Source organism: Arachis ipaensis, chromosome B7 (assembly GCF_059453495.1).
Source record: "Arachis ipaensis isolate K30076 ecotype BB chromosome B7, ASM5945349v1, whole genome shotgun sequence".
NCBI classification, from domain to species: Eukaryota; Viridiplantae; Streptophyta; class Magnoliopsida; order Fabales; family Fabaceae; genus Arachis; species Arachis ipaensis.
In genome coordinates this window covers 32,194,120-32,338,298 of record NC_142442.1, presented here as the reverse complement: position 1 = coordinate 32,338,298, position 144,179 = coordinate 32,194,120, and the positions used below count along the sequence as shown (strand labels likewise).

At 35.9% G+C, this 144,179-nt stretch overlaps 5 protein-coding genes, 2 non-coding genes and 2 pseudogenes across 13 annotated transcripts; 6 read left to right on the top strand and 3 right to left on the bottom strand.

Moving 5' to 3' along the window:
- The first annotated feature begins 19,469 nt into the window (after positions 1–19,469).
- LOC148550768 (small nucleolar RNA R71) lies at positions 19,470–19,573 on the top strand. Its single transcript, XR_015893438.1, has one exon. It is a non-coding gene; the product is annotated as a small nucleolar RNA R71 (small nucleolar RNA).
- Positions 19,574–46,862: 27,289 nt separating this feature from the next.
- Positions 46,863–51,527, bottom strand: APC8 (anaphase-promoting complex subunit 8). Its single transcript, XM_016311008.3, has 4 exons — positions 51,146–51,527; positions 50,714–51,020; positions 47,525–48,775; positions 46,863–47,424 (listed from the first exon to the last, which is right to left on the bottom strand). The coding sequence occupies exons 1-4, from the start codon at positions 51,229–51,231 to the stop codon at positions 47,335–47,337; spliced, it is 1,734 nt and encodes a 577-aa protein (XP_016166494.1). The 5' UTR covers positions 51,232–51,527; the 3' UTR covers positions 46,863–47,334.
- Positions 51,528–58,311: 6,784 nt separating this feature from the next.
- On the top strand, positions 58,312–59,885 carry LOC107608236 (uncharacterized). The gene is made up of 4 exons (XM_088492578.1): positions 58,312–58,616; positions 58,780–58,868; positions 59,361–59,597; positions 59,785–59,885. The coding sequence occupies exons 1-4, from the start codon at positions 58,312–58,314 to the stop codon at positions 59,883–59,885; spliced, it is 732 nt and encodes a 243-aa protein (XP_088348704.1).
- Positions 59,886–62,183: 2,298 nt separating this feature from the next.
- Positions 62,184–62,291, top strand: LOC148550767 (small nucleolar RNA R71). Its single transcript, XR_015893300.1, has one exon. It is a non-coding gene; the product is annotated as a small nucleolar RNA R71 (small nucleolar RNA).
- Positions 62,292–75,993: 13,702 nt separating this feature from the next.
- LOC107608747 (DExH-box ATP-dependent RNA helicase DExH5, mitochondrial) lies at positions 75,994–94,212 on the bottom strand. Of its 6 annotated transcripts, XM_016310466.3 has the most exons (19): positions 94,041–94,210; positions 93,562–93,719; positions 93,388–93,475; positions 91,879–92,124; positions 88,607–88,702; positions 87,930–88,118; positions 87,657–87,816; positions 87,448–87,578; positions 86,873–87,040; positions 86,515–86,787; positions 86,058–86,252; positions 84,591–84,794; positions 84,363–84,432; positions 84,127–84,275; positions 77,872–78,177; positions 77,654–77,713; positions 77,376–77,525; positions 77,146–77,256; positions 75,994–77,062 (listed from the first exon to the last, which is right to left on the bottom strand). In XM_016310466.3, exons 1-19 carry the CDS (start codon positions 94,074–94,076, stop codon positions 76,601–76,603), a joined length of 3,252 nt encoding a protein of 1,083 aa, XP_016165952.1. In that variant the 5' UTR covers positions 94,077–94,210; the 3' UTR covers positions 75,994–76,600. The 6 variants fall into 6 exon arrangements, 4 of the variants coding, with proteins under 4 accessions (XP_016165952.1, XP_088349333.1, XP_088349334.1 ...); XR_015892135.1 differs by having other exon boundaries at positions 77,674–77,713; positions 87,448–87,816; positions 94,041–94,212; XM_088493207.1 differs by having other exon boundaries at positions 87,448–87,816; positions 94,041–94,211.
- A 1,207-nt stretch (positions 94,213–95,419) lies between these two features.
- On the bottom strand, positions 95,420–98,102 carry LOC107608748 (pentatricopeptide repeat-containing protein At1g02150). Its single transcript, XM_016310472.3, has 2 exons — positions 97,603–98,102; positions 95,420–96,897 (listed from the first exon to the last, which is right to left on the bottom strand). The coding sequence occupies exons 1-2, from the start codon at positions 97,969–97,971 to the stop codon at positions 95,629–95,631; spliced, it is 1,638 nt and encodes a 545-aa protein (XP_016165958.1). The 5' UTR covers positions 97,972–98,102; the 3' UTR covers positions 95,420–95,628.
- A 10,395-nt stretch (positions 98,103–108,497) lies between these two features.
- LOC148550766 (phosphopantothenoylcysteine decarboxylase HAL3a) lies at positions 108,498–110,621 on the top strand. 2 transcript variants are annotated; one of them, XM_088494039.1, is made up of 3 exons: positions 108,498–108,688; positions 109,135–109,578; positions 110,068–110,621. In XM_088494039.1, exons 2-3 carry the CDS (start codon positions 109,231–109,233, stop codon positions 110,356–110,358), a joined length of 639 nt encoding a protein of 212 aa, XP_088350165.1. In that variant the 5' UTR covers positions 108,498–108,688; positions 109,135–109,230; the 3' UTR covers positions 110,359–110,621. The 2 variants fall into 2 exon arrangements, with proteins under 2 accessions (XP_088350165.1, XP_088350166.1); XM_088494040.1 differs by having other exon boundaries at positions 108,523–108,688; positions 109,211–109,578.
- An 826-nt stretch (positions 110,622–111,447) lies between these two features.
- LOC110265025 (cytochrome P450 76T24 pseudogene) lies at positions 111,448–130,497 on the top strand (annotated as a pseudogene).
- A 1,054-nt stretch (positions 130,498–131,551) lies between these two features.
- On the top strand, positions 131,552–140,855 carry LOC107606918 (uncharacterized; annotated as a pseudogene).
- The last annotated feature ends 3,324 nt before the right edge of the window (positions 140,856–144,179 follow it).

Here is a 144,179-nt window from a genome sequence, read left to right as displayed (position 1 = left end):
AAAATAAAAATAGTAAAAACAAAAAGCTTAAAATTAAAATAAAATTACCTAATCTGAGCAACAAGATGAACCGTCAGTTGTCCAAACTCGAACAATCCCCAGCAACGGTGCCAAAAACTTGGTGCACGGAAATCGTGACAGTTCCATTCCTTGGTAACGGCGCTAAAAACTCAATACGCACGTTCGTAATCTTAGTTCTTTGTTACAACTTCGCACAACTAACCAGCAAGTACACTAGGTCGTCCAAGTAATAAACCTTACGTGAGTAAGGGTCGATCCCGCAGAGATTGTCGGCTTGAAGCAAGCTATGGTCACCTTGTAAATCTCAGTCAGGCGGATCCTCCTGAACCTCTGCTTTCCTATTGTCTTCATCCAATCATTCATACTCCTTTCTATGGCAAGCTGTATGTTAGGCATCACCATTGTCAATGGCTACATCCTGTCCTCTCAGTGAAAATGGTCCAATGCGCTGTCACTGCATGGCTAATCATCTGTCGGTTCTCGATCATGCTGGAATAGGATCCATTGATCCTTTTGCGTCTGTCACTACGCTCAGCACTCGCGAGTTTGAAGCTCGTCGCAGCCATCCCTTCCCAGATCCTACTCGGAATACCACAGACAAGGTTTAGACTTTTCGGATCTCAAGAACGATCGTCCATGGATTCTAACTTATACCACGAAGATTCTGATTGAGGAATCCCAGAGATACTCATTCAATCTAAGGTAGAACGGAAGTAGTTGTCAGGCACGCGTTCATAGGTTGGGAATGATGATGACTGTCACGATCATCACATTCATATTGAGGTGCGAATGAATATCTTAGAATCGGAATAAGCTTGAATTGAATAGAAAAATGATAGTACTTTGTATTAATTCATGAGGAACAGCAGAGCTCCACACCTTAATCTATGGTGTGTAGAAACTCTACCGTTGAAAATACATAAGTGATGAAGGTTCAGGCATGGCCGAATGGCCAGCCCCCAAACGTGATCTCAAGATGAAAACTAAAGATAGATCCGAAGATAAAACTCAGGATATAAATACAATAGTAAAAAGTCCTATTTATGCTAAACTAGTTACTATGGTTTACAGAAATGAGTAAATGATGAAGAAATCCACTTCTGGGGCCCACTTGGTGTGTGCTTGGGCTGAGCATTGAGCTTTACATGTGTAGAGGCTTTTCTTGGAGTTGAACGCCAGTTTATAACCTGTTTCTGGCGTTTAACTCCACTTTGCAACCTGTTTCTGGCGTTTAACTCCAGAATGCAGCATGGAACTGGCGTTGAACGCCAGTTTGCATCGTCTAAACTCGAGAAAAGTATGGACTATTATATATTGCTGGAAAGCCCTAGATGTCTACTTTCTAACGCAATTAAGAGCGTACCATTTGGAGTTCTGTAGCTCCAGAAAATTCACTTTGAGTGCAAGGAGGTCAGAATCCAACAGCATCTGCAGTCCTTCAACCTCTGAATCTGATTTTTGCTCAAGTCCCTCAATTTCAGCCAGAAATTACCTGAAATCACAGAAAAACACACAAACTCATAATAAAGTTCAGAAATATAATTTTTATTTAAAAACTAATAAAAATATACTAAAAACTAACTAAATTATACTGAAAACTATGTAAAAACAATGCCAAAAAACGTATAAATTATCCGCTCATCACTTGCCTCTCCCAATGCAGGTTGTTGAGTCCTAACTCTGTGATAACTTTTGTTATTAGGGATCTATTTTAAGAGTCATTTATTTTTATGTTTTTAATTTTCTTTCTTTTATTATTATTGGTCTTCTTTTATGTTTATTTTATGTCTTATTTTATTTTATTTCATGATTAATAAAATTTAGAGTCTATGTCTTAAAGCTATGAATGTCGTATGAATCATTCACCTTTCTTAAATGAAAAATATTTTTAATTACAAAAGAACAAGAAGTACATGATTTCGAATTATATCTTGAAATTAGTTTAATTATTTTGATGTGGTGACAATACTTTTTGTCTTCTGAATGAATGCTTGGATAGTGCATATTTTTGAATTTGTTGTTTATGAATGTTAAAATTGTTGGCTCTTGAAAGAATAATAAAAAAGGAGAAATGTTATTGATAATCTAAAAAATCATAAAAATTGATTCTTGAAGCAAGAAAAAGCTGTGAATAGAAAAGCTCACAAAAAAAAGCAAGGGTAAGAAGGATCCAAGGCTTTGAGCATTAATGGATAGGAGGGCCCAAAGGAATAAAATCCTGGCCTAAGCGGCTAAATTAAGCTGTCCCTAACCATGTGCTTGTGGCGTGAAGGTGTCAAGTGAAAAAAAAACTTGAGACTGAGCGGTTAAAGTCGTGGTCCAAAACAAAAAGAGTGTGCTTAAGAGCTCTGGACACCTCTAACTGGGGACTCTAGCAAAGCTGAGTCACAATCTGAAAAGGTTCATCCAGTTATGTGTCTGTGGCATTTATGTATCCGGTGGTAATACTGGAAAACAAAATGCTTAGGGTCACAGCCAAGACTCATAAAGTAGCTGTGTTCAAGAATCAACATATTGAATTAGGAGAATCAATGACACTATCTGAATTCTGAGTTCCTATAGGTGCCAATCATTCTGAACTTCAAAGGATAAAGTGAGATGCCAAAACTATTCAGAAGCAAAAAGGCTACTAGTCCCGCTCATCTAATTGGAACTAAGCTTCATTGATATTTTGGAATTTATTGTATATTCTCTTCTTTTTATCCTATTTTGTTTTTAGTTGCTTGGGGACAAGCAACAATTTAAGTTTGGTGTTGTGATGAGCGGATAATTTATACCCTTTTTGGCATTGTTTTTATATAGTTTTTAGTATGTTTTTTGTTACTTTTTATTATATTTTTATTAGTTTTTATTCAAAAATCACATTTCTGGAATTTACTATGAGTTTGTGTATTTTTTGTAATTTTAAATATTTTCTGGCTGAAATTCAGGGATCTGAGCAAAAATCTGATTCAGAGGCTGAAAAAGGACTGCAGATGCTGTTGGATTCTGACCCTCCTGCACTCGAAATAGATTTTCTCGGGCTACAGAAGTCCAATTGGCGCGCTCTCAATTGCGTTGGAAATTAGACATCCTGGTCTTTCCATCAATATATAATAGTCTATACTTTTCATGAGATTTGATATCCTAGACTGGCGTCCAAAGTTAGCCTAAAACTTTCTGGCGTAAAAAGCCAGAACTGGCACCTTTTTCGTCGTTAAACGCCCATTCTGGCACTCAGGGTGGCGTTTAACGCTAACTTTGGGCATATGAACGTGAATTCTTGAAAGCTCAGGCCAGGCTAACACAAGGTGGGTCCCGGAAGTGGATTTCTGCACTATCTGCACTTAGTTACTCATTTTCTGTAAACCTAAGTTACTAGTCTAGTATAAAAATTACTTTTAGAGATTCATTTTGTAACTCATGACATTTTCACACTTCATATTGTATTTCTAACAGCATGAGTCTCTAAACCCCATAGGTGGGGTGAGGAGCTCTGCTGTGTTTCAATGAATTAATGCAATTACTACTGTTTTCCATTCAATCACGCTTGATTCTATTCTAAGATACTCATTCGTACTTCAATCCGGAGAAGATGATGATCCGTGACACTCATCATTATTCTCAAATCTATAAACGCGTGCCTGACAACCACTTCCGTTCTATCTGAGCTCAACGTAGTCATTGGGCGACAGCTTGAGTGCGTATCTCTTGGGTTTCTAATCCACGGACCGAGTCCGGAGGTTAGAACCTTCGTGGTATAGGCTAGAATCATTGGCAGCATTCCTGGGATCCGAAAAGTCTAAACCTTGTCTGTGGTATTCTGAGTAGAATCTGGAAGGGGATGACTGTGACGAGCTTCAAACTCGCGAATGTGGGGCACAAGTGACAGTGTGCAAAAGGACAATGGTCCTATTCCGACGCTAGCGGGAACCGACAGATGATTAGCCGTGCGGTGACAACGCATATGGATTTGTTTTCATCCGAGAGGATCATACAGCCTGCCATGGAAGGAAGCCATGCGTGTTAGGAGAAGAAGATAGTAGGAAAGCAGAGATTCAGATGACAGAGCATCTCCGGAACCCCAACCTATTTCTCATTACTGAATCACAAGTACCACTTATTTTATATTATTTACTTTTCATAAATACAATCACTCTTATTATTAATCTCCTGACTAAGAATTACAAAATAACCATAGCTTGCTTCAAGTCGACAATCTCCGTGGGATCGACCCTTACTCAAGTAAGGTATTACTTGGACGACCTAGTGCACTTGCTGGTTAGTTGTGCGGAGTTGTGAAAAGTGTAATCACAATTTCATGCACCAAGTTTTAAACCCGATGGTTGGGGGTGAGGAGCTCTGCTGTGTTTCAATGAATTAATGCAATTACTACTGTTTTCCATTCAATCACGCTTGATTCTATTCTAAGATACGCATTCGTACTTCAATCCGGAGAATTATTTGAGCTCAACGTAGTCATTGGGCGACAGCTTGAATGCGTATCTCTTTGGTTTCTGATCCATGGACCGAGTCCAGAGGTTAGAACCTTCGTGGTATAGGCTAGAACCAATTGGCAGCATTCCTGGGATCCAGAAAGTCTAAACCTTGTCTGTGGTATTCGGAGTAGGATCTGGAAAGGGATGACTATAAAGAGCTTCAAACCTGTGAATGTGGGGCACAAGTGACAGTGTGCAAAAGGACAATGGTCCTATTCCGACGCTAGCGGGAACCGACTGATGATTAGCCGTGCGGTGACAGCGCATATGGATTTGTTTTCATCCGCGAGGATCATATAGCCTGCCATGGAAAGAGCCGTTTGTGTTTGGAGAAGAAGACAGTAGGAAAGCAGAGATTCAGATGACAGAGCATCTCCGGAACCTCAACCTGTTTCTCACTACTGAATTACAAGTACTGTTTATTTCATGTTAATTATTTTCATAAATATAACCACTATTATCATTAATCTCCTAACTGAGATTTACAAAATAACCATAGCTTGCTTCAAGTCGACAATCTCTGTGGGATCGACCCTTACTCACATTAGGTATTACTTGGACGACCCAGTGCACTTGCTGGTTAGTTGTGCGAAATTGTGAAAAGTGTAATCACAATTTCGTGCACCAAGTTTTTGGCGCCATTGCCGGAGATTGTTCGAGTTTGAACAACTGACGTTTTATTTTGTTGCTTAGATTAGGAAAAATTTATCTTTTTGGTTTAGAGTCTTCTATTATTGTTTTTGGTTAAAAATTTTTAAAATCCTTATTTTCTTTTTCTAATTTATTTTCGAAATATTTTTAAAAAAAAAAACCAATAACTTCATAATTTAGTCTTCTGTTTGAGTTTAGTTTCATATTTTAAGTTTGGTGTCAATCGCATGATTTTATTTTTCTTTCAATTTTCGAATTATATGTTCTTAGTTCTTTATTGATCTTCAAATTGTTCTTGATAATTTTCCTTATTTGATCTTTAAAATTTCTTGTGTGGTAATTGTTGCTGTTTATCTTATACATTTTCGAATTATTAGTGTCCAAAATATAAAAATTTTTAAGTTTGGTGTCCTTTGTGTTTCTATTTTCTTAAAAATTTTAAAATTTGTTCTTGGTGTTCATCTTGACCTTCAAAATCTTCTTGTTGTTTTCTTTGTTTTGATCTAAAAATTCTAAGTTTTGTGTCATTTTATTTTTTTTCTCTTTCTTCATTAAATTCAAAAATATTTTTTCTATTTATTTAATTGAATTTTCGAAAATTTTAATTAAAAATTCAAATTTTTATTTTAAAATTTTTTTTTATTTTATCTTATCTTAAGCTTTAAAATTTCAAATTTCAAAATCTTCTTCAAAAATCATATCCAAAGTTTTTCAACTCCTCTTAATTAATTGATTATCTTAGTTTTCGAATTTCTTTTCCTTTTTTTCTTTTAGTTTTCGAAATTTATATTTTATTTTCTAATTATTTTATTTTATCTTATTTTTTTATTTATTTATTCAGTTTGTTTTTAATTAAATAAAATAAAAACAAAAATATATTTTATTTGCAATCAACATCATCTCCCTTTCTCCATCATGGACCTTAGTGAAAATGAACAGTCCAGAAGGACTCTGGGGTCATATGCTAACCCCATTACTGCTGCTTATGGGAGTAGTATCTGTATACCCCCCCCCATCAAGGCCAGCAGTTTTGAGATAAATCCTCAGCTCATTATCATGGTGCAGCAAAATTGCCAGTATTCTGGTCTTCCACAGGAAGAACCTACTGAGTTTCTGGCACAGTTCTTACAAATTGCTGACACAGTACGTGATAAAGAAGTGGATCAGGATGTCTACAGATTATTACTGTTTCCATTTGCTGTAAAAGATCAAGCTAAGAGGTGGTTAAATAACCAACCCACAGCAAGCATAAAAACATGGAAACAGTTATCAGACAAATTCCTGAATCAATATTACCCTCCAAAAAGGATGACACAGCTAAGGCTGGACATCCAAGGATTTAAACAAGAGGATGATGAATCCCTTTATAATGCCTGGGAGAGGTACAGAGGGATGCTAAGGAAATGCCCCTCTGAAATGTTTTCAGAGTGGGTGCAGTTAGACATCTTTTACTATGGGCTTACAGAAAAAGCTCAAATATCTCTAGATCACTCAGCTGGTGGATCTATACATATGAGAAAGATAATTGAAGAGGCTCAAGAGCTCATTGATACAGTTGCTACAAATCAGCATCTGTACTGGAGTAGTGAGTCCTCCCTGAAAGAAGAGGCTAAAGCAGTATCCACTGAACTTGGTCCTCAAGAACAAGTTGCTGAACTCAATCAGCAATTGCTTATCATAACAAAACAATTCGCAGAATTCAAAGAGATGCTCCAAGACACTAAAAATGCTAACCAGAATATGGATGCACAATTGGATCAGACAAGACAGCAGCTATCTAAACAGATAACAGAAGAATTCCAAGCTGTTCAATTAAGAAGTGGAAAAACACTGAATGTATCAATCCAAGGTCGCAGGAAGCCAAGAAAGGAACAGCTAATAAAGGATAACCAAACCACTACCTAAAATTCCTCTGAGGACAGAAAGAGCCCAGAGAGGAATAATTCTGGCGTTCAAACGCCAGAAAAGGGTGAAAAGGTGGCGTTAAACGCCCAAGGGACAGCCAATCCTAGCGTCCAGACGCTAGAAAAGGGTGGCAATCTGGCGTTAAACGCCCATGCAACCCCCAATTCAGGCGTTCAAACGCCACAAAGGGGTCAGACACTTGCAAGTGCTGATAACAACCCCCTTAAGCAGGCTTCTCCAACCACTTCTGTAGGAAGTAAACCTGCAGCAACCAAGGTTGAAGAATATAAAGCCAAAATGCCTTATTCTCAGAAACTCCGCCAAGCGGAATAGGATAAACAATTTACCCGCTTTGCAGACTATCTCAAGACTCTTGAAATAAAGATTCCGTTTGCAGAGGCACTTGAGCAAATACCCTCTTATGCTAAGTTCATGAAGGAGATCTTAAGCCATAAGAAGGATTGGAGAGAAACTGAAAAAGTTTTTCTCACTGAAGAATGCAGTGCAGTCATTCTGAAAAGCTTACCAGAGAAGCTTAAAGATCCCGGAAGCTTTATGATACCATGCAAATTAGAGGATGCTTGTACCAAGACAGCTCTATGTGACCTTGGGGCAAGTATCAACCTAATACCTGCATCCACTATCAAAAAGCTTGGTCTTACTGATGAAGTTAAACCAACCCAGATATGCCTCCAACTTACTGATGGCTCCATTAAAATTCCATCAGGCATAATTGAGGACATGATTGTCAAGGTTGGGCCATTTGCCTTTCCTATTGACTTTGTAGTGCTGGAAATGGAGGAGCACAAGAGTGCAACTCTCATTCTAGGAAGACCTTTCCTAGTAACTGGACGAACCCTCATTGATATCTAAAGAGGAGAGATAACTCTGAGAGTCAATGAGGATGAGTTTAAGTTGAATGCTGTCAAAGCCATGCAGCATCCAGACACACCAAAAGACTGCCTGAGTGCAGATGTTATTGATTCCTTGGTGGAAGAGGTCAATATGACTAAAAGTCTCGAATCAGAGCTAGAGGACATTTTTAAAGATGTTCAGCCTGATCTGGAGGAATCAGAGAGAATAGAAGAACCTTTGAAAATTCCTTAAGAAGAGGATAAGCCTCCTAAATCCGAGCACAAACCACTACCACTATCCTTGAAATATGCATTTCTGGGAGAATGTGACACTTTTCGGTGATCATAAGCTCTGCTTTAACTCCACAGGAAGAGAAAGCACTAATTCAGGTGCTAAGGACACACAAAACAGCTCTTGGGTGGTCCATAAGTGATCTTAAGGGTATTATCCCAGCAAGATGCATGCACAAAATCCTATTGGAGAATAATGCTAAGCCAGTGGTTCAACCACAGAGGTGGATAAATCCAGCCATGAAGGAGGTGGTGCAGAAAGAGGTTACTAAGTTACTGGAGGCTGGGATTATTTATCCTATTTCTGATAGCCCCTGGGTGAGCCCTGTCCAAGTTATCCCCAAGAAGGGAGGCATGACAGTGGTTCATAATGAAAAGAATGAACTGGTTCCTACAAGAACAGTTACAGGGTGGCATATGTGTATTGATTACAGAAGACTCAATACAGCCACCAGAAAGGATCATTTTTCTCTACCATTCATAGACCAGATGCTAGAGAGACTAGTAGGTCATGATTACTACTACTTTTTGGATGGCTATTCAGGTTACAACCAAATTGCAGTGGATCCTCAGGACCAAGAGAAAACAACATTTACATGTCCTTCTGGAGTATTTGCCTACAGAAGAATGCCATTTGGTCTGTACAATGCACCTGCAACCTTTCAGAGGTGCATGCTCTCTATCTTCTCTAATATGGTAGAAAAATTTCTAGATGTCTTCATGAATGACTTCTCAGTATTTGGAGACTCATTCAGCTCCTGTCTTGACCATCTAACACTTGTTCTGAAAAGGTGCCAAGAGACTAACTTGGTTTTAAACTGGGAGAAATGTCACTTTATGGTGACTGAAGGAATTGTTCTTGGGCACAAAATTTCCAACAAGGGGATAGAGGTGGACCAAGCTAAGGTATAGGTAATTGAAAAATTACCACCACCTGCCAATGTTAAGGTAATTAGAAGCTTTCTGGGACATGCAGGATTCATTAGGAGGTTTATAAAAGATTTTTCAAAAATTACAAAACCTCTGAGCAATCTGCTAGGTGCTGACACCCCATTTGTCTTTGACACAGAGTGTCTGCAGGCATTTGAAACTCTGAAAGCTAAGCTGGTTACAGCACCAGTTATTTCTGCACCAGACTTGACATTACCATTTGAACTAATGTGTGATGCCAGTGACCATGCCATTGGTGTAGTATTGGGACAGAAGCATAACAAGCTTCTGCATGTCATTTATTATGCCAGCCGTGTTTTAAATGATGCACAGAAAAATTACACAACCACAGAAAAGGAGTTACTTGCAGTGGTCTATGCCATTGACAAGTTCAGATCCTATTTAGTGGGATCAAAAGTGATTGTGTATACTGATCATGCTTCTCTAAAATATCTCCTCACAAAGCAAGATTCAAAACCCAAACTCATAAGATGGGTGTTGCTTCTACAAGAGTTTGATATAGAAATAAGAGACAAAAAAGGGACAGAGAACCAGGTAGCAGATCACCTGTCCCGAATAGAACCAGTAGCATGAGCATCCCTCCCCTCTACTGAGATCACTGAAACCTTTCTAGATGAGCAACTCTTTGCCATTCATGAAGTACCATGGTTTGCAGACATTGCAAACTATAAAGCTGTGAGATTCATACCAAAGGAGTACAATAAGCAGCAAACGAAAAAATTAATCACTGATGCAAAGTACTACTTATGGGATGAACCATATCTCTTTAAGAGGTGTGCAGACGAAATGATCCATAGATGCGTGCCTAGAGAAGAGGCACAGAAGATCCTATGGCATTGCCATGGATCACAATATGAAGGACATTTCGGAGGTGAATGAACAGCCACAAAGGTTCTCCAATGGGGCTTCTACTGGCCCACTCTCTATAGAGACTCCCGAGAGTTTGTACGTAACTGTGACAGTTGCCAGAGAGCTGGTAATCTGCCTCACGGTTATGCCATGCCTCAGCAAGGGATCTTAGAGATTGAGTTGTTTGATGTATGGGGTATTGACTTCATGGGGCCTTTCCCACCATCATACTCAAACACTTATATTCTGGTGGCAGTAGACTATGTATCTAAATGGGTAGAGGTAATTACAACACCCACTAATGATACTAAGACAGTGATGAAGTTCCTCCAGAAGAATATCTTCAGCAGGTTCGGTGTCCCTAGGATACTAATCAACGATAGAGGCACTCATTTCTCCAATAAACAGCTTGACTCTGCTCTGGTCTGATATGGAATCAACCATAAAGTAGCAACTCCATATCATCCACAGACAAATGGGCAGGCTGAAGTCTCAAATAGAGAACTAAAGCGGATCCTAGAGCAGACTGTAAATGCCCGTAGAAAGGATTGGGCAAGAGGTCTAGATGATGCTCTGTGGGCATACAAAACAGCATTCAAGACTCCTATAGGGACCTCTCCATACCAGCTTGTGTATAGAAAAGCCTGTCATCTGCCAGTGGAACTGGAACACAAGGCCTACTGGGCAACCAGATTTCTAAACCTTGATGCTAAGGTAGCTGGAGAGAGGAGATAACTCCAGTTGAATGAGCTGGAAGAATTCAGATTCAATGCTTTCGAAAATACCAAGATTTATAAGGAGAAAGCAAAAAGATGGCATGGCAAAATTCTGTCATCTAGAGTCTTTGAGATAGGACAGAAGGTCCTGCTGTTTAACTCTAGGCTCAGATTGTTCCCCGAGAAATTGAAATCCTGGTGGAGGGGCCCATATGTGATTACAAGTGTGTCACCATATGGCAATGTTGAGGGACAAAGAATCAAACATTATCTTGAAGGCAATGTTGAGCAAGAATGCTCAAAGTTGAGACTGAGTTAAAAGCTCAGTAAAGTCCAGCTAAAGACAATAAAGAAGCGCTTGCTGGGAGGCAACCCAGCCATTATCAATAATTAGATGTTTGTAACAGTTAGATAAGTCTTTTTAATTTTGTTTTTCTTGTTATTTAGGATATTTTCAGTGAAAAAGTCAGGAAAATGGAGATTCAAGACATAAAACAGCAAAATCACAAAGGAAAGGAGCTCACTGGCGTCAAAATGCTAGTAAAGAGGCAAACTGGGCGTTAAACGCCAGAATGGATACCATTCTGGGCGTTTAACGCCAGAAAAGGTAGCATTCTGGGCGTTAAATGCCAGAATAGGCAGCATACTGGGTGTTCAGAAAAACGCCCAGTGAAGAAGGATTTCTGGCGTTTAACGCCAGCCAGGGTACCTGACTGGGCGTTAAACGCCCAACATGGCCACCAGATGGGCGTTAAACGCCAGAACAGACAGGGGAGAGGTAATTTTGTTTTCAATCCAAATTTTTTCAAATTTTCTTGTTTTAATTCAAAATTTTCTGCATCTAAACATTACAAACATTCAATTTCTAACTTTCATTAACAAAAATTCATAATCTTATAAATTCCTTTTAATTTTCCTTCAAATTCTTTTTAAATATTTTTCAAAAACTCATTTATCTTCCCAATTTCTTTTCAAATCTTTTCAATTCATTCATATTATCTTTTATTTTTTTAGATACATAAACAAAAAAATTTTCAAATTTAACTTCCTCATATCTTCTTCATATCTCTTAAATTTTGAAAACAATCTTCTCTTTTGCATATCATGTTTATCTTTTATCAATCATATCTTTCAATCATATCTTTTTCTTTTTAAATTTTTGAAACCATACCCTCCCTCCCCTCTATTTATACATTCGGCCATCACCCCTCCTCCATCATTCAAATCATTCTCTCCATCTACTCATCTTTTTTCTGTGCTTTTGCTTGAGGAAAAGCAAACCTCTAAGTTTGGTGTGATTTTCCGTGATCACTGACCAAGATCATGGCTCCTAAAGGAAAACAAACCACTCCAAGAGGCAAGAAAGAAAACAATCCAAAACCACAATGGATGCATGAGAGTTTCTGCACTAAAGAATATGCAGATCATTACTTCAAAATAGTGTGCAGAAGATTAGTGATCCCAGAAGTCAAGTTCGATCTAAAAGAAGACGAATATCCAGAGATCCAAGATCAGATTCAAAACAGAGGCTGGGAAATCCTAGCTAATGCTGAGATGAATGTGGGAAGAAACATGGTCTAGGAATTTTATGCAAATCTATGGCTGACAAATAAGCAAAGAATGGAGGGAACTACCTTCAACACTTTTCGAACCATGGTCAGAGGCAGGATTATCTATTTCCATCTTGACAAAGTGAGAGAAGTCCTCAAACTTCCTCAACTGCAGGATGATCCGAAATCCTTTAATAGGAGAATGGCTAAAGATAAAAAGTTGGATCAAGTTCTAGAGGACATATGCCTCCCTGGAACCAAGTGGATAACCAATTCAAAAGGTGTCCCAAACCAACTGAAGAGAGGAGACCTCAAGCCAGTTGCTAGGGACTGGCTGGATTTCATTGGGCGATCTATATTCCCCACTAGTAACCGCTCTGAAGTCACTGTGAAAAGAGCAATGATGATCCACTGTATTATGCTGGGAAAAGAAGTGGAGGTCCATCAATTAATTCCTTGTGAAATTTACACAATTGCAAACAAGGAATCCACTGAGGCCAAATTGGCCTACCCAAGCTTGATCAGTCTGTTATGTAAAGATGCAGGAGTACAAATAGGTGTTGATGAGTATATCCCAGTCGAACACCCAATCACCAAAAGGGTGATAGATGGACAGCAAGTTCAAGAAAACCTCATCAAGAGGAGGGCGCATGAGCTCCTTCCAGAAATTCCTCAATTTGACTATTGGTCTCGCTTAGAAGCATCTGTCACCAAACTGCAAGAAGCTGTAAATCAACTCAAAGAGGAGCAGCAGAATCAAACCAGCATGCTTTGCAAACTGTTCATAGAACAAGAGAAGCAAGGGGCATGAGATACAGGAGCTAAAGCGCCAGAAGCTGTCCCTTAAGGAGCCAGGCGTTCCACAAATTGAAGGAGTACTTGCCTCTCCCAATGCAGGTCGTTAAGTCCTAACTCTGTGATAACTTTTGTTCTTAGGGATCTATTTTAAGAGTCATTTATTTTTATGTTTTTTATTTTCTTTCTTTTATTATTATTGGTCTGCTTTTATGTTTATTTTATGTCTTATTTTATTTTATTTCATGATTAATAAATTTTAGAGTCTATGTCTTAAAGCTATGATTGTCCTATGAATCCTTCACCTTTCTTAAATGAAAAATATTTTTAATTACAAAAGAACAAGAAGTACATGATTTCAAATTATATCTTGAAATTAGTTTAATTATTTTGATGTGGTGACAATACTTTTTGTCTTCTGAATGAATGCTTGAACAGTGCATATTTTTGAATTTGTTGTTTATGAATGTTAAAATTGTTGGCTCTTGAAAGAATAATGAAAAAGGAGAAATCTTATTGATAATCTAAAAAATCATAAAATTGATTCTTAAAGCAAGAAAAAGCAGTGAATAAAAAAGCTCACAAAAAAAAAAGCAAGCAGAAAAAGCCAATAACCCTTTAAACCAAAAGGCAAGGGTAAGAAGGATCCAAGGCTTTGAGCATTAATTGATAGGAGGGCCTACAAGAATAAAATCCTGGCCTAAGCGGCTAAACCAAGCTGTCCCTAACCATATGCTTGTGGCGTGAAGGTGTCAAGTGAAAAAAAAACTTGAGACTGAGCGGTTAAAGTCGTGGTCCAAAACAAAAAGAGTGTGCTTAAGAGCTCTGGACACCTCTAACTAGGGACTCTAGCAAAGCTGAGTCACAATCTGAAAAGGTTCATCCAGTTATGTGTCTGTGGCATTTATGTATCCGGTGGTAATACTGGAAAATAAAATGCTTAGGGTCACGGCCAAGACTCATAAAGTAGCTGTGTTCAAGAATCAACATACTGAACTAGGAGAATCAATGACACTGTCTGAATTCTGAGTTCTTATAGATGCCAATCATTCTGAACTTCAAAGGATAAAGTGAAATGCCAAAACTGTTCAGAAGCGAAAAGGCTACAAGTCCTGCTCATCTAATTGAAGCTAATCTTCATTGATAAGTTTGGAATTCATTGTATATTCTCTTCTTTTTATCCTATTTTGTTTTTAGTTGCTTGGGGACAAGCAACAATTAAAGTTTGGTGTTGTGATGAGCGGATAATTTATACCATTTTTGGTTGTGTTTTTAAGTAGTTTTTAGTATAATTTAGTTACTTTTTATTATATTTTTAGTAGTTTTGATTCAAAAATCACATTTCTGAGCTTTACTATGAGTTTGTGTACTTTTTTGTAATTTCAGGTATTTTCTGGCTGAAATTGAGGGACCTGAGCAAAAATCTTATTCAGAGGCTGAAAAAGGACTGCAAATGTTGTTGGATTCTGATCCTCTTGCACTCGAAATGGATTTTCTTGAGCTACAGAAGTCCACCTGGCACGCTCTCAATTGCGTTGGAAAGTAGACATTCTGGGCTTTCCATAAATATATAATAGTTCATACTTTGCCCGAGATTTGATAGCCCAAACCAGCGTCCAAAGTCAACCTAAAATTGTCTGGCGTAAAACGCCAGAACTAGCACCTTTTTTGGCGTTAAACTCCCATTCTGGCACCTGGGGTGGCGTTTAACGCCAACTTTAGGCATATGAACGTGAAAGCTTGAAAGCTCAGCCCAGGCAGACACCAAGTGGATCCCAGAAGTGGAATTCTGCACTATCTGCACTTAGTTACTCATTTTCTGTAAATCTACGTTACTAGTCTAGTATAAAAACTACTTTTAGAGATTCATTGAGAACCTTATGACATTTTTACACTTCATATTGTATTTCTGACGGCACGAGTCTCTAAACCCCATGGTTGGAGGTGAGGAGCTCTGCTGTGTTTCAATGAATTAATGCAATTACTACTGTTTTCCATTCAATCACGCTTGATTCTATTCTAAGATACTCATTCGTACTTCAATCCAGAGAAGATGATGATCCGTGACACTCATCATTATTCTCAAATCTATGAACGCATGCCTGACAACCACTTCCGTTCTATTTGAGCTCAACGTAGTCATTGGGCGACAACTTGAATGCGTATCTCTTTGGTTTCTAATCCATGGACCGAGTCCGGAGGTTAGAACCTTCGTGGTATAGGCTAGAACCAATAGACAGCATTCCTGGGATCCGAAAAGTCTAAACCTTGTCTGTGGTATTCGGAGTAGGATCTGGAAAGGGATGACTGTAAAGAGCTTCAAACCTGCGAATGTGGGGCACAAGTGACAGTGTGCAAAAGGACAATGGTCCTATTCCGACGCTAGCGGGAACCGACAGATGATTAGCCGTGCGGTGACAACGCATATGGATTTATTTTCATCTGTGAGGATCATATAGCCTGCCATGGAAAGAGCCGTGCATGTTTGGAGAAGAAGACAGTAGAAAAGCAGAGATTCAGATGACAGAGCATCTCCGGAACCTCAACCTGTTTCTCACTACTGAATTACAAGTACTGTTTATTTCATGTTAATTATTTTCATAAATATAACTACTATTATCATTAATCTCCTGACTGAGATTTACAAAATAACCATAGCTTGCTTCAAGCCGACAATCTCTGTGGGATCGACCCTTACTCACGTAAGGTATCACTTGGACGACCCAGTGCACTTGCTGGTTAGTTGTGCGGAATTGTGAAAAGTGTAATCACAATTTCGTGCACCAAGTTATTGGAGGAGGATGGAATGCTCTTGGTGCTCCACCCTTAGTTTTCCCATGTTGGAACTTAATTCTCCTAGGGAGGTGTTGATTTGCTCCCAATAGTTTTGTGGAGAAAAGTGCATCCCTTGAGGCATCTCAGGGATTTCATGATGAGGAATTTCCTCATGCTCTTGTTGAGGTCCCTGAGTGGGCTCTCTTGTTTGCTCCATCCTTTTCTTAGTGATGGGCTTATCCTCTTTAATGAGGATATCTTCCTCTATGGCAATTCCAGCTGAATTGCATAGGTGACAAATGAGATGAGGGAAAGCTAACCTTACCAAAGTGGAGGGCTTGTCCACCACCTTGTAGAGTTCTAAGGATATGATCTCATGAACTTCTACTTCCTCTCCAATCATGATACTGTGGATCATGATAGCCCGGTCTACAGTAACTTCAGACCGGTTGCTAGTAGGAATGATAGAGCGTTGGATGAACTCCAACCATCCACTAGCCACGGGTTTGAGGTCAAGCCTTCTTTGTTGAACCGGCTTGCCTCTTGTGTCTCTCTTCCATTGAGCGCCTTCCACACAAATGTCCCTAAGGACTTGGTCCAACCTTTGATAAAAGTTGACCCTTATAGTGAAAGGGTGAGGATCTCCTTGCATCATTGGCAAGTTAAATGCCAACCTCACATTTTCCGGACTAAAATCCAAGTAGTTCCCCCAAACCATTGTGAGCCAATTCTTTGGGTTCGGGTTCATACCTTGGTCATGGTTCTTAGTGATCCATGCATTAGCATAGCACTCTTGAACCATTAAGATCCCGACTTGTTGAATGGGGTTGGTGAGGATTTCCCAACCTCTTCTTCGAACTTCATGTTGGATCTCCGGATATTCACCCTTTTTGAGCTTAAAGGGAACCTCGGGGATCACCTTTTTCTTGGCCACAACTTCATAGAAGTGGTCTTGATGGACCTTTGAGATGAATCTCTCAATCTCCTATGACTCGGAGGTGGAAGCAATTGCCTTCCCTTTCCTCTTTCTAGAGGTTTCTCCGGCCTTTGGTGCCATTGATGGTTATGGAAAAACAAAAAGCTTTAGCACTTCCCACACCAAACTTAGAAGATTTGCTCGTCCTTAAGCAAAAGAAGAAAGAAAGTGGTAGAAGAAGAAGAAGAAATGGAGGAGATGGAGGGGGGTATGTGTTTCGGCCAAGAGGGAGAGAAGTGTGTATGTTGTGTGAAAATGAAGGTGGTAAGGAGGGGTATTTATAGGGTAAGGGAGAGAGGGTATGCGGCCATGTGTGGGTGGGTTTGGGAGGGAAATGGTTTGAATTTGAATGGTGATGATATGGGGAAGAGGGTAAGATTTGATAGGTGAAGGGTATTTGGGGAAGAGTTTTTGATGGGATTGGTCAATGGTATTTGGAGAAGAGTGTTATAGAAAGGTGTGAAGAGGAGAGAAGAAGAAGTGGGGTAGGTGGGGATCCTGTGGGGTCCATAGATCCTGAGGTGTCAAGGAATTTGAGTCCCTGCACCATTTTGGTGTTCAAACGCCCATTCTGTGCCAAATCTGGCGTTTAACGCCAGCTCTGCTACCTTTCCTGGTGTTAAACGCTAGTCTGCTGCCCATTTCTGGTGTTAAACGCCAGCCAGATGCCTATTTCTGGCGTTTAACGCCAGCCAGATGCCAGACAGCCCTTTCTGGCGTTAAACGCCCAGAGTGCTGCCCATTCTGGCGTTTAACGCCCAGAATACTGCCAGGCTGGGCGTTAAACGCCCATTCTGCTATCCTCCAGTAAGCCTGTCCTCCAGGGTGTGCTATTTTTAATGCTATTTTTCATTCTGTTTTTGATTTTTCAGTTGTTTTTGTGACTTCACATGATCATCAACCTAAAGAAAACACAAAATAGCAATGGAAAATAAATAAATATAATTAAATAATATTGGGTTGCCTCCCAACAAGCGCTTCTTTAATGTTAGTAGCTTGACAGTGAAGCTCTTAGAGAGCTTCACAAAGACTCAAAGCTTGATATTGGCCTTCCAACACCAAACTTAGAAGTTGAGTGTGGGGGCTCTATTTGACTCTGTATTGAGAGAAGCTTTTCATGCTTCCTCTCCATCGTTACAGAAGAGGATCCTTGAGCCTTAAACACAAGGTAGTCCTCATTCAATTGAAGGACTAACTCTCCTCTGTCCACATCAATCACAGCTCTTGCTGTGGCTAGGAAGGGTCTTCCTAGGATGATGGATTCATCTTCATCCTTCCCAGTATCTAGGATTATGGAGTCAGCAGGGATGTAATAGCCTTCAACCTTTACTAAGATATCATCTACAAGTCCTTAAGCCCGTTTCCTTGAATTGTCTGCCATCTCTAGTAAAATTTTAGCAGCTTGTACCTCAAAGATCCCTAGTTTCTCCATTACAGAGAGGAGCATGAGGTTTATACTTGATCCCAGGTCACACAGAGCCTTCACAAAGGTCATGGTGCCTATGGTACAAGGTATTAAGAACTTTCCAGGATCCTGTTTCTTCTGAGGTAATTTCAGTTGAACCAGATCACTTAGTTCATTGATGAGCAATGGGGTTCATCCTCCCAAGTCTCATTACCAAATAACTTGACATTCAGCTTCATAATTGCTCCTAGATATTGAGCAACTTGCTCTTCAATAATATCTTCATCTTCTTTAGAGGAAGAATACTCATCAGAGCTCATGAATGGCAACAGTAAGTTCAGTGGAATCTCTATGGTCTCTGTATGAGCCTCAGATTCCCTTGGTTCCTCATTAGGGAACTCCTTGGAGGCTAGTGGACGTCCATTGAGGTCTTCCTCACTGAAAATCACTGCCTTTCCCTCCTCCATGCATTCGGCCATGTTGGTTATATTTATGGCCTTGCACTCTCTTTTTGGATTCTCTTCTGTATTGCTTGTGAGAGTACTAGGAGGGAGTTCAGTAACTCTTTTACTCAGCTGGCCCACTTGTGCCTCCAAATTTCTAATGTAGGACCTTGCTTCAGTTATGAAACTGAGAGTGGTCTTAGATAGATCAGAGACTACAGTTGCTAAGTCAGAGTGGCTCTGCTTAGAATTCTCTGTCTGTTGCTGAGAAGATGATGGAAAAGGTTTGCTATTGCCAAACCTGTTTCTTCCACCATTATTATTAATGAAGCCTTGATTGGTCTTCTGTTGATCCTTCCATGAGAAATTTGGATGATTTCTCCATGAAGGATTATAGGTGTTTCCATAGGATTCTCCCATGTAATTCACCTCTTCCATTGCAGGATTCTCAGGATCATAAGCTTCTTCTTCAGAGGAAGCTTCCTTAGTACTGCCTGATGCAGCTTGCATTCCAGACAGACTCTGAGAAATCATATTGACTTTCTGAGTCAATATTTTATTTCTGAGCCAATATGGCATTCAGAGTATCAATCTCCAGAACTCCTTTTTTCTGAGTTGTCCCATTATTCACAGGATTTCTTTCAGAAGTATACATGAATTGGTTATTTGCAACCATTTCAATGAGTTCCTGGGCTTCTTCAGGCGTCTTCTTCAGATGAAGAGATCCACCAGCAGAGTTGTCCAATGACATCTTGGACAATTCAGACAGACCATCATAGAATATGCGTATGATGCTCCATTCTGAAAGCATGCCAGAAGGACACCTTCTGATCAATTGTTTGTATCTTTCCCAAGCTTCATAGAGGGATTCACCTTCCTTCTGTCTGAAGGTTTGGACTTCCACTCTAAGCTTGCTCAACTTTTGAGGTGGAAAAAATTTGGCCAAGAAGGCATTGACCAACTTTTCCCAAGAGTTCAGGCTATCTTTAGGTTGTGAGTCCAACCATATCCTAGCTCTGTCTCTTATAGCAAAGGGAAAAAGCATAAGTCTATAGACCTCAGGATTAATCCCATTGGTCTTAACAGTGTCACAGATTTGCGAGAATTCAGCTAAGAACTGATGAGGATCTTCCAATGGAAGTCAATAAAACTTGCAATTCTGCTACATCAGAGAAACTAATTGAGGCTTAAGCTCAAAGTTTTTTGCTCCAATTGCAAGAATTGAGATGCTCCTTCCACAGAAGTCAGAAGATGGTGCAATAAAGTCACCAAGCATCTTCCTTGCATCTCCACCATTGTTGTTGGGTTCGGCCATGTCTTCTTCTTTTTTGAAAAATTCTGTCAGATCCTCTCCAGAGTGTTGTGCTTCAGCTTCTCTTAGCTTCCTCTTTAGAGTCTTTTTAGGTTCCGGATTAGCTTCAACAAGAATGTTCTTATCCTTGCTCCTGCTCATATGAAAAAGAAGGGAACAGAAAAAAGAAGTGGAATCCTCTATGTCACAGTATAGAGATTTCTTATGTGAGTAGAAGAAGAGAAGAATAGAAGAATGAGAAGAGAGAAATTTGAACACAGAGGGGGAGAGAGGGTTCAAATTTTAAGAAGAATAGAAGTGTTAGTGATTAAATAAATAAATAGAAAGAGATGAGAGAGAGGGAAAATTCGAAATTTAAATTAAAATAAAAGAAAAATATTTTTGTTTTTATTTTAATTATTGGTTAGTATTCGAAAATTAAAAAAAAGAAATAAAATAAAATTTGAAAATTAAATAAATTACTTAATTAAAAAGATTTTTGAAAAAGTGGTTAGTGATTTTCGAAAATTGGAGAGAGAAAAGTAGTTAGGTGATTTTGAAAAAGATATGATTGAAATAGTAAACTTTTAAAATCAAACAAAAAAAGTTAAGTGGTTAATTGAAAAAGATTTGAAAATCAATTTTGAAAAGATAAGAAGTTAGAAAATATTTTGAAATTGATTTTGAAAGGATATGATTTGAAATTTATTTTGAAAAATATTTGAAAAGGAAATTAAAAAGATTTGATTTTGAAAATTAAAGTTGATTACTTGACTAACAAAAAACTAAAAGATATGATTCTAGAATTTAAAGATTGATCCTTTCTTAATAGGCAAGTAACAATTTAAAATTTTTGAATCAAAATATTAATTGTTAGCATTAATTTCGAAAATATGAAATAAAAATAAGAAAAAGATTTTGAAAATCAATTTTTAAAATTTTTCGAAAAACATGAAAGGAAATTGAAAAAAGATTTGATTTTGAAAAAGATTTGAAAAAGATAGAATTTTTAAATTGAAATTTGACTTGATTAACAAGAAACAACTAAATTTTAAAACTTTATGATTAAATCAATTCAAATTTCGAAATTTATGAGTGAAATAAGGAAAAGATATTTTTTTGATTTTTGAATTTTGATGAGGAAAGAGAAAAACATAAAAATAATGCAAAACACAAGAAATTAAGATTAAAACTAATAATGCATGCAAGAACACTTTGAATGTCAAGATGAACACCAAGAACACTTTGAAGATCAGGATGAATATCAAAAACATATTTTTGAAAAATTTTTAAGAAAACAAAAACATGCAAGACACCAAACTTAAAAATTTTTAATCTATAGACACTAATAATTCAAAAAATGCATATGAAAAACAAGAAAAGACACCAACAAGAGAAATTTAAAGATCAAACAAAGAAAATCATCAAGAACAACTTGAAGATCATGAAAGACACATGCATGAGTTTTTGAAAATTTTTTGAAAATTTAAAACATGCAATTGACACCAAACTTAAAATTTGACACTAGACTCAAACAAGAAACACAAAATATTTTTGATTTTATGATTTTATTATTTTTTTGTAATTTTTTGAAAATTAATTGGAAAAAGAAAAATAAATAAATTCAAAATTTTTAATAGGAATTCCAGGAATCATGCAATGTTAGTCTAAAGCTTCAGTCTAAAAAGATTAGACATGGCTAGCCAAGCGTCAGTAGGACATTACATACAACAACTAAATTGATGAGAAAGACAGAGAAGCTCTTCTAAGGATAAGTGAAACCTCGGTCCAAAAGATTACACATGGCTTAACAGCCAGCCAGGATTCAACATATCTCATGAAACTCTAGAATTCATTCTTAAAAATTCTGAAGAACATATATTTTATTATTATTAAATTTTTTTTAATTTTTTGAAAACCATAAATTTTTTTGAATTATTTTTCGAAAATAAAATTAAAAATAAAATGCTTAAACATAAAATAAAATTACCTAATCTGAGCAACAAGATGAATCGTCAGTTGTCCAAACTCGAACAATCCCCGGCAACGGCACCAAAAACTTGGTGCACGAAATTATGATCTCAACTGCGTCAACATCTTAGTACGCACGATTGTAATCTCAATTATTCTTCACAACTCCGCACAACTAACCAGCAAGTGCACTGGGTCGTCCAAGTAATACCTTACGTGAGTAAGGGTCGATCCCACGGAGATTGTCGGCTTGAAGCAAGCTATGGTCATCCTTGTAAATCTCAGTCAGGCAGAATCAAATGGTTATGAGGTTTTAATAATTAAAATATAAATAAAATATAAAATAGGATAGAAATACTTATGTAATTCATAGGTAGGAATTTCAGATAAGCGTCTGGAGATGCTTTGTTGCTTCAGAACCTCTGCTTTCCTATTGCCTTCTTCCAACCATGCGTTACCTCCTTCCATGGCAAGCTGTATGATCCTCTCGGATGAAAACAAATCCATCTGCGTTGTCACCGCAAGGCTAATCATCTGTCGGTTCCCGCTAGCGTCGGAATAGGACCATTGTCCTTTTGCACACTGTCACTTGTGCTCCACATTCGCAGGTTTGAAGCTCGTCACAGTCATTCCTTTCCAGATCCTACTCGGAATACCACAGACAAGATTTAGACTTTCTGGATCCCGGATCCTACTCGGAATACCACAGACAAGGTTTAGACTTTCCAGATCCCAGGAATGGCTGCCAATGATTCTAGTCTATACCACGAAGGTTCTAATCTTAGATTAGAAACCCAAGAGAATATACTCGAGCTGTCGTCCAATGACTACGTTGAACATCATGTAGATCGCTTTGTGGTTGTCAGGCACGCGACCTTGGCTAAGCGAGTAACGAAGATTGGGTGATTGTCACGGGTCACCCCCTTCATTCAAACTTAAATGAATTAAGTACGAGAGTATATCTTGGAGAAGTAGGCGTGAATTGAATAGAAAACAGTAGTAATTGCATTAATTCATGAAGAACAGCAGAGCTCTACACCTTAATCTATGGGGTGTAGAAACTCCACCGTAGAAAATACATAAGTGAAAGGTCTAGGCATGGCCGTGAGGCCAGCCTCCAAACGTGAAAAATATGGCATGTAAAAATGTCATAAGCTGTTAAATAAATCTCTAAAAGTAGTTTTTATACTAAACTAGTAACCTAGGGTTACAGAAAATGAGTAACTAAGTGCAGATAGTGCAGAAATCCACTTTCGGGGCCCACTTGGTGTGTGCTTGGGCTGAGCATTGAAGCTTTTTCATGCTTAGGCTGTTTCTGGAGTTAAACACCAGCTTTGGTGCCAGTTTGGGCGTTTAACTCCAATTCTGGTGCCAGTTTGGGCGTTTTACGCCAAGATGTTTTAGGCTAACTTTGAACGTCAGTTTGGGCCATCAAATCTCAGAAAAAGTATGGACTATTACATATTGCTGAAAAGCCCAGGATGTCTACGTTTCAACGCAATTGAGAGCGCGCCAATTGGGCTTTTGTAGCTCCAGAAAATTCACTTCGAGTGAAGAAGGGTCAAAATCCAACAGCATCTGCAGTCCTTTTTCAGCCTCTGAATCAGATTTTTGCTCAGGTCCCTCAATTTAAGCCAAAAATTATCTGAAATCACAGAAAAACTTACAAACTTATAGTAAAGTCTAGAAATATGATTTTTGAATAAAAATATAATAAAAATTAACTAAAACATGCTAAAAACTATGTAAAAACAATGTCAAAAAGGGTATAAATTATCCGCTCATCAGACCCCAAGCAAGAAACAAACAAAAAAATACTAGATCAGGTGCCCCTCAAGTGTAGAGCACCCATACAATCAGAATCCAGCGCTATCTTAATATCAAAAGGGAGAATATCAAATATATGAAGACCAATCGGAAGGAGCTACCCTTTCTTAGCGAGGATATCTGCCACATAGTTTGCTTCCCTAGGAGTATGAGACTATCCAAAAAAGGAGATACACTCAATTTGCACCTTGATTTCATCAACAATTGAAGAACAAGGATGGGAAGCTGCACACCCATCCTTCACATGTTTTAATGCAGGGGAGGAATCAGTTTCAACTACTACCCTTTGAAATCCATTGGCAACTGCAATTTGAAGTCTTTTACATATACCCCACAACTCTGCTTGCATGATTGAACAACTCCCAAAATTACAGGAGAAGCCAATCATATATTGTCCTATATGGTTCCTAACGACTCTACCACAAGCGGCACTACTTTGATTAGCAAAAAAAACTATTCACATTAAGTTTGATCTCATTCTCTTGGGGGCGGAGCCATTGGATCAGGTAGCTAGGGTTGTGTGCCCCTAATTTAGATTCCATTGGAAATTCATAGTGCGTGAAACATCATCATGCCGAGCTTTAATTTGCATTAAAGCTGAAGTTGAGGAGATGGCCACATTCTCAAAAACAAGATTGTTTCGACAATACCAAATATGGGACATAGCAATACCGAAAAAATTGAGTAGGTATTTCGCTCAGAGAGGTTCTTCCAAAGCCATACATGGAGATCCAAATAAAAAAGTGAATAAACTGGTCCGGTGGCATAAATTTTCTCCACAGGTTCTTTGCAAAGAAGCAGTCATGGAGGACATGTAAAGTGGATTCTTCAGGACTTCCGCACTTAGGGCATCGGGCATCTGCTGTCAAGTGGCATCTTCTTCTCTCAGCATTGGTCAGATGGAATTATGGGCAACCAACCAGAGGAAGAGGTGGGTGCATTATGGCACTTTCCACTTCTGAACAAGATTGAAGATTTTGTTGGGATTGCTTGGGTTAACCTGGAGAGCTTGGTATGCTATTATGAGGTTAAAGGAACCATCTCGGGAAGGCTCCCAAGTGATCTGGTCTTCATTCTTCCAGGGAAAAGGTGGGGGGAGTACTACAACCTTGTCCACGATTCCATCCAGCAGCCATTCCTTTATTCTTTCTATGTCCCAATGACCTGAAGCACAAAGGAAATCTGTCAGTATACTAGAGTAATCAGGAACTTTACTTACCTGCATAATTGATGCGTGAGCATCTTATACCCTTTTTCTAGTTATTTTTATATTGTTTTGAGTTAGATTTTATTTACTTTTACTTGGTTTTAGTGCAAACATCACCTTTAGATGCTACTTTGAGTTTTTCTTGTGTTTTTATGATTTTAGGTGAAATTCGGAGCAATTTGGGAGCTGAACGCCCACCTGGCATTTGGTGCCAGCAGGGGGGCACAGGCCAGCAACATTATACTTCTCCCCTTGGCGTTTAACACCCATTCTTGAAGTTGAACGCCAGTAGTAGCCCGTTTCACACCTCTTTGGGCCTCCAAGTGGATTTAGCACTTCTTAGTTTTATTTTATTTTTCTTTTTGTAATTTTTATTTACAAATAATATCTTTTAGGTCTAGCATTTATTATTAGGTTAGTATTTAAAGGAAAAGATCAATTAGGTTTAGGATCTTCTTCCTTCTGCACTTTTCAGAACCCTATTTTCTTTGTAAGTTATGAGCAACTAAACCTCCTGGTTAAGGTTAGGAGCTCTATTTATTTCTATGGATTAGAACTATTATTTTTATATTTTAATTTATATTTGATTCAATTCTAAGGTATTGTTTTCATTCTTAATCTTATGAACTGGGTGGAACGAGAGTATGACCTTCTTCTACATGAGTTCTTATGATTCTCGAGAGAGTTATCTCGCTTGAACTATAGCTTGAAAACACTCCTCCTAAATTGCTAATTATATGAACTAATTGGGATATGTGACAGATAATCCTGTTAGATTTGGGGTAATTAGGATTTTTGTGGCGTTAAACTAATTTTCCGAACTTCACCCTCTGATCTGAATTGAGTGACCATGAGAGTGGCGTTTCATGAGGATTAGAAGAGATTAAATCACTAAGAGATTAGGGTTTAATCACTTATGATTTGTCATATAATGAATCATTCATTGTTAAAATAGTTGGTAAGACATTTTAATCCAGAAAGATGAACATCTCCAAGACCTTAACTGTTTTTCCACATTATTTTCACACCGAACTATTTATTGCTTTCTTTATATCTCTTGTTTATTGTTTTTGCGTTACAACAACAACAATTCTCTTTTACTATTTGCCTGACTAAGTCCAACAGGATAACCATTGCTTGCTCAGGTCGACAATCCTCGTGGGATTGACTCTCACTCACCTGAGGTATTACTTGGATGACCCAGTGCACTTGCCGGTTAAGTTGTGTGAGTTCTAATTTTGCGCACCAAGTTTTTGGCACCGTTGCCGGGGATTGTTCGTGATTGACAACCACCGGTTGTCTTATTGCTTAGATTAGGTATTTTTATTAGTTTTTTCATTTGTTTCTCTTTTTAATTTTTTATTTCTATCTTATTTATTTTTCCTAATTTTTTACTTTTATCTTAATTATTTTTCTTTAATTACTTTTCTTTTAATTTTCGAATTTTTCATATTTATTTATTTTTCCTTATTTTCAAATTTTCTCTGCTTCAGTTATTTTCTTTTAGTTTCTGATTTTAAGTTTGGTGTCCCTTTAGGGTTTGGTTTCTTCTTTTCAAAAAATTTTTAATTTTTGTTTCCCTATTTTATTTTAATTTATTTTCGAAAATATTTTTAGGTTATTTGTTCATCTTTGTTTTCGAACTTTTTTTGTAAATTGCTTACTTTATTTTATTTTCTTTCTTTCTTTTAGGATACCTCACAGGAAGTTCTCTATACTCTGACATAGAGACTCCCACTTTTTCTTTGTTTCTTGTTGTTTATGAGCAGAAACAGGGACAAAGAACCTCTTCTCGAGTTTGATTCTGAACCTAAAAGAACCTTGAGGTGGCGTTTGCAACAGGCTAAAGCTTACAAAATCAGAGAAAATCTCAAGGAATCCTTTGAGAAGAAAGTTGAAGAAACCACTATGGCAGCTAATGGAGGGAATTCGAACGCTGAAGAGCAAGCAAGGAAGGTGCTTGGCTCATACACTGCACCCTCACCTGACTTCTATGGGCGCAATATATTTGTACCTGCCATTGGTGCCAATAATTTTGAGCTTAAGCCTCAACTGGTCACTCTAGTGCAGCAGAACTGTCAGTTTTATGGACTCCCGCAGGAGGACCCCAACAAATTCATATCCAACTTCCTGCAGATCTGTGATACTATTAAGACGAATGGAGTGAACCTTAAAGTTTACAAGCTCATGCTTTTCCCTTTTGCTGTAAGGGACAGAGCAAAGTTGTATCTGGATTCTCAACCCAAAGAGAACCTAGACACATGGGACAAGGTGGTCACTGGATTTCTGACTAAATTCTTTCCACCCCAGAAGCTGAGTAAGCTGAGAATGGATGTCCAAACCTTTAGACAAAAAAAGGGAGAGTCCCTCTATGAGGCATGGGAGAGATACAAGCAAATAATCAGGAGATGCCCCTCTGACATGGTTTTAGACTGAACCAGGCTACAGATCTTTTATGATGGCCTCTCTGAGATGGCCAAGATGTCATTGGATCACTCTGCAGGTGGTTTTTTACACATGAAAAAGACGCCTGAGGAGGCAAATGAGCTTATTGAGATGGTTGCCAACAACAAATACATGTACACTTCCGAGAGGAACCTTGTGAACACTAGGACCTCTCAGAAGAGAGGAGTCATGGAGGTGGACACACTGGACGCAATCTTGGCTCAAAACAAGCTCATGTCCCAGCAGATAACTATGATTTCTCAGCACTTGACCGGGATGCAGGTTTCAGCTGTCAACACTCAAGATGCATCATATAGCATGACTGGGAGCTACACTCAAGGGGACGTGTGTGACATTGCTCAACCCACCATAGAGGAAGTAAATTACATGGGAAATTCCTCTAGAAATCCCAATAATGATCCATATGTAAATACTTTCAATTAGGGATGGAAGAATCACCCTAACTTTGGGTGGAGGGAGCAGCAGAGGCCTCAACAAGGCTTCAACAATAATCAGGGTGGAACCAATCAAAATAGGTTCAACAACAGGCAGTTCCAACCCTCTCAACAGCAGATGGAGACATCCAAATATAGCCTCTCTAACTTAGCCACAATAGTCTCTGATCTTTCAAGGACCACTCACAGCTTTATGCAAAAGACTCGGTCTTCAATTCGGAAGTTGAAAATAAAAGTGGGTCAGTTGAGCAGCAGGATACCTGAGAGACCTCCCAACACTCTTCCAAGCAACACTCAGGAGAAAAGGGCTCAAGTGGAGACTAGGAGTGCTGACGTGGTGGAAATTGGCGAGTCAAGAATTGTTATAAGATATGCATTGCAAGTATAGTTCTTAACCAACCAGAAATCCGCTTATCAATTTAGAAAGGTGTCACAAAAATTAAAATTAAAATACTGGGAGTATGAATCCCAGGTCGTCTCCCAACGAGTTGCAGAAAGGTGTGCTATTTTATTAATTAGATGTTTTCAAAAAGGGTTTGAGTTGAATAAACAGGAAATTAAATTAGGGGAATTAAATAATTTAAATAAAAGCCTTGACTGGGAGTAGATTAGTTGGAAGCCCTATTCTTGTTGGAGTACTTTCAAGATTAATTGACAATTGAAGGTTGCCATGTTTAGTTATCCCTTACTAGGTAAGGGAAAGTCAAACAAGTTGGAATGCTACTTCTATTCACAAGTTCCAACCCACTCAATTAAAAGGGATTGGTGTCAGTGACTAGAGGGCAATCCAACAATAAACCCAATTGCAATTTTTCTTTTTGAGCATTCCAACTCAAGGGTTCCTTTCAATCAACTCCCCATCAAGTTAGGGAACTACTCGCTCATTGTGAATGTAGAATTCATAACATAGGAAAGGGAATTAAAGAAAGACATGATAAATAGAAATCAAAGAAATCAATTAAAAATAAAAGTAATTCTTGTATTAATAAATTCTAAAAATAATTCAATAGTAAAATTGAGTAAATTAAAGGACATGGAAGAGTAGAGCCAAGTAAAGAAAACGAACTAGAATGACGAAGTCTTGATGAGGTAATAACTCTTCTCAATATCCCAATGCAAAGAGCAATAGAAATAAAATCCTAAGAACTATGAATGTGTAGAGAGAAAACCTAGAGGAGGAGTAAAACTAGATCTAAAAACTAATAATTGTGTAGAATGAATGTTGTTGTTGGTTTCTGCATGTTCTCTGGCTCTAGTCTGCTTTTCTGGGCCAAAAACTGGGTCAAAACAGGGCCCAAAATCGCCCCCAGCAAATTCTGTAGATTATGCAGATCGCGCACGTCACGCGATCGCGTCATTCATGCGGCCGCGTCATTCAGCCTTTTGCCCTGCCATGCGAGCCCGTCGTCCACGCCTCCGTGTCACTTGTGCTATTCCAATCTACACGGTCGCGTGAACCATGTAGTCGCGTCACTGCGATTTCCTTTCTTTCGCGCGGTCGCGTGAGCCAGGCGGCCGCATCACTTCTCGCTGGTCATCTCCTCAATTTCTTGTGTTCCTTCTATTTTTGCAAGCTTCCTTTCCAATCTCCATCTCATTCATGCCCTATAAAGCCTGAAACACTTAACACACAGATCACGGCATCGAATGGAATAAAGGAGAATTAAAATACATAATTAAAAGTCTCTAGGAAGTAAGTTTTCAATCATGTAATAATTTTAGGAAGGAAATATAAATGCATGCTAATCATATGAATAAGTGGGTAAAGATCATGATAAAACCACACAATTAAACACATTATAAACCATAAAATAGTGGTTTATCAAGTGCACTAGTACACACCCCAGTAATGATGAAGGAGCCAAAAGTACAAAACATTCTAAACGTGCAAAAGAAGACCAAGGATGAGCAACTTGCTCAATTCTTGGCAGTCTTCAAGAAGTTACAAGTCAATATTCCTTTTGCTGAGGTATTGGAGAAGAAGCCTTCCTATATGGCCTGTCTAAAAAGCATACTCTCTGAAAAGAAGGCCCTGAGGAGAGATGAAACTATGGTGCTGACCAAGGAGTGCAGTGCACTAGTGCAAAAGAAGCTAACTCAGAAATTTCCAGATTCCAGAAGCTTCCTGATTTCCTGTACTATAGGGACCATCACATTTGAGAAGGCACTATGCGACCTTGGATCAAGCATAAATATGATGCCTCTCTCTATGATGAAAAAGCTGGGATTTTAAGAGGTGCAGCCTACAAGAATCTCACTGGAGATGGATGACAAGTCCCTAAAGTGGGCATATGGATTGGTGGAGAACGTTCTAGTAAAGGTTGAAGACTTGTACCTCCCTGCAGACTTCGTGATACTTGATACTTGATACTGGAGAGGAAAAGGATGACTCCATCATCCTAGGAAAGCCATTCCTAGCTACTGGGAGAGCCTTGGTTGATGTAGAGAGAGGAGAGCTAGTCCTGAGGATGTATGAGGACCATTTGCTGTTCAAAATTTCTAAGCCTCAACCTCTCTCCAACAAAGATGGTACTAGCATGCATAGCTCAGTGCTCAAGCCTTCTTATTCAGTGGAAAGCCATACAGAGCCCCCTAACATCAAACCTAAGTTTGGTGTTGGGCATTCACCACCCACCATTATTGGAAGAGCCCCCAAGAAGAAAGTACCCAAAGGCTGGAGGAATAAGAAGATCTCTACTGAGAACTTCTCACTTGGCATGAGAGTAGTATTCACAAGAAGTCCAGTCATACCACACACTATGAGCAGAATTCTGTCCCTGGAGCATGTTGAACTAATTCATGAGAGCACAAGAAGGAAGTTCACAATGAGGGGTGAAGATCTGAGTCCCTATAACCCTCCGTAAAGCAGATGTCCATCAAGCTAATGGCGATAAAGAAGCACTTGTTGGGAGGCAACCCAACCATACGTATCCTATAGTTTACTTTTACTTTCCTTTATTCTAGTTTAGTTTATTTGAGTTTGATTCCATATTAATTTATTCTATATTAATTTTCATAGTTTTCTTCATTTTTCTAACATTTGTGATCATGTATAGCACTTAAAAAAGGAATAGGATGCGTAGAAAGAAAAATAGCACACCCTGGAAGAGACCCCCTGGTGGCGCCAAACGCCAGCCTGGCGTTCAGTGCCCATGGGGAGCAAGGGCAGTGGACGTTTAACGTCCAAAAAGGAGCAGTTCAAGACCAATTTTCGGTCCCCCTAGGGCGTTTAACGCCCATTCTTAGCGTTAAACGCCAGAAAAAAAAGGAGATGGAGATCCCGCTGGTGGCGCCAAACGCTAGCCCGGCGTTCAACGCCCAGGGGGAAGGCATCATGATGATTTTGAATTTTGAGGTTCCTTTGGCCAATGGATAAACCCCAACCACCAACCACTCAATCTTATCCATTCTTTCTCCTCTTTCACCCACTTTTCCATCCACATTCATCCCATCACCCATTATTTTCCTTGATTCTCTCAATCCACCTTTCACTCCACCCAATCCCCTCTTATCAATCCCATCCATCTCTCTTTCCAACAACCCACATTTAAATTTGATTTTCCCCTCCCCCCATTCTCTTCCCATAACCGAACTCACCCCACCCCCACCTATAAATACCCCCCTCTTCATCCACTTTCACCACACCTCACACTACTCTTTCCCTCTTACTTACTCTTCATCATACACATTCCCTTCCTTCCTATTTCCCTTTCTTTCCATCCAAAGGCCAAAGCTTATCCCCCTTCCCTCTATCTCTTTCTTATATCTTCTTGTCTTTTTCTTGTCTTTTATTTTTCTTTTACTCGAGGATGAACAACACTTTTAAGTTTGGTGTTGGACGCTCTGCTTTTTGCTTCTTCAATCTTACCTCCATGACACTAAAAACCGGAGAGTCTTTAAGGAAAATAAAGGAGAAAGCCCCCCACTTCCGAGCCATGGGATTTCACAAGATTCCTCTCCAAGACCCACCAAGACCATTTTTATGACGTGGTGAGGAAGAAGAAGGTGACTCCTGATGTCCCCTTCAAGCAAAAGAATGATGAGTACTCAGAGATCTGATATTAGATTCTGAGACGAGGTTGGAGTATTGATGGTGCTAGAATTCTATGTAAACGCTTGGGTAACAAGCAAGCATGATAAAAGTGTGAACCCGGAGCCGAAGAATTGGCGCACCATGGTTAGAGGAAATATCATGGATTTCAGCCCAGAGAGTGTGAGGGTGGCGCTACAATTGCCAGAGCTACGAGAGGACCCTCACTCATATACTTGCAGGGTCAACACTGACCAAAGGTTAGATCAAGTCCTTGCTGACATTTGCGTACCTGGAGCTCAGTAGAGGAGGGATGCTCAAAGTCGGCCTTACCAACTGGGTAGGCTTAACCTTAGGTTAGTAGCTAGAGGATGGTTGGAGTTCATCCAACATTCTATCATACCTACGAGTAACCGCTCTGAGGTTAGAGTCGAGCAAGCAGTGATGATTCACTGCATTATGCTCGGCAATAGGGTGGATGTGCATGAGGTGATCCCTTAGAAGTTTTACCGAGTAGCTGATAATTCCTCCACCTTTGCAAGGCTGGCATTCCCCCATCTCATTTATCAACTATGTGCAGCAGCTGGAGCTCACATAGAGGGAGATACCCTGATCGACGAGGAGAGACCAATCACGAAGAAGGGTATGGAACACGCTAGGGAGCCCGTGCAAGGACCGCAACAGGAGCCAGTTCCACCGCCTCCACAGGATCTGTCGGAGATGCCTCAAGGGATGTACTTCCCTCCCCATGACTACTGGGATCAATTGACCACATCTTTAGGGGAGCTGACATCATCAGTTGATCAGCTGAGACTAGAGCATCAGGACCAGTCTGCTCTCCTCCATCAGATGATGGAAGATCAAAGGAGAATGATGGAGGAATAGAGGAGGCAGGGGCATGACCTTGAGGAGCTTTAATGCTCCAGAGGATTCTTCGGAGGGAGCAGCAGCCACCATCACTGATGTGGTCTAGTTTCACTCTCCCTATCCTTGTTTTATCTCTATTTTTCTAGTGTTTCATTGTATTATCTATTTTTTTATCCGAGTTTGCACGATCACTCTTATGATTTCTTTGCTTTCTAGTTTAGTAATTTATTTCTGAAAATTTTTCAAGATGACTTATGTATTACGTATCAAGCTTAAATAGAAAAATCTATTGAAAAAGAAGTAGCAAAATGCATGAGATCTTAAGCTATATTATGAGTTATTCTAGTTACCTAGATGTGGTGACCTTATCTTTACTTCTGAATGTATGAATTAACAGTGCATATTTGATATTGGAGTTGAGTATATTGGTTCTTGAGGAACAAGAACTTAAAAAAGTATTATGGATTATCTGAAATAAGAAAAGAATGATTCTTGGAGCAAAATAAATAGCAAAAAGAATTGAAAAGTAAAGAAAAATCAAAAGAAAAAAGTCCAAGGCTTTGAGCATCAATGGTTAGGAGGGCCAAAAGTGATCTAAAGCTCAAAAGAGTGGTTTTCCCTAACCATATGCTTGTGGTGTGAAAGTGTCAAGTAAACCTTGAGACTGAACACTTAAAGTCGTGACCCAATGCTGTTATCGAGTATGTCTAAGGCTCTGAGCACCACTATCTGGGAGAAAAAGTAAAGACAAATTCGAACCCAAAAGGTTCCCCCAGTTAAGTGCTTGTGGTATTTATGTATCAAGTAAGCTTGAAAATAAAACACTTAGGGTCACGGCTAGGCTCAAAGGTGCAAAGCACCAAGGAAAAGAAAAGATATGTTCAAAAATCAATTAGAGCCTAAAGAAAATAATCAATAATACCATACGAGTTCTAATTCTGAAGGATGTCAATATTTTAGAGCTTCAAAGGATAGTGAGATGCAAAACCTATTCAGAATTAGAGTGTCATAAGCCCTATTCAGTAACTAGACCTGAGCTTCATTGACAACTCAAGGTCTTAAGCATTCTCTTTTCTTTGGTCCTAAATTATTTCTAGTTGATTGAGGACAAGCAACGGTTTAAGTTTGGTGTTAGTGCAAAAATCTTATATCCTTTTTCTAGTTATTTTTATACTATTTTGAGTTAGATTTTATTTACTTTTATTTGGTTTTAGTGCAAAAATCACCTTTGGATGCTACTTTGAGTTTTTCTTATGTTTTTATGATATTAGGTGAAATTTGGAGTAGTTTGGAGAAACCTGGAGTAAGAAAGAAAAATGCTGACAGCACCCTCCCTGGGTGCTGAATGCCCACCTGGCGTTTAGCACCAGCAGGGGGAACAGGCCAGCAACGTTATACTTCTCTCCTTGGCGTTCAACGCCCATTCCTGAAGTTGAACGCCAGCAGTAGCCCATTTCACACCTCTTTGAGCCTCAAAGTGGATTTAGAACTTCTTAGTTTTATTTTATTTTCTTTTTGTAATTTTTATTACAAATAATATCTTTTAGGTCTAGCATTTATTATTAGGTTAGTATTTATGGGAAAAGATCAAGTAGGTTTAGGATCTTCTTCCTTCCGCACTTTCCAGAATCCTGTTTTCTCTGTAAGTTATGAGCAACTAAACCTCCGGTTAAGGTTAGGAGCTCTATTTATTTCTATGGATTAGAACTATTATTCTTCTATTTTAATTTATGTTTGATTCAATTCTAAGGTGTTGTTTTCGTTCTTAATCTTATGAACTGGGTGGAATGAGAGTATGACCATTTGCTAATTACATGAACTAATTGGGATATGTGACATATAATCCTGTTAGCTTTGGATAATTAGGGTTTTTGTGGCATTAAACTAGTTTTCTGAACTTCACCTTCTGATCTAAATTGAGTGACCATGAGAGTGGCATTGGATGAGGACTAGAGGAGATTAAATCACTAAGAGATTAGGGTTTAATCACTTATGGTTTGCCATAGAATGAATCATTCATGTTAAAATAGTTGGTAAGACGTTTTAATCCGGAAAGATGAACATCTCCAAGACCTTAACTATTTTCCCACATTATTTTCACACCGAACTATTTATTGCATTCTTTATTTATCTTGTTTATTGTTTATGTGTTACAACAACAACAACTCTCTTTTAATATTTGCTTGACTAAGTCCAACAGAATAACCATTGCTTGCTCAGTCCGACAATCCTCGTGGGATCGACCTTCACTCACCTAAGATATTACTTGGATGACCTGGTGCACTTGCCAATTAAGTTGTGCGAGTTCTAATTCCATGCACCAATAATGAGCATATCAAGGCGCCCCATATTTGGAACCCAATTGTGTTCCCAAAATTTGATTTTCAAACCATCCCCAATACGCCAGATGGTATTGTTCTTCTCACTATTATTCCAATTAGCGCAAACACCCTTCCAAAGATTAGAGTTTCTTTGCTTCTGATCTAATTTTGGAATAATATCATTCCTTCCTCCATATTTAGACCTGAGGACTCTAGCACACAAGGCATCCTTTCTCTCAATATGCCCCCATCCAATCTTCATCATAAAAGCACGATTCACAGTATAAGCATGTCAAACTCCCAGGCCACCATTCTTCTTCGGTTCACCGGCTTTCTTCCAATTTAGGAAGTGAATCTTCTTAGAGTTCTCTATTTCTCCCAAAAAAAAAATTCTACATTTACAATCAATAACATTACAAGTAGTAATAAGAAGTAAAGTAGTTTGCATAGTGTAAGAAAGAATAGACGATACGACAAAATTCACCAGGGTGCTTCTTCCAGCAAGCGACAACAATAAAGCCTTCTAAGAGTTGAGCCTTTTATTGAGTTTACTAATAACTTTCTCAAAAGTATTGTTAGAGGCTCTAGTATGTAGCAAAGGAACGCCCAGATATTTTTCCAGGTTATCAGTTCTAACAAATCCCAGGGTTTCACGATTTTGGTTCTGACTGAAATCCCAACATTGCTGGAGAAGAAGACACGTGTCTTATCTTGACTGACTTTTTGCCATGAACTATCACAGAAGGCATCAAGACATTTATTAATAATACCAGCCTGTTCCATAGTAGCTTTGGAAAAAAAGGATAAGATCATCCGCAAAGCACAAGTGAGACAATTCGATCCCCCTCTCTTCAGACAAATCGGCTTCCAAAACCCGTGCTCAACAGCACAGTTGATAAGATGAGAGAGACACTTAATACAAAGAACAAAAATGTAAGGCAAGATGGGATCACCTTGCCGAATACCCTTGGACGGAGCAAAATCATCAAGTTCCTCGCCATTCCAAAGGACTCTCATTCTAGCAGTGGAGATACAGGAATACATCAACTCAATGATATCGGAAGGAAGCCCAACATCAATTAATATATCCTTCACAAAAGACCACTTCAATCTATCATAAACTTTCTCTAGGTCAATCTTGATAACCATCCATCCTTTCTGTCCCTTCTTATTCCCCCCATAGAGTGAATGACTTCTTGAGTAATAATAATGTTATCAGAACTGTGCCGCCCAGGAACAAAACTACATTGGGTGGGATTGATTAACTTATCCATAATCCTTCTCATCCAGCTAGCAATAACTTTTGTGATCACTTTATATGAGACATTGTATAAGCTAATCAGCCGCATTTGTTTGAGGTTTGAAACATGTTCAACTTTAGGAATAAGAGTAATGAGCGTCTCATTGATGTCACTAACACAGGTGGGATTGAAAAAATATGTTGACCAAATTGTAAAGATCGATACCAACTCTATCCCACTGATTTTGATAGAACATGGCATGAATCCTATCTCTTCCTGGAGCTTTCAAACTTTCGATACCAAAAATGGTGTCCTTAATCTCCATTGGGGTCACCATCTGTCCGATGATATTAAGATCAGCTTCACAAAGGGGTCGGAAGGCATTATTTAGAGCAAAAGGGGGGCCCTCGGGACTATCCTGGTAAAGATTAGCAAAGAAAGAAAAGGAGAGCTGTTCTAAATCATTTTTATCAGAAATTCAATCACCCGCATCATTCTGAAAAGACAACACCTTATTTCTCCTTCTCCTCACCATAGTGGAGCCATAAAAGAATCTAGTGTTCCTATCCCCAAATTCAATCCACTTAGACTTATGCTCCTATTTTATTGCACGAAAGTGGATATTTGTTGGATAAATGTGGATGTGTGTTGGGAAAGTTTCTCTAGGGTAAATTTAAGAGGGGAGGTCCTTGGTGGATTTTGGGGTGGTTGTGTGGGAGGTGTTTATGGTTGGTGAGGGGTGTTGATGTTGTTGAAGTTGCTGTTTCTTTGGCCTTGAGTATTCCACCCAAAATTTGGATGGTTCTTCCATCTAGGGTTGTAAGTTTTAGAGAATAGGTCATTGTGTGGTTGGCTAGAGGGATTTTCCATATAATTCACTTGTTCAACAGGGGCTTGTTCATGATTTAGTGACTCATAATTTTCACTTTAAAATACTTCATTTTGATGGTTTCCAGCACCTATGTCTTAGGTGTTTCCTTGTGTTTCCACTACCGAAACTTGCATGTACCCAAGTTGTTTAGTGAGTGCACTGATTTGTTGGGACATAGCCTTTTTTTTTTTTTGCCAAAATAGTATCCAGTGTGTCTAGTTCCATCACTCCTCTTTTTATGGTTCTTTCAGAGGAATAAAAGTATTGATTGTTGGCCACTATCTCAATTAATTCTAAGGTTTTTTCAGTAGTCTTCATGTGCATGGATCCTCCAGTTGAGACATCCAGCAAATTCCTAGAAGCATGAGTGATTCCATCATAAAAGATTTGTAGTTGCACCCAATCAGAGAATATATCTTGGGGGAATATTCTGAACATTTATTTGTATCTCTCCCAAAATTTATAGGGAGATTCTCCATCTTTCTGAGTGAAAGTTTAGATATCATGCCTCAACTTTGTCAACTTCTATGGTAGAAAGAATTTGGGTAGGAACTTGTTGACTAAATCACCCCAAGTTAAAATACTCTCCAGCAGTGTTTGGAACCACTGTTTGACTCGATCCCTTACCAAAAAATGGGAATAGCCTCAATTTATAGGCTTCGACAAAGACTCCATTGGTTTTAACAGTACCAAAAATTTGTAGAAAAGTGAAAATATGCAAATTCGAATCTTCTTGAGGACTCCCACTAAATTGACTTTGTTGCACCAAGGAGATAAGCTGGAGTTTCAACTCAAAGTTATTAGCCTCCATCGCAGGGGCTACTATACTACTTCTGCAATTTTTAGAAGTGGGTTTAATGAAAAACCAGAGTTCTTCTAGCATTGGTATTGTTGTTGTTGGTTGCCATACTTTTAAATTCTTCTTGAATTTCTTCCTCTTGAATCTTAGATTTTCTCCTTAATTGATGAAGAGTTCTCTCAATTTTTGGATCAAATAGGAAGAGTTCCTTGTCTCTGTTGCCCTGCATGGAAAACAAGAAGAAAAAGGGTGGAATTCTCAACGTCACAGTAGAGAAACTTCTAGTGATTAATAAAAGAAAATAAAAAAGTCTAATTTAAAAAACTAATGTGGTAGTTGTCAATCTCAGTTAATTCGCGACAACAGCGCCATGTAGTTACTATTTTTTATAATAATATCATTAAAATTTATAAATTCAGAAATAATTTACTATTAAAGAAATATTAATATTAAAAAATTTACTTTTAGAAATTTAAGAAAAAATTGAAGAAGATTAGAAAAAATTTTGAGAATAAAAGTGTATGTAAATAGTATTATATATAGTAATATAATACTAAATTATATTAAAAGTAACAGTTATATGACAGTTACTTCACATTATATATATATAATGTGTTTTTAATTTTATTAACTTTAAAAATATTTTTTTATTTTTTTATTGACACATGTTTAAGTTTTATTAGCTATTTTTTAAGAAGCTTGAAATCCTCTTATTAGAGCTCCACATGCTTCGAATAATATAAAGAAATTTCTTTTCACTCTCCTCCAATGCTAGATCTTTGCTTTTTGCTTTTTGCCAGATAAATAGTGAGTATGACTTCAATTTTATTACTGTTGTGCATGCTCTAAGGACAAAAACTCATTGTTAATTTAATGAAAATTCTAATAGCTTTAGCTGATCCGTCGAACCCACCAAAAAGAGTGGGTCAAGTTAGGATTTAAAACCTGTCAAATAAAAAATTTGTCAAACCTGCACCACCAAACTCGTGGATTTTGGCAAGATGGAGTGAGCTAGCCCGTCGAGCCAAAGGTTATTTATTTTTTATCAAATAAAAGAGTGATTAGTGCTATAAAAGTTGATAATTATATAAATTTTCAAACAAATTTTTTTTATTTTTTCTTTCATTCTTTTTTTAGTTATCAACTTTATTTATTCTAGTCCATAAATTGGTCCATAACATTTTAAATGTCCTATTTCAGTCTCAAAAACTTTCAAACATCATTTTTCAATCCCAAAAAAGTTTTAAGCGAGTTCAATGTAGTCCTACCATTAAACTTAACACAAACAATTCGCATATCGAAGAGCCAATAACATTTTATTTCAGTATGTAAGTAAACCAATCCACCAACGATCACTAACCAAAAATTTTTTCCTTTGATTTTGAAGCGTTGATGATTGATTTTTAGAATTTGGAATTTCGTATAAAAAAGAAATTGAGAATAAGTGTTACAATAAGATTTTAGTTATATTTTTTTAAATGGAAGATATGACTTAACTAGTAACATTATTAGCGTTCACGTCACTCATTCTGTTTACTATTAGTGTCAAATTTAATTGTAAAACTACACTAAAGCTGTTTGAAATTTTTTAGGACAGGAATAGGATGTTTGAAATATTAGGGACCAAATTAGGATTTGGCCCGAACATTGAGGACCAAATAGTACTTTACCCTTTATTTTATTTTACACTTTTATATATATGCTCAAATTATGTGACTTATTTTTGAAAATAAAATAGATTTTATTGACGGATATTATTTTGAACAATTCTTTTTAAAGTTAAAAATTTAGAAAATAATAAAAAAGTATATTGTAATTTGTCTATTTTTTATTTATATTTATTTTTTAATTAATATTTTTAATTCATTTTATTGTTTTTAAGAAAAGAGTTAAGCAGACTAATCCGCTGACCCGCCAACCCGCTATAAAGCAGAACGGACTAGCATTTTGAGCCTATTTTTTCTGGCAAGGAGGGTTGGCCCGCCCTATTTTTGGGGCGGATCTTGGTGGGCCGGAACTAGGGGTGGCAAACGGACCGAAACCCGCCGGATTGGCCTGCGTAACTCGCCAAAAAAGGTGGGCTCAACTGAAAATTTGAAACCGCTATAATTAAAAATCCTACCTAACCCGCACCGCCTATAATCAGTGGGCTTTAGCAGGTTTCGGCGGGGTGGGGCAGCCTTTCCCGATGGGCCCGTCATTTTCTTGTAATTGAAGATGTTCTAAATTATAATTTAGATTATGTTCTATATTTGATTGATTAGAGACATGAAGAGGTTTAATTATATGTTTTGGACAATGTTTGTTTTATTTTTTACAATATTGGTTTTATTATTTTATTTCAAAAATTTTGGTTGATGATTATGTTTATTATATATTTAGAATTATAAAGACTATGAACTTAGAAATTATAATTTTTTTTATGTCTTTAGAAATTATAAAGTTATTGAAATAGTTGTGAAATTATATATATTATTTAATATTTAATGATTTATTAATAAAAAATTAAAAAATTAATTAAAAAAAAAAAAGAGAATCGACGAGCTTAGCCCGCCAACCCACCGTTAGACAGGGCGGAGAGAAATTCGGGACCGTCTCACTAAGCTGGGCAGTGCAGAGTGGACTAGTCTATTTGTCACTCCTAGGTGGGAAGGGTTACCCATTTTGTCACCCCTACTTGAGCTGATCGAGCAGAGATGACTACAGGTGAGGTGGGGTGAAAGATTAGAAATAGAAATTATAATAGATCTTTATGAGCGGAGACCCCGCCTATTGAGGTACGTACTTGAGATGATATCGTGTGGTATGTAACTCCAAACTTGTTGAATGTTGAGTTAAAAATCTATTCTACAACTTCATATACCGTATAACCTAGAGCAGATTGCGTTGATCTTGTGATGTAATTCACCTTTTTTTTAAATTGTGTTTGGACTTTTCTGAACTTCTCGTGAGTATACACATGCTGAAATTGAACTTCTATTGAGGATTTTGTTGCACAAGGAATGACGGTATGAAAATCTACAGCATCCGATTCTCTTTCTCTGCTCTCTACTTCCTAGGCAATTATCGTATTGTTTGACGAATCGGATAAGTGAGCTGTTGCACGTAATAAACTTGTTAAAAAAAGTATGCATGCTCTCGCTATTTTATGTGCTTCTCATCCCGGCCCAGAAGTGGTGATCAAGATAAACTGAAATCCATAAATGACAATCTTTGAAAAGCTCTAAAAAATTAAAAAAATACCAATCAGAACCAAAATATGAAAGACATACAGTTTGACTCCTCTACTACAGAAGAAAAACACATAAATATCCACACACTAAAAAAAACAACATCACTTAATCCTAATAAAGACACCATTACCTAAAAGCCACTTGTTGTCCCCAACACCATACTTCATCAGAAAATCATTCTAATTCCTATCAGATGATTCTTTTGTAAAAGAGTTTCAAACAACATGACTCATTTGTTCAATTTCTTCGTGTCACTTGTAGCCATTTAATTTACTTGGTATCTTCTTCATGATATGCCAAATACACCACTGATTAATTGTTGTGGACATACAAGCCTCAATAGCCCTTTGCATCGATGCATATTGATCGGTAAGAATGCCTTTCGGAGCATTTTCTTTCATGCAATGAAGCCAACATTAAAATAACCATTTGAATGATTGAATATCCTCGTTTTTCATCAAGGCACACCCTAGAAGTGTTGATTGACCGTGGTTTTTCACCCCAACAAAAGAACCAAAAACCATATTATACTTGAATACGACACAGAAACAAAATCATATATACACCGAAAAACTGTCTAAGTACACCGAACGTAATATCAAAATACACACAAACTAAAACAGCATATTACTTATTTATATTGTAAGTGGTATCGAATGAAATAATATCTCCAAAATACTTACAGGCAGCACTGCTTCTTGTGTCGGCCCAAAAAGCAATCTTAATTGATTGATCAACCTCAGGTTCAAGCTCGAAAAAGAAATTATGATTCTTCTCTTTCATTCTTAATAAATATTTTTCAAATTCTTTTGCATCCTCTAGTTTTGAAATATTTCACACTTCTCTCGTGATGTAATTTCTTACATCTTTTTCAATAAAACTTAATTCACGATGACCCCCTGATGCTACGACAAATGATTGGTAAGTTTTGCATGGTCTAATTTCAGCTTTCTCATTATTCTCTATTGTTCGTTGTACAGACATGCTTAATTGCATGTGTTTTTTAAGCATCTCTACTTGATTTGGACAGCACAGATGTGAATGATGCAACAAACCTTCGAAATGATCCAAACATCAATATCCTTCAATATATGTATATAAATACTTGCAGGACAATTAAATCCAGCTAAGGAATTTGTCTTCTCAGTTGGAGATTTGTTCGATTTCCATTTTTTATCTCTGATACATGTAATCAATTGCTTCTTAGTTTTATTTTCCGTTTTATTTGTGCTCTGAATTTTCGTAGAAAAACCTACAAATTTAGAATAATTATTGTAGAATTTTTCATCTTCTTCAAGCGTGTTAAAAATCATTCAAACCTTTGGAACAAGCTGCTCATCAATATCGTACAGAAACTGAAAATAAACCAAAATCGGAGCAAAATAAACCATATTAAAAACTAAAATACACCGAAATGGGGGAGGAAACAGATTCATCAAGATAATATAATCAAATTCAGAACTGATACGTTACATTAAATTCAAACCATCAACCATGAACAGTAATTTTTACAAAGAAAAACATCATTATTCACCTATAGAATCATAAACTACTAACGAATAATATTAACTAGAATTGAACCACACTTCAGTCGCTTCATTCGAATCAAAACAATAATCTACTTTGCTTTGATTCAATTGATAGTCTGAACTTGAATCATTTATTATCTTCGAAAACAAAATAACTGTTCAAACCCGATTTCATAGCTTGATTTCAAAAACTTGAACGAAGAGCATTGAACTTGAACGAAGAGAACACAAAGAACGAAGAGAACATAGAGAATGAGGAGAAACGCAGAGAATGCAAAGATGGAACGGAACGTAGAGACACAGAAAATGCTGAGAAAATTCGAAAAAGGAAACGAAATTCACATGAAAAAGTAAGTTATATATTAGTGCGTTGGGTGAAAAGTTTGTTAGAGAAAGTGGCGCATGAGTTAAATTAGGTCAAACTAATTTGTTTGGACTTGTTTGTTTAAATCACTTGTATGTAAAAATTAATTATTTATTTATTTTGCATCACCCGAATAATATATATTTACTATTAGCCTAAAGTGTGAGTGTAATAACAATAGGGACAAATACAAAAAGCAGAGACTTTACAAGAAAAAAAACCATATTTAAACCACGGTAGGATATTCAACAGCTTTAAAGCTAAACTCTAATTGCTGAGCTGTTAGGACTTAAAAGATTTTTTTTCCAATCTATTTTTCAATCAATAAACTCTGCCTATGCTACATTTTCGGTACAAACCGGTCCCAAGCTCGGATAAAAGAGGAAGGTTGTGTTAGGCCTTCGACAGCCAACATAAAAACTTAGTTGAATCTTCATGACATGGATTAAAGACGTTATTGCGCTAAAGCTAGGTCGTTACCCAGAAGCAACGCGATATATAGCTCGCATACAATGTCAAATGAGCAAGAGCCGTTGCATCGGTGTTTAGGTGTAGTGTTAAATGAACAAAGGTTCCCACATTTTTGTGAACGGACGAGGGTAAATAAGCTAGTTCACAAAGAAATAGGTAAAAGTAAAGGTCGGAGCGATAGAAGATTGAAATTTGGGACATGGAACATAGGCACTCTAATAGAAAAATCTATGGAGGTGGTAGATACCATGACAAGGAAGACGATCAACATCATGTACCTACAAGAAACAAAATAGATCGGTGCGAAGGCTAAGGAGTTAAATACCTCCGAGTTCAAACTTTGGTATATAGGAAAGGTGAAAAATAGGAATGTGGTCGGTATTACCGTGGATAAGCAGTGGAAGAAAGACGTAGTGGATGTCAAGAGGGTGGATGATCGGATCATCTCTATCAAACTTGTGGTGGAAGGAGGTACTTTTCATGTGATTAGCGCTTATGCACCGCAAGTAGGTTCGGACGAGCAACACAAGATAAGATTTTGGAAGGATCTAGAGAGTTTGGTCCAAGACATACCTTCGGAAGATAAAATTTTCTTAGGAGGAGATTTAAACGGCCATGTTGGAAGACAAGTGAATGGGTGTGGAAGTCTTCACGAAAGCTATGGTTTTAAGGTGGTCAATACCGAGGGTAAAACTATTTTGAACTTTTCCTCAACCTTTGACCTTCTCATCGCAAATATATACTTTAAAAAGAGAGACAAATATCTTATAACTTATAGGAGTGGCATGACAAGCTTTCAAATCGACTTCTTCTTGTTGAGGAGAGTCGACCAAAAATTTTGCATTAATTGTAAAATTATTCTGGGAGAAAGTTTAACAACACAACATAGGATGTTTGTCATGGATTTTCAAGTTGAGCGAAAATTGAGGAAAAGACATCATACGAAGAACCCAAGGACGAGGTGCTGGCAGATGAAAGGTGAGGAATAAAGAAGCTTCCTAAGACGGGTAGGAAAAGAGGCAAAGTGGGAAGGAGATGGAAGCGCGGAGGAGATGTGGAAGGAGATGGCAGAAGTTATTAGAAAAACTGCAAAAGAAAGTTTTGGTGAATCTAGAGGGATAGGACCAAGGGATAAGGAGTCCTAGTGGTGGAATACGAGTGTACAAGAAAAGATAAAGGCAAAAAGGAAGTGCTTTAAAGAGTGATCATTTTACCACAATGCAGATAATTGCGAAAAATATAAGGCAGTTAAGAAAGAGACAAAAGTGGTTGTAAGTGAAGCAAGAACAAGAGCAAATGAAAGTCTCTACCAGTCTTTAGGCACGAAGGAAGGAGAAAAAGGTATATATAGAATCGCAAAGAGCCGTGAAAGAAAAACGAGAGACTTGGATCAGGTTAAGTGCATAAAGGAAAAAGGTTTTGGCTCAAGATGAGAAAATCAATGAAAGGTGGAAGAGCTATTTCTACAAGTTATTTAATGAAGGACATAAGACTCTTCTGAGTCTTGGTCGGATATGCACGAGGGAAGAAGATCAAAATTTTGACTACTATCGAAGGATTCGAGACTTCAAGGTAAAAAAAGGCTCTAAAGCGGATGAAAAATGGCAGGGTAGTACGACCCGATAATATTCTTATTGAAGTTTGGAAGGGCCTTGGAGAGAAAGACATCAGTTGGTTAACTAAGTTTTTTAATGAGATTTTAACGTAAAAAGAGATGCCATATGAGTGGAGAAAAAGAACACTAGTACCTATCTACAAGAATAAGGGGGTTATACAGGGTTGTAGAAACTATAGAGGAATCAAACTCATGAGCCATACCATGAAGTTATGGGAAAAAGTGATAGAACGGAGGCTGAGACAAGAAACACAGGTAACAGAGTACCAATTTGATTTTATACCAAGAAGATCCACCACTGATGCTACATACCTGTTAAGAAGGATGATGGAGATGTTTCATAGTAATAAAATGATCTACATATGGTGTTTATTGATTTAGAAAAAGCGTATGATAGGGTGCCAAGAGAGGTCTTATGAAAGATTTTGGAAAGGAAGAGAGTAAGGATCGATATATTCGTGCAATTAAAGACATGGATGATGGGGGCTACAACTAGTGTGAAGATTCAAGGTAGTGTGACAGAAAAATTTCCTATTGGTATAGGATTACAGCATGGTGCATGCTTTTTGTTGATGATATCGTCCTTATGGGAGAGTCAATGGAAGACCTAAATAAGAAGTTAGATCTATGGAGAGAAGCTCTAGAAGTGTATGGTCTACGCATAAGCCATAGCAAGACGGAATATATGGAATGTAAGTTCGGCTGCCGAAGGAAAAACCCTAATATAGAGGTAAAGATTGGAAAAATATCCTACAAAAAGTTAAAAGTTTTAAGTATCTTGGGTGCATCATATAGGATAATGGAGAGATTGAACATGATGTAAATCATAGCAAGCAGGTTGGTCAAAATGGCGGAGTATGTCTGGTTTTATATGTGACAAAAAAGTGTCTTTAAAACTTAAAAGTAAATTCTCTCGCAGTGCTATCAGACCGGCTATACTTTATGGTACAGAATGTTGGGCGGCCGAAAGGGAGCACGAACATAAGTTAAATGTGGTAGAAATGAAGATGTTGAGATGTATGAGTAGTTATACGCGATTGGATAGAATAAGGAACGAAGATATAAGAGAAAGAGTTGGAAGAGCACATATTGTTGAAAAGATGGTAAAATCACGTCTCAGGTGGTTTGGACATGTGAGAAAAAGATTAACAGAGCACTCAGTCAAACGGATAAACGAGATGGAAGATGGACAAATGGTAAAAGGCAGAGGAAGACCATCCATGAGGTGGTCAAACGATATATACATGTAAATGGTCTTTCTGTAAACATAATACATGATAGAATTCAATAGCATCGTTTGATCCATGTAGCTAACCCCACCTAGTGGGACAAGACTTTGTTATTATTGTTGTATTTTTTATTTTTTCAATCAATAGTTCAACTGTATTATTATTATTCATGGGAATTTCGTCTTTGATTTCTTTTTTCTTTACTTTGCTCCTTTTGTTTAATTTAAAATACTCTCATTATTCAATTAAATCGGAAATTTCTCCGGTTTGGTGCATGACTCATCAGTCTAATAAAGACTAGGGAAAGGAAATTACAATTGCTTGAATGAGAGTTTTGCTTGATCAATCTAAATAATGGCGTGGAGCAGGAATCTAAAAAAAATAATCACCAATTTTGGTTTCTAATTCTGCATGTTTAGTTCAACACAAATTCAAGTCAGACTGAAATTTGGATCATTTTCATTTCATGTCAGCATTGCTCACCAAAAATCATAAATGCAGCAAAGACCAAAAAGTGTTTGATCACAAAAGAGAACAGGAATGAAACAGGAATAGCTAGGCTTCCTGCATCATATGGATATGATACAGCTAAATAAATGATTACACCCCTGGATATGTTAAGCGTTCCTATTCAAGTAATCACCAGGGAAATCTGCACATTGCATACAAGAATAAAAGAGAAGAAAAAGCTTTACTTAACTCCTGCTAGGAAACCATATCACCAATTTTGGAATTCAATTCTCTACCGCAATGCTTGCCTACTTGTTCAGCTCAAAATGAAAGCATTAGTGCATTGTACAGCATTCAGGTACCAAATCATACACACTGAATCCTTTCATGCTTTCCCTCAAGCACTATGCGAACTGGAATCAACGAATGCATAATAACAGTGTTTGATCAGTCTCATATTAAGGAGGAAAGCGTTCAACATCCATTGAAGGTAAACTCGATTGCGAAGATCTCATTCCTCTAAGCAAACTCTTGGCTGTTTCTCTCTCCTGTAAAACAGATTTAGATCAACCAATCATCAAATAACTAAACAATTAAGTAAAATTGACATTTTAGATTCTTGATAATTGGTGAAAATGTTAGACTTACCGGGCCACTATAATCCAGAAGACGTGTACAGTATACCTCTGCTTCTTCAAATCTATCCTGCAATTTGTAATATCTTGCAAGATAGAGCAAAGCCTCAACCATGTTAGGTCCTTCCCTTTCTTCATCTTCCATCCTCTCTAAATCCTTTTTGTAGTAAGATGCTGCCTCTTCAGGGTGGCCCAGCTCCGCATGTAGCTTTGCTAGCTGGTATAAAGCAATTGCTTCTCGGTCATTACAAGCTGCAGCTCTTTTATAACACTTAATTGCCTCATCAAGCATGCGGAGCTGTTCGGTTTCATAACATTGAGCCATTGCAATCCACAACCGAGAATCATTCGGCTGTAAGAACACAGATTTTTGGAAGTAATGAAGCGCATAGAATGGCATACCCATCATCTCGTAAGCTTGTCCCAGCCCATACCAGGCACGATAATCACATGGGTCTACGTCTACAGCGCGGCGATATGCATCCACTGCAGCAGGAGTATTTTTCATCTCAACGAACTCATGGCCCATGAGTGTCCAAGCAGACAAATAATTTTTGTTCAATTTAAGGGCTCTCCTGAAATACATAACAGACTTCTCATGCTGCCCCTTTAAACTGTAATAATTCCCAATGATACAACATGATTCAGGCCTGTATTTATCAGTCATGAATACTCTATGAGCCAGGTAGCTTAAAGCAGAGAAGGACTCCTTAGCATAAAGTACGTTAGAATACATATCCATGTCTTCCACCCTGTAAGGGTCACTGCGCATAAGTTCTTCAAATAATGCTTCAACTTGGTCAAATTCCCTCAAACTGTACTGTGCTTTAGCAATCTGGGCCTGTATGTAATTACTATTTCCAAAGGTTCCTAGTAGGTATTCATACTTCGACAGAGATTCATTGTGCATCCTTAATTCTTGGTAAGCACTGGCAAGGAAGAAATCCTTCATCCAATGACTATTGAGATTAACAGTGTTCAATATATCAATTGTACTACATAGGGATCGCAACTCGGTCCAAGCATTCCAATTCCAAGGGTAGCTATTCACGGATTCCACAAGAACCGTACGTGCCAAATTCTCACTACCTTTTTGTTTGAGCACAAGGCCATATAAGTACAAACCAAAAGGATCAATCGTACCATTCTTGCAAAGCATTGACAACTCCCTCTCCAAGGAAACCAATTCACGATTCACAGAATCACTCTTACCTAGAGGTCCCTCAAGTTCTATCATCTCTTCCTCTTTTCGCTTTTCTCCTGCCTTTAGGAAGCAGAAAACATGTAAGACATTACACATGGTTCTAAAATATTATCAGTTCTTTCAATTAATGGCACACACAATTAAAAACATGTAACAAACGTGCAACACATTATTTATAAATTATGCTGATAGTAACAAGTGTTCTAATAGCACATGAGGAACAGCTTGTCTGTATTTTTCAAATAAAATTCCCTACATAGAAATCTTTATCACAACAGGAGGTGAAATCTAATAATAAACTAATTGGCAGGAGAGCTTCACTTCAAAATGGGGTTCAGGTCTTTGTCTCAAAGAGAGACCCAAAGTTGGTTAAGAAAGCAAGTAAAAAATATGGAAAAGATATCAGTAGCAAGTTGATTACTAAATTTGGCTTTTAGTTTGAATTTGCATAACAAGAGAAAATTTTGCAATTTTTCATCACCAAGCCACAGGTTAAAATAATTAACAGATACATTACTCTCTAGCATGCAGTTAAACTATTACGATCTCATTCCTTTAATTTTATTAAGTTATTCCTTTGGAAAAGAAGGATTTTTGGTCCCTTATGGTTATCTAATTTTTCAATTTGATCCCGTATGTTTCAATCAATATTAATTGGCTCCAAATTATTATTCAATAAAAAAAATTAGAAATGATTACATGGAACAGACAGTGTTAACGTAGCACACATGTGGACTTGATGTGGATTATGCCCTGTTAGTATTTTCCATAAATTATGAACTGAGACTAAATTGAAAAAATAATTGAAACATAACATATTAAATCTAGAAAAGAAAAGGGAAAACCATATTGAAAACAAAGCCTACTTTGCATATCTTTTTGGTATAAAACTAAGGCTATATCTATATCTAAAATCAGTTCCATTCACGAAAGATAATGTTGTTCACCAAAATGAATAAAGAATCAAATTAATCTTCAACTTTATTGATGAGATATTTTATTCAATGAAATCAAAGCACCAAAATTGATACTGAGGGTGTGTACTGGGAGCAACATAAAATAGCAGAGAAAAAAATATAATCAATAAATCTTGCTTTAACCTTTTACAAACCACTCTCCAACTCAAATAATTAAACTTCAAATTCTAACATAAGATGTTTAGGATGAGGATTTTCACTCACGTACTTTGGAAATTTTGGACTCACCATAGCTTTTATTGCGCTAAATATTCAAACAGATGCTGCCCTGACATTTTTAAAAAAGGTAAAACTAAAACACAAATAGAGAAATCATCAAGGGCAAAGAGCCAAAGCAACAAGATTGCTTTCCATATTTTGGCAAGAATTGCTGTGTTTCAGAAATCTTTGCATTTTGCAACGGCCAACCTCATCAAAGAGAAGGCTCAAGAACTAATTGTTGGGGTTTAGCTGAAAGAGAAAACACATCCCCTACTTCCCGCAATAGAGAATCTAATAACGCGACTATAACTAACACATGTTGGACAATGCTACAGTACATTCACATCTACCGCCTATATATTACAATTTCATCAATAGCGCATAAATGAGGGTGCGTTTATTTCAGCTCTATCTCAAAAAATAAACTATTTTTACTCAAAAATCAATTTCATCTTGCTAGGACACTTTTTAGCAATAAATAAGAAACTTGAATTTAGCTACATCCTTGTTTAAAAAGCTAAACACAGTAGTCTCAAATTAAAGTCAGTTTTCAGCTGCTTCTTTTTTTTTTTTTCAGTTATGGAAAGAAATCAAACTGTAAAATCACACCTTTGAGAATCAGAAAGCAAAAGCACCCACCCAGAAACACCTTCCAACTCCAACCACAATAGATTATTATGTTAATCAAACAAGCTAACAGACATATAGGAATAACATGCTTTCTATCCTTTTATCTCCATTATACCAATACAGTTTACTAAATGAATAAAAAATAAAACTTAAATCCCACCAATCAATATGAACTTTGAAGATGACTGACCAGATACAAGGCATAACAGCGCAAGAAGACGGATTTCCTGCCGGTCTGATCGCGAAGAACATGGGCGGCCCTCTTGTACTCACGGCAATCAAAATATGACTTGGCAAGAAGGTAAAAATCACCATCTACAAGCTCGTCCTCCTCCATAACAGGCGTGGCAACGTACGAGACGCCGGCGATGGGAGTGGCAGCGATCTCATGGGTGCGGTACTTGCGGCGAATGCTGGAGCTGCCGCGCTGGAATCTGGTGTTGGAAGGAGTGAACTTGGCGGGGTCTTGCTCGATACCAACCAACTGTTCTGCTGCCCTGCAAACACAAAGTTTCATCAAACGACGGCGTTTTTGAAGTTCAATGCTTGATTATTGAAGTTGGAATTTTTAGGGTTTTAGGAGGGAGCAAGAAAAGGAAGAAGAAGAAGAAGAAGGAGGTACCATTTGGAAGCAGTGTACAAACAACGGTCGCTGAGTTGGCGAATGGCGATGCGGAGTTCGCTTCTGCAGCTCTCTTTGGAGCTCATCGATTCGGTGGCTTCACCCACTTCACACTCGCACCCGCCCTCTGGATTTTGAAAATTGCTATTTCTCACACTCACTCTCGCTCTCTTTTTCTGACGCCTTCCCCTAACTCCTCTCGGCTTCAGCGTGTTTGAATCCAAAGGTTTTTAAATTAAAAAACAATAATTTCTCTATCATGTTTTTAATTTTTTTTTAATAATTAAAATAAATATTAAAATTACGTTAATAAACATTGCAATCCTTATGAACGTATATTGAATAGATGTGATTCGATCATAACTATTTGGTCCATACCAATGAATTATATTCCAAATGACATAATTTTTTCATATTCAATTAAAAAGTTAAAAATTCGAATCTCCTTATTTTTAGTTAAAAAAAAATATATTTGGTCCATGCTAAAAACAAAATACAAGCTTAAAAATTACCTACAAGTTTATTTTTTATATTTCACCAAATATCTTCACTTATTTTTTTAGAGAATATTTTTTTAGGTTTCAGTTATTCACGATGATGCAATAAACACAAGATATAAACATCAATTGATTAAATATAACTACATACATTATCATAATGTTCGACCGTAAAAATAGTAATTGAATTAGTCGATTATTTTAATATTATTGTTATTTGACTGATTCTATTAATTACACTATTTTAGATTAGACAATATTTAGTTTAAGATTTTGTTAGTTACACTACTTTATATTAGATAATATTGATTGTTGTTTAATTCAGGTACTTATGCTATTGTTTTTAGATTGAATTTGTTAGATTAGGTCAGAGAAAACTGATTTTTGAAAAAAAAATATTTAATTTATAAAAAAAAAGTTTTTTTTTTAATCCTTATAGTTTTGGTTGAAATCAAAATCGTTTTTAACATTTTTTTTTAAATCATCTTTAAAGTTAAACTTAGTATTAAAATCATCATTTTTTAATTTGTAGACCAAATTGTCCCTAATAAAACAAAATTAAAAAAAAAAATCTAAACACCTACTAAAATTAGAAATTAAAAAAAACTCTATCCACTCTTTCACCGCTCTTCACACATAATTCAATTCTTCTCTCCTTCTAAATCAACCACCAATCGCTCCTTCCAATTCAACCATCAGGAATATCACTGCTATTGACAACCCTAATTTCAACCTCACTCCCATCAATTGATGCGAAATTTTGCAAAATCACAAATCGACAAATGCACCGAATCGTATCAAGTAATATCACGGGAGTGGGTTATCGTTTCCACAAAGATTAACGAACTAAGCACACAAGAGTTAATCGATTATTTTAATTAGACAATTGCAAATTAGGGTTTCAATAATATCAAATAGCAAAAACAGGACATTAAATAAAGGCAATTTATAAATTGTTGAGAAAATAGTATGAATAGAATGCTAAGGTTTCAGATATATTTAAAACTTCAAAAAATATGCTTTTCACTATCTATCTTGATCATGCATAGATGTATTTTACGGTGAATCCGGTTTTCCTTAACTTAACAAATCGTCAATTCCTTGATCAATCAATTATGATAAGACATAAAGCCTACGTACTGATTCATAAGCCACATAATTCTTAAGATTTAAACCCAATTGATTCAATGTCACTTGTCAAGCCAAGTTCAAAACTTTCAAAATTGAGAGAAGAGATTTTCAAGTCTAATTCTATTAAATAATCCTTTCCAAGATACACATAGAATTTAAAACAAATTCATAATTCAAAACTAGTTTCCTAAAAGGAAACTAAATCAAATCAAATCTCATTAAGTTTTCTCTTAGAGTTTTTCCTTTAAGATAAGCTCCCTTAATCTTCTCCACAATTGGCACATAATGCTTGACTTCATGAGTTTATGTTAAGCTTTAAATTACCCGCTTAAGTATTTGAAGAATTAGAGAATTTGGTGAGTGAATTAAGGCCTTTGGGAGTGACCCCACGCACCCCTTCATGCGTGCAATGCATGGCCTTTCTTTGGCATAGTTGGCTTCTATTTAATGTCCCAAGTGCAATGCACCATCCTCCATGTTGCACGCATGGCTCTATTTAGCATAATTGGCCTCTCTTTGATGCCCCAAGTGCAACACATGGAGTCCTACATTGCACGCATAGCTTCCCTTGGTGCAATTTCCCTCTGTTTGGTCTTCAAGTGTAATGCATGGAGTCCCACGTGCAACGCATGGCTTTTCTTTGCACCAATTGGTCTCTGTTTGATCTTCACATTGCATGCATAGCTCATTTGGTGATTTCTTATCAATGGAGCTCTCTGTTTGGTCCATAGAATTCTTTATTTGATTCTCCTTCTTATGTCTCTTCTTTATGATGATTCCTAACATATTCTTCCTCCTTGATCTTTGCTAATTTTCCTCCAAATTCTCCTATAACAAATAAATTCAAACTAACTCAAAGTAATGCTCATTAAATCATGAAATCATTACTTTTCTAACAAGAATCATTAGCTTATTGGATAAAATTCTAAAGAAAAAAGTACTAAAGATGCTGATGCATCACAACACCAAACTTAAGATCTTACTTGTCCCCAAACAAGAAAAAACTTTTGCATAAAGGAGTCTTCTAAATTTGAGTGGGTTGAAGAATTGCTTGATATTTCAGTGAGTGAAGTGATCAAGTGATAGTGGGGTGAACTCCAAAATGTGTGATCATGTATGAATTCCAGTGCTTGCTAGGCTTACAATTGAAAGTCTTAGAATTTAGAAATTCTATTCGAATGATATTATGGAGGTCTTTTCATAGATTTTCACCTTGAAGATAGCTTCCCCTTTTCTCTTATTGGGTGCTTTGCACCTTGTGCCTAGTTATGACTCGAAATATTTTGTCTCAAAGTTTGCTCGACACAGAAATACCACAAGCACTTGACTGGGAAACTCTTTGAGTTTGTGCTTCTTTTTATTTTTTCCAGTCAGTGGTGCTTAGAGCTTTTGGCTTCTCTTTTATGGGGTTATTTGCACTTGGCTTTAACTCTAAATGTTCTGTCTCAAGATTTTCTCGACACAGTCACACCACAAGCACTTAACTAGGAAATTTGGTTCTTTTTAATCTTTCTAGTCATTGGTGCTCAAAGCCTTGAGCCTTACTCTTTGCTTTTCTTACTGCTTTTTGGTTTTATTAATTTTTGAGATCCTCCATAATACTTTTTTAAATTTCATTCCATGTCTTAGAGCTTCCTATGCAAGCTTTCACAAACATATAACCTCATGATATAATCATATTATCAGAACCTCCACTTTTTTTCTTCAACTTTTTCTATTCAAGAACTCTTTGTTGCATGCTTAAAGATATTTGGTGCAAGAAATTTCAAAAGTAAGGTGGTATGAACTATGAATGAATCATGATTATTAGCTAATAACAAAAACAGATGCAAGATATAAGAAATAAGAACTCAAAGATAGAGTTACTTCCCTCTTCATCATCTTCTAGGTTATGTAGAGCATAGCTTCCAACGCCAAATTTAGAATGGTTGTTTGTCCTCAAGCAAAAAAAAAAAAACAATGGTGATAGAAATATGAATAATCATGATTATCTAGTAAAAGCAATTAAGTGATGCAAAAGCTTATTCAAATTAAACAAACAAAATTAAAAACAAACTGAAATTAAAGACAAAATAAAAGGTTACCAACGGTTGGGTTTCCTCCCAACAAGTGCTTCTTTAACGTCACTAGCTTGACGGTTGAGTCTTGCTAAGTTGGAGGTGGATGTTGGGAATAAGTAGTATAACCACAATTCAATCAATCATGTGTCAAATAATTTGTTATTGTTATTATATTAAAATGTTAATATAATAACGTCCTTGATTAAATTGTGGTTATACTACTTATTCCCAACAATTGGTTTTATTCATCTCAGTCATTATAATCATAGAGCTCAAACTCTTTACCGAGAGTTGACGGATTCCTTGTTGACTAATCATTAATTCTACAAGTATTTAAATCATACCCAATATCCATTCAACTAGCACCCTAGGGTATTAGGTGTCCGGAATCAAAGTATAATAAATACATTGTTAATTACTATGATAGTCGCAGGTCAAAGGAAACTCTATTACCATGTTCATCTTGAGAATATCCTATTGACAAATATGCGGTAATTATAACCATTAGGAATTCTCATAGTGAGTCAGTTCAATGGTCATATCTCTATATGCACCATATATATATATATATATATATATATATATATATATATATATATATATATATATATATATATATAATTTAATAAATGAGATCTATTAATCTTCATCCAATGAAGACCATTATATATATATTGATCTTTCCGGATTATTAATGTCTTTTTTAATAATCCTATGACCAAGAACAATTTAGATTAAATTATAAAAGATTTATCTCTCAATATTATGATCACTATCACAATGATAAATCTCTAAATTTAATCAAGGACGTTATTATATTAACATTTTAATATAATAACAATAACAAATTATTTGACACATGATTGATTGAATTGTGGTTATACTACTTATTCCCAACAGTGGATCATAGTACTCCAATACCTCTCCTCTCACTGTGAATTTTCTCCCATTGTCTTCATCTATGAGTTCGATGTGTTCCAAAGAGAAGATCTTGTTTACTGTGTAAAGTTCATACTATTTGTTGGACTTGTCTGGCCATATCCATGGTGGAAAAGGCAATTGTATCACTTGTTGTCCAGGTGAGAAGTCACTTGTAGGGATCTTCTTGTTTCTCCATCCCCTGAGCACCTTCTTTTCTTCATGTGATAATGCACTTCGAACACCAAACTTAGGTTTGATGTCAGGGAGTTTTTAGTTAATTTTCACAAGGGAGGCTTGAGTTGTAAATTCTTGTTAGCTTCATCAGGGGGTTCTTGGAGGCTTGGATCAATTGATTCAACCTTCATACAATTTTCTTTCTCACTTGAATGGTACATGGTTTTGAAAATATGAAAAACTAAGTGCTCATCATGCACCCTGAACATTAATTCACCCTTTTTAACAATAATCAAGACTCTAAAGTAGCTAGAAAAGGTCTTCCTAAAATGATGGAGGCATTCTCATCTTCCTTCATGTCAAGAATAACAAAATCTTCTAGGAAGAAAAATTTTTCCACCTTAATCAAGACATTCTCAATTACCCCATGTGCATGCTTTATTGACTTGTCTGCCATTTATAGAACTATTCTTGTAGGCTTCATCTCTTGAATTTGTAGCTTCTTTATCACGAGAGAGACATCAAATTGATACTTGCTCTCAAGTTATACAAGGTTTTTTCAAAGAATATGTTTTCAATGGTGCATGGAATTTAGAAGCTCCTTGTATCCTTCATTTTTCTTGGCAAATTCTTTTGAAATATTGCACTAAATTTCTTGGTCATTACCACTATTTCATCCCCCTTTAAAGTCCTTTTTTTGGATAGCAACTCCTTCATAAATTTAGCATAAAGAGGCATTTATTCCAAAACTTCTATGAATAAAATCTTGATGTGTAGCTTCTTGAACACCTCCAAGAATGTGAAGCTTCGCTTCTCTTGGTTCTCCCCCTTGAACCTTTGAGGCTAGAAAATTTTGGTTGATAAGGAGTCACTGTTTCCTTTTTCTTTGGAGCTTCAATTGTTGGTGCATGAACAATTCCCTCCTTTTATTGCTTCTCTTCTTCCACGTGTTTCCTTTTATTGGATGTCACTGTTTGGTCTTCATTCTCTTTGCTAATCACCCTTCTACTCCTTAAGCTAATGGCCTTGCATTCTTCTTTTGGCTTGAAAATTGTGTCACTTGAAAAAATATTGGATGGCCTCTCTATGAGTTGCTTGCCAATTTGTCCTATTGGTACTTCCAAATTTCGAATGGATGTACCTTGATTTTAAAAGTTGGCTCTTGTCTCATCCATAAAAATTTGAGTTTGTTGCATGAATGTGGAGGTAGATTGGGCTATTATCACTACAAGAAAATGGAACATTTGTAACAAAAATTTTGTATCAAATTTAAAATTGTTACAAAAAAATTATTTTTTGTAATAATAATTAGTAATTGTTACAAAAGAATAATTTTTTGTAATAACATTACAAGTTGTTACAAAACATGCTAATATTTTGTAACAATCTAACTTTTGTTGTTACAAATTATGTTAGTTTTTGTAACGAACCTTTGTTTTGTTACGAAATATTATAATATTTTGTAACAAAAAACAAAGAAGTTGCAAAAATTTGTAATATTTTGTAACAAAATATCTTTTTGTTTCAAAAACTCTAATTGTTTTGTAACAAAAAATTAATTTGTCACAAATCAACATTATTTGTAATAAGTTATTTGTTTATCACAAAATGTAAATATATTTTATAACAATTTTTTTTTCAAAATGTTAAACACGCTAAAAAAATTTGTTTATATAATTTTTTATAAAAAAAAATAAATAAATAAATAAATAATAAATATTTTATATATCTTACTTTTAAATATTTAAATTTTTAACCTTATTTTATAAATAAAAGAGAATTAATTTAATTATTAAAATTTTTTATTAAATTAGTATTTATTCGAAGATAGATTTTAAGTTAGTAATTAAACGGCATTTCAAAGATAATTACTTTATATTTAATTTAGTTTTAAATTATTACTTTATTTTATTATTTTATTAATAATTTTACTCTAAACAAAACTTTAATTTGCACTCCCAAAACACTAAACCCTAACTTAATCCCAATCCTACTTAAACCTAATTTTCTACCCTAACCCTCTAACACACAAACAGCAGCCACACAGCGGCCACACCCCTCACTCACTCACCCACGGTCACACACTCACACTCAATACACACAAAAAGAAACCTAACAGCAATTAGAAAAGAAATAAAAGAAAGAAAGGGGAAGAGGGGAAGCACGAAGAGGGAGAAAGGGGAAGAGAGAAGAAAGGAGATCCGACGATGAGAGAGGGTCGCGCTGCTGCCACCGTCAGAACCGTGAGGAGAGGGAGTCGCGCCGTCAGCCACGTCGCCGTCCATGAAGCCATCGCAGTCCGTGAAGCCATCGCTGCCAGCCGCGTCGTTACTGTCGTCGCCGGTTTTCACCACGCCTCGTCACCACCGCCGCGCCGTGCTCCATGCCGTCGCCGCCACTGTTTCGTCACAAGAGAAGGACGCACGAGGGAGGAAACAGAACCGCGAGGGAGCTCAGCCACGGAGAGAGGAGATGCGCGTCAGATCTGTCGCCGCGAGTCCGCCCATCGCCACACCACGTCGCCGACTGTGAAGCTGTCTCCGTCGCCGCTGCCGGAGGTCGCCATCGGAGCCGCCGCTCCACTTCTGTCATTCTTCTTTTTACAATGAGTTGCCCGCGCCTTGAACCGTGTTTCCTTTTTGTAGTTCCACATTGTCCTAGGTTCCCAGCAGCAATGTCTGCAAATGAGTGAGTGTGTGTGTGTGTGTTTTTTTTCTCCTTATTTGTTCATTGGGTCAGACATGATACTAATTGGTTGTCTTTCTTTTGTTTGCCTAATTTAGTAGTTTTCACCATGGATAAGACCATTCTAATGGCCTAGTCAGTTAATACCATTGTTTGCTCTTTTCAGATTAGCATCAACACCAGCCATGTTCAATAGCACACTCACAAAGGATGAAGCATTCTTGTGTCCTGTTGATGGATCCATTATGATAATAGGTACATGATGAGGTTGTAGCTGAATGTCACTATTCTAACTGTAAGACATCATAGTTGTTTGAAAGCTTTAGATTTTGTTTGTAACATGCTCTTCAATGCAAAAGCCCTTTTGAGTTATCTGTAGAGATTGGTATTGCACATGCTTCTTCTTGTGAAACTATAATGAATCTTGGAGAATGTTAAAAGGAGGGTTCAAACAAAATCAGTTAGCCATGAAACCTGATATACTATGTCAAGGAACTACTATTTATGCCTTAACCCTTAGCTGCTAGACTGAGTGGTTTTCCTTACTAGCTTGTTATTGTATTGGTGGTCATGAATTGTTTTTACTATTTCCTGTTTGTTAATAATTAACATCCATGGGTTTTGACAGACACTTTTATGTTAGTTTAGTTTGGTTTTGGTAATTGAAAAATAATTTCTCATGGATAAAATGAAATTTTGAATGTTTAACTCACCAATTGTTTATGAAACATCTCTATATGTGAACAGCGAGTCATCTGCCCTTCAACCGGAATGGATTCAAATTTTTCACAAATGCTGGTGGACTTGGAAAGACTGATATCAAAGACGTATTAGAGCGAGCTGCTGATATATACAATCAATTTACAGCTGAAAGTTTAGCAAATTCTGAGAGAAAGGCTTCATCATCTATTAAGCAAGTTGATTACATGAATGTATATACATCTGACCTAGTAAAGGCAGTTCGCAAAGCAGCGGGAAGCATAGGTATGTCTTGATATTGGTATGATAATAAATAGTTGTTTGGTAAATGGAGTGGTTAATAATGGAGTTCTAATTGGGATACATTATGTGTTATTATTTTTATTGTAGCATTTACAGTTTTTCCTCTGTCGTTTTTTTTAATGTTCTGATCCTATTTGCTAATCTTTTATATTGCATTGTCTACTGATAGAGAAGCCATTGGGTGGTTTCCATATAGTTGTTGATGCAGGCAATGGGCCTAATGCTGAAGTGCAATGTGCATTTGACTCTTTCTCCAAACTTAATATTTGATGTTTCGTTTTGATAATTAATCAGAAAAAGGTTCTGGAACCACTCGGAGCATTTACTACCGGTAGTCAATTTTTGGAGCCTGATGGCATTTTCAATTTCTGTTGTTTCAATTATGTTTTATCAGAAAGTTGACAATTCTATGGTGCCTGATTATTTTACTCTAGTGCCTTATTATTTTGATTCTATTTTTTGCATTTTTTTGGTGATTTTGATACTTTTTGTTTTCTTAAATTTTTGTGTTTTTAGGTAACTACATCATCATTATTAACATAGAAATATTAATTCAATTTTGTTATTGATTTTGTGTTTTTTACAATGCATTGAATTAGGATAGTTTGTATTGTGGAGTTATAGAGAACCGCTTTAGAATTTAGTTTACATAGAGCCCTTTGAAAGTGATAGTCACTGTGATGCTAGGTTATGGCATAAAGGCTTAGAAATCTAAGTTAAGGATTTAAGTACAACTTCAAGAGGCAATGCAAGATTGTGAGGAGCTAACAAAGAAAATAGATGTGCTCAAAGAAAAACTTAAAAAGCAACAAACACGCCAAAAGGAAGAATAAGCTCGAGTGAAAGCTCAATTGGAAGCTCAACAAGCTGTTGTGAACTCTCTCATAGCGCGCTTTGACAATGAAACAAACTAGACCTTAAAGGTACTCCTAAAGTTGCTTATGGTTTTAATACATTTTCGTAGATGATTCCCATTTTATATTAGTATATTTTAATTTGTATATGGATCTATTTATCACATTTTACTTGTGTCATGGTTGAAAAATGACAAATGTCCTATTATTTGGTTTGATAAATTTGGTTGGGTATGGCTGAGACATAAGTTGTGAATTGGTTGTGTTTGTTGGAACCGTGGACGGTGGAAATATCCAAGTTTTAGGGGAGGTTTTGCCGAAATTTTTCTAAACATTTTAGATAAAACTTAGTGAAAAAATTATAATTAGTGTTATATCTTGTTTCTAACTTTTTTGTTTTGGTTTTTCTTATTTACAGGAGTGCTGAAATGGTGACCATATGCTACCTTGAGGGCTCAAGAATGTTTTGATGCATAGAGACACTAATCTACGTTAGAACTTTTATGTTTTGGTTGAACTTTTATGTTAGAACTTTTATGTTTTGATTGAACTAATCAATGTACTCACTAGCTAATGTTATTTTGTTTCAAGACAATTTTAGCTAAAAGGATCTTGTTTGACTTATGTATATTTTTGCATATTATATACATGTAAACTTGCTTATTAAAATCGTTAATATATTAGTTAATTTAAAAAATAATTTAATAAATTATGCATGTAATTTGTAATAAAAAAAAGTTGTGACAAAATAATTAATTTGCTTTCGTAACGAAAGAAAAAAAATGTTACAAAATAATGTTACATTTTGTAACAAAATTTTTTGATAGAAAAAAATTGACTGTCACGAAAAATACCTTCAAGATCAAAATTTGTTACCACTTTTGTAACGGTTTCTGGTTTTTTGTATCAGAAAAAATTGTTACAAAATATGGTATTGAATTGTAACAGTTTCATTTTTCGTTACAAAAACTTTTTGTAACGGGACTTACTGCAATGGACCCTTTTTTTGTTACAAAAAACTTTTGTTTCAAAATTTTGACGTTTTGTAACAATATTTTTTGTTACAAATGCGCCTTTTTCTTGTAGTGTATGGTAGTGGCTTGAGATAGGTTTTTAATGGTGGTTTTAAGGGAAAAAAATTAGTTTCTAGAGCAGAGAATTTGGTTTCAAGAGAAGAAAGTCTTTGGTGAATTTGTTGTTGTATTGGCTAGGATTGTTGTGGTGAGGTGAAGTGAATTTGTTTGTCTTAATTGCCCCAACTAAAATTGTGGTGGTTCTTCCATCTGAGATTATAAGTTGTTGAGAAGGGGTCACTGGATGGTGGCTTTTGAAAATTTTTCATGTAATTTACTTGCTCCTCCTTGAACAACTCACATTCTTCCTCCTTGTGAGCTCTTCCACACAAGTTACAACTCACTTGTATAGCTATTGTTGAGACTTGTGTGTGTCCCATTTGCTGTGTGAGTGAGAAAATTTGTTGACATATTACTTTTGGAACATGCCAAAATAATATCCAGAGTGTCTATTTCCATCACTCCTCTCTTTATGGTTCTTTTAGAGGAATACAAGTATTAATTATGGCCACAATCTCAATAAATTCCAAAGCATCTTTAGTGACCTTCATATGCATGGATCCTCCAGCTGAGTAATCCAATAAAATTCTAGAAGCAGGAGTGAGTCCATCATAGAAGATTTAGAGTTGTACCCAATCAGCAAACATATTTTAAGGGTACTTTCTCGACATTTCTTTGTACCTTTTCCAAGCTTCATAGAGAGATTCTCCATCTTTCTGAGTGAAAGTCTAGATATCATGTCTCAGCTTTGCCAACCTATGTGGTGGAAAGAATTTGGTTAAGAACTTATTGATCAAATCATCCCATGTTGCAATGCTCTCCTTCGATTGAGTTTCAAGCCACTGCTTGGCTTGGTCCCTTACAGAGAATGGGAACAACATCAAATGATAAGCTTCAACCAAGACGCCATTGGATTTGACTATGTCACATATTTGTAGAAATTTAAAAATGAACAAATTAGGATCTTCTTGAGGACTCCCACTGAATTGGCAATTTTGTTGTGCCAGAGTGATGAGTTGAAGATTCAACTCAAAGTTATTTGCCTCCACAGTGGGCTTCACTATGCTACTCCCACAAATATTACTTGTGGGGGTAACAAAGTCTCCAAGAGTCTTCCTTGCATTGGCATTGTTGTTTGCCATGCTTTCTTGCTCAAGTTCCTCTTGAATTTTTTCATCTTGAATTCTAGATTTCTTCCTTAATTGCTGAAGGATTTGTCTTTGTTTCTCTGCATGCAAAAGTGAGAAAAAGCAAATAAAAAAGGTAGAATTCCCAATGTCACAGTGAAGAAAATTTCGAGTAAGATAAAAAATTAAAAAGACAGAAAAATAAAGGTCTAATGTAGGCAATCATTAACCGGTTTGATGTCAATCTCGGTTAATCCCCAGCAACGGCGCCAAAAATTTGATGCTGAATTTCACAAAAACCATAACTCGACAAGTGTACCGAATTGTATCAAGTAATACTACAGGAGTGGGTTATCGTTCCAACGAGGATTAACGGACTGAGCACACAAGAGTTAATCGATTATTCTAATTAGACAATTGCAAATTAGGGTTTCAGTAATATCAAATAGCAAAAACAAGATATTAAATGAAGGCAATTTATAAACTGTTGAGAAAATAGTATGAATGGAATGCTAAGGTTTCAGAGATGTTTAAAACTTCAAGAAAAATATTTTTCACTATCTATCTTGATCATGCATATATGTATCTTACGGTGAACCCTAATTAACCAAACCCTAATTCCTTGGCAATCCGGTTTTTCTTAACTTGAGAAATCGTCAATTCCTTGATCCATCAATTATGATAAGAGATAAAGCCTACGTACTGATTCATAAGCCACACAATTCTTAAGATTTAATCCCAATTGATTCAATGTCACTTATCAAGCCAAGTTCAAAACTTTTAGAATTGAGAGAAGACTAGAAGAGGTTTTCAAGCCTAATTCTATTAAACAATCCTTTTCAAGATGCACATAGAATTTAATTCAGATTCAAGCTATTTTCCAATAAATTGAAACCCTTGTCATGAAGAACAAAAACTAAATTTTTAAAAAAAAGCAATGCATAGACCAACAATAGAAAAGTAATAACATTAATCGATGATAATAAACAAAGCTCTTAACCTTAACAAGAGGAGATTAATTGCTCATGATAAAAAAGAAACCTAGAATTCAGATTGTAAAATGTCCGGAAGAAGCCACCCATGTATATGGCTCCTTTTCTTTTTATACTAACCCTAAAGTGAATTCAGAATTCAAAACTAATTCCCCAAAAGGAAATTAAATCAAATCAAATCTCATTAATTAAGTCTTCTCTTAGAGTTTTTTCTTCAAGATAAGCTCCCTTAATCTTCTCCATAATTTGCAATTAATTCTTGACTTCATGGACTTATGTTAAGCCTTGAATTACCCACTTAAGTGTTTGAAGAATTAGAGAATTTGGTGAGTGAATTAAGGCCCCTGGGAGTGGCCCATTTGGTGCGTGGAATGCACCCCTTCATGTGTGCAACACATGGCCTTTCCTTGGCATAGTTGGCCTCTATTTGATGCCCCAAGTGCAATGCACCATCATCCACATTGCATGCATGGCTCTATTTAGCATAATTTGCCTCTGTTTGATGCCCCAAGTACAACACATGGAGTCTCACATTGCACGCATAGCTTCCCTTGGTACAATTGCCCTCTGTTTGGTCCTCAAGTGCAACGCATGGAGTCCCACGTGCAACGCATGGCTTTTCTTTGCACCAATTGGTCTCTGTTTGATGTTCATGTTGCACGCATGGCCTCCCATGTTGCACGCATAGCTTCCTTTGGTGATTTCTTATCTAGGGAGATCTCTGTTCGGTCCATAGAATTCTCTATTTGATTCTCCTTCTTATGTCTCTTCTTTATGATGATTCCTAACCTCTTCTTCCTCCTTGATCTTTGCTAATTCTCCTCCAAACTCTCCTATAACAAATGAATTCAAACTAACTCAAAGTAATGCACATTAAATCATGAAAACATTGCTTTTCTATCAAGAATCATTAGCTTATTGAATAAAATTCTAAAGGAAAAATAACTAAAGATGCGGATGCATCACCAATCCACCTTAGTAGGATCAACCCCCCCCCCTCTCAATGCCTCTGCAAACTTGAACCAATACAGAAGATTATTGAATATGTATCAAGTAAAGTATCACAATCTATTGCAAAATTAATAAAAAATATGAAATCGCAAAGCAAAAGATTACGACAAAGAACCTTTGGGTTGCGTTTGGAAGGGAGACCTCTCCCAGGACTGAGAGATAGAGAGTTGGAGACAGAAACTCAAAGATAGATACTAAATTAAATCTCTATATTGTGTTTAGTGTAAAGTATACTAGATTGAGTTATGTCTCAATATCATGTTTGGTTTAAGATAAATATACAAATTGAGGGGTAGATTTGGAATTTAAAAAGTTAAATGAGAGTATTTTAGAAAAAAAATTTAAAAAAATTTTAGTCTTTATCCCTAAAAATTTTAGTTCCATGTGTCTCCAATTTCTGGAGGTACTGAAGGGACTGAAATTTTGTGTCCCAAAATTAAAATTTTAGTTCCAGTCTCTAATTACTAAACACAATACTCAGTTCTAGTCCTCAGTCTCAGCCCAGACCCATAAAACAAATGCAACCTTGATGATTATAAGCTCCTCGATGTGGAGAATCCTTGATAGATTACTATGCATGCCTCCTAAGGCAAAGTATCACAATCTATTGTTGAGAATGGAGAACCCTTGATTGATTACGACGATGCGTTCCTTGATTATTACGAGGACGAAGGCGATGGTGGTGATTGGCGATGCCGCAAGCGCTCACAAACTCCGAGAGGGCAGTTGTTGTTTATGTCGAAGCTTAAGAAGTAGCTCATCAAGAAGGGCGACACTGGGAGACAGTTGGTGGCGACGCCCTCTTCATCCCTCTTCTTCAATTTCTTCCTCACTCACTTCTCCGTTCTTTGCTTCTCTCTTTCTCTTTCTCAATCTCTCTTTGAGCTATCTCTCTCCTCATGGCCACAATTGCAGGCAATTTTTACTATACCACCACTGCGTCTTCTTCTTCCTTTTTCACTTTTCTTTTGTTATTGCTGTTGGTGAGAGGTAATTCTGGGGCCGCGCCTGGTGTTGAGGTATTAATAATGGAATGAAGGTGATGGAAGGGCGATGATTATGTTGGAAGGACGCCTGGACAACGACGACGATGGCCATTTTTTAAGAAAATTGTAATTATTAATTTTTATAAAGAGTAAATCTATCCAAAAATTATTTTTTATAAAAAGATAATTTTAAAAATAATTGTAACATTAAGGACAATTTTAATTTTCATCCTAAACCAGGACCAAAAGAGTATTTATTTCTTTATATTATTTTAAACGAAGAGTTTGAAATATTTGATTCAGATATTTAGTATTTTTTGTTTTTATTTTATATTTTTAGTAAATATAAAACAAATTACTTGTTTTAATTTATGTTATTTAATTATTATTATTATTATTATTATTATTATTATTATTATTTGCATTAGTTTTATTTTTTTTTTAAAGAAACTGAATTCTTTAGTTATTTGATATGTTTGCAACCGAGAGTGCTTCATTTTAGGCAAATTTCTCACACCATGGCTCCTTCAAATATTCTCTTATCGTACTTTAGAGAGGCTGGATTTGAGCATGCGATAAGGCTCAGGGACTTTTGTTTCAGCAACACCCCGATATCCATATTTGTGGAGAGATGGCATTCGAATACGCACACGTTTTACCTATCATGGGATGGTGTTCCATCACACTCCAGGATGTGACATATCATCTTTGGTTGTGTATAAATGGAGATCCGATTGGTGGTTGCCTTCGAAATTTCCAGACGCACTACGAGAAACCAACATGCGATTGGGTAGCAAAACTATTGGTGGTTGTTTCTATTTCTATTTTTAGATTTTTATAAAGAAAAAAGAGAAAATAGAAGGTAAAAACAGAAAATAGATTTTTATTTTTTTTATTTTTTTTCCTTTACAAAATCCAGAAAATAAAAAATATTGAAAATAAAAACAGAAAATGAGAATACACCCTAGGATTTTTAGGTTAGGTTGTAATTTACTCTAAGTAAGAATTTAATCCAAGAAGACTTAAGAAAAGAATATCTTATAGTCACCAAAAAAAAAAAGAAAAGAATATCTTATGTATACTCATTCTAATAGTAAAATTCTCAAGTTACTTGAGTACTAAAAGTAGATATTTTAGGCCAAAGCACTATACATCATACATCTAAATTCTTAAGCTGCGTTTATTTATAAAGACGGGACACTGAGACACAAAATCATGTTTGATAGATGAGACATGAATAGAGATATTGTATCTAGAGACATTAAATTAGTGTATTTTGTGTCCATCCTAACAAGAAGGACACAAAGACATTAATAAGGGAAATAACTTATTTTTTATTCTTTTTTTATTATTTTTGTCAATTTTTTATAATTATATTTTTATTATTATATTTTTCTTCTCAAATTTTTGAATGAAAAAAAAGATAATAAATTAAATTTTTATAGTTTATTCTATTTTATCATCAAATAGAATACAAGAATACTAAATTGTGTGTCTCTATCTTTTATGTCTTATTTTCAATGTTTTGTCTTATCCTATTCTTAGGAACAAACACATCCTTATATATTTGTTTTTATAACTTATCTTTTATATTGAATTCGGAAGTACATTTTATTTTTTATTAAGATACGTTAGGAAATTTTGCTTTAAAACATAAGTATATATCTCATATTTAGTTTAAAAAATCTTATACAAAATTTTCGAACTTACGCTGTAACATTTTCCATTGCAAACTATTATTACACATTGTTTGGATATAAGATGAAAAATGAGAAAAAAAAAATAGAAAGAAAAGTGAATTTTTTTTTTTTTTGTTTGGATGAAAAGAAAATGAATAAAAAAAATAGAAAAAAAAATTTCTTTTACTTAGTTGAAAGGAAAAATAAGAAGAAAGAAAATTATAATAGAGTAAAATTACATTAATATTTTTACTTATATTATATATAAATTATAATTTATTATTACTTTTTCTATGTTACACAAAGAGTAAGTCTGTAATTTTACTCTTATTTGCTAACTCTCTATCAATTTTCTTTGTATGGTTGAGGTGAAAAATTTGACATGGACTCCACATCACATTTTTTATTTTTCATCTAATTTCTCTTCTCATCCAATTAAAGAAAAACTTTTTTTTTTATTTATTTTTCTTCTTTATATTTTCTTTCCTTTCAAATTTCTTTGATCCAAATATAGTGTTAAGATTTAAAAAGTTTTTAAAGTGTTTATCTCAAATTTTAAAAAAAAAATTATAAATACAATTCAACCTTCTTTTTATACAAATTTATTAATTTCATCGTCTTTTCCCGTCTCTCCCATATCATTCTTCTTTCATCACCGCTGTGACCCTTTTAAAATTTAGTCATAGTCCTATGTAAATTATCAATTTCATTAGGTAGTAGTTTAAAACATGAAATGGTATATACATGATTGTATTTTTTACTACTTGTATTAGGATATTTGATATACCATTAGGGTATAAACTACATTTCCAACTTAGCAACTTTTGATTCACCTTATTACAGATAAAGTTAAAGATTTTTTTAATTGTCAATTGTTAGTGTAATCTTACATATCTATCTTATGATCCAACATACAAAATTTTTATTAGATTCACTAATTGTGTACGATGTTTGTGAAGAATATTTTTGTTAAAAAAGCATGCTGATTTTTTTAAATTAATTTTTTATCCATTAAAACTTTCATTTAATTTGCTGCCAAGATAAAGGATTATCTTAACAAATACTCTTATTTGGTTAGAAAAATATTAAATAGTTGACTTTCAACTATCACAGAAAAAGAAATAGTAGAAATACGTTCCATAGAACCTTTATTCAACATCGATCAAAGCAACTGACTAGAAGAGCTTCCTTTACTCTCTTGGCTAAAGCTCTCTTCTCTCTCCTGGTAACACATAGTCAGCTGCTGTGAGAGGGCTGCCGCCGCCACCCCTACCTTGACAGCGGTGGCCCTTCACTCTCCCTCCTCTCCCTCAAGTCTCCACCTTCTCTGCCTTATTTCTCTCATCTCTCACCTTCTCCCTTATTCCCTTTGTTCCCTTCTTCCTTCTTCCATGTTCTTTGGGCATTTTCAATATAAAGATTTTCACTTTTCATCCACTTTCTTCTCTTATTTTTACTCCTATGTTCTATCCTTTTCTTCCTACTCTTTTTTCTTCTTTTGTTTTTTTGTTTTTCTTTATCTCTGTTTATGTTTTCAGTCTCTTTTTTAGGAATCTAGTTTTCAATAACCCTCTTGTGGTTAATATGCTTTTTTTTGTGGTGTCCCTTTTTATGAGTGTTTTGGTTGTGGCAAATCTTCATATATGCGAGAACAAAATTTAGAGAAAAAAAATTTTTCCATAAAGATGTTTACAAATCAGAAAAATGTTCAGATTTACTCTGACGAGGAGAAGACAAAATATCCAACTATGTTGTAACACATCTGTGTAGTTCTAGAAACAAGAAAAATTTTAATTTGTCTCCATTTTTATCATTTAAAATTCTTTGTAATCGAACATTGCGCCTCCTCCCATTTTATAGTTTAACTTTAACATAAAAAGATATTTATCTTATTTTTTAGTTGTAAAATTAAGTTTTTTTCTATTATTTATAAATGTCGTTTGGCTATTTTTATGAATGAAAATTTGTTTTTTCTCTAAAAAAAAAACATTAGTCAAAGTATATTTTCTTCATCATAAATTTTAAGAATCTTTATCCAACGCAATCATAGATTTCAGTCATACCTAACTTTATATCTATTTCAACACATTATTCATTTCTATTTTTCTTTTTTCTTTTAAATAATACATGCACTCATGAGTCCAGGGCTATTAAAATGTTAGGAAATATTAATCTACCTTTTCACAAAAATACTTTGGTTGAGACTAATGATTTTGTGAATGAATTTCTATAACCTGGGAGCCATGAACTTTGCGATTATCTTGTAGTTGTAGGTTACTATACTCAAACTAATGGGTGGAGTTTCTATCATATCTTGAGCGCTATTAACTTTATTTGTGTATAGTTAAAGCTTTTTAGCAATTTTTCACCAAAGAAAAAATTTTTAATTACCGAATAAACATCAGTACCTAAGAATATTATGTCCCAATAATGTTGAAAGAAAGTATTTGTGTACCCATCATCTACTAGAGCACTTTAGTTATTAATAGAAAAAGTTACTCTTTTAACTTCAAATGGAAAGATTTACCTTATTAACTATGTGTTCATGATATTGGTGATCTTGGTTGGTTTACAAAAGCTTCTATTAGATCTAAGTTGTGAACAAATCTTTAGAGTAATTTTCAGCCACATCAGCTATATTTCGTCAAAATTGTTTTTAGCAATGTGATATTGTTTTTACGGTTATTGTCCAAAAGATACAAAAAAATTTCTCTCCAAAAGTAACTAAAATAAATTAAATTAGTGATGCGCTTGTGTTATTGTGTTTCAAACTTTTTTTTATGGAAAAAAACTTTAATTTAAAGAAATAGTCAAGACACTTATAAATTATAGAATACACATTAAATCTAAAACTAAATAAGAAAATAAGATAAATTTTATGTTGAATTATGATTTGAGAAGAAACACAGAGTTTGATTACAAATAATCTTATAAAATAGAAACAAAGATGAATCACAATCTCTTTTGTTTTAAATTTTACATAGAAAATGTAACACAGAAAAATATCCTTTCTTCTTCTTTTCTAAATAGATCTAAAGGCTTTTCGAATTTCATAGACAAAAAATTTTTCTCGTTGAATCTTCATCTCAGATCTGTAATACCATATCTAAAACACCTATAAATAGGACCAATACACCACAAAAAAAAGAGAACAACTGCAAACGAATTATTTTAGATCTAGATCTGGATCTTTAATTTAGATCTCTGAAAAAAAAAAAGAACAAGCACAGAACAATAAACAATAAACAAAAAAGGGATACGAAGGAGAGGAAAAAGATGGGTGATAACAAGAAAACGATGGTAGAAAGATGTGGACAACGAAAAAGAGTGACAGTGGTAAAAAGTGTGATTGGCGAAATGTGAGAGTGACATAGTAAAAAAGGAAGATGATGGATAGTTATGGAGGGGAAAGAAAAGAAGAAGAGTAGAGATGGAAGAAGATTTAAAGAGGGAAGGAAGTAGAGGAGGGTCACTGCAGTCCAAACTGAGGCGGCGGCGGCCCTCAAGGGGCTTCGTTCTTGTTTTTCAGAGAGAGATACGCCTTGGTTGCCTATGCAACGTAGTTTCAAACTTTTTTCTGACTTGTACTTAAATCACTAAGCAAACTTGAATTACTGAAATGCACTAATATTGTAATTGTGTTTTAAACTTAGTCCTATATAAAAGGGAATTATGAAACCTTAAAATCTTTTCTTTTTTGGTATTAAAACGGAATAGAAGTAAAAAAAAAAAAACTAATTACAAATAAGACGAGATAAGGTAGCTCCTTTAACTAGGGGTGTTTATAGGCCGGGTGAAACCGGATTTGATGTGACTCAGATTCGACCTGAAATATATATCGGGCCTATTTGTTAGACCCAAACCCGGCCCTAGACCCGAGAAAACCTACACACTTTCGGGCCATAATTATACCGAGTAAAAACCGGGTGAAAACCGAGCCGTTAACATTACTTTCTTGTAAGCTAGCATGTGAAAATATCTAAATTTCCAAGACTCCAACCATTATTGGACATGGTAAAATTCACTTGGAAAAATATAACAAGAACTAACCCTTTCCTAAAATTAAAGCATAACCACAATCAATACTAATATTGTCTAATAACACCAAATATTTAAATCAATACAAATAATATAATATTATGCATTAGTCTAAAGTCTTATGCATTTTAAACATAAAAAATTAACTTATAGTCTTATAATGACTAATAACACAAAATATTAAGATTTATAATACTTAAATTCCACATAAGAATAGCCATCATCCATCACTAATAACACAAAATATTAATTGTGTATGATGACCGGGCCACCGGGCCAAGTTCGGGTGACCTGAGCTATGGCTCGGACCCGACCCAAAATAATGACCGGGTCTATTTTTGAGACCCTTACCCGACCCTAGACTTGGTGAAATCACACCAAATTAGCCCCTAAAAGGTTCGGGGCCGGAGCGGGTCTTCGGGTCGGGTTGGACCATGAACACCCCTACCTTTAACATCCTCCAAGAGAATAGTAATAAATTCTAAATGGGATTATTCCAAAACAAAAATCCCTTCTCCAAATGTATGCTCATTTTTAATACTAGGCAATTAACACTCCTATTGCCTTCTCTAAATGTATGTACAAAAAGAATTGTCCAATTTCTTCTATTCATCTCATAAATTATTCTGATAATTGCATTGTTTCTCATAACATTTCTCTCCATTTATCAGGTTAATCACAACACTGGAGTCACTTTCAAGAATTATTTGCTTTAGCCCTAACTCCCAAACTAGGTTCAGGCCTTGGACTATCCCCCATCATTCTGTCTTGATATTATGGAATGCATGGTTCTAAAAAACCAGACCGGATTAGCCGGTCAGACTAATTTAACCGTAAATTGGTAGTATTAACGGTTCAGTTTATTGTCTAAAATTGTTCCATCAAAAATTGGATTTGAATCGCTAAACTGGTCAGGAACCGATCGGTCGAACCAGAATCGGAACTAGCCGGTTTCATCAAAACGATGCCGTTTCTTATGCTTTCTAGAAAAAAAAGGAGATGCCATGGCCCTGCCCCAAACCTCTTCCTAGTTCCTAGTTCCTTCAAAGCAAGTAAGCAACAACAACGAGCTACCCGTAACCCTATCCTCCACTGCCGTCATAAGGAGTGAGCATTGCCACCGTCTGTCGAGCTTCCACTGTAACCCTCTCCAACCCTTATTCGCTCTCAGACTCACCAATCGCAAGCGCGCAGCTTCTTCCTCGAGCGTTCGTCGTCTTGCCATCGTGCTAGCTGTCGTCTTCATCTGCTCTCCATTTTGCACTTTCTTTAAAAAGAAAAAAGAAACCCTTTCTCCTTCCCCTCAAGCAGGGCAGCGTAGGTTTCCCACTTCTCCTTCTCCTATACAAGTATACAGCCCCTACCCCCAAAACACAAGCACTAGGTTACTCCCCTACCGTCGCAAGGGTCTCACTCAGTACCGCCGTGCGTTGTTCTCAGACACCACCGTGTCTTCGTCCGGTCGTATGCAGCTCCGCACTTCTTGCAATGAAGCTTTCCATGTTCAGGGTGTAAGATATGCTTAAAACTATTTTTCATACAAAATGAATGTGGTTTGATCATTTCTAATGGATATAACTTATTGTGGGATGAGGTAGAGATTACTTTGAAGCTGTTGGGAAGGAAAGGAGGTTATTCCAGAACTATCGTTCTAAAAAACAAAGCAATTGCAGAGTTGACAGTGTTCATTCAGTGCCTTTTTTTCTGTTAATCATTATGCTGAACTTGTTAAAATTAGTTTGAAAATTTTGTTAATTTTTGTTGAAGCATGTTAATTATTGTGCTGATCTTGTTAAAATTATGTTTGAAAATTTTGTTAATCTTAGTTAAATATAGTTAATTTTTGTTAATTTTAGTGTGTTTATTTATATTTTATTTATTATTTTATTATAAAATAGTTATTCTGGTTAAATTACGGTTGAACCGGTTAGACTAATAAATCAGTAAATCAGTTACTAGAATAGTTGGTTTAAGTATTTTTTTCGTCCTTAAGGTCTAAGGCCAAAATCAAAATTGTCCCCAATATTTTTTTGTTATTAAAATCATCCTCAATGTTATAAAACGTTATAAAATCGTCTTTTTTTACTTCAATTATATTTTTTGACCAAATTACCCTTAATTATTAATAAAGATAATATTAAAAAAACCTACCCCACCCCACTCCCAGTATCTCTTCGTCTCTCCCCCCTCCCCACACCCCCCAATTCCCTTCCTCCCACCCATCCCAAATCCCATCCCACCACCATCATCAGCTCCCAAAAAAAAATTAAATCCCATTTCATCATCACCATAATTACACCATAACAACAAAATAAATCTGCTTCATTATCATCACTGTGATTACACCATAAATCTAACCACAAAATAAATTAACAATCCAATAATAACAACAAGATCCACAAAATTAGCAATAACATAAATTAAAAAAATTTAAAAAAAAAATTATGTATATGTTCTTTAAAAATTAAAAAAAAATAAGAAAAAAAGGAAGAACAAAAAAGAGAGAAAGAGAGCCCCCTTTTGAGAGAGTAACGACCCTTTTTTTTCTTTTCTTTAGTGCCCTTCTCGTTCTTCAGGTGAACACAAAGAATGTTGTTCAAATTAACCACAAGAAAATCCATCATCTCTTTCAAAGATGCTCACTGATATAATCTCTCTGCTAAAAATATCACAAGAAACTTTATAGGAGAAGATCAAAACTGTCATCGATGACATGCGAAAGCAGTTTTTTTCTTCGAGTTTGGAGTGAGACAGAAACTGAACTTGTCATCCCCTTTCTATTCGCAATAGCCCCCTCCCAGAGTCGTTCTCTCATTTCTCAATTCAGTAACCTTCTTCTCAAAAAAATGCTTCCAATTCGTCGTTTAATTCCGCCGTGGATAATGGTGATGGTGATGGATAATGGTGATGGTGATGTGATTCAATCTTTGTTTCTGTGATAATGGTGATGGTGATTATGATAATGGTGATGGTGATGGTGATGAGAAGAAGATGAGTGGGATTAGTGGTGAGGAAGAGAAAGAGATTGGGACAAAGAGAAAGAGAAAGAGGCTCGGTGATGATGAAAAAAGTGGTTAGGAGTTAGTCATAAGGGAGAAAAGGAGACTGAAAGAAAGAGAGAGAGAGAGAGAGAAAGAAGCTCGGTTATGATGATGAAGTCTGAAGGGGGGTTGGGGATTAGTGGGGAAGGGAAGGGTTTTTTTTTAGAGGATAAATTGTCTTTAAAATGTTGTTTATGGATAAAATGATGATTTTATAACATTTTATAACGTTGAGGATAATTTTAATAACAAAAAAAGGTTGGAAACAATTTGAATTTTCATCCCGAACTTTAAAGACGAAAAAAGTACTTAACCCAGAATATGATGACTGGTCTAGTTAACCTTTACGGAATGGGATGCTTTTATTTTCTGGGTCAGTGAAAAAAATGTGATGCTTACAGGCAATGAAATTAAAATAGGTTGATGGGCTTTCACAGCACATGAATGGATTGGGCTTGCTTAGGTATTAGGCTTTGATTGTGCTAATTGAACAAAAAAATTAATGAATTACCAAAACAAAAAATTAATGAATTCCAACTAAAAGCAATATGAACTAAAGGTATTCGAGAATATTAGTGTGTACCCTATTCTTGATTAAATAGGCTGAATGGCTGATGGTTCTCACATGCACATGGATAGATTGGGACTCTATTTTGCTAATTTGATAAAAATAAATTAATGAATTCTAACTTACCAAAAAAAAAAAAAAATTAATGAATTCTAGCTAAGCAATATGAACGTTGGAAAACATTAATGATAGTTGGTTGGTTGAATATTAATAATGATTGGTTGAGCATCGTTAAAGTGTTTTGAGAATATTGGTATAGACTATATTTTAATGATCCACATCTAATATTAAAAGATTTTTGTCGAAGTTATTCCATCTATAGGTAAGACGGTAGTAAATTTTTAAAGACAGTGCCTAAAACGATTTGTGATCAACTTGTTTTAATATTTCTTTAATTTATTTGTCTACAAATTGTATTTGTATCTAAAATAGTTAAAATATTTTAGAAGTATATTCCAAGTGATGCATCCTAAAAGTTAAGTGGTGAAATGATGAAAATATAAACATAAGAGAACAATGAACTGGACAAATTTTATGAATTTTCATTTATAAGTAATAGAAGTGACTATAAAACATAATCACGCTTCGTTACAGTATATCTTGAAGACAATGAAATGAAAAAAAAATTACAGGACAATACAAACAATGCACTATGAAGCCCAAGCCCCTTTTTAACCAGACAATTTTTAATTGAGAAATGTTAGGGGCTAACAACTTTTGTGATTTGTAGTCATCAAATAGTCATCAATAATGGTTTTAATGGTGTGAAATTGGTGTGAGATTTCATCCAGTGACTCATTTTTTTTTTGCTAGTTACATGCAAGCCATAATTTAACAAAATTGCTGCCCCCTAATCTTAGTCTTTTCCTTTTTAATTATCGCTGCCGAAATAACATTCATTATACCTAAATTATTTCTCAAACAGAAATCACAATCAGACGTGAAAACCGAAAAAAAAAAAAGGAAAAGAAAGTGAAGCAACATAGATCACATTAATGCGAACTCCTGCTTGACCAAAATTTGTTTCCCTCGCCAAGTTCATTGAATATCAATTCCAAACATACTTTAAAAATTCATTCTTTATATTTTCACATACATGTTTCACCTAAATATAGAATGGAAGCTCTTTCTGTTGCAGAAGATATCAAATTAGTCTTCACATTTCTCGTGTACAATACTGATTGAGTGTAGCTAAGAGACCTTCGAATTTGTCATGTTGAATATAAAAACACTTTAGAAGAACCTTATCCCAAAATTAACTCAACAACATGAACAGTTGCAAAAAATTTTCCTTTGTCAAACGGCTCAGATTAGACTGTTATCTTAGGCTTTCAATTCACAATTTATTTCTTCAGGCTCATAAATCATCCATGATTTGCTTTGATCAAGGGTAGGCAACTCCAACCTCGGATTGAATCAACACAATGCACGCTAAATTGGAGATTGTTGTTGTATGAGCATGAATTGGCTCAAGCCCCGGAGCTATATATCAACAATGGAACTAATCCATTTTTTCTGGAGTTCAAAGACTTGAGCAAGGACCTTAAAAATCTAGACAAGTACATCCATCTTGGACCGTTTGTTACCCTCACAGAAAACCCATTACAGTTGATTGCTTAATTATGATCCCTCTTGCTTTTCTTTAGCATCACTGCATTGTGATCCATGTACTCGTTTTCTGCCTGTCTTTTACCCATAAGCCATTGCAGTGCCTCAGCCGCGGCGTCTTTTTCCGCAGTCCTTTTATTGTGACAAGGTTGGCCCATTATCTGTATACCATTAAACTCGACCGCAGCCTGAAACTGATTGTTCTGTATTTGCATAGTCTTGTAGATGGGTGCAGCACATCCAGCACGAGCCAGAAGAGTTTGGAGCTGACCTTTAGAATTATCGCCACCAGGTCCACTGTCTGTCCTTGAAACCAATGCTGGTTGCAAGGTCATCACAGATGGTTTCGATGGTTTAATGACCTGGCAGCTAAACACAAATCTGCCCTCACATTTATCTTTGGAAATCAGCAACCGTACAGCAGAAAGCAGCTCGTGAAATAAGTGTATTCCCATCATCGGAAACAGTAGCTGCAAAGTTCAATAGTATATTAAAATTTTAACTCAATTTCATCAACGTAGTTTGTATGAGAATGAAATAAATTTGCACCTACTTTGCTCTGAATGATGTCATCTAGTTTCCTCCTTATGCTCTGAAACATTTCAGCAACAGCAGGTTTCATTAAGAACTCCAGATACCCTCCTAACATTTTTAATTGACCATCCTGCCAGAACAGGAATGTAAACAATATAAAACACTACAGAACATTTTAGAGGTTAATTCCAAACTGCAATATTTTATAAAATAAACACGAGCACCCCAAGAAAAAGAAAAGGAACTAACACCATCTTTTGAGATCTTTCCACCAAAAAGAAGCACCACTGAGTCAGACACAGCAGTTGAGTCACGAAGGAACACCGAATTCACTTTTATCTTCTCATTAAAAACAAGCCACGGATATGGAATTTTGCTTTCTCGAGCATTCACTGAATTCTAGGGAAATGAAACAAACACGTAATCAATATGGGAAAAAATAAGAACAGAAGGTTGAAATGATGACATCTAAAACACGCCTACAGTTTTATAACCCATGGCAAATTAATAAATTTGAATGGACTAACCAAATGAAGATGCACTTTACCATCCTCCATTGTCTTCAGAGAAAATGACTTCTCTTTATGCTGCAAATGAAAATATATCATAGTTAATTACCTACCGCATAGACATGGACTCCATATGCAATTTGAACACTCGCTAAAAAGTTTCTACTTTCCATAATAAATTATACTATTTATGCAATATAAATATAAAATAATAAAGGAAAAAAGAAAAAAAATACCACAATAGAGCAAATTCCAGGATATAGCCCATAAAAAATAACTGCTCGTATAAGATGCACATCATAGCTCCACGCATTGCAGTTTGTTGCATTGCTATCAACTATTCCAATATCCTTGAGAAGGGATAAGAATTCCATCCGAAGGGCATCAATAGCTTTCATGGATTGTGAAGAAAGGAAATTTGCCCAGCAGTATTCTTGTCCAGCGAGGTCTATTTCAGCATCTTTCCAGCCATCATAAGCCCTCACAAGGGCAAGATGATCACTATAATCATGGGAGAATTGAGACTTCGCTGCAGCTGCAACCTATAATGAAAAACTTGATAAATCAAATACCAGATAAAAACCTCGTAATAAGGTCCTTGAGCACTGACTGACAAGCCTAAGGGACCAATGCTTGTTGCTGTAGTGATACTGTCCAAAATTGAATAATTTAAACGGAACTGAAATATTACTCTTTTTAACTAACTCTTTACACTGAGAAAATGTCAGAAAAAACATAAACTGATTCTAGTATCACTGACCACCCATAGAAACAACAATTTTAGAAGCATTCATTTCCAAGTGAGATTATTGTTGGCCCTTAAACGGAAGCTAAATAGCCACTGCTTACTGGCTTTAATTAGCTCCAATAAACGGGTAGGTGGTGATAAAATTTTGACGAAATTTTAAAAATTGATCAATAAGGTGAAATGTCTCAATTCAATTGTATTAATGGAGCTCATAGCGTATGAGTTATTGGAGGATGGAAGTTCACGACATACCCCTGGTGTAAGTGAATACCCAAGAAATATTAATCAACACCACTATTTACAAAAGCAGTTAATGAGAATTTTTATGTCTCCATTCTTACACCTGCTACACATTCCTATATTCTCCTAATTCTCACTGGTACCAATGCTAACATTAACACTATGACATTAGTGATCCATATTATGAAGCATCAACAAAGCCTTGCATGGCTAGGACTAACTAACATAACTCCTCATTTATCAAACCTTAGGATTTATTATGTAAAGCTATGCAACAAAGGAACATAACATAGGTAGAGTTGGTTTGCCATTTTATAATTTTAATTGAATTTGGTGTTTCAAGTTTGAAATATAAAACAAACATAAAAAGTTCCCAATTCATTATTATGCCGTATGTGTTGACTAAATCAAATCAAAATCAGATTCCTAATTCCTTTCATGAATCTTCTATGTAAATAGAATTAATTATAAATCTTTTCCTTTTTGGGTTTAGCTTAATTTTAGAGATTTTATGATTAGAAATCTTTCCTTTATTTTAGGCTAGTATTTTTTTCTTCTTTCCTATTTTCTAGTTATTTCTATTTCTATAATTCCTCTATAAAGAGGCTGATTCCCTGTACATTTGATAATATAATACATTCAAACACTTCAATTTGGTATCAGAGCAGGAACTCTGCACTGTGCCTCTGATTTATAGCTATGGCTGACAGTTCCTCAGTCATTAATCCTGAACAGAAGGAGAACACCACTCCTACTCCATCAGATTTAAAATCTGAGCAACGGATACTAGTTAGTGGTGACTCCCATTCAGTTCAGATCACCACATTTCGACTCAATGGGTCAAACTACCTTAGGTGGTCTCAATCAGCTCAGATGTATATCCGTGGAAGAGGGAAGATTGGATATCTCACCGGTGAGCGAAGCCAGCCTAACATCACTGACCCACAATATCATGTGTGGGATACCGAAAATTCCATGGTGATGACATGGCTGGTGAACTCAATGGAGGAGGATATCAGCAGTAACTACATGTACTATACCATAGCCAAAGAATTGTGGGATAGTGTCAAGGAGATGTACTCTGATCTTGGGAATAAATCCCAGATTTATGAACTTACTCTAAAAGCTAGAGAAATTCAACAAGGGAGTGACAATGTCACCAAATATTTCCACACATTGAAGCGGGTGTGGCAGGATCTTGACCACTTCAATAACTACAAGTGGAATTCAGCCGCTGATGCCAAACACCACCAACAAACAGTGGAAGAAGGGAGGATATTCCAGTTTCTTGCAGGCCTCAACGTGGAGCTAGATGAAGTTCGTGGCAGAATTATTGGAAGAGCAATCCTACCCTCAATTGGAGAAGTATTTGCTGAAGTTAGAAGAGAAGAAACTCGTAGAGCTGTGATGATGGGAAAAGGCAAGACTGAACAGACCTCTTTGGAGTCTAATGCACTTTTAGTGGCACCTGCTGCACTTAAAAGTTCATCAAATCAGAAGCACCCCTCCAATCTTTGGTGTGACCACTGCAACAAACCTCGTCACACCCGAGAAACCTGCTGGAAGATTCATGGAAAACCAGCACATCTTAAAGGCAGCAAACCTGGTCCCAAAATACGCCCTACCCCAACTGCTCATGAGGCTGAAAAATCATCATTGAGTAAGGAACAGGTTGAGCAGCTCATAAGGCTGTTAAATTCCAGTTCTGTGTCTAGTACTCCTAGTTGTTCTTTGGCTCAAACAGGTAATTTTAGTATTCCTATGTTCCTTAACTGCACCTCAAACTTGAATGCACCATGGATTGTCGATTCAGGTGCATCTGACCATATGACCAGCCTCTCCCCTTTATTTAAAACTTATTCTCCTTGCTTTGAAAATGAAAAAATTAGAGTTGCTGATGGTAGTTTTTCATCTATTGCTGGAAAAGGTACAATTAAACTATCCAAAAACATTGACCTAAGAAATGTCCTACATGTACCAAAGCTTTCTTGTAATCTTCTCTCTATTAGTAAAATTTGCAAGGATTCCAATTGTGCTGTGACATTCTTTGACACTCATGGTATTTTTCAGGACCGGACTTCGGGGAAGATGATTGGCAGTGCTAAGATGATGGATGGGCTTTATCACTTTGAGGATATTTCGGAGGATAAAATAGCTCAAGGATTTAGTGGTATAAGTTCTATGCCTATAAAGGACCAAATAATTCTCTGGCACAATAGACTAGGACACCCTAGTTTTCCATATCTCAAACACTTGTTTCCAAGTTTGTTTAAAAATATTGATTCTTCCTTACTTAAATGTGAAAGTTGTATTCGTTCAAAGAGTCATAGAGCTCCTTATTACTCTCAACCTTATCATGCATCTAAACCTTTCCACTTGATTCATAGTGATGTATGGGGTCCATCGAAAATAACAACTCAATTTGGAAAAAAATGGTTTGTAACTTTTATTGATGACCACACACGACTATGTTGGATCTATCTCATGCATGAAAAATCTGAGGTTTCTAAAATTTTTCAGTATTTTTCAACAATGGTAGAAACACAATTTGACACACAAATTTCAATATTAAGAAGTGATAATGGCACTAAATACTTTAACAAAAATCTTGGAGAATTTCTTCAAAAAAAAGGTATTCAACATTAATCTACATGCCTTAATACACCCCAACAAAATGGCATTGCTGAAAGGAAGAATAAACACCTTCTTGAAGTAGCACGTGCCATTATGTTTGAGGGTAATGTTCCAAAGTATTTATGGGGAGATACTGTTCTAACAGCAGCCTATCTCATAAATCGAATGCCCACACGTGTGTTAAATTACTGCACACCGTTGGATACTTTCAAAAAGAATTTTCCAGCATGCAGGTTGCATTCTGACTTACCTTTAAAAGTATTTGGTTGCACTGTGTTTTTACATACACCTTCATATCGAAGTAAACTTGATCCAAGGACAGAAAAATGCATTTTTATAGGCTATTCCCCAAGTCAAAAGGGTTATAAATGTTTCAATCCACACACCAAGAAATTTCATGTAAGAATGGATGTTACTTTTTTGGAACATGAAACCTTTTTTCAGAAAAATTTTCTTCAAGGGGAGAGTCTAAGGGAAGAAAATTTTTTGCATGAACCTTTACCCACTCCTATCTTACATATTGAGGATACAACTTTCACTAATCAAGTAAATTCTGAAACAATTGCAAAACAAGATGTGAAAACCAATTCTGAAATTGTGCCAGAATTAGTTGGAATCCAAACAGGAAAAGAAATACCACAAGAAAAGGAGCTTCGGTGTTATGTTCGGAAATATCCCAAGAAGACTAGAGACCAGCCCATCATCTCTGTACCAACCCAATCTGAAAACCCGGAAGACGGCCCAACTCTTCAGGAACTTCCAGGTAAATCTGAAATTGTCACTTCTAATAATAATTTGCCAATAGCCCTTAGGAAAGAAACCAGAACCTGCACCAAAAAGGTACTTAAAACCAGCACCAACCATCCTATTTCCAATTATGTCTCTTACCAAAATCTCTCTCAAAAACATCGAGCTTTTACTTCTAAAATTACAAATCTGTTTGAGCCTAGGAACATAGAGGAAGCACTAGATGATCCCAACTGGAAATTAGCAGTGATGGAAGAGTGGCATGCACTCAAGAAAAATGAAACTTGGGAGATTGTAGATCTGCCACAGAATATAAAGTTGGTTGGCTGCAGGTGGGTTTTTACCATCAAGTGCAATGCTGATGGAAACATAGAGAGGTATAAAGCTAGGTTAGTAGCTAGGGGATATACACAAACCTATGGAGTAGACTATCGAGAGACTTTTGCTCCAGTTGCCAAACTCAGTTCTGTGCAAATTCTCTTATCTCTTGCTGCGAATTACAATTGGCCTTTACACCAATTGGATATAAAGAATGCTTTCCTGAATGGGGAACTAGAGGAAGAGGTGTTTATGAAACTTCCACCTGGATTTGAAACTGAACTAGGGAGGAATAAAGTGTGCAAACTAAAGAAATCTCTCTATGGATTGAAACAATCCCCAAGGAGCTTGGTTTGAACGACTTGGAACGGTGGTGAAGGGACTTGGTTATACTCAAAGCCAAGCTGACCATACACTTTTCTATAAGCATTCAGCAGCTAATAAAACTGCCATCTTAATTGTATATGTGGATGACATTATTCTGACAGGTGATGACTGTTTGGAGCTAAAAGACTTGAAGGAGAAGCTTGCCAAAGCATTTGAAATCAAAGAACTTGGCTCATTAAAATACTTCCTTGGAATTGATTTTGCAAAGTCTAAGGAAGGCATTTTTATGAACCAACGAAAGTATATCCTAGATCTTTTAAAAGAGATGGGATTACTTGGTTGTAAAGCTGCTGAAACACCTATAGAGCCTAACTTAAAATTGAAGCCAGCTGAACCAGAAAATGTCATGGACAAAGGGAGATATCAGCAGTTGGTAGGGAGGCTAATCTATTTATCCCATACACGCCCGGATATAGCCTTTGCTGTGAGCATGGTAAGCCAGTTTATGCATTCACCTGGTCAAGAACACATGGATGCTGTCTTTAGAATCCTAAGGTACTTGAAAGGGTCGCCTGGGAAAGGGTTACTCTATAAAAAGCATGGACATCTTCAAGTAGAAGCTTATACAGATGCAGATTGGGCTGGGAATGTCATGGATAGAAGGTCAACATCTGGGTATTGTACTTTTGTTGGCGGAAACCTGGTTAGTTGGAGGAGTAAAAAACAGAGTGTTGTGGCACGAAGTAGTGCAGAAGCTGAGTTTAGAGCAGTGGCTCATGGAATATGTGAAGCAATATGGGTAGAGAAAATCCTACAAGAACTAAAAGTTTCCATTTCTCCACCAATGAGGTTGTATTGTGACAACAAATCTGCAATTTTCATTTCTCATAATCCAGTGTTGCATGATAGAACTAAACATGTTGAAGTTGACAAGCATTTTATCAGGGAAAAGATTGAGAGAGGACAGATTTGCATCTCATATGTTCCAACCACGGAACAATTAGCAGATATTCTAACTAAAGGATTACCCAAGAAGACTTTTGATAGCATAATAAGCAAGCTGTCAATGAATGATATCTTCAAGCCAGCTTGAGGGGAAGTGTTGACTAAATCAAATCAAAATCAGATTCTTAATTCCTTTCATGAATCTTCTATGTAAATAGAATTAATTATAAATCTTTTCCTTTTTGGATTTAGCTTAATTTTAGAGATTTTATGATTAGAAATCTTTCCTTTATTTTAGGCTAGTATTTTTTTCTTCTTTCCTATTTTCTAGTTATTTCTATTTCTATAATTCCTCTATAAAGAGGCTGATTTCCTGTACATTTGATAATATAATACATTCAAACACTTCAATTGTATGTTTCTGTAGAAATCCAGAACCGAAGAACCGAGGAACATAGAAACACAAGCGAGAGTCAAATGACCTCTTATTGAAAGGATAAAGCTGCAATCATTCAACACAAGTACAACTTACATCTTTTTGGTCCAACGGTGCTAGAAATGGATCTCTCACACTCAGGCTGGCAGTGACAGTTAATATGGGATCCAGGCAATTGAAGATAGCACCCAATATAAGCATCTTCCCTAGTTTGGGTTCCATCGGAAACATTGTCAGGTAGTGCCCTATCAATTGACAGATCAACTATGAGGCTTCAAATTGAATAATAACAATTAATAAGCCAGACTTTCATGTATTGGTAAGAGATTAACCTAGAAGAGTCAGATTCTCATTGTCATCAAAAGCTCCAATTATTTTTAAATATTCAATTGCATTTTGCACCTGTGAATAAAATAAGTAAACAAAGCAGATACAAACGCAAATAATCAACACAGCGTGAACAAGCAAATTCATTTCAGAAATAGTGAGTAAAAAACTGCACATGTACAGCTGGAGATAAAATGATAGAACTGAAACGGAGGTTATTATTTTATCCTTACTGCAAGAATCTCTGGAGACTGTAATGCCTTAGACAAGAACTCTGATATCGGTCCAAGTTTTAAACTTTTAATTTGCAAGCAGAGAGATTGCAAAGGTGTTCTCAAAATTTCCGGCAATTGATACTCTGCAAAAGCATCATAAACACATCTAGGATAGAGATGGTAACATTCTCCTGGTTGAACTCGACCAGCTCTTCCTCTTCTCTATAAAAATTTCAAGTTAAAAAGACAATAAAATCAGCATTTGAGATCTAAAAACTTCTCACTTCATATCCAGGATGGCAATTGCACTTAGATAATGCTATCTGAGTCCAATGGCAATTTCCTCTTTTATAAAATGGCACAAACAAAGCAATCAGTTAGATAGCTTAACATTATAACCCAAAGATTCACGTTATATTATATCATATATATTCATAAGGATAATAAACTAGATAGTAAGTTTCAGTGGACTGGGTGCATTTGAGGTTTGCCACAAAGTTGATAAATTAGGCTGCAGCTGGCATTTTAAGCAGATAATGAGAAACTTCAATTAGGCCCAAAAATTATACTGGCATCTGCCTAGATGTTCATGAATACAATATCATTTTCCATGAATACTTTATGCACACAATATGCTTCAAATAAAATAGAATACAACTACAACAACAACAACAAAGCCTTATCCCACTAGGTGGGATCGGCTACATAGATCAAATGACGCCACTGTGCTCTATCATGTATCATGTCTACAGTGAGACTGTTGACACGTATATTTTCTTTGACCACCTCATGTATGATTTTTTTAGGTCTTCCTCTACCATTCGCCACCTGTCCACCTTCCTAACCAAGTGCTCTGCTAATCTTCTTCCCACATGTCCAAACCACCTGAGACGAGGTTCTACCATCTTTTCTACAATAGACCCTACTCCAACTTTCTCTCTTATATATCGGTTCCCCCACCCCCCATGCCTTGCCTCTGAAAGTAGATTGATACCTTTCTATGTAATTGGCACTTCATTTTCTTGAACGTAGATGATAATAATAATTACATACAAATAGTATCACTTATCATATAAATCTAAAAAGAAAGAGTATCATGATTATTAATTTATTTGTATGTATCTTTCCCCCCAATCTTGCTATTCAAGTAGAACTGGCTGCTACCCTCATCCCAATGCCTACTTATTCACTAAATATGAACCAAGCCTATAGCAGCACAAATATGAAGAGTTGTGATGTAAGAATCCGTACACAAACTAGGACATTGTCTATATAGCGTATCCCAGTTAAGATAGCATTCAGCCAACACAACAGTTACAGAATTACATGGATCTTTTGCACAAAGTTCTCTAGGAAAAGAATAACATGAAAAGAACCCAGTATAAATATATCAAAGATGGCAGAAGCAAATTGCTTTTTGGTAATATTGAGCACATTATACATAATGAATGCCAAAGATGAAAAACAACTAGAAGATATCCTTACTTGTTGGGCAGAAACCTTAGAGATCCAGGTTGGAAGCAAACAAGGTGTGTTATTAAGAGCATCATATGATGATTCTTTTTCCTTTCCACAGTCAAGAACGAAAACAACATCGTTTATTGTGATACTCGTTTCAGCAATATTTGTTGCTAACACTATTTTTCGCACTCCATCTTCAGGTTCTTCAAATATTAATCTCTGTAAATTCAATATACAAGATATTATCCAAGTATGACTTGTATGCAGGACAGTAAGGCACATCTGACATGTTTCTTTCATCTACACAGGATTATGCATGCAAGAAATTTCTGAAGAGTAAACATGTCTCTAGAAACATCATCATTATTCTTATTTATTCTAACCATAAATTGTAACTTTTATTGCTTGCATAGAGCGCATGAAATGCTAAGGAATGTATGCAGATTGTTAAGTCAACTGCCATCAACAGGGAACAAATTACCTGCTCAGAGCTTGCCATTGATCCATGGCATATAAGAAGCAAAACTCGGCTTTGATCTCCCAAAAGAGGATGTAAAAGGAGCTTCTCTTTCAGTGCACTTATATCATCCCATCCAATCATAAAAACCAACACAGCACCTGGCCTTTCATCCTCACATATATGGCATAAAATATATTCTATGAAGTTAAAACCCATGCAATCAGGATTCCAACATGACAAAGATTCTCGTGTTTGTGGATCGTAATCTTTGAAATCAGCTTCCCTTAAAGAATCCTGGTAATATTTTCCGCAAATGAACTTAATTAAACGGGGAAAATGTCAAGAAATGGAGCAATTATAGTTTGGATATTTTCAATACCTCTACAACAGAAGCAATTTGGCTTTTCCTTTTTCTAGGGGCCTGTTTGTTCATTTTCCAAATCCTTTCTTGACCATAATCATCAATTTGATTATCAGGAGTCAATCTGTAGCCTGACAATTCCAAAACGTCCTCCAAAAAACAGGTTCTGACAGGGTGCGTGAAACCCTAAATTATCAATGACATACATCAATATCAATAAAGAACGGAGAACTTTTAGCTTTTGGCACACAAATAGCAATGCTCAGTACCTCCAACTAAATATATGAAGATTCCTTTTGATCCTATACCAGAAACATAATTTAGAACCTCCATCCCATTTAAAACCTCGCAAGTCCCCACACTTTGTTAAAAAGAAGAAGACAGAGAAAAAGAATTTACTATAACAGAAGAAATTAGTGGAAATTTTCTTCAAGGATTCTTCAGTTATTCCATTAACATTGTAGGTGACATGAACCCTAACTTGCACCATTACACTCATATTTTTGTCCGCTAATATTTTGTTCATTTATCATAATAAATTCACAAAGATAAAGTTTTCCCCCTTCATATAGTTCAATTTTTTTTAAACGCACCGGAATCTTGATTATTGCAGCTCCATTAAAGTATGAGGAGAAGAGCTCCGCATCAAGGGTAGCACTCATTAAAATCAGTTTCATTTCTGGTCGGCGAGGTAGGAGATCTTTAAGGACAATGAGAAGAAAATCTGTCACAGGAGAATGAAAGAACATGAAATCAACAATCAATTTAGAAATCAATGACTCAATCAGTTTAAAATTTCTACCTTCATTCATCCCACGCTCATGAATTTCATCCACAATAATATGAGTTACATCTTTTAATTTTCTATCAGCTATTAATCTTCTTAATAAGATGCCTGTTGTGCAAAAGAGAAGCCTGGTATCTCTCCCTTTTATACCCTCCAATCTAACCTTATATCCAACCTTTGATGAACAACAGAGTGAAAGAGAAGGCATATTTTAAAACCTGAACACATTATACTAGAAGAAATGTGTCGATGGAATCATTCACAGTAATTATTTTAAAAGAATCTCACAGATTCACCCAATTTCTCCCCTCTCTCAAGCGCAACCCTCTCAGAAACAGATATCGCTGATATGCGCCTTGGTTGTGTGCATATGATATTACAAGCAGCTCCCTGAAGAGATTCTATCTCACATTCTAAAATAAACTGTGGGAGTTGTGTTGTCTTCCCACATCCTGTTTGTCCCGAAATGATAACCACCTGTAAAAGATGCCACTTAACAACTTTGAATTTGAAAATGCCAAGCCTTGAGATATTGAAATCAACTACAAACTACTTTTACAACAGACCAGCTGGCACAGATGAATCAAATATGCAAGCCGAAGATATGTGTTAAGAGGAAGAAAAAGAGAATATATAGACAATATGAAATAAATGCACAAATACAAATAGATAATTTCCCCAAGTACATATTCTAATAGATTCTAATCACAATGATTACAAGATTTGAATAAGATTCATGCTGGGATTTGGAGAGATTTTTAGGAAAGCATTTCCTAACTCAATGGAAGAATACAACATATTAACTCATAAAAAATTTAGCATAACTCAAACGGGCATACTGGGCTCTTAAACATTTTTTTCTTTTTTAAAACTAAAGAAAGAAAATAGCCCTAGTAATATACCTAAGCTGTTATTAACTAATGACTAATACCCAATCAATAACAAAATACATATATTCAACAAACCTGATTCCTCAATATTGTTGACAATATTGCTTCCTTCTCTTTATAAGCAGGGAGACTTCTACGAAATTCTAGCATTCTTCTACCTTCTGCCGACTCCTGAAATGAAAAGTTAAGACATCAAGAAGTCTTCTTGTATTTCAGATATATCTGTTGAGATCTCTGTAAATAATTAAGATGAAGAACTAAGAGGATCCCATTTTTGAACCAAATAACTGTGCTAAAACCTCTATCCGCAAGCATTTGTACAGAATATGGGAGAGGATGACTAATTGTCATAGACCCAGACAACAACTGTTATTCATTTTTGGGTAATGAAGTCATCAAAACAATAGAAGGATATAATAAGGAAAGTGGAAGATAATACATCCTCAATATCAAGAGACAACACCAACACCATAAAAATATGAGAAACAACGTCTCTACACATATCTGTTGAGAAGCCGAATATCATATCCCGAATTAGTTGGTCAGCCAAATAATCCTCCTTAAAATATGAGCATGTTCCACCCAGAAAGTAATATGGACCACATGCTTACAACAATGAGCACCAAGTATCTCTGTAATCTAGAGCACAGGTCTATGTATATCCCTTAGCATCTAAAAGGACTTAAGACAATCTATTTAACCATCTAGCAAACCTTGACAGCATAGATCCAGCAGCAACCAACAATGTTTTTCCCTGGAAAAAAGTGGAACTTGCCATTTTGCAGAAGAGGAATATAAGCCTAATGTATAATATACATAAATGTTGAAAACCTATGAGGTAAGGCATTGGATGACAATTCCTAGTGAATCAAAGACCTTTCTGAATAGAAATAGGGAGGCCAACAATAGACACTAAGAAAGTTGTTGGAGTTGGACATATTTACACTATAAGGCTCTTCCTCAAGGTACCGGGAGGCATATCTGAGAGCATATTATAGGTAAAGAGAGGCCATAGAGGTGGACTCTCATGACTTATCCCAAGTGACGTTGCTCAAAGTTCTTGGGATTTCACTAACTTTACTTTCAAGGGGGAAAAGGGTAATGAACAGGTAAATTGTTGGAAATTAGAATAAGCTCAATGGAAAGTTCAAACTACATGTCTTCAAATAAGGAAATGTCTAAAAATGTATATTAAGGGTGTGTAATAGGAAAAATAATATTCATATTCATTTCGCTGCCAAAAAAAATACACAAGAAAGACACACTTAACAGCTTATCTATACTAAAAGAAAGGATATGTTAGATAGGCAGAGCTATGGTAGCAGTACCTGGAACGGATATGCAAAAGGGATACAAAAATTTTGTAAGAAGTGGGTTACAAGTACACCTATTATATATAATTTTCTTTTTCAATAAATTTCACCTCATATGAACTAATTTTTAATATAATAGAAGAGGAAAACTCAATCTTTCACATAAATGAAGAATAAATTACATAAAGCATATATTAAATAATTACACAATTTTTTATCACTATAAAATCTAAGTAGTCACTCATATGGTAACATTTATGTCCTTCCCCACACATTTGACCATATGTCGGTACTATGTAATTAAGAATTCAAAATTACAAGTGATGGGACAATGAATAGAGTGATAAAATAATTGAAAGAAATTAAATTAAAAGGATTCCAAGGGACATGTAGAACTTAGTTAAAGATTTGAATTCAATAAGTGAGACTTGACCAATTCCTTCAGCAGGAACTTTTGATAAATAAAGGAAAAACATGGAGAAAGAGGTAAAATGAAATCAGCTACTAGCAGCATGATCAGAGAAGCATCATCTTAAAAGATTAAATTAGTTAAGACAACAAAAGGAAGAGTACAAAGACAAAGGAAGAAAAGAGATACTTTTAAAGAACAATAGCTAACGAGAGAAAACAGCAAGGCTTTCCATTCTCTCAGCATATCCCTCTAAAAAGACAATGAGCTTTTACATGAAATAGCAGTCAACATATAAACTCATCCCACAAGACTGACTTTTCTGATAATCTGTCATCAATTACACTTTGACAAAAGAACTCCAAATGGTAGCATTGACTGTGTATTGCACACAGGTTAGGCTTCTTTCCTTCCCAAATCTATAAAACCCACTCAACAGGAACTAGTCTAAAGTTCTAGAACATACCCGCATATGCCAAAGATACCAATTGAAGTACTCCCATGACTTGGACAACTACCAGAATGAGAAATACAAGCTGTAGGGTTCTCTGTATGAAGAAGTGTAATGGAGAACAAAGATTAGTTGGCAGCCTTAGCCACGGGTACTCCTAAAACTCAGTAATATTTGAACCAAAGGAAATAATAGAACCCATCAGCCATGATTCTACTAGGACAGCAGAACCTTGCAACTAAATATTACCAAAAACAAAGGCCTGATTCAAATGACAAACCACGTGAAATGAAACAAATTAGAAGGCACCTGCAAGAAGAATGGTACTGGCCCCATGATGGATAGAGCCCTTGATAGCAGGATGTGCACCTCACACATCAACAGGCTGCTGCAACTAATAATTCACATAACAATGATTCCGATGGTGGTGCTCGATGGATAACCTGAACAAGTTTCCACCCTCACTTTTATGAGAGAAATTGTAGCCCAACAACTTCAGCTCATGAACTCTACCTTATATTACACCACCTACCTTCATAACTACCAAGGAATTTCTTTGCTACCAATCAGTCTTCTAGTTCCCATCAAACATTTAGCTATTTCCTAAGGCTACAAAAGAAAATTGTGGATTCATAGTCAAACTCAGATAAAGCTGAAACATGGAATGACTACCTGAACCACTCAAAGGTGAATCTTAATGAAATTTCTACTTAATATGCAAAATATACAAAATTCCTTGGAGAGAAAGAAATAGAATACACTGATTGCAATATCCTCAAAAACTACTCTCCTCATACCATCTTCCTCATGTATCACTCACAGACCAGCACTACAATTTTTTTTATAGCAATCTTTCATGTTCTAACTCAAAATTCAATGCACATCAATACATTAAACATAGGTGAGCTTTCTTTTTCTTTTACCCTCGGAAAATCCAAAGGAAAACTATTTGCAGCATCTTACAAGGAATGCATAAAAATAAGAATAAAAGTCATGTGACCGTCCTTTTTTGGGAGTAAAAGAATTCATATAGCTGCAAACATAAGTTGCAAAAGAAAATGGTGCATATCTAAATTTATTAAGCAGAGATGATAAAATAAAAATATTAAAATAAAATATCAAATTCAAATTACAATAACAATTTGCCATGACCATATATTTTTATTAAGACAACCTGCCAAGCTTGTTGCTGATCACGCATTTGCAAGCTTCTCTGCCGGAGAATTTTCTCCAAAGCAGCCTTATTCAATGCTGGCAACTGAGGTTTCTCAAATAACCTTTCATCCACACCAATACTATCGTTATTTGTTGATCTTGCAAATGACAAATCTGGAAAAGTTTCCTTCATTCTGGATTTTTGGGTTTGGTATTCTTCAAGATAAGCATCAACTCGCCTTAACATAGAAATAGGTATGCTTACCTGGTAATTCCAAAAACCCTTACTTAGGCTTATTTCTATGAGATAAGATGTCCAACAGAATAAGAGTATATTTGGGTAAATTATGATATTAAAATTATTTCAATACTTGATTTTAACTAAGGTATATTTTGTAAGATTGATTATGCGAAAATCAATTTCCAGTTAAATGTATTAACCTAAAAGTCATTTATTCTCAGATGTATTAGCATAAAAGTAATTCTAAAGAAATATATCTGACTAAAAATCAAAAGCTAAAAAAACTTGCTTATAAGTAAAGACATTTTTCAAATTAAAATTCTAGCATTTCTGATAAACCCTTTGCTTCTTTTCTTTAGCCCAACAAAATGACTTATTTCAGGAACACTTTTATTTTAATAATAAATATAAAATAACAAAAACAAAATGCTAACTTAATTATTGATAGAGTAAGCTGACTAAAGGATCTAGAAGAGCCTAGAAACTAGAAACTCTTAAGAGCAGTTGTAAGAGCTGCCAACTAGGATAGATTCCCCCTAACAGTCCCTAACTAACTTAAGTTTGTAAAGACCTTTTTACCCCCTTGTTCTAGAGTGCTGAACACTCTTGTTATCTATGTATAAATACTGACTCAGCACTCTGATGTGAAGATACTCTCATTTTCTACAATTCTCAGTTTCTCCATCTTCTTTCTGTTCTTTCCTTCTCTCACTTTCTATCTACTCTGAAACACTATCAATTATAACCATTTTCCAAATATAGGCTAAAACTAGTACTAAGGAACAAGATATAAATCTTATAAGGTCGTGACTGAGACAATAGAGGCTAGAAGAGAAAGAACATTTAGGGTCAGTTTGGTAACTATCCTAGAACATAAATGTAGAGAACACTCTGTTGTATTTTGTTAGTTTCTCAAGGCAGAATATAGAGACAAGACAAAGAAATTTTGTCTTTGATCCTGCTTCATTGTCCTGGATTGCCTTTTCTGTATCCTTTGCCTTCTCCAAAGTCCAAACAATTTCCAAACAGAGCCTTGGAGACATAACATGTTTGGAGAAAAGGCTAATACAGAATGAAGCAAAATTTCTCTGTCTTGAGATAAAATTTGCCAATTTTCTATGGACCCAAAACCTAGGAATAGTGGAGGCACAAATAGACATTTTGTCATATCTCTGTCAACATTTTCTGAATTACATACACTTCAGATTTTTCTTTTTTTCTTCTTTTTTGTCCTCAACAAAATGGTTCAAGAAAGTACAGGGCACATCAATGAATACAAAACTATACCTCCCTCAGCGGACGTCGATCATCCAAATCAGGTCTGTAGTTGGGAAGTGGAACCTTACTGATGACAACAACTTTTGCATACACATGGCTGCTAGATGGAAATGTAATTGAGTTCCCCCACAACAGAGCAAGTGTAATAACTCCAGCATTAATAGTTGAAAAACGCACACACACCTGTACAATCCCATTTTGCTTGCCAAAGCTGCTATTTGCTGGAACTCACGCCTATCCTTCTTCTCTCTCGAGATCAACTCTTGCTTACTCTCATCATCTAAAAGTGTGATTAATTTCTGCTTCCACTCCACAGCAATATCATTCGCAAGGGAAGCACTCTGAGAAGCAAGTGTTGAAGAAAAACAAAATAAGAAAAAACTAAGACAGCATGCATTTAACTGAGATATCAATTCACTAAAATCTGCAATTTTGGTTATACGTTCAAACCTTATTGCCGTACAGAAAATATGGTATAATCAAAGTAATTAAATTACTATCAACAAGGAAAATGCAGTTAAACATTTTAGAAAGATTCAAGGAGATAGAAGAAGAATGGGACACACAGGAGTATAGCGACATTACAAAAATGAGTAGTTGAAGATTAGCCAAGTTTACAAACATTACGAAAATCAAGAAAGAATTAGAAGTAATCTACTCACTGGACGTGACGAAGCCTCTTCCGGTTGAGAAGGCATCTCTTTTCTTCCTTCAAATTGGAACTGGCAAGAGATGGAAGAAGATGATGAATCAGGGTTCTGGGTTCTGACTGTTAACACACGAATGCGTTGAATTTAGTTATTAATTTAAAGCCCTTCAAACGGCGTCGTTGTGTGGTGTTTATGTCTTTACGGCTTCGGTCAGACACATGGATGAGGTAAGTCATAACCATAACTCATAAGTGAATAAGTGATATGGCGCGTGGAACGTAATCGCCTACTCACCTTGACCTTAATCAGCCCCACCTTTAATCTAGTACTAACTTAGAATCGTTTTACATTTTTATTTATTTTTCAAGAAAACAGGGCATTTTATGACTCTTCCTTCCATAGTTCCATGCCTGTGTTTCCAATCCTGATTCCATTGCAATACTTATAGTGAAACGAAGAGAAGAAAAACATTAGAGAAACCAGATTAACTCCAAGCATGTCGCTCAACAAAGACATGAGAAAATCGTCACTCAATAGTGTTGACATGTTTTGGCACCTCACGTCAATTATATAATACTAATGTATCATATTCATTTGTTCTCTTGTTTATTAAATGTGTATAAAAGTAATAAAGATTGAATTAGTTTAGATGACAAATAATTTTTAATTTAAATAAAATATCTTGAATTCAAATTTTGAAAATAATAAATTCATTATAATATTCACATTAAATATAAAAAAATAATGACACCTCTTATAATTATTTACTTTATCATAAAATTATCATTATTTACTTTATCATAAAATTATCATCTCCATGACATCAACTTTGCCTCAAAATCGCAAAAAGAAACTAAAAACAACTAAGGTCTAGTTTGGGTAAAAAGTTTAATTAAACTCTTTTTAAAAAAATAGTTTAAACAATAAATACTTATGTTTTTATGTTCGATTTTTTTAATTCTAAAAGTGCTTGTTTTAAACGAAATGTAATAAAAAAAATTTTATTATGAGAGAAATAAATTTTTTTAATTTTTCCATAAGTATTTAAATAGCTTCTTAAAAAGTCACAATTTAATTTTAAAAATTGTATCAGACATTAATAATATACATTTTCATAAATTAAAAATTAAAAAAAAATTACTTATAAACCTATCTAAACAGACCCTAAATATTATTAATTCTATATAGCTAAGCTTTTTTTAAAAAAATAATAATATAATTTCCACCAGCCTAGCAGGCATGATCCCCTTAAAGATACATTTACAAAAATTGTCTATATCTGCAGAAAACACCGTAGATAAGAATTTCTCTCCAAACACTAATTGGGAAGGTGGTGGAGGGTCATATATTATTAGTTTGTTTAAAATGGCCTTGATAGAAATGGATACCAGTTTAATAAAGCCTCTTTCCTTATGAATAATTTGAAATTGAAAAGCCAACATAAATTCCATGCTCTGTACTTTAAGCATTAGCTACCTCCTCATCATTATCATGGTTAGTCATGTAAACTATGCATCCTGAACAAGATCATCTTCAATGACTAACTACACTTCTAGCAATGCATTTTCTGCATTTTTCAAATGGAAAAAGACATTGTGTATCACAAGGTACTCTCCAATTGGTTGAACATTTGAGAGTCATCAACTGCATTTTCACCATCATCGTTATCATCAGTTATATCCGCGGTATCAACTTCGGTCCACAATTCGCCATTGTTGATGGTACCATCGGATTCTGACAAGCCAATGAGTGACACAAAAACTTCATTCTTGATAAATCTAGACTGTCTCAACAACCCAGTTAACACTTCAGCACTTGTAGTATCATCTTTGTCCTGACAAAGTTTAAAGAATGCAGAAAAGTTTGTCGCCCTTGGTCTCCATTTGTTTAAAACATCGGCCACAAAAGCTTCTTTAAAGCAGGACAGAGCATCCGAAATCCTCTCATCAGCGATATGCCCAGAACAAATAATCTCCCAAGTTTTTGAATTCGGAATTCCACCACCCTCAGTCATTTGTCTAAAGAAACCCAGAGCTTTGTCAGTATTGCCTTTCTTGACATAACAGCCTATCAGAAGGTTTGTTATTCTCGGATCATAAGTCGAACTTGTTGAAAGCCATTCCTCATAAATTTTTTCTGCACCCTCAATATCATCCAGTTTAACCAGAGAAGCAATAATAGCATGGTATCCCAAGTTTGGTATAGTGGCAAACATTGATTTATAAGTACTCCACACACGATAAACGTCGTCTTTCTTTCCAACACTTCCATATAAGCTCAGAAGATAATGAAATGGTACTCTATCCCGGCCTTTGATTCTACTCTCAACCTTTCTTAAGCAGCCTACTGCTTTTTCAAACATATTCATATTTATATACATTGTAGCCATTGTGCTGAATGTAGTCCAATTAGGAACAATCTTCGGGTCCTTCACCATCTGGTCAAACACCTCCTCCATCTTTTCTATTGATCCTCGAGAACCACATGAAGATAGCCAGATATTATATGAATAGATATCGAGCCGTATGTTTTTCCCTCTCATTTCTGAAGCCAACATATCAACTTTATCATAAACCTTAAGGTTCACATACAGAGTCATCATTACATTAAATGGTAGCGAATGTACTGCATAACCTTTACTCCTCATTTTGTCAAATAATGCCTCTGCCTTTTCCTTCATTCTATATCGCACGTATACATTCAAAAGGGCTCCATAGGTCCTTCTATCTGTTAACTTATCAGCCAGACTCAGAAAATACTCTTCTGCACTCGAAACTCCATGAACCTTGGAAATCAGATCTAACTGAATTGCTGCATCACTTGAAGATACACTAAACCTCTCTGGTTTGTTGTTCATCCAACCATAAACCTGTAACATTACACAAATTGCTTTCATAAACAGCTAATATTAAAACATTATGAGGCAGAGACAAATCTGTAATCACAAAATTTCAAAGGAAGCATTCCATTTAATAGAAAAGTGGGAAAAATGGCATTGTAAGTATTGCAAAATTTATAATTTACAATACAAAAGGATAATAAAGGAATGCTTGTACAAATACTTAAAGCTAGGGAGACAAAATATTGTAAATGATTGATTTGATTTCATTCAATATATATATATATAGGAAAATTCAGAAAACACTGTTGGTTTAGCATATTTCCACAACAAAGCACAAGATAATCAAATTCCTCCTATTAGCTTCAGTTAACATTGCGAATTCTATCGTCATATTTGTATACTCAAAGAGCCTTACTCTCTACATCCCATAACCTAATACGCGAAGTCAGGCATTCGTTATACAAAAATGCTACGAGCACACCAAAAACCAGCCACCAAATTAGCCGCTATATATTTTTTAACTCATTTTTAATGAGTATTTTGTATTTTAATATGTATTCTATACCAATGGCTGATTTTTCTTGTGCATCTGGCATGGTTGTTCATTGTAACATAATCAAAACATCTAAAGCATCATTCAATTCCTAAATAAGAAGCATGTCATTATCCATTCAGAAAAGAGGTACCAAATAAATAAATCAATCATTGGATAATATACCTTATTATTCTTACCTCAAGGGCTCTTTTATATCTTTTATACTTTCTCAGCTCTTTGATAACCCTACACAGCTCCCATTTAGTAAAGCTCTTTCCTTCATCTTCCCACTGTTCTAACACAGCGGCGGAACCGATTTCAGGGTTCTGCATCAACGATATTCTCTTGTATATATCATTCCACCTGACGATGGGTCTGCGCTCGTAGTCCACGGTGCCATAACTATGGATCTTTGAGATGGAGCACGTGACAGAGAGCCCCTGAAAGCACGTGACACCCCTACATCCAATGGAGAGAGTGGGAATTTTAGAGGGAAGAGCAGTGGAATAAGAGACGGCATATGAAAGGGAAAGGGCTTTATGCAAAGAGGACTGAAGCAGCAGCATCTTGACTCTTGAGGCAGAAATGGCTAACAGGACAAAGAGCTCGATGAAGTTTCAAGGTGATAAAGTAAAGTAATACCCAAATGGGTGTCCAAATAAGGCTAGAAGTGAGCGAGCTACAAAAATGAAGTTTGTTTCAAAGATCGGTTCATTAAGTCTATTTTGTAAACTTAAGTTCAGTTTAATTAAAGTTTATAAATTGGTTCGAACTTAGAGTTGGTTTAAATAATAAAAATATAATCTATAATTTTATATTAATAAATTATAATTATATATATTAAAAAATAAATTTTATATATTATTTATTTATTAATTATAAATTTTTTATTTATATTTTATATTTATAAAATATGACTATAAAATTTTAAATAAATAAAAATATTAATATATATATATATATATAAAATTATATATTATTATTTTATATATATATTAAATTATTAATACGTATATTCTACATGAATTCAATCTAAACTTTTAATATTATATATATAATCAAGCTAACTCATGAGTTAATGAGTTGAGCTTATCCAAGCTCAAACTCAACTTATTTAATTTATAAGCTCAATTTCAAATTCAAATTCGGCTTACCAGTTTATGAATTCTCCTTATCAAACTATTAATGAGTCGAGCTCGAACTAGCTTGCCTCACTTTCAGTCCTATGTTCAAAGAATTCGCCTCTCACCAATCAAAACGACACTCACACCAACCAAAATGATACCACCATTCCCAGCCTCGTGTCCGAGTTGCGAGCCACCACTCGCGATTTTGACCGAGTCGAACGCGCCTTGCTTGAAAGGGAATAACGCCTCATTGCGGCGATTCAAGAGAAGGATAACGAAATCACGTCCCTTAAATTGCAGCACAAGAAGTTCAGAAATGAAAAATCAAAAATAGTCGTTGAGGCTAAGAAAGAGGAGAATGTTGGTTCTGATTCAATTGGTGCTGGAAAGTATATGCATTGTTTGGAGATGAAGAATGAATTGGAAAAAGAGAAGGGTGTGAGTGAGCCTCTTAGGGATAGGAACATGCAGTTGTAGTTTGAAAAGTCTGAACTCTTGGAAGAGAAGAAGAAATGGACTAATCAGAGAGGTGTTGTTGAGGATCTTATGAAGAGAAACATTAAATTGGAAGCTGAGAAGTGTGGGTTATTGGAAGAGAAAGGGAAATGGGATGCTGCCAAGAGTGGGATTGATGGGTTGAGAAGGGAGGAGAGTCGTGGTGCCTTTGAGTAAAGGGTTTTTCTGTAATTTAGGAAATAAGATTTAGGTGTTTCTTGTTTTATAGGTTGTATATTCCTTTATTTAATGAATATTCTGTTAACATTAATTTTTTTGTCACCGTAGAGACTTAATTATAAAATTTAATATGGTATAGAAACCCAATTGAAAAGAAAAAAAAGTATAGGGACCTAATTGAAAATTCAGTGAAACTATAGGTATCGACAGAATAATTAAACCTATTATTAATTATTATGATAGGAAAAACCAAATTGCTATTAATTTTAAATAAATATTTTTAAATATTAATTATAAAAGATTAATCACTAGTAAATAATTTGGATGCTATAAGAATGGCTCATTATGAGCAGGTGCTACTGAGAAAAATTCTTAGAAGCCTTACAAAAGAGTGAAAAACCAAAAGTACTATCATAGTTGAGAGTAACAATTGACAAAATGACCTATAATGAGTTGAGTGAAAAATGTTTAGCCTATGAAACCATACACTTCACCCAAGACACAAAAAAGAAAGGAGTGTCCCTAAGATTCAAAATAGAATCATTGGAAGATGATTCTTATGATAGTTGATGCACCATTATTTGGTGGTGCATTCTATACTGAATTTAGGGGATTTTATCACCCTTTTTCTATATTTGTTCCATAAAATAGCATGATTTTATAAATTCTCCTTAATTTGTGCTTAAGTGTGAAAACATGCTTTTTAGGCCCTTAATTGGTTAATTTTAATTCACATTTGGTTCCACTAGATGCCTTGATGTGTGTGTTAGTGATTTCAGATTGAAAAGGTTACGAATGGATCCAAGGAGTGAAGAGAAAACCATGCAAAGTGGAGAAACCATGGAAAATCAAGGATTTGGGATGCACTCATCGACGCGCACGTGTAGCTGACGCGCACGCATGGAATATGAAGTCGCATGGCGACGCGTACGCGTACATGACGCGTACGCGTGGAGAGCAAAAATGCCAAACGACGCGTACTCGTGACCCACGCGTGCGCGTCGATACTCGCACGTGACCTCATTAAAGTGAAAACGCTGGGGGCAATTTCTGGGCTTCCCAGGCCCAAATCTAACTCATTCCAGAGCCTATTACAAGCAGAAATCAAGAGGAGTCAAGGGAGGACACACATAGTTGAGTTTGGGATGATGCTTTAGTTAGTTTCTAGAGAGAGAAGCTCTCTCTTCTCTCTAAAATTAGGTTAGAGGTAGATTGGAATTTCTTAGATCTAGGTTTAATTCATGCTTTGATTTACTTTTCCTTTACAATTTCTTGTTCTTCTACCTTTGCTTTCCTAGTTTAGCATTTGAATTCTTGTAATTGTTTACCTTATTGTTGATGCAATCTTGTTTCTTCTACTTCTCTTTATGCAATTTCATTTTTTATTTCTTTTATTGTTGATTTGAATTGTTGATGTTTAATTCCTTGCAATTAGTAGTTGTAGATCTACTTTTCTTGCAATCTTATTTTGCTTTCCTTTTATGCCTTCCAAGTGTTTGATTAAATGCTTGGAAGGATGTTAGTATAGATTTTTCTCCTCTTGGCTTTGGTTGAGTAATTAGAGACTCTTGAGTTATCAAACTCTTTTGTTGATTGATAATTGGAAGTTGCTAGTTGACTTGAAGTTCACTAAAGCTAGTCTTTCACTATGATTTGACTAGGACTTGTGAACTCAAGCTGATTTATCCACTTGACTTTCTTTCATAGTTAGAGGTTGACTAAGTGGGAGCAATAGACAATTTTTATCACAATTGATGATGATAATGAGGATAGGACTTCTAATTCTCATTCCTTGCCAAGAGCTTTCTTAGTTATTAGTTTACCCCTTTTGCAATTTATCTTTCATGTCTCTTATCCAAAACCCCAAAATATACTATCCATAACCAATAGCAAGAACACTTCCCTGCAATTCCTTTGAGAGATGACCCGTGGTTTGAATACTTCGGTTATTTTTATTGGGGTTTGTACTTATGACAAACAATTTTTTGCATGAGAGGATTATTTGTTGGTTTAGAAACTATACTTGCAACGAGATTTCATTTGTGAAATTCTATACCATCAAAAATCTCTTCATCAAAAATCTCTTTTGATCGCCTATGCAGTAAATCTCATTACTGTTTCTTAGATGGCTATTTCAGATATTTTCAAATCCACATTGCTCCGGAAGATCAAGAGAAAACTACCTTCACATGCCCTTTCGGAACGTATGCGTATAAAAGAATGCCATTTGGCTTGTGCAACGCACCGGCAACGTTCCAAAGGTGTATGATGAGTATATTTGCGAATATTTTGGAGCATTGCATGGAGGTGTTCATGGACGATTTTAGTGTCTATGGGGATTCCTTTGATCTTTGTCTAGACAATCTTGCAAAAGTATTAGAGAGGTGTACTAAATCAAACCTTGTGTTAAATTTTGAGAAATGCCATTTTATGGTTAGACAAGGTATTGTTTTAGGGCACATTGTCTCTAATTAAGGGATCTATGTTGATCCAAAAAAGGTCAATGTTATTTCTAGTATGCCTTACCCCTCTTCTGTGAGGGAAGTCCATGCATTTCTTGGCCATGCAGGTTTTTACCGGCGATTCATTAAGGACTTTAGTAAGGTGGCACTACCTCTCTCTCGATTGTTGCAAAAGAATGTGGAATTTGATTTGAGTGTAGAGTGCATGGAGGCCTTTGATAAGCTCAAGATTGCTTTGATCCAAGCTCCCATAGTGAGAGGGCCGGACTGGACTAGACCATTCGAGATTATGTGTGATGCCTCAAACTATACAGTGGGAGCGGCGCTAGCTCAGAGCGATGGTAAAAATCCTTATGTCATTGCCTATGCCTCTAAAACTTTAGATGGAGCGCAATCCAATTATACTACCACCGAGAAGGAGTTGTTAGCCATTGTCTTTGCCTTGGATAAATTCTGGGTTTATCTACTTGGCTCTAAGGTGGTAGTGTACTCGGATCATGCGGCATTGAAATATTTGTTGGCCAAAAAGGAATTGAAACCAAGGTTAATCCGATGGGTGTTGCTATTGCAAGAATTTGACCTAGAAATCAAAGATAGGAGTGGTTTGCAAAACTTAGTGGCGGACCACTTGAGTCGCCTTGAGCACACAAAGGGCGATCCCACTCCTATTAATAATACATTTCCTCTTGAGGTCTTGCTAGCAATATCCGAAGTGATCCCTTGGTATGCACCTATTGCCAATTACTTGGTTGCTCGCACCTTTCCTCCCAATTTTTCTCAACATCAATGACGCCAGGACGTCTGCTTGGGCCACCAATCTTGGCGAGGTTAACAACCCCACTATGGTGAAAGTAGCCAAGAACCCACCTTGGTTGGCTAAGCCAAGGATGCACCTCTTACCTTGTAAGAGAGCTCTCTTAGCAACAGATTCTTCTTGCTGAGCAAGCCATAAACGGAATCTAGTGTTGTTTCCAAGTTGAGGTATCAACATAACAAGTAGTCATTGAATAAGAAAGCATAACATATCACCAATTACCTATACACTTTGACTCTCCTTCCATTGCCATCATCATCATTCATCAGTTTATTTATATATGGCATTGGTAGATAGCTGCCCTACTCATTCAGCAACAACCAGCATTTGATTTGATTTTCATATTTAGCATTCAGCAACAACCATTACAAAACAGCAGCATAACAACAACAGTGCCATAACAAAACAACATCATAACAACAATAGTGCCATAACAAGTCATTAATCACAAATTCCAAATTCGAAGTGATCACACAATCACAGTGCCATAACAAAACAGCAGCATAACAACATCAGCAGCTTAACAAGTCACTAATCAGAAATTCCAAATTCAAAACATTCATCAGTGATAGCAGAATCACAGTGCGTTAACAAAACAGCAGCCCAACAAGGGGAAAAGAACAATGAAAGTCACAAAAGAAATTGGCAACTATATTCCTGTTTCCTGCATTTAATTACTCATAAACAAAATTCAACTCCACTTGAATTGTTAATTTAACCTTGGTCTTATAGAATCATAAATAGGAATACATTACATTGCTCTTTCTTCTAAAATTCAAGCAAAAACAAAAAGGAATGGTAAGTATATTAGAAAAAGAAACTCAACTGTTACATTGCTCTTTCTTCTAAAATTCAAGCAAAAAAAAAAAACAAAAAGAATGGTAAGTATATTAGAAAAAGAAACTCAACTTTTAGGAGACAGTAACAAAATCATGAAATTTAAACAAGATCAAATTCAGACCAAAACCATAATTAGAAAAATCAATGTATAATATTATTATTTATATACATTCAAAAAGGAGGGACACTCACAAATTTAGCATGATTTTGAAGTAGAACAAGAATGAGGGCATTTGAAATCAGTGGTAACATGATGGCAAGGCACGACAGAGGCAACAGCACTGGCGGCCGTCTTCGAGCTCAAACACGACGGAAGAAGCAAAGGCTTCACCCTTCGCGCGCCTCCTCCTGCGACCTCCACCCTTCTTTCCCATTCGCAGCGCATTCTCTCTCTCGTCACTTAACGATGACTACGACGACGATGGACGGCGGCAGTAGCGCGACGAAGCAGACAAAGACGAGGACTGAGACCGAATTGAGGAATAAGCTGTGATTGTTCGAGCAGAAGAGGGTGGAGCATATGCGGCGCGACGCGACCGCAGAGATGAGCTGCGACGACGCTGAAACAGTAGGGACGACGACTGGACCAAATTCGACGGCGGCGGTAGGACGGCGGCGGTGACACAGCTTTAAGAGGAGAGTGATGAGGCTAAGGTTTGAGAGAGGGAAGCAAATGCGTGAGACCGAAAGGCTGGTTCCCTTTTCTTCTAATACCAAAACGGTGATGTTTTTGGCAGAAAAGTGAAAACCGGCCGGGTCCCGGTTCGGTCCGACCAGCCGGTTTTTGGCCGGTTCAACAGTTTCAGAACGGTTTTTAAATTGCCGGTTTTACCTATTAAACCGAATCGAAATTGTTGGCGGTTTCCGGTTGGATCGGTTCGACCAATCGGCCCGATTCGATTTTTAGAACCATGATAATTAGTATCAATATCATGGTTATGAAAACCGGATCGGACCGACTGATCGAACCGAAAACCGACAATAAAAATGGTTCGGTCCGCTGCTTATAACCGTTGGAGGAAAAACTACTTGAAAACCACCGAACCGGCCGGTTGGATCAGATCGGTAACCGGCCGGTTCGAATTAAACAACGTCGTTTTGTTGATTTGAAAAAAAAAACAAAACAGAAGCAGATCCATTCGTGAATCAATCCCCCCTTCTTCCGGGAGTGGATCCTCTCCAGTGAAGAAAAAACTGTTGTGATCTCTCACCCTTCATTGTTCTCTCTCTCTCATATTTAATTTTGGTCCCACTTATAAATTTAATGGTAAGAGATCACACTGCATTTCCTCAAGTGTTAGAAAAACTGGAGATGATCCATTTCCCCCTTTTTCTCCAATCATTAGTCACTCCCTGAAGAACTCTGAAGCAAAGGGAAAACCCTAGCCCTTCATCACCGCTGCCGTTCCTAGGTCCTCAGCGCCGCCGCCGTCCCCAGGTCCTCAGCGCCGCCGCTTCTTCCTCTTCCCTGTGTCTGGAACCCAGTAGCTCGGCACGTCGTCTTCATCTTCGCTGGCTTCTCGGCACGGAACCCAGGTTAGTGGCTTCTCGTCTTCATCTTCGCTGAATGTTCGGTCTTCTTTTTGGTTTGAAGTTCTGAAATTGTTGTTCTTCGGTCTTCTTCTTCCATTTTTTTCCATTTTTCTTGTACTGTTTTGTAAATTGTAATTGCCTGTTGCTGATGGATTGGTCTTGTATTTGCTGGTTGCTGATGTTTGTAAGATTTTTTTTCAAATTTACTGATGGCTCGATGGCTCTGTTACTCTGCTTTAGTGTTTTCTAAGTGCTCGATGGCTCTGATAGTGTTTTACTAGTTGCTGATGGCTCCTAATTTTTTTGTTCAAAATTACTAATGGCTTTGTTTTGTAGTTGCTGGTTTTGCTGGTTTTGCTGGGTGAAGGTTTAGTGTTTTCCCTCAAATTAATTTTGGTTCATGTGATTTAATTGGTGTTTAGGGTACAAAGTGAAAAGCTGTTTTTAATTGGATTTGCAAGGTGATTTTTGGTTGATTTTTTATTTAATTTGGTAATGGTATTTATTATTGGGTTTATTTAGTTTTCATTCTTTTTAAATTTGGTAGTGTGATTACTTGTTGCTGTTTTGTAATGTTTGTTGCTGAATGATGATTGTTCTTTCTTGGCTCTGTTTAGTAATGTTTATTGAAATTTTGTACATTTTCAATGCATATTTGTATATGTGTTATTAGTCAAAATCATTCACGATTCCTCTGTGCTTGCAGCCTCTTAGCATCTTATGCCACTCGGGACATAGACAAATTTACGACTGAATTTTCTCGTGGTGATGGTCAAGGCCATGCAAATTTATTCAAAGTAGTTAAACATTACTTGCCTAGTCCAGTATATACGCTCTCTATTCCTTAGAGTAAAAAATTTGTGAATTCATGAATATTATGTTTTTTGGAGACAAATCCACAAGGAAAGCATTCAAGTTATCGTACAACATAGAACAAAATTCACCTCACTACACTATATAATCATGCATCCAAGTTCATATCTATTTCCAGTTAGTTTGTAGTTTTGTACTATAAATGATTTGTACATATTATCGTAAAATAAAAAATAACACTGGTTACAATTGTTTGTACTATAAATCATGAAAGTTGTTTGTATAATGTGAGATCTTAGTGAATAAGTTGTTTGTATTCAATGATTATTTGAATCTCCAGTGTTGTCTTCTTATCTATTTTTATGCTATTAATTCATCTCTACATGTTGCTTGACGTATTCTAAAATCTATCAAAAGACACTGTTGTATTATGTCTTACCTATTTGTCAAGTATATTAGTATATTTTGTAATAGTAATGAATTTATGTGATGAATTCCTATTATTTGTAATATTAAGGAGATGGATTCACCATTAGTATTACAAGATTTGTTCAATTTGTTTGATCTTTTTTAATTCTTTGCATTAGGAAAGAGATGAAAGAGATATTGTTGTCTCAATGATAGTGTTGTCATGAGACAAAAATGAGTAGAGCTATATTTTAGGATGTTTATTTATAATTTATTTATTATTTTATTCTAAAACGATTTTTCAGTTGAATCACGTTTGGACTGGTTGGACTAATGAACCAATAAACTAGTGGTTAGAATGGTTCGATAATCAGTCTGGTTCTTAGAACTTTGATGATATAAAGAAGAAAAAACATGCACTATAGACTATAGAGGATTTAAAAATTTCTTTCACAAACATACTTTTTAGCTTAAGCGCATGGCATGTGTATAAATTCAGAAAAAATGGATATAATGATAGAGTTATAGACGAAAAACTCCTCCATAAAAAAATTACGAAACTATAAATTATAAATTATCATAAAAGAACTTTAACAATGCCTTTATGATTTTTATCTCAAACTACAAATTATTCATTTTTAATATTTTTTTAACTCTTTGATATACATAAATTAATTACGATATTTTTTTGATAAAAAATTGATCAAGATAAATTTGTGTTAATACTCAATAGTTAATAGAGAAAGTCTAGGGGTCAATAGTTTTATTAAAATTTGGTTAGTACTTAACCATCAAAAGAAATGTGAGCAATTCTACATTATTAAATATAATTTTACATCATTAAAAATATTAATAATGACTAATTGATAGTTATAAATTACAATATATATTGTTTACTTCGCGGCCAAATCGTAAGTTTTTTTTATATCAAAAGTAAAATATTTTAAAAACGTATTCAAAACCAAAGTAAAATTTATTGTGTATCATTCAGCTGAATGTCCATGTGGACCTGAGTCAATAGCAAAACCGAAACAGAGGTTGAGTCGTTATGACTTATAAGTTATTTGGATTACAGTTTGTAAATGAGAGTTTGTATAAAATTGATTTTGATGATAAGTTAGTTTGAGTTAACGTGATTTATGTTTGGCAATCTTTATATCAAAATTGATTATAGTAAAATAAATGTTGTTTGGATTATACTATTCAAAATCACTTTTAGATGAAAAATTACTAAAAGAGATATCAATTTTATATACCTGCAAAATCTAAATACTATAAAAAATAATATAAAAAATATTTATTATATAAATAAAATAAATACAATAAAAAATAAAAATATAAAAGAGAGTATTATAAATTTTATAATGTCAGACAAAAAAAATATTCTATAAATTTTTTTAGTATCGTCAGTACTCTTTAATTTAGTATTATTTTAGACTATAAATTTTCATTATTTATAGAATTAATAAAAATAAAAAAAATTAATACAAAACAAAATAAAGTACATCAAAGAAAAGAAAAAAAAATCATATAGATAAGAAATAATAAAAATTTCATAAAACCAACAACATATACCATATGAACAAAAAAATATCATAAAACGTAAATAAAATTCATATGAATAAAATCAAATAAAAAATAAAAAAATTTCATACACACAGCATAAATACAATGCAGTAAATGATAGGAAAAAAAATTCATATGAAAAAATAATAAAAATTAATAAAATACCTGAAAAATTAAAACACTATAAAAAATAAAAAAAAGTCAAAAACATTTATCATATGAATAAAAGAAATACAATAAAATAAATAAAAAATTATATAAACAAAGCCAACTAAAAATAAAAAAAAAGATTTCATAAAAAATATACATATAAAAAATAATATAATAAATGATAAAAAAACTCATATAAATACATAACATGAGAAATCAGAAGACTTACACCAATAATATAAAAATATTTATCATATAAATAAAAATATAATAAAAAAATATAAATAAAAAATACAATAAAAAAATATAAAAATTAAAACATGAAAATGAGTATTAAAAATAATAAAAAATTAAAATATTCAATTTTCTAGTAATTGAAATAAATCTGAACGATTTTGATGAAAAAAATTGGAACGAAAAAACTATGAAGAAGTAAAAAGAACTACAAAAAACGATTGTAAAGATAATAGTTACTGGTATCATTCTTATAGAAGAAAATGAAGGGTAGGGTTGGTAAAAAAAAAAAAAATTTTTTTTACCTAATTTTCTAATAATAATCAACAACCAAAAACGTAAAATGTAAAAACTACAAATTTTAGCTTCTCCTAAACGTGGTTCAAAGACAGAATCAATTCTGCTTTTAGAAAAATAAAAATTGCCACACATCAAAATAAAACTTTAAAAAAACTCAAACGGGCTTCTCTCCTCCCCCATCGTGTTTACCAAACACACCCCGTGTTTTCGACTTTTACTATGTTTGTTCTATGTTCATATGTTGTCTCAAATTGTCTCTTCTCAACAGCACAAAACACGCGCATGAGGCAAGAGCTCGAGGTTTCGGTCTGAGGTTCAAGCTGAGTACTTAGGATTTTGTGTCTGTGACAAGATTTCACAGGTTGGTGCCACTTCCTATTCCTCGTTTTCCTTTTAGGGTCTGATACTCATGCATTCTGTTACTCTTTTAAAAATTTTAGAGAGTAAAAATTGGATCTTTTGTTGGGGTTTCCGCGTTTCCTGAAAATAGAAATCATGGGTTTTTTTTATTCCCACTACGTGTTTGACAATATGTTCAAGTTAACCCCTTTCCGGTTTCTATACAATGTTGTCTCAAATCTGGTTTGAATTCGTGTACTGCTTCTTTCTTTTTCCTTATTCTCAATGAAAATTGTTATCACGGGTTCACTGATTTGTTGCATTTATATGGATTTGGAGATATATGATTATATGTTAACAATTCAGGGCCATAGTCACATATATGCTATATGAATTAGATGTATTATTGTGGCGTTTTTGAACAACAAAGGAAATTTCTCCTTTTTTGCATTGATGTGGCATGAACAGAAATTTTCTAGTTTACAATCTGGAGGTTTTTAATGAGTAAAGATGAAAAATCTTGTTTATATCATGGATATTCAAGATCGTTGTTGAAATCTCTGGATGATGGCGCGCTCAGAAGCTGTAAGTTCAGTAGGAGATAATATGTCGGTAGATAATGGATCAAGGAAGCCTCGGATTCTACTCGCCGCTAGTGGGAGTGTGGCTGCTGTCAAATTTGCAAATCTCTGTCATTGTTTTTCTGAGTGGGCAGAAGTAAGAGCAGTTGCAACGAGTGCGTCACTGCATTTTATTGACAGAGAAGCAATTCCTAAGGATATAATTTTATATACCGACGAGAATGAATGGTCAAGTTGGACGAAACTAGGAGATAGTGTGCTTCACATTGAGCTTCGCAAATGGGCTGATATCATGGTCATCGCTCCATTATCAGCAAACACTCTTGGCAAGGTAATTAGATTTATACATGTTGGCACATTTTCTCCCTAAACCCAAAATATATTTTATCGTATGTGGAATTTAAAGCTAGTTTCTCTTTGACTTTAAATTACATTTCTAGCAAGTTTACACAATATTATCTGTGTTCCGATGCATCACATGGGCCTCGTTTGGTAACTGTCTCAGCATAGAGGCACTGGGACAGTATACATGGAGAAAATCTGTACACATTGTCTCTATATTAGATGGATAGAAAAGACAGAGAAACCATGTTCTGGGACAGAAACATTTCACCTATCTTTGTGTCGATCTCTTTGCAAACAAGTTAGTGGCTTTCAAAGTCTTCATATTCTGTCCCGGGATAGTCTCCGACTGTAACCATGATCTTTTGTTTTACTATGCATCTTATTAGTTTACAAATATATTTCTATTTCAGCATAAGCAATCGGCAATCATTGCTTTATTATTTTTCTTATTTCGCGATCATATGTGCTGTTCTAGATTGCCGGAGGGTTGTGTGACAATCTACTGACATGTATTGTTCGAGCATGGGACTACAGTAAGCCATTCTTTGTTGCACCAGCCATGAACACTTTCATGTGGAACAATCCTTTCACGGAACGACATCTCATTGCCATTGACGAGCTCGGTATATCTCTCATCCCCCCGGTTACAAAGAGGTTAGCTTGTGGTGATTATGGCAATGGTGCAATGGCTGAACCAGCTACCATTTATTCTACTGTGAGGCTCTTTTACGAGTCAAAGGCTCAGCAAGGTAACGGTGACGTGTAGGAATGTATACAAGTGTGAATGACCTTTATAGTACTTGCCTTGGCCCCTTGATCTGGTTTTATTTACATTCTTTTTTAGAATTATGTTTCTCTTACATTCAGGTCTAATCTGATCATAGTAGATGGTGTGTATTAATATTGCTATAGCAGTCTCCTAATTTCTAGAGGGATGCTTTTGTATCTCTTCAGTAACAGTTCTAGGTGTGTATGCTCTTCTAGCTTTATTAATAATGAAATTTTAGCAAAATATAGGGTTTGGATCTATGGAAGGGGAGCCTTGGAGCAACGGTTGAATTGTCTCTGTGTGACTTTAAGATCAAGGATTCAAGCCTAGAATTAACTACCAATGCAATTATCAGGTTAAGCTATTTACATTACACCCTTTAGTGCAGTCCTTTCTCGGACTTTGCATTAACAGGACATTTGTACACCGGACTGCCCTCTAAGGATTTGGACCTATTCAGGTTCAGTGTTGCATCTGAACGGTTGATAAGAAAATTAACAGTTTAAGATTATATCGGTAGTTTCGCATATAATTTTAGCTTATTAGATCTGAAACTATCAATTATCTCGTCAATGGGTCAGATGTTGCATCCAAAGTAAATCAGACTATAAAATGGTGGTAGGATTGTAGGAACATAGTGGGGAAGAGGTAGTTTGATGTGCAAGTTAAGATATCACTTGCAAAGTGCTGAGAAGATGAAAGGACAGAGCCACTAAGAGTATTGTTATTGAGACTTGAGATCAGATAGCATGTGCACATTAAAAAAAAAAAAAATATATATATATATATATATATTTCCGGGTCTAACAAGTTATGAAATTGCTTATCTCATCTTGGATGAAGAAAATTAAAAGATAATGGAATATGTCTTTAGGGTTTTTTTTTATTCAGAAATAAAATAAAACTTGAGTGGAGTTCGCCGGAGGGTAAAGCGAACTCTATAAAAAAGAGTTCGCCGGGGTGGGGCGAACTTGCTCGGAAAAAAAAAAAAAAAATCGTATTTGAAGAATTAAAGTTCAAAAATCGTGTTGGGGAAATATATTTTTTTTTATTTTATTTCTGAAAAAAGGCATAGGTGAAAACTAAAACCGTGACATAGAGTCCATAATGATAGATGCTGGGAAGGCAAATATGGCGGATCTTTTTCCACTTCTTCAATTTCTTGATCCACAAGGCATCCGAAAGAGGGGAGATGACGATACTCAGAAGTTGTTGAAAGTTTTTGGTGATATTTTCGATAAAAGAATGCTACTAAAAACTTCATCAAATAAGAATTTTAAAGTATACGATGATGTATTGGATTCTTTTATTAATATCGTCAAGGAAAATAGTTTGACAGAATTAAGTTGTCATTATTTACTACATTTATTTGTGGTGAGTATTTTTACACAAAATTCTTTTCCTTTTGAAATGTTTGGAGTGTGTTTGAAAAGTTTTTTTTAGAGAAAAGAATTATAATTCTATTAAAAAAAGAATTCAATTCTATTTTTAATTCAAATCCATAATTTAGAATGATACATAATTTTAATAGAATTGAATTTTTTTATTTTGATTTTACTAATTTGTCCTTAACTACAAAAAAGATTGAATACTTTTGTAAGGATATTTAAAATTTTTCAATTTTTAAAATTATAACCATGAGACTGGAATTGAAAATTAGACCAAGTTGGTCTAATTTATAAATAGAATAAATATGAGAATTATTCTAATTGAAATTGAAATTATTAACTTTTGTTTGCTTTAAAATGGAAAAGAATTCAATTTTTGAATGAATTCTTATTCTTAGTTTTTCAGACAAATTTTAATTAAGTTATTGAATGCAAATTTAGGACAATTATTAACAAAAAAAATAAAGAGAAAATTATATATTTATATACATCTATGAATGCACATAATATATAATTTGTTGTATTGATGTACCAGGATTTATTTGTTGCTGAGATAGAAACAACAACAAGCACAATAGAATGGGCAATGACAGAATTGGTGCACAACCCTAAAAAGATGGCTAGAGTCAAAGAGGAGCTCCTACAAGTCCTTGGCAAAGATGGCAAGCCACATGAATCAAATATCTCTGAATTTCATTACATAAATGCAATTGTGAAGGAAACATTTCGGTTGCAGCCACCAGTTCCCTTTTTAGTTTTACAACACAAATCAAAGTCTATGGTAGAAATATGTGGCTTCAAAGTTCCCAAGGACACACAAGTTCTAATTAACTTATGGGCCATTGGACGAAATTCTAGCACTTGGAGTGACCCAAATTCCTTTGTGTCAGAAAGGTTCTTAGAGTCCAAAATGGATGTTAAGAGTTTTGATATTGGGCTCATTCCATTTGGGGCTGGAAGAAGAATGTGTCCAGCACTTCCACTTGCTCATAGAACAGTGCATTTCATCTTGGCCTCTCTTCTACACTATTTTGATTGGAAGATTGTTGATGTTGTTAAGCATGCATCAAGGATCCTAAATGGAGATTCTCTCAACAGGAGAGCACCTTTCCTCTCTACAGGAGAGTACCACTACAGGGTTACTCCAATTAGGGAGTTGCTTCAATTTCAATTTCAACCAAAACATAAACAGTTACATTAAATACCATACAAATCTTAACCTTCCATCACCTCCACCTCACAACCCAATGCCTGTGATCACACATTCACTCCTCTTTTCAAACTAGTTTACCACGCTAGTCAATAAACCAACAACCACATATTTCACCAGCAGCACTGCATCAATAAGAAGATACACAATATGTCACAAAACATGCCAAACTTCGAAAGGGAGCCAATAGAAGGAAAAACAATCACTATCAAACTAAACAGCCAAAAGGAACGTAAAGTTGACAAAATCAATTTAGTAGGACAAATCATATCAAGCAAGGAGGTCCCATTTAGAAGAAGCAAAAACGCCATTATGGAAATCTGGAAAAATCCAGAAGGAGTTTCCATCTCTGAAGTGGGACGTAACAAAGTTCTGATAAATTTCAAGGATATGTGAAAAGCTCTACAGATATTGAAAGGGGGGCCATGGAGTATAAAAGGTCATCTCCTAAATCTCCAATTATGGTCACAGCATGAATCAATATCGGAGGTCAGCCATCAATATATGGAGTTTTGGGTTCAGATACATGGGCTACCCTTGGAGAACATGAATAGTGAAACAGTTTGGAGACATGATGGAGATTGTTATTGATGTGGAGGATCCGATGAGGAACCATGTACTCATGAAAACTTTTCTAAGGGTAAGGGTAGCCGTAAGGGTAAGGGTAGCCGTGGATATTCTCAAGCCTTTAGTCACAGGTTTTTATATGGCTAGGGAAAACCTCCCCAATATCTAGGTTCATTTTAAATATGAGCGCCTTCAAGATTGTTACTGCATGAACTGTGGGGTTATAGGACACAGCAAAAAAGAATGCAATAAGGAGATGGCCATGGCGGCGTGGAATCCAGACCAAGCCAAATCACAAGCTAGGGGTAGGCCAAGCCAAATCTCTGAATAGGGGAGAGGGAAGAAGATGGAAGCAGAGCAAATCACAAGAAGGGGACGAAGAGACGGAAGCACGTGACATCCAGGAATTACAGGAATCTGCAGCCAACGGAGTAGGTAGAAGTCTAGAAGAGGGAAGGAAGGAAAAAGGAAAGAAAGGAACATCAGAAAATTAGGAGCCGTTAGGGTAAATGTATCTCAGAACTGCAGAGCAGGTAGGAGAAATCCCTCGTAATCAGCTGAGGATGGCAGAAAATCAAAGGAATTACAATAGAAGAGCCGAGAAGATACTAGAAAAAATTATGACAGACTTAAATGAGATCAGGACCAAAAGAGGAAGGAATACTAATGGGCCAGGCCCAATAAAAGAAGGAATAGAAGCTGGGTACTGGACCGGAAAACAACAGGGAGAACAGAAAAGCATTAACCAAGAACGAGGAAACCCAAACAATTTGGACCATACAAGCCTTATGAAAGTGGACCAACAAAACACAAAAAAGAGCAGGAAAGAGGAAGGATATAGATGGCAGCATAACAATACGGAGGATGAATTGGGCCCAAAGACAATAAGGGAGATTCTGAAGGCCAGCTTTGGTGCTAAAAACACAACAAATGCAGCAGCAGGAACGGAACAACAAAACAAAGGCAAGGCTTTAAAATCTAATGAGGACAGCAGGGATATTTGGGAGATCAGAAGAATGGAAGAAGAGAAGGATGGCATGGCAAAAGAGAAGAATTTAATTATACAGAGGGCAGCTGGAGGAGGCACATATTTTGTGGAGCTAGCCGAGGAAGAGGAGGAAGATAAAAGTGGGAAGAAGGAGACACAAGCTCTGCATGCTGAGTGGGAAAAGAGGCTCACAATGGAGATCATGAGCAAGTTGAACATCAAGAGGAAGAGGGCGGAACATGACACTCTGATGATTAAAGCTGCAGGAGAAGAAGAAGAAGAAGAATCGCTTCAAGACAGCACCAATACCAAAAGGACCAGGAAGGATGAGTTAACAGAGAGAGACATAGTTGTAGGGGAAATGCAAACTGTTCTCAGTAGTACAGAGGCTGAGGAGGCGGGCCTATACATGTCTCAACCCTAGCCATGAGTATAGTAAGTTGGAACTGTCGGGGTGTGGCGGCAACCACGACAGTTTCCGAATTAAAAGATCTTTGCAAAAAGATCAAGCCGGCCATTATTTTCCTTATGAAAACAAGAGCTAAGGAAAGCAAAATCAGAAAGTTAAAGAGAGAACTCCGTTTTGATAAATCTTTTTGTGTAGAACTCCGGGGCTTGTTCGGAGGTCTAAGTCTTTTATGGAATAGAAATATGAATCTTGATATTTACTCTTGGTGTCATAATGTTATTAAAACTTATATTACAGATAGGAAAGGAAATAAATGAGATTGTTGTTTTGTGTATGGAGACCCCAACTTTAGGCAGAGAAGGAAGCAATGGAGGGATTTAGTAGCTCAAAATCAAAATCAAAATGAACCACAGCTGTTCATTGGGGATTTTAATAATATTTTGAATCAAGAAGAAAAATTGGGCTTACACCCAAAACCAAGAGAGCAGGTGGAAGAATTTAGGAATTTTGTGAACAGCAACAGATTGATGGACATGGAGGAAAATTCACATGGTTTAGCAATCCTAGGAATGGCTTCGTTACAAGAGGAAGGCTAGACAGGGTCCTTGTTAACTGGGAATGGAGGAAGTTATATCAGAATGCAACCCTCACAACCCTCCCGGCGATAGAATCTGATCATTGCCCTCTGGTTTTAAGGCTGGAACCGAAAGAAAAATTCGAATGAAACTTTAAGTATGAAGCATATTGGGAAGATCACGAAGATTGTGAGAAGATAATCAAGCAAGGATGTAAAAGAATGAAAATAAAAGGAATAACTGGAAAAAACTACAAGGAAAATTCAAGAGTTGCAAGAATGAATTGGAGCAGTGGAGTAAAAGAACTTTCACCAGAGCTAACAAGAAAATCAACCAACTTAAGGATGAAATCACAAAACTGCAAAATCAGGAGTTTTCAGAACAGCAGCAAGAAAGGATCAAGGATCTGAAGGTTGAAATATCACAACTATGGAAGAAAGAAGAAAAGTACTGGGGCCAGAGAGCAAGATTAAAATGGCTAAAGTTTGGGGACAAAAACACCTCCTTCTTCCATGCAACGACAATTCAAAGAAGAGACTTGAATAAGATCGAGAGATTGAAGGACGCAGAGGAAAATTGGATTACAGGGAGCAAGGACATCATGAAATTAGTGGAAAGACACTTCACTGATCTTTTTGCCACAACCACAAAGAGCAGAGTAGAGGAATGCACCCAGATTATCCCGAAAAAGGTCACTGTTGAAATGAACAGGGAGCTCCTAAAGGAAGTGTTAGATAAGGAGATAAGGGATGCAGCCTTCAGTATAGGAAGCCTAAAAGCACCCAGTCCAGATGGTCTTAGCAGTGTATTCTTTCAAAAACACTGGGATATCATCAGTAGAGAGGTCTGTGATGTTATTAAGGATATCTTTGCTAGCAGGAGAATGCCAGAGGACATGGGAGAGACTACAGTGGTCCTAATTCCCAAAGTTAAACAACCAGAATACCTCAGCTAATTAAGACCCATCAGCTGCTGTAATTACATTTACAAGATCGTGACGAAGATCATTGTCCTTAGGTTAAAAAAGTTTCTTGATAAATTAATTTTCCCTACCCAAAGCGCTTTCGTGGGAGGAAAACTCATACAAGTCAACATTGTCATTATTCAGGAGGCCTTCCACAATTTAAACAAAAAATGTTTTACTTTCTTTTGGTTTTAAGCAGAGCTGGATACAGTTAGTAAAGGAATGTATCAAAAGCGCAAGCTATAAATTTAAAATAAATGGTAAGCTGTCTAAGAGGGTAAAACCTCAAAGAGGTCTGAGACAAGGTGATCCTTTATCACCAAATATGTTCATTATAGCAGCAGAGGTCTTCACAGCACTTATGGAGGAAGCACAAAGGGAACGACGTATTTCAGGCGTTAAGCTTGCTCCAACAGCACCAATTATCACTCACCTTATGTTTGCTGACGATTGTATTCTTTTTGCGGAAGCTAAAAAAGAGGAACTATATCAAAGCATCTTAATTCTGAACAGATACACGGATGCATCGGGACAAAAGATTAATTTAGAGAAATCGAGCATAGTGTTTGGACAGCAGGTACCGATTCAGACAAGGGTCAATATAGAGGAGATAATGGGCATGCAAACCTGGGTAAATCCTGGGAAATACCTTGGGCTACCGGCATATTGGGGAAGATCGAAGAACAAAGCGTTGGCATAGCTAGAAGAAAGGATAGACAACAAAATTGAAGGATGGAAAGAGCGACTACTTAACCAGGCAGGGAAGGAGACTTTGATTAAAGCAGTTATTCAAGCCATACCCAGTTACGCTATGAGCATTGTCTTGCTGCCCAAAAGTTTCTGCCAAAGAATAGGATCAAAAGTTGCAAGATTTTGGTGGGCAAACTCTGAGAGAGTAAAGGGGATACACTGGAAAAGCTGGAGCAAGGTTTGCAAAAGCAAGAGGGATGGCGGGTTAGGTTTTAGGGACCTATAGTGTCAGAATTTAGCTTATCTAGCCAAGCAAGCATGAAGGGTGATTGAAAATCCAAATGCAATATGGGTAAAAATTCTAAAAGCAATATATTTTGAGGATAGTGATTTTTGGGAAGCCGGCACCGGGAGTGGAGGATCATGGGCATGGAAAAGTCTCATCCAAGGCAGGGACTTCTTGAGAAGGAATGGGAGATGGAGTATTGGAAAGGGCTCAAAAGTAAAGATATAGGAAGACAACTGGGTTATGGGCATGGGTAAAATCCTTTTGAACAGAAATCACTTAGTAAATAGAGTAAACGAGCTCATCATCGAGGGAGAAGGATGAAATCAAGGAAGAATAACAGAAATATTCCCGGAGAACATAAGCAAAAAAATTTTGCAAACACCCATAAGTCTACTGAGGAGCGAGGACAGACTAATATGGCCTTTCAAATGGGATGGGGGTTACACAATTAAGATAGGATATCATGTGGCAAAGAAGGAAAAACAGGTCAGCGAAGGAGCGGGACTGAAGGTTGTGGTAGGCTTAGAGAAGGGGGGTTGAATCTATGCCTTCCTTTAAAATTGCTGTTATGACCCTTTTTTAAAGTGAACTTTCAATTCTGATTCTGTTTGAACTCAGCAGCGGAAATTTATGAGACAATTTATTTTTATCTCATGAATATCAGAAAACAGAACACAGTAGAGAAGAGAAAAGCTAACACCAGCATGTATCCTGGTTCGGTTGCCTTGTGCTATGCAACCTACGTCCAGTCTCCTCCACAACAATGGAAGAATTTCACTATAGTTAACAGTATTACATACACCAATTCCACAGGATTGACACAATCCTTTCACACTCAAGTTCTAACCTAACTTGACATTGGCTATGCTAATACCTAACTATTCACTCTTAGTGCTAACCCAACTAAGAAAGGGATACCTCACAGGTACAAGATACAAGACACAAACATACCTAAAGAAATCCAAAATTAACTCTAGGCTTTTCTCTCAAGTGTTTCACTCAGCCTTTTTCCACTCATGGCTTTTACTTGAACTTTCTCACAATGCCTTTTCTCGCAAGAAATTACAGAAAGATAAACTTAGAAAAGTACATTACAATCTGTAAAACATGAAGGAGATTGACTTCATCAGCAGCTTCTTTACTATGTGCAAAACCAGATTCGCAAACCTCAGATACAGTTCTTCAGTATTGGCCGAATTCTTCTTTGAAAGAAAGCATTATCCAAGTAGAGGAACTTCTTTGCAGAACACTATTCTCACACTCTAGTTTTCTCTCCTCGCCTTCTGAATGAGCAGCAAGCTTCTTTTATCTCCTTGCATGTTGCTTGGTTCTTCTTCCAAGGTCAACACCTTGAGCCTTGAGCTTCACCAACCCACAGAATCACTTTTTCTCATTAAACCTTAGAGTAGAAACTTTAATTTTGACTTCTTCATCTTGACCGAAAGCCATAAAGTAGCAACCATAGAGATCTTCTCATGGTCAACTTGATCTGAGCCCTTAAGAACCAACTTGGTCCCCAAGTCTTGTTTAAGACCGTAGATACACAGCAGGGAAGAACAGAAATCCTCTTTCCCTTGTATCCCATTTCGGATAGAGCAGAGAGTTGGGAAGAAGAGATGTAACCGAGTTGCATGTAAGAGGAAAAGATTTACCTATAACCTAAGCTTGATTTGGTTTGGATTTGTTGAGATGACTTCTGCCTTTCAAGCTTAGTTTCTCTTTCTTGCTTCTTTGGTGACTATCTTGGTGAAGAAGCTCTCTCTCTCTTTCTCTTTCTTACTTTTCTGAAGCTGATTTGACTTAGTCAGGGAGGAGAGGAACGTTGTACTTTGAAAGAGAGAATACTTCAATCTTACAAGAGAAGCTTTGTGGGATGGATACGGGCTTGGATTGGTTTTCCATTAAGTAACCCGTTGGTGCCTTGCTTCTTTGAAGAATTTTTGCTTGAGATGAATGACTTGGGCTTATCTTTATTTTTACTTACCATTCAGCCCATTAGCATATATCTTCTGTTTGGTGTTGGGCTGCTGCAACACTTGTTTTTGGCCTGCATCACTTTATCAAAAATAATCAAAACTGATTGGGTGATTAGCCCACTAATCAAATGTTTGTCATCATTAATTCTATTAATTAATTTCTTAACTCAACAATCTCCCCCTTGATGACAAACATAATCAAGCAATGATCAAAGGAATTAATTTTTTTTTTTGATAAAGTTAGAAAACTTCCCTTTGATGTTTCTTGCTTTAGTGTTGCTCTCCCTTTCCTTTTCAAGATTAGCTCCTCCTGGATTTATGCTTTCTTCTTTATTCCTGTTTTACATTGTACTTAAAGATAACACAATTTGAGAGCTGTACACAATTATCTTGGCTAAGGGATATCAGATAAGCAACATCACATAATCAGCCCAACATCAAGCTAATACCATCAGCAAACTGATTTAGCTTGTGAGATTAAGTACTAATGCAGCAAAGAATATTCAGCATGCAAACTCAAGTATTAATGCTATTACTCAAATTCATTTCCTTTTTGGTTATTGCTTAAATATGTTTGTCATCAAGGGGGAGATTGTTGAGTTAAGAAATTAATAAATTTAATTAGTGATGACAAACATTATTTTTGGGCAAAATAAATAATTAGTGTTGATTAATTAAAATTGCATATTACTAATTATTTAGTGTTGCAGGCCAAAACTCAAGTATTAATGCTATTACTCCCCCTTTTGTCATCAAGGGTGGATAACAAGCAAGATCAACAAAAACAAAGTCTTGCATCCTGCAGAAAAGAGTTAGTCCATAGTGCAAAGTACTGACTAAACTACCAAAGGTGCAGCAATATCTAGAGTTATTACAGTCATCCAAAATGAAACAGTTCAAAAGTAGCTAAAGAAACAGAATTCATGAGACAAAAAGAGAGCAGCAGCAGCAGTTTTTATGAGACAAATCCTAGGCATCAGAACCATTCCCCTCCGAAGCAGCTTCCTCTTCAACATCAGTGGCAATGTCTTCATCATTTTGAAGGTTGTCAATGAAGGTCATGAGCACAGCCACCCTATCCCTTGATTTCTTCAGGAAGTTCTCATGCTTACTAGCTAGCTTCCTTTGTTCCTTACTCATGGCAATCATGTGATTTGATTGGGAAACAAACTCTTGAGCGACATCCTTGACCACATTCAGCAGAGCAGATTTCTGGCCAGTAGAGATGGAAGTACCCTCGGTGGAAGGAGGAGGAGATTCCTCAGGGATAAAGTCATCATCATCATCATCATCCAATACCACTCTCTCTGAATGAGTGGGTCCCTTTAGTTGTTTCACTGAACCACCCCCTTTTAGATATGAATGTCGCTTAAGCTGAGGACATAGACAATAATGCCAACACAACAATCTAATGTATATACATGCTTATCTAGAATTCTATGGTTGCACAAAAGTCTAATAATCCATACAAGCACATATTGCAAACTATGGTAGCATGTAACAAACAATTCACTAGCACAACATAAAGATCAAATGACTTAAAGTCATCCAATTTTAGTTCACAAACAAGTCAGCCAAGTTCAGTTCATAAACAAGTCAAACAGGTTTCATTTCATAAACACAAGTCAATTAACAAACACAAGACTAATCAAAACTAATATCCAATAATCTCAGTAAGTCTTATGTCTTATCAAGCCTCATATATGCATTTTTCTCCCCTTTTGTTATCAAGGTGGGAGAAATAAAACAAAACAGAACCTGCAATATAGTGTGTTAGAGGCATGTTAAAGCTATGTGTTGCGTTTTGAAATACAAAAAAATTCGGAAGAGAAATAAAAATCATATTTCAACCAGCAACACCATAGTTATATAACAAAACTCACAATATGCACAGACCAATTCTTGGTAAAAATTCATTAGAACCAAAAAGAGAGTTTCATATCACTTGAAGGTTTAAAAAAAAACAAAAAGACCACATGTATAATAAGATTCAAGCATGGTCTATGTCCATTTTTTACACTACAAAAACCAGATCTCTCATTTCTTATTCAACAAATGTCTCTTTGACCTGCAAAATAGAATTCTCAAACAAGACATTAGCACAATTAAAACAGAAGTTGCAGTTTTCCAAAAATTGAAATGATGACAAAGAGAAATGTTAAGAGACATGCACAATACATGAATAGGTTTGCAATTGCAGCAAGTTAAGAGTGTTCTTGGAAAAAGAAAGTTCAGAACCCTATTCCAAGAAAATTCAGAGCCCAGAAGATAAAATTCAGAGTGATGGTTCTTCTTCTGCCCAGAATTTTCTCATTCGAACCTATGAGACAAAGACTTCAACAAACACATCAGTAATTTTCAAACAATGAATCATAGCTTAAAATTCCTAGGCTAGTCCTAAACATGCAGAATATGTCCTCAACAAGTGATTTTGTAAAAATATCTGCTAATTATTCCTCTGATTTAACAAATTGAATACTAATATCCCCTTTTTGAACATGTTCTCTTATTGAGTGAAATTTCACTTCAATATGCTTAGTCCTAGAGTGCAAAACTGGATTTTTAGAAATATTAATGGCACTCATATTATCACACATCAAGGGAATATTTTTACCATTTAATTTGTAATCAGCAAGCTGTGTTTTTAACCATAAAAGCTGAGAACAACAAGAAAAAGCAGCTATATACTCAGCCTCTGTAGTGGAAAGGGCCACTGTTGGTTACTTCTTACTTGACCATACATTTAAGGACTTCCCAAGGAAGCAACATAGGCCTGAAGTACTCCTTCTATCTACTCTATCACCAGCAAAATCTGCATCACAATAACCAACTACAGAAAAATCATCAATCTTAGGATACCAAAGACCAAAATTGGATGTGCCATGAACATATCTAATGATCCTTTTAACTGCAGAAAGATGTAACTCTTTTGGCTTGGATTGGAACCTAGAACACAATCCAACACTTTGCACAATGTCGAGTCTAGAGGAAGTTAAGTACATAAGAGAACCAATCATTCCTCTATACCTAGTCTCATCAACATCTTTCTCATTTTCTCCCTTATCTAATTTAGAATTAGGATGCATGGGAGTTCCCATGGGTTTGGCATATTCCATACCAAATTTCTTAACTAATTCCTTGGCATACTTTTCTTGATGAATGAAAATACCTTTTTCAGTTTGTTTAATTTGCAACCCAAGGAAGAAATTAAGTTCACCCATCATACTCATGTCAAATTCACTTGTCATGAGTTTTCCAAATTCAGAACAAAGGGATTCATTGGCTGATCCAAAAATAATGTCATCAACATATATTTGGACTAGAATAAAAGAATCATTAGAGTTCTTGATAAATAGAGTTGTGTCAGTGGTGCCTCTTTGAAAATCATTTTTCAAAAGAAAAGAGCTAAGTCTCTCATACCAAGCTCTAGGAGCTTGTCTTAAACCATAGAGAGCTTTAGATAATTTGAAAACATGATTAAAATGCTCTTTATTTTCAAAACCAGGAGGCTGCTCCACATACACTTCTCTATCTATCACTCCATTCAAAAATGCACATTTCACATCCATTTGATATAATTTAAAACCACAAAATGCAGCATAAGCTAAGAGAAGTCTTATGGCTTCTATTCGGACAACAGGGGCAAAGGATTCATCAAAGTCTATTCCTTCTTCTTGGTCATATCCTTGTGCCACTAGCCTTGCCTTGTTTCTTGCAATGCTACCATCTTCTCCTAACTTGTTCCGAAAAATGCACTTGGTGCCGGTCACTTTCTTTCCACTTGGCCTTGGAACCAAAGTCCATACTTGGTTCTTTTCAAACTCAAGAAGCTCATCCTCCATAGCTTTAACCCAAGAAGGGTCACTAAGTGCTTCCTTGACGTTTTGAGGCTCTATTTGTGAAAGAAGGGCAATGTTTGATCCTTCATTTGCCTTTCTAGTGGAAGACCTTGTTTGCACTCCATGAGAGACGTCCCAAATGACAAATTCCTCAGGATAATTTTTCAAGAATCTCCATTCACGAGGTCTGGTGGACTTGGAGTCGGATTGAGATACCAACGGATTCTGGGTGCTGCTGGCTTCAGGATTTCCTTCAAATTCATGAGACAAAATGAAATTGTCTTGTGAATTTTCAGCATTTGCAGTTTCTGGTTCAGCTTGTCCAGAATTTTCTTTTCCATCATTTTGAGCATATTCATCTTCCTTTTCAGCTTGATTTCCTGCATCACAATCTTCCAAAATGCTTTGTACCAAGTTAGTATCATAAAATGTGACATGTATGGACTCCTCAATAATCCTAGCATCTTGATGATAAATCCTATATGCTTTACTAGTTGTGGAATATCCTACAAATAAACACTCATAAGCCTTTGGATCAAATTTTCCCAGATTTTCTTTGTTATTTAAAACAAAATATTTGCATCCAAAGATGTGCAAGTAATCTAAGTTTGGTGGGTAGCCTTTCCAAAGTTCATAAGGGGTTTTCTTCAAAAATTTTCTTATGATTGTTCTATTCAAAATGTGGCAAGCCGTGTTAACCGCTTCAGCCCAAAGGAATTTTGGAACATTACTCTCACAAAGCATAGCTCTTGTCATCTCTTGTATGCTTCTATTTCTTCTTTCCACAACACCATTTTGTTGTGGTGTTCTTGGACAAGAAAAGTTGTGAGATATTCCAAATTCCTCACAAAAGGATTCAAATAAATTATTTTCAAATTCAGTTCCATGATCACTTCTTATAGAAGAGATTTTCAAATCCTTTTCATTTTGAATTTCTTGCAAAAAGGCTCAAAGGCCGAAAAGGCTTCATTTTTGTATGCAAGAAAGAAAACCCAACCAAACCTAGTATAGTCATCCACAATTACTAAACCATAATGTTTACCACCTAGGCTTTGAGTTCTTGTTAGACCAAATAAATCAATGTGTAGCAACTCAAGTGGTCTTTTAGTAGAGATATCTTCCTTTGGTTTAAAAGAACTTTTTGTTTGTTTTCCCATTTGGCAAGCATCACAAGTGATGTCTTTGTCAAACTTTATCAAAGGAAGACCTCTTACTAATTCTTTCTTAACAAGTTTGTTTATTTGAAACATACTTGCATGGCCCAATCTCTTGTGCCATAACCACTTTTCAGATTCTTTGGAGTGAAGACAAGCTACATTTTGATCTTTTAGTTCATCAAGAGTAAGTCCATACATATTATTAAAACGCTTGGCAATAAACATCACTTCATTTGTTTTTTCATTAACAACACAGCATTCAAATCTTTTGAAAATCACTAAATATCCTAAATCACACAGCTGACTTATACTCAAAAGATTGTGCTTCAAACCACATACCAAAAGTACATCATCAATGAAAGTAGATTGCTCATTACCTACTTTTCCAACAGCAATGATTTTACCTTTACCATCATCTCTAAAGGTCACAAAACCTCCATCATACTTATTTAGTTTGATGAAGTAGGTTGACCTTCCAGTCATGTGCCTTGAACATCCACTATCCATGTACCACATGTCCTTTTTGTTCTTGGATGCTAGGCAAATCTGCATGATGAGTTTCAAGTAGCTTTAGGTATCCAAATTAATTTGGATCCTTTGAAGTTAATCCATCTTGGTTGCCCAAGTGCATCGAAATCACAAACAACATTGTAAACTTTGTTTCCAACAACTCTTTTTTCAATGAAACATTGTTCATATGAGTGACCAAATTTCTTGCAATTGACACAATGATTTTCAGATGTGTGTCGTTAAAATTAAGGTGAGTTATATTGCTTGAAATGATAAAAAAGTTGAAATTTTCTGGTTTTTGGAGGAGATGCATTTCTTTTGACAAATTGATTTTTATTAAAGTTGTTCCTCTTTGCAAAAGTATTTTCACCAGAATTTCTTTGAACATTTTTACCTTTCGAATATGAGGTTTTGTTGTAAAATGGTGGTTTCTTGAAAACAGCCTCATTTTTTGAAATGTTACCCAAACCTGGCCGGTTTGAACTCGGACCAGTTCTTGGTGAAGGCTCAGTTTCACTTGTGTATGCTTCATCAAATTTTTCTTCACAAGTTGAAATATATCCGATACCTGATTTGCTTGGTATAGATTTGGTATTTGATGAAGAAGCCACAAATTTTATAGAGGAAATATTAGAAACTGCATCTTCCTTGGCTATGTAGCCTAAACCAGATTTTTCAAACAATGGTCTTTGACTTGCAAGTAATTTGTCCAAGTTTCTAGAACCTTGAGCAAATTTTGCTAAGTCACCATTTAGCCTTTTAATCATATCATTTAATCTTTCATTTTCAACAATTAACTCATGAGAAGGATCCACAATGTGCTTTCCTTTTAATTTTTCAAGTTCAGATTTTAGAAATCTGTTTTCTTCAATGATGTCTAAAGCACATTCAGTTTCCTTCACTTTTTCTTTTAAAAATTCATTTTCAGCTCTTAACACATCTCTTTCAGATCTGCACTCATTGTATTTATCAAGAAGTTTTGATGTGTTTAAAGTAAGATCATCAATAATAGCATGCAAGTCCTCAATGGTCAAATCATAGTAGTTTACCTCATCAAGATTGTTGTTTCCAGCCATGAAGCAGTCTTTGTCATCTCTTTCAGATTCTTCTTCTTCATTTGAGTCATTCTCAAGATCCTCCCAAGCTGCCATGAGTACTCTCTTCCTTTCCTTCTTTCCTTTGTCCTCCTTTTTGAGCTTTGGACAGTTTAGCTTGAAGTGTCCAGCCTCCTTGCAGTGATGGCACGTCACTTTGCTCAAGTTGATCTTGTGCTCCTTTGAACTTGAACCTTTGTATTTGCCCTTGTTCTTCATCATCCTTCTAAATCTCCTAGCAAAAAACAAAAGCTCGTCATCTGAAATACTATCACTAGACTCACTCTCTTTCGGTTCTATTTGTGACTTGAGGGCTATTCCCTTTTTCTTTGAGTCTGTGTTTGTGTGTGTGGCTTCATAGGCAAGGAGTTTTCCTCTCATCTCATCATAGGTTATGGGACTTAGGTTGTTACTTTCGGTTAGGACAGTGGCAGTGGTTTCCCATTCTTTTGTGAGGCTTCTAAGGAGTTTTCTCACCAAGGTTTGTTCTGCATAATTTGTGCCCATAGCATCAAGGTTGTTGATTATGATTGAGAATCTCTCAAACGCTTCATCAATGCTTTCTCCATCCTTCATGCTAAAATCTCGTACTCTTTTCGCAGCATATCAATCCTCGTTTCTTTGACTTGTTTAGTGCCTTCGTGTGTAACTTGGAGTTTTTCCCAGATTTCTTTGGCTGTCTTGTATCTAGACACCTTCCGGTACTCTTCAAAGCTGATAGCACAATGAAGAAGGTTGATTGCTTTAGCATTCAGCTCTATCTTCTTCTTATCATCCTCATTCCATTCAGCTTCTTCTTTTGGAGTCACCACTCCATCAGCACTTGTTTTTGTTGGGATCTTTGGACCGCTCATGACAATCTTCCATATGTTGTAGTCAATGGATTGGATGAAAATCCTTATCCTTTCTTTCCATTAGGAGTAGTTCTTCCCGTTGAAGAAAGGTGGCCGGTTGTTTGACTGGCCTTCAGTGAGGGTGTAGGCAACTGTGGTTGTGCCCAAGTTGTTCGCCATTGGATCTTTACTCCAAGCGGTTAAGCTTGATTTTTGAGACATTAGCTCCTGATACCAATTGAAGGTTGTGGTAGGCTTAGAGAAGGGGGGTTGAATCTATGCCTTCCTTTAAAATTGCTGTTATGACCCTTTTTTAAAGTGAACTTTCAATTCTGATTCTGTTTGAACTCAGCAGCGAAAATTTATGAGACAATTTAATTTTGTCTCATGAATATCAGAAAACAGAACACACAAAGAAGAGAAAAGCTAACACCAGCATGTATCCTGGTTCGGTTGCCTTGTGCTATGCAACCTACGTCCAGTCTCCTCCACAACAATGGAAGAATTTCACTATAGTTAACAATATTACATACACCAATTCCACAGGATTGACACAATCCTTTCACACTCAAGTTTTAACCTAACTTGACATTGGCTATGCTAATACCTAACTATTCACTCTTAGTGCTAACCCAACTAAGAAAGGGATACCTCACAGGTACAAGATACAAGACACAAGCATACCTAAAGAAATCCGAAATTAACTCTAGGCTTTTCTCTCAAGTGTTTCACTCAGCCTTTTTCCACTCATGGCTTTTACTTGAGCTTTCTCACAATGTCTTTTCTCACAAGAAATTACAAAAAGATAAACTTAGAAAATTACATTAAAATCTGTAAAATATGAAGGAGATTGACTTCATCAGCAGCTTCTTTGCTATGTGCAAAACCAGATTCGCAAACCTCAGATACAGTTCTTCAGTATTGGCCGAATGCTTCTTTGAAAGAAATAATTATCCAAGTAGAGGAACTTCTTTGCAGAACACTATTCTCACACTCTGGTTTTCTCTCTTTGCCTTCTGAATGAGCACCAAGCTTCTTTTATCTCCTTGCATGTTGCTTGGTTCTTCTTCCAAGGTCAACACCTTGAGCCTTGAGCTTCACCAACCCACAGAATCACTTTTTCTCATTAAACCTTAGAGTAGAAACTTTGCTTCTGACTTCTTCATCTTGACCGAAAGCCATAAAGCAGCAACCATAGAGATATTCTCATGGTCAATTTGATCTGAGCCCTTGAGAACCAACTTGGTCCCCAAGTTTTGTTTAAGACCGTAGATACACAGCAGGGAAGAACAGAAATCCTCTTTCCCTTGTATCCCATTTCGGATAGAGCAGAGAGTTGGGAAGAAAAGATGTAACCGAGTTGCATGTAAGAGGAAAAGATTTACCTATAACCTAAGCTTGATTTGGTTTGGATTTGTTGAGATGACTTCTGCCTTTCAAGCTTAGTTTCTCTTTCTTGCTTCTTTGGTGACTATCTCGGTGAAGAAGCTCTCTCTCTCTTTCTCTTTCTTACTTTTCTGAAGCTGATTTGACTTGGTCAGAGAGGAGAGGAACGTTGCACTTTGAAAGAGAGAATACTTCAATCTTACAAGAGAAGCTTTGTGGGATGGATATGGGCTTGGATTGGTTTTCCATTAAGTAACCCGTTGGTGCCTTGCTTCTTTGAAGAATTTTTGCTTGAGATGAATGACTTGGGCTTGTCTTTATTTTTACTTACCATTCAGTCCATTAGCATATATCTTTTGTTTGGTGTTGGGCTGCTGCAACACTTGTTTTTGGCCTGCATCACTTTATCAAAAATAATCAAAACTGATTGGGTGATTAGCCCACTAATCAAATGTTTGTCATCATCAATTCTATTAATTAATTTCTTAACTCAACAGGGACCTTCAACAAGCACAGATATGACGGATCTTTGGAAAGAGATATGGGAATGAATGTTCCATCAAAGATAAGAATGTTTTTATGAAAAGTGGCACACGATATAATACCAGTATATAATATCTTATTTAAAAAGAAAATAACTAATACTCCTATCTGTCAAATTTGCAGGGAAGGAATAGAGACAACGGAACATGCAATTCTTCTATGCCCGTGGACTAGAGCAACATGGTTTGGAGCACAGAGTTAATGTCTACTAACACCAGAGACAGTCAAGATTTTTTCAGAATGGCTGCTTGAAAGGTGCAGAAAAAATAGAGGACAAGAAAAGGAAGATGCAGAAGATCTGATTGGAAGAATTGAAATGCTAAGTTGGGAGATTTGGAAAACGAGAAACCAGACTATATTCCAAAATACTAACCCCAACCCCAATGCTACCATCATCAGAGCTAAAATCCTAGAATCAGAAATCAGGGAAGCAATGCAAAGAAAGGAGCAGCTCAGGCAAAATTAGAACAGAAGTATAAGCAGAAGGAGCATTACCTGGAGACCTCCACCGGGGGACTGGCTGAAGGCTAATATAGACACTAGGTATAGTAGATCGACGGCAGAGGGAGCAACTGCAGTTGTGATTCGAGACAATTCCGGGAGATTGTTAACAGGAGAATCAATGAGAATAAGATCTCATTCCAGCTTGGCAGCAGAAGCAGAAGCAATGAGAATGGCACTAATCCTAGCTACAAACCTTAATATGAAGCAAATTTTAATAGAATCAGATAATTTACCTCTTGTGCAAGCGGTTAAATCAAAAACTTATATAGGAGAGGTGGAATCGATTCTTCGTGACATCTTTCTTCTGGCTGAGAGTCTGTCCAATTATGGCTTCACATGGGTCCCTAGAGAGGGAAATAAAGTCGCTGATGGAGTGGTGAAATGTTCCCTGGCAGGCCAACTGGAGGAAAACTGGAGACGGAAGCCCCCACGAGAAATAGCAGAACAATTGAGGAGGGAAGCTTCAAACCAGAACGGATGCTCCAATCGAAGCCATTCAATGGGTAAGACTCAAAACACATTGCATCTGGGAACTCAGAGGCAAGGAAATCTGATTTTTGGGGATTCAATGTGGTGGAGAATCCTGATGCCAAATTCTGGAACTCTAAACCCTCTCTCGGTTATCAAGGACACTGATGCGACTTCGCCGGAAAAGAGAAACGCCTCCAGAAATAATGCTGACATACCTAGGCAAGACAGTCAACAAGGGAAGGAGAATTTCAACGCGGCAGAGGAACCAACCGGAATTTCCTTGGCGACGAAGAATAAAACCAGGCATGCGACGGGAGAGGACTTTACCGGCGGACATATGCATTAGTCGATGACGGTGGAAATCAGCTTTTGCAGCAACCGAGAAGGATTTTGACGCGGTTGAACTGAAGAAATCAGGCAGCAGGGCGGCGACATACGCTGCCAGCGCAGCATCTGGAATCGACGGCGACGACGGTAATGGCTGCGCAGTTGATGGAAACCGAATGTTGGAGAGCGAGAAAGACGATCAAGGGACGCGGGTGCAACACCAAAAGCGTAGGGTTGTGTTGGCTTATGACCCGACCCGGTCTCCTGCTTGATTTGGCATTGGGCCAAAGGGAAAACAAATATATTAAAAGATTGTTAATGGAACGAAGCCTCAAGAGTTAGATATGAGTGAGAGGTATGGACTTACTATACGTAAGACTCAATCACTCAATCTCATTCCAATCCATGTCAATTAACATAAAAATAAAAAAAAGGTAAGACTTTGGTTGAATAGTTAAATATGTTAGATTATCAAAAAAAAAAAAAAATAAATAAATAAAAATAATATGTTGTATCTAGATTTAAATCTTAGTGACTAAGTAATAGATAAAATCCTTAATTGTGTGTGAATATGTGAGGTTAATATCTAAGATTGGGAATGTTGAATTCGTCCGATAAATTTTTTTTTTATAAAAGTTGTTGCTATACCTATATTATTAATTGTATTTGAGTGTTTCTTTGGGTTGATAAAAAAGATCTTGTTAATGATCTCTTTACATTAAGTGGAAGTGCAATAATACAAGAGAAATATTAATTAGAATTTATCATTTTTTTTACCATTAATTAACTATTAATATTTAAAAATATAAACTAAAAATATATTATTAATTTATTGAATTAGTATACTAAAAAAATTAAATTAATAATTAAAAATAATTATAAAAAAATAAATTTTAATAATTTTTGAACATTTCTCATAATACAATATATACCGGAAAAAAGTGTGAAGTGCAATAAACATTCTCAATTCAATTATGCACATACTAATCTCTAGATATGTAAATTAAAGAAAAATTATTCAAAAATTTATATGTAAATAAGGTTAAATTATTTTTCATGGTCTTTCACTCTCTCTTTAACTTGAGATAGAAGTTTTGATAAAAATCTTGATAAAAATTGATTTGCAAATAGCCCTTCAAATATTTTAAATTATTGTTCCAACTATTTATTTTATGATTCTCTAATTTCTCTTGGCTTGTATAATTATCCAATATAAAATAGTTTAGAATCAAGTCGTTAATTTAACTTAATCGTTAGAGAAGACAATAATTATGCAGATAAAATGATAAAATATAATCACTATATGTCTATATCTGATATACTCAATTTTTTTATTCATGAACCTATTTTTTAATTTTTATTTTTAATTTGCAATTACATAGTTTGAGAAGACGAGTTTTCTTTCACAAAATTATAAATTACAAAGCGATAGAAGCATCATTTCTTGCACCATGCTTTTCCGACGAACTCATGAAAGCTCAAAGCCCCGAAGAAGAAGAAGAAGAAACACAAACACCACGCTTTTGCTGCCTCTCGCACGAGTTCTTCCGCGTCGCTTCTGCCAATCCTAACAAAACCGCCGTCATTCACGCGTCTGGCGTCGCCCACCTCTCCACGCGCCTGCGCCAAACTGTTCATCCTTTTCCTCCTCTTCAGGGCGGAGCTACCTATAAAAAAAGGGCAATTGTCCAAATTTTAATTTTTTATATGTAAATTTCAGTTTAATTTCTTTAAAATTTTATTTTAATTTTATTTTATTGTGTAAATATTTTTAGCCCCCTCTAATATTTCATCTGGCTCCGCGCCTGCTACTCCTGCCTCCCCAAACTTCGACCATGACAATATCTCCACGCTCTTAGAACAGCGCGTGGAGTCACTCTCTCCCCCGGTCTACAACGGTGACCGTTGCTTTACTTACTCTCATCTCTTGAAAGCCATTGATTTCCCCGCCTCTCGTATAAGCTCTATCCTGCTTGGTGCGGATGACCCTCACCTTATCACGCCCAAACCTCAAGGTTCGTTATTCACTCCAAAAACACAAAATTCAGTTACTCGGTTGGTTGGTTGGTTGGTTAGTTAGTTAGTTAGATTGTTGGTTGGGATTACTTCACACATTTGATTGCTTTTCTACTCAAGCTTTCGATGACTTGAATTCGATTTATGAGCTGGATAATGTTGCTTACTTGGTTTATGGAGCGAAGTGTTCCTTTAATTTAATTTTTATTTAGTTAAAGTGATTAGAAATTAATTTTAGTTGTAAAGCTGCTTATACGTTTTGGTTGGATGAGCTTGGAGGCTAAGTAATATAAAATGTTTACACATGCTTACATGGTAACATATCAAATCAAATTAGTAACTAATTTGAGTGAAATTTTCACTCTACCACGGACAGTTATGTCATGGAAACTTTTATGAATGAGTTTTATGTATGAAATTTTCTTCCTTATTTTTACTCTCAACCAGGCATCCCTTAGTGTTCATGTGTTAGGGTGTGGAATGAATGTGCTTGATATGCAGCATTGACATCCGGTGTTTGTGCTGCAGGTGACTGTTAGGATTTGGTTGAATTAGTCCCACATTTCTTAGGATAGCAAATGGAGTGGGTGGCCAAGGCTATAAATATGAGGCTAAGTTCTCCATATTTTTTGCACCAGTCGGAAACACTTAAAGCTTGTATCTGACTTTTCTTTTCCTCTATACTCTTTGATTAAGAGAGTGTTGTGAGGTGTAGTTAAATATTTGCTTTGAGAGTGTGGGTGTACTGGGGTGCCGGTGTTAGAGAAAAAGAAGTCTATGTGTTGTAACAATTTTCACATAGTGATATTCTCTGGTTGTCATTTGACAACGGCCGTGATTTTTTTCTCCAGTAATTGGGGTTTTCCACGTTAAATTCTTGTGTTGTGATTGTGTCTATTTTATTTCTATGTGAAAGGTATTTTCTCAAGGGGGAATGGTGTATTATTCTCAACATGTGGTATCAGAGCTTCGGTTCGGTGGGATTTATTCTTAGTATGCTCTGTGGTTGCAGCTTAGTCTGACCTTCCACATCAGAAAAGAATTTTGTCCTGTGGCTTGAGGTTGATCTTTGGTTGCTGTTGTTGTTGCTGGAAGGCAGTGTGACACTGTGAGAGTGCAGTTTGGAAAGGTTCTGGCTAAGGAAAGACTTGGTATTTAAGTGTGTCCATTGTGACCCACCTCTCTTTCCTGGGGACCCTTCCTAGTGCACAGTCTACGGTTGAGTTATACTATTCCAGTATACAGTTGTAACAATGTCAGGATATTCAAGTGATGTGAAGCTTGAAATAGAGAAATTTGATGGAAGAATCAATTTTGGCTTGTGGCAAATACAAGTCAAGGATGTGTTGATACAATCAGGTTTGCACAAGGTGTAGAAGATAAGAAGTATCCTCATGGTATTGCCGCACTGCCATGGATAAGGATAAGTTGTGGCAATCGGGTCCACAATTGCACACGGGCATTGGTTGGCATTGAGATGCAAGGTGTGTGGCGGAGTTATGTCGATGGCTAAGAACTTCCAGGAAAAGCCAATTTGGAAGTTGCACCATGAATTTTCAGCAAGGTTTCGATCTGTACCAAGGCGAAATACTTGGAGTGGTCTAATTTCAAGTGAGTATACTTTCATGGTGGAGTATGATAGTTCTCTGAACTATGATTGTCGGTATAGACAATGGACAATGGCAGCAAAGAATTGTCGGTGTTGACTATGGAAGCTGAAGATGTGTGACTATTTCAATCAAGGTGGAGATTGTTAGGATTTGGTTGAATTAGTCCCACATTGCTTAGGATAGCAAATGGAGTGGGTGGCTTAGGCTATAAATATGAGGCTAAGTTCTCCATATTTTTTGCACCAGTCGGAAACACTTAAAGCTTGTATCTGACTTTTCTTTTCCTCTATACTCTTTGATTAAGAGAGTGTTGTGAGGTGTAGTTAAATATTTTCTTTGAGAGTGTGGGTGTACTGGGGTGCCGGTGTTAGAGAAAAAGAAGTCTATGTGTTGTAACAATTTTCACATAGTGATATTCTCTAGTTGTCATTTGACAACGGCCGTGGTTTTTTTCTCCAGTAATTGGGGTTTTCCACGTTAAATTCTTGTGTTGTGATTGTGTCTATTTTATTTCTCTGTGAAATGTATTTTCTCAAGGGGAAATGGTGTATTATTCCCAACAGTGACAATGTGGTTAACCATGAAAAGGGAACTATTTATGCAGCTAAAAACTTGGAAACTAATGTGTCTAGCTCAGAGTCGGTGGTTGACTCGAGTGAAGAGTATAGGCCAAAGATAGTGGGAATATATATGCCACCTTGTGGAATACATTGTAGCTGTTTTTTCTGTATTGAGATGCGGGGAGGCTTTCTTGCCTTTGGACCCTTATTGGCCGAAGGAAAGGTTATTGTCGATTGTCGCTTCCTCAAGCGCTGATCTCATTATAGGTTCCAAATCTTCATTTGGTAGTGAGTTGGACCAGCTTGATCAATCGCATTGGCTGGTAAAGTCAGTAAGTTGTCCTGTTTTAAGCTTCTCCATTGAAGAACGCCTTCAAGAATATAGTGATTTGACAGATTTGTTATGGCCTTGTGCCAATGAAAAGAAGAGTTCATTCTATTATTTAATGTATACTTCTGGTTCAACTGGAAAGCCGAAAGGAGTGTGTGGCACTGAACAAGGTAAGTTGTTAATATTGTTTGTTGTGACTATTGTAGTACACTAAGCAAGATTTCTTTAATATAGTTTCACATGGTTTGTGTAGTTGCTGTTTTACTTTCCTTGTTTGCCTTCTCTGCCAGCTAGAAAATAAATCAAAAGCGAAGATCTAAGAAAATTCAGAGAAACATTAAAATGAAATTTGTCTGAAAATAATGTTCTTAAAATGAATCTGAACCATATGCTTTTTAATCTATTATAATATATATTCTCACAGTATGTTTCATATTCTTCCTAGGTCTTTCAAATCGCTTTTTCTGGATGCAAGGATTGTATCCTCTGAATGGGCAGGAATCATTGTTGTTTAAAACATCACTCAGCTTCGTTGATCACCTGCAAGAATTTTTCAGTGCTATTTTGACGGCTTGTATGTTAGTTATTCCTCCTTTCAGTGTTCTCAAAGAAAACATATATTCTGTAATAGATTTTCTTCAGGCTTATAGTATTAATAGGCTTACAGCTGTTCCATCGCTAATGTAGACAATTCTTCCTGGATTACAAACTCATGTTGGCCTGCGGGGTCAAAGTTCACTGAAATTGCTTGTGCTAAGTGGTGAACTGTGTCCCTTGACCTTGTGGGAGAAGCTCAGTCAGGACGTTTAACTAATGAGTAATGAATATGAACAAAAAAGGAAAAAAGGTTAACCACCAAAAATGCTCCCGAATTATTTAAATGCTAACAAAAAAATGCATCCGAATTTTATTATAGACAAAAATGCTTTTAAATAATTTAAAAACGCAACAAAAAAGTCCAACAGTAAATATATATTTTCAAAAAATGCCTTAGAGATTGAATTTTAATGTGATTTTTTGTAAGCATAATTAAAAAAATGAGATATTATTATTCTTAAAATTTGGAGATTTTTTTTCTAAGTATATATTTTTTTGTGATTTTTTAAAAGCATTATTAGTTGTTAACAAAAAAATTACAAAAAAATATATATTTAACGAAAAATTACTAAATTTTAAAGATAATAATATCTTATTTTTCTAATCATGTTTGTAAAAAATTGTATCAAAATTCAATCTCTAATGTTAGATAATCTTACAAAAACACTAACATTAAATATGTATTTCTCAAAAAAATACATTAAAGATTTAATTTTGATGCGATTTTTTACAAGCATGATTATAAAAATGAGATATTATTATTCTTAAAATTTTGTGATTTTTTGTTAAGTATATATTGTTTTGTGATTTTTTAAAAGTATTATTGGTTGTTAACAAAAATATTATAAAAAAATATATACTTAACAAAAAATCACCAAATTTTAAGTATAATAATATCTTATTTTTATAATTATACTTGCAAAAAATTGCATTAAAATTCAATCTCTAAGATATTTTTTGAAAATATATATTTACTGTTGGATATTTTTGTTGTGTTTTTAAATTATTTGAAAGCATTTTTCTCGATAGTAAAATTCGAATGTATTTTTGTTAGCCGTTTAAATAATTCGAGGACATTTTTGGTAGTTAACCTAAAAAAAATATAAAAAAAAAAGAAGAAAGAAAGAATTGAACTTGATTAGCATATACCAGGAGATTAATCCTTTGATTGAACATTAGAATTAGACATGCATTAGTCTGTTACTTCTGCCACGTGTAGAAGTTCATTGCTTGTTCTACTCAGACTGAAATGTTCCCTTACTAAATCCAGGTTTGACGTCCTGTCTTTGGTTCTCTGTCCATCACCGAAATCGGAACTAGTATTTATTGTTTCACTGTTTCTTCCTTTTGATAATGTTGTTTGTCTTTTTAAATACCAGATGTTCCCCTTTTCTTTTGCCGTTTGTTGCAGTAATATGTTGCTTAGTAGATGGCCATGTTCTTGCATTGGATCCAAACGGATCCACAGTTTGGAAGGTATAAACTTCATTTATGTTTACAATCCTAAATTATGTTACAAGATTATGGAAGTAATTTTAACTTGCATTAGTGGTGAATTTTTGCTCAGCAAACAACTGATGGACCTATATTTTCTGGGCCATGCATGCCTTCTACGCTTCCTCATGAGGTATGTCATACTCTTAGATTATTACTTAGCTAATTCTCAATTTTATTTTCATGAATTCAATATCTTCCACTTTACCACTTCATGTCCTTTTGGTGGGATCTACAAAATATTGTGAGAATTAGAATAATAGCTATAGTGCTTAGGGTAATTTATTTGTTACCGTCTTTGTTTGTAATTCTGTTAGTCGAAGAAATACTTTCGATTAAGGTGGGTCAATTTGAAGAGGAACTCGACACGGGTTCGATTTCAAAACACTTCATTAAATTGGATGGGTCCAACTAGACGGATATTCGAGATAAGTAATCGAACCAGATATTCAAATAGGTGGATCGAGTAGTTATGATAGTGGAGAAGTTAAATGATTTCATCACGTGAGGAAATTATGGGTAATATTTACAAGCAAAGAAGTCGGAATGGTTATGATATGAATTATGTTGGGGTTTAATACATTTAAAGTAATAAAATCTTAATGGAAGGGGGACAAGAAAAGAATGGGATTAAGAAGAGGAATTTATTGGCATAAAGAAACACAGCGGAAACATAAAAGATAGATAAAAAGTTTTCCCTACTAGACCTCTAAGACACCTGTTCTTAGCAACCCAGGTCACCAGAAGGAATTCCCTACTGGACCTTCAAAGAACTTGTCCTTGACAACCTAGATCAGAGGGATGAAAATTGAATCACTCAATTTTCTCCATGCAACAAGCGAAGCAAATCACTCACCTCACTTAATCACACTAAAAAAAAACGTGCATAAAGCACTAAAAAAATTTTATTCATCAAAAGTTATGTAAATTGTCTCACCAAAGGTGTTTAAATAGACTCCTAACAAACTAGTTAAAGGATAAGATAAGATAACTAATTTAAATCAGATTTGATCTTATTGGATTAGATCAGATTTGATTTAAATTTTAAAATCCTAAAGATATGATAACAAATTCAAATCAGATTTGATCTTATTAGATTAGATCAGATTTGACTTAAATTTAAAATTCCTAAAAATACTAGTAAACAAATCAAAAGTAAATCAAATCTCCCAACAAACTCTAACAACAAAACAAACTTAAAATAAAGGCATAAAAATTCAAAAATAAATAATAAAATATACCTCTGATTGAATTTGAAAAGCTTTATTGGACTTCTTGTTGTCTTGCCTTAGCCCAATGGCCTTTATGAATTGTTGTCCTTTCAGCACCACTGTTTTTGAGACGGACTATTGGTCTTCTAGATGTCCAAGACTGGTATGGCACAATTCTTCTAGATTTCAGATCCTTGAATATGACAAGATTATCATTCCGTCCCTTAGCTCTAAGATAACGAAAATGCTCTCCTGACCACGTATCAGATAGTGTATTGGTGTTTGGGTTGCATGTCAGAAGTACAGTCAGGAGGGTTTATTGGAAGCCCTGTAATAGCGGCTACATCCAAAAGAGACATACCAATCATTCCACATGGAAGGTGGAAGTTGTTGATCGTCCTGTTCCAAAAACAAGTCACAGCTCCAATCATCCATGGGAGTATTGTAAGTGAGAAGTGAGAAAGCCTTAGGAATTCTTGGATCCCCAGAGCCCCCAGGCAGCGCTTTTTGAAGGAGCAAGGCGTTGGTACTAGGCCGTGAAGTCAGTACCTCGAGGGTTAATCTTTGGATTATTCTTGAAGGGTTTTTTGATGAATGAAGAAAGAGATATCAATGGCTTGATTGATCAATAAGTCTTCTCCTTGAGCGCTAGGAAAGAAAGGTAATTTCTTATTCGCTCTTTCTAGGGATTCGACAGGCCCAAAGAAACAGTGTGTATTTCCGTTCACTGTAAAAGGGATCAAGATTCTAGTATCATTAACCTGAAGCTGTGGGTCATCAATGACTTCATCATTGACTTGATTTAGCACATGGAGGGCTGGTGGAGCTGGTGGTGCTACTTCGAGACCTTTACCCTTGTCTTGAGCAGCGGCGTGAGAAGAGGAAGCAGCCATTGCAGAACTTAGAAAAGGAAGTTTTGAAGGTTAAGGGTTATGCAAGAAAAACTGGTGCGAAAGAAATTCAGAGAGTTCGAAAAATTGAACAAGAGTGAAAATATTGAATTTAAAGGAAGTGTTGTTGTGCCCGTTATTATAGAAGGAATGTGAAAAAAGGTAACTTCCCGAAGAAGGCGAAGAGGTGGAGAGAGAAAGCGTACATTTCGGGAAACGTGTCGAGTGGATCAGTATTAATGGGAAGTTAAATAGTAATTATTACTGATTTAATAGTTTGAAATTTGAATTTGGATTAAGTGTTTTATCTTCTAATATTTTTTAAGGCAAACACATTAATCCAAGGGGGCAATTTGTTAGTCGAAGAAATACTTTCGATTAAGGTGGGTCAATTCGAAGAGGAACTCGACACGGGTTCGATTTCGAAATGCTTCATTAAATTGGATGGGTCCAACTAGACGGATATTCGAGATAAGTAATCGAACCAGATATTCGAATAGGTGGATCGAGCAGTTATGGTAGTGGAGAAGTTAAATGCTTTCATCACGTGAGGAAATCATGGGTAATATTTACAGGCAAAGAAACGGGAGTGGTTATCCAGGTGTAGGCATTCAAAATTGTTATTCCGTAATTAATTGTCAGTTACAAAAGAAGATTATAAATACTAGAAAGTTTTAAGGAATAAGGGTTGGAACTTTAACTCAGAAAACACTCAAGCACACTCACATCCCCAAAGAATTCCTGAGTCTGCGATTGAGTTACTTTTCTGTAGGGTTCCTTCCATGTTTTACTCTTTCAATTTATTTTTTTGTAAACTTTATTTTTCAAGCAAGTTTATCTTCCAAGTACCATTTAATTTCAATGTCCAATTTATATTTCTGCACTTTTAATTTTCATGTCAAAGTCCTTTGACTCACTCGAAGACACTTTATTGCTTTCTTTTATTTTCAAAGAAAATCTTTCAATTTCAGTCAATTTACTTTTTGAAATTGTTTGTTTTAAACTTCTTTATCCTTTTACAAACCTTTATTTATTTGTCATCTCGATACACATCTAATCGAAGACATACGCTTTGATGCACTTTTAGAAAACTGGTACCTACACAGAGGAGTAGGTTTCGCTCCCAGACCACTAGATATCGAACCACCATCGATTTGCTAAAATTTGACAAAACAAATTCATTGAAACGTTTATCTATATTAGTAATCGTTTTGTTTATTCCATTGTAGGTGCTAGTATGCTCCAGAAAGGGAAGCGTGTACTCTTTCAAACCGGTGAGAACTAGTCAATAAACTTGTTTCATATTTTTTCTCCACCTCCTTCTCCCTCTATCACTTAAAGGTGAATTTACTGTGTTGTATTCATAGTAGTTTTAGTGTTTATAGTTGGATTATCTTATTTTAGATATAATACAGTTTATAACCAAAAGTTTCTCAAGACAATTTTTGAGCAAAAATAATAAATCATTTTACAATAATACAAGACATGAACTACAATTGCTGCATTTATGTTCAGTTAAATACCAATGAATACTAGCTCTACTAAATGTAGTTCCATGTAAAAAAGACCAATGTAAATTATTGATTTTGGGTCTATATTTCTTTTATACTTATGTTGTATTAACTCCAGGAGAATGGGGATTTATTATGGGAACACAATGTTGGAGATCCAATAACTTCATCTGCTTATGTTGATGAGCACTTGCAGCTAGTCTCTGATGATGCCTCACATTCCTCAGACATGTTAATCTAATTGGTTTTTTCTAAATTAAAGAGGTAAATTTATCTTATACATAAAGTTCAAGCATTTTGTTTTTTCCTTTTTTCTTTTCAGGTTAATCTGCATTTGTTCAAGTTCTGGAAGAATACACTTACTTAGAGAGAACCTGAATTCCTCTGACGACACAATTTGACAGAAAATTGATGTGCAGGAATTTGCAAGGCTTGACTTGCTCGGCGATATATTCTCTTCGCCGTTAATGATTGGAGGCCGCATTTTCGTTGGTTGTCGGGACGATTACTTGCATTGTGTTACCCTTGAAATGCTAAAGCAACATGAAAGTTAAGGATGATGTATATAGCTGAATTTTTTTGTACTGTGTTAGGTAGATTGGTTCTGTGTTCAAAATCTTCCAAGTATGAAATTTTGAATGTGTAAACAGGATGAACACAAGCTAGATCATGCAACTTTTATTACCTTTTACTATAATCCGTGTTCGATGATTATATGATACGTTTCAAGAATGCTAGAAGTAGATGTTATATTTCATTACCTGAGAGCAAAGTAGTGAAAATAGCTACTATGGAGCTGAGATTTTATATGCGTAGAAAGCTACTTAATGTGCATATCCCTGATCTAGCCCATCTGGCTGAAAAAGGTTCGCCAAACCGAACTCATGAAAAAGGAGAAGGAGAAACATAAGAGTGAGCAACGATTAAAGAGTAAACCTTTTACTTGGAAAGAAAAAGTTGCTTATGTGAATATGGAGTCCTCAGAAGAGGAACTTGAGTTTGAAACAGAGGTCAATTTGGCTGAACTTAAGAAAGGTCCTCCATATGTCTGTTCCTTATTTAAAAAGCTTCCTGGTAATGAAAATTCGAATGATTCAAAACTAAAAAGTGGAAAGAAATACAGTTTTGATATTTCGAAATCTGATAAGATTTTCAATATGTTGCTTAAAGATAAACAGTTAATTTTGCCTGGGGTAGAACTTTACTTTCGGTGAAATATTTGAAAGGAAAAATTTATTGTAAATTTCACCAAGCAACAAGTCATTCGACTAACAGTTGTATTCGTCTCAGGGACTTAATTCAGGAAACAATAATGGAGGGACAATTGAAATTCGATGACGGAAAGAAAGAAATGAAGGTTGATGTTGATCCCTTCGATGCTGAGGCTAGTTTCGTCGAACCGTGTTTCGGGGTGAACATGGTAGGAATGTCTTATGATTTTGACATGGCTCTTGATGATTTTGAGTCACAGTCACAAGTTCGATTGGTGTATCCCCATGCGGGAGATGGTTTGTTGGACTTTCTAGTGCAGCCAAAGATTAAAGACCGGGACGTATCTCTGTGTCCACGGTGTAACGCCGTTTTTGATGCTGAAGCGGCGGCGATTTTTGAAAAAGAGAGGATGAAGAAAGAATTAGCTCATAGAGAAGAACAGGCATGCTAGAGGCAGCCGATTCGACGTGTTGAAGGTCAAACCTCTAAGGCCTCTCAACAAAATATGGTTACACCTTTGAGCCGATCTCAGGCTATAGGTGTCCAATGGATTCGGAACTGTCAAGAGTTCCAGAAGCGGGATGCCCTTTATCGACGCAATCCACAGTGAGAAAATCGAGGACCTCCTCGAAACCAATATTCCCACTTTCGTGGTAGAGCCAGAGGTTATCCAAGAGGTCGAGGGGGAAGGAGAAATTTCAATCAAAATAAAAAGCCCCATGTAGAAGTAAGCAAGGGGGCAACGCCCTCCGTGCATTCTCGGATTGTCTTTTTTTCTGATGGAGGGACTTGTCCAAAAGGAATTCTGTCTCCTGCAAAGATGGAAAAGGAAAAAGCAGTAGCTCAATCCTCAGGGGTCGAGAAAAACAAAGAAGTTGATGTCGACGAAGAATATTTTGATGAAGGGGATGATGACATGATTGGAACGATTTCGATCTTTCCAACCGAATATCTGGGGGAATATGAAGGTGACCCAGAAGAAGATTATGATTTGGAGGATGAGGAAGCCTTTTCCTTTATCCGAATTGAAGATGAGCTGGGGTATTTCCTTCGACCTACTGATAAACCCCCTTTTTAGGGTTTATCTTGTGCTTAATTGAGTGGATTTTATCCACTATTCTCACACTAAATCGATCATAACCTAAGCTACAGAGGTCCGAATGAGGCGGTTCCAGTTGCGTTGGAAAGCTAACATCCGAGGCTTCAAAATGATATGTAATTTGCCATGCAGTTAGATGACGCATACACGTGAATCACGCGTACGCATGACCTTGTGAAAGTTCAGCGATGCGTACGCGTGGGCGACGCGTACGCGTGACAGAGCCACGTGCTGCACGTATCAGAAAACGCTAGGGGCAATTTCTAGGCTATTTTTGGCCCAGTTTCAAGCCCGAAAACACTGATTAGAGACTACAGAGTGAAGGAATCAATCATTCAACTTTGATTCACATAATTTTAGGTTTTAGATGTAGTTTTCTAGAGAGAGAGGCTCTCTTCTCTCTCTAGGTTTTAGGTTTCTTAGTTTTAATTCTTCTTAATTTCATATTTCTATCTTAGTCTAATTTAGTTTCTCTTCTACTTTTAATTGTTCTAGCTTTCTAGTTTATTTATTTCCCTTGTTGATTACTTTATGTTGCTATTTTAGTTTATGAATTCTTATGTTAGATTCAATTTCTATTTAATGCAATTTGAGGTATTTCACAATTATTGTTCCTTTCTTCGTTTGTTATTATTGATGTTTGCAATTGGTTGTTTAGATTTAATATTCCTTGTTAGTTTTCTATGTTTTTATGTTGTGCCTTCCAAGTGTTTGATAAAATGCTTGGGAGGATTTTAAGTTAGATTTTTATACTCTTAGCTTGAATTGATTAATTGGAGACTCTTGAATCATCATAAGTCTCTTGTTGGTTGGTGATTGAAACTTGCTAGTTGGCTTGAGCTTCACTAACTCTAGTCTTTGATTAGGACTTGTGAATTCAAGTTGATTTTCTCACTTGACTTACCTTCAATTGTTAGAGGTTAACTAAGTGAGAGCAAAAGGCAATTACTATCACAAGTGACTATGATAATGGGGATAGGAATTCCAATTATCAATCCTTGTTAAGACTTTTCTAGTTATTATTTTATTTCCTTGTTATGTACATTACTTGTTCCTTATTTCAAAACCCAAAAAGATAAAATCTCATAACCAATTATAAGTACACTTCCCTGCAATTCCTTGAGAGACGACCTGAGGTTTAATACTTTGGTTGATTTTTATTGGGTTTGCTTTTGTGACAAAAAAATTAAATTTGGTTGAGGTATAATTGTCGGTTTAGATCTATACTTGCAACGCGATTATTTTTGTGAAATTCTTTACCGACGATTTTTCCCCATCAATTTTTGGCGCCGTTGCCGGGGAATTGCAAACGTATGCCTTATTATTGGTTATTGTGAGTATTGTGAATAATTTTGCTTTTTCGTTTCTTTGTTAGTTGTTTCTAGTTTTAGGAGTTTATTCTCATTATTTTCTTATTAGTTTTTGTTTTTACTTTCTTTTGTTATTATGAATTCTCATCCCTTTGGCTACGAGTTTGGTCACAATTATGTTAGGGAATGGAAGCTACAATAAGAACATGCATCAAGGTTGGGACAACCAAAGATGGGAAGAGCCACAAGGATTTGAT

Bases quoted from the DNA above. Each gene is read 5' to 3' on its own strand.
- APC8 (XM_016311008.3), bottom strand. From the start codon at position 51,231: ATGAGCTCCAAAGAGAGCTGCAGAAGCGAACTCCGCATCGCCATTCGC. The intron at 51,021-51,145 runs GTACCTCCTTCT...TTGTGTTTGCAG, and splicing joins TTGTACACTGCTTCCAAATG to GGCAGCAGAACAGTTGGTTG. The intron at 48,776-50,713 runs GTCAGTCATCTT...TGCTTCCTAAAG, and splicing joins GCTGTTATGCCTTGTATCTG to GCAGGAGAAAAGCGAAAAGA.
- LOC107608236 (XM_088492578.1), top strand. From the start codon at position 58,312: ATGCCGTCGCCGCCACTGTTTCGTCACAAGAGAAGGACGCACGAGGGA. The intron at 58,869-59,360 runs GTACATGATGAG...ATATGTGAACAG, and splicing joins TGGATCCATTATGATAATAG to CGAGTCATCTGCCCTTCAAC. The intron at 59,598-59,784 runs GTATGTCTTGAT...GTCTACTGATAG, and splicing joins CAAAGCAGCGGGAAGCATAG to AGAAGCCATTGGGTGGTTTC.
- LOC107608747 (XM_088493207.1), bottom strand. From the start codon at position 94,076: ATGCCTTCTCAACCGGAAGAGGCTTCGTCACGTCCA. The intron at 86,253-86,514 runs GTAATTTGTTCC...TTGAATTTACAG, and splicing joins CAATGGCAAGCTCTGAGCAG to AGATTAATATTTGAAGAACC. The intron at 77,063-77,145 runs GTAGGTGCAAAT...TGAACTTTGCAG, and splicing joins ATGACATCATTCAGAGCAAA to CTACTGTTTCCGATGATGGG.
- LOC107608748 (XM_016310472.3), bottom strand. From the start codon at position 97,971: ATGCTGCTGCTTCAGTCCTCTTTGCATAAAGCCCTTTCCCTTTCATAT. The intron at 96,898-97,602 runs GTAAGAATAATA...GTAATGTTACAG, and splicing joins GATATAAAAGAGCCCTTGAG to GTTTATGGTTGGATGAACAA.
- LOC148550766 (XM_088494039.1), top strand. From the start codon at position 109,231: ATGATGGCGCGCTCAGAAGCTGTAAGTTCAGTAGGAGATAATATGTCG. The intron at 109,579-110,067 runs GTAATTAGATTT...GTGCTGTTCTAG, and splicing joins CAGCAAACACTCTTGGCAAG to ATTGCCGGAGGGTTGTGTGA.